The 142,554-nt window shown below is 43.9% G+C and overlaps 7 protein-coding genes and 1 pseudogene across 14 annotated transcripts; 2 read left to right on the top strand and 6 right to left on the bottom strand.

Annotated features, from left to right (window-relative positions):
* Positions 1–23,669: 23,669 nt before the first annotated feature.
* On the top strand, positions 23,670–37,736 carry LOC120046349 (protein Hook homolog 2-like). 3 transcript variants are annotated; one of them, XM_038991510.1, is made up of 23 exons: positions 23,670–24,128; positions 24,978–25,060; positions 25,706–25,778; positions 25,935–25,985; positions 27,675–27,807; positions 28,141–28,208; positions 28,449–28,511; positions 28,700–28,780; positions 30,294–30,457; positions 30,560–30,700; positions 30,813–31,014; positions 31,137–31,247; positions 31,426–31,513; positions 31,669–31,735; positions 32,611–32,748; positions 33,380–33,467; positions 33,910–33,915; positions 34,069–34,103; positions 34,220–34,302; positions 34,421–34,524; positions 34,684–34,791; positions 34,882–34,953; positions 35,088–37,736. In XM_038991510.1, exons 1-23 carry the CDS (start codon positions 24,084–24,086, stop codon positions 35,217–35,219), a joined length of 2,136 nt encoding a protein of 711 aa, XP_038847438.1. In that variant the 5' UTR covers positions 23,670–24,083; the 3' UTR covers positions 35,220–37,736. The 3 variants fall into 3 exon arrangements, with proteins under 3 accessions (XP_038847438.1, XP_038847439.1, XP_038847441.1); XM_038991511.1 differs by lacking the exon at positions 33,910–33,915; XM_038991513.1 differs by lacking the exons at positions 23,670–24,128; positions 25,706–25,778; positions 25,935–25,985.
* Positions 37,737–49,848: 12,112 nt separating this feature from the next.
* Positions 49,849–51,839, top strand: LOC120046348 (telomerase RNA component interacting RNase-like). The gene is made up of 3 exons (XM_038991509.1): positions 49,849–50,663; positions 51,021–51,098; positions 51,203–51,839. Exons 1-3 carry the CDS (start codon positions 50,394–50,396, stop codon positions 51,305–51,307), a joined length of 453 nt encoding a protein of 150 aa, XP_038847437.1. The 5' UTR covers positions 49,849–50,393; the 3' UTR covers positions 51,308–51,839.
* A 231-nt stretch (positions 51,840–52,070) lies between these two features.
* LOC120046346 (ubinuclein-2-like) lies at positions 52,071–62,178 on the bottom strand. Of its 2 annotated transcripts, none has more exons than XM_038991507.1 (17): positions 61,575–62,178; positions 61,070–61,201; positions 60,841–60,948; positions 60,290–60,400; positions 60,075–60,181; positions 59,430–59,895; positions 58,745–58,815; positions 58,491–58,620; positions 58,213–58,319; positions 57,973–58,083; positions 56,965–57,108; positions 56,626–56,676; positions 56,479–56,521; positions 55,226–56,353; positions 54,561–54,765; positions 52,860–52,928; positions 52,071–52,660 (listed from the first exon to the last, which is right to left on the bottom strand). In XM_038991507.1, the coding sequence occupies exons 1-17, from the start codon at positions 61,884–61,886 to the stop codon at positions 52,593–52,595; spliced, it is 3,363 nt and encodes a 1,120-aa protein (XP_038847435.1). In that variant the 5' UTR covers positions 61,887–62,178; the 3' UTR covers positions 52,071–52,592. The 2 variants fall into 2 exon arrangements, with proteins under 2 accessions (XP_038847435.1, XP_038847436.1); XM_038991508.1 differs by having other exon boundaries at positions 52,071–52,639.
* A 434-nt stretch (positions 62,179–62,612) lies between these two features.
* Positions 62,613–73,797, bottom strand: LOC120045792 (intraflagellar transport protein 56-like). Its single transcript, XM_038990724.1, has 18 exons — positions 73,762–73,797; positions 68,464–68,598; positions 68,230–68,322; positions 68,003–68,117; positions 67,837–67,886; positions 67,571–67,716; positions 67,110–67,281; positions 66,875–66,949; positions 66,666–66,768; positions 66,502–66,557; positions 65,983–66,036; positions 64,701–64,764; positions 64,489–64,577; positions 64,293–64,376; positions 64,106–64,175; positions 63,903–64,009; positions 63,094–63,227; positions 62,613–62,888 (listed from the first exon to the last, which is right to left on the bottom strand). The coding sequence occupies exons 1-18, from the start codon at positions 73,795–73,797 to the stop codon at positions 62,777–62,779; spliced, it is 1,695 nt and encodes a 564-aa protein (XP_038846652.1). The 3' UTR covers positions 62,613–62,776.
* A 1,539-nt stretch (positions 73,798–75,336) lies between these two features.
* LOC120046345 lies at positions 75,337–80,285 on the bottom strand (annotated as a pseudogene).
* Positions 80,286–84,746: 4,461 nt separating this feature from the next.
* On the bottom strand, positions 84,747–90,914 carry LOC120046343 (mitochondrial glycine transporter B-like). Of its 3 annotated transcripts, none has more exons than XM_038991505.1 (8): positions 90,792–90,914; positions 89,092–89,248; positions 87,194–87,318; positions 86,734–86,818; positions 86,441–86,620; positions 86,139–86,307; positions 85,741–85,907; positions 84,747–85,512 (listed from the first exon to the last, which is right to left on the bottom strand). In XM_038991505.1, the coding sequence occupies exons 2-8, from the start codon at positions 89,227–89,229 to the stop codon at positions 85,390–85,392; spliced, it is 987 nt and encodes a 328-aa protein (XP_038847433.1). In that variant the 5' UTR covers positions 89,230–89,248; positions 90,792–90,914; the 3' UTR covers positions 84,747–85,389. The 3 variants fall into 3 exon arrangements, with proteins under 3 accessions (XP_038847433.1, XP_038847432.1, XP_038847434.1); XM_038991504.1 differs by lacking the exon at positions 90,792–90,914 and adding an exon at positions 89,375–89,562; XM_038991506.1 differs by lacking the exon at positions 90,792–90,914 and adding an exon at positions 89,416–89,562.
* A 423-nt stretch (positions 90,915–91,337) lies between these two features.
* On the bottom strand, positions 91,338–122,943 carry LOC120046342 (myosin-9-like). 3 transcript variants are annotated; one of them, XM_038991501.1, is made up of 41 exons: positions 122,707–122,943; positions 110,652–110,986; positions 109,021–109,177; positions 108,164–108,191; positions 107,914–108,007; positions 107,187–107,207; positions 105,286–105,378; positions 105,101–105,164; positions 104,550–104,648; positions 104,332–104,475; positions 104,153–104,248; positions 103,657–103,928; positions 103,200–103,373; positions 102,759–102,932; positions 102,524–102,638; positions 101,168–101,355; positions 100,874–100,995; positions 100,644–100,713; positions 100,378–100,538; positions 100,145–100,253; positions 99,890–100,021; positions 99,564–99,770; positions 99,341–99,478; positions 99,136–99,259; positions 98,893–99,064; positions 98,518–98,730; positions 98,108–98,252; positions 97,780–97,986; positions 97,568–97,672; positions 97,293–97,445; positions 96,906–97,154; positions 95,757–95,969; positions 95,409–95,621; positions 95,128–95,289; positions 94,867–94,995; positions 94,487–94,575; positions 94,242–94,365; positions 93,932–94,140; positions 93,636–93,744; positions 93,226–93,398; positions 91,338–92,948 (listed from the first exon to the last, which is right to left on the bottom strand). In XM_038991501.1, exons 2-41 carry the CDS (start codon positions 110,979–110,981, stop codon positions 92,840–92,842), a joined length of 5,886 nt encoding a protein of 1,961 aa, XP_038847429.1. In that variant the 5' UTR covers positions 110,982–110,986; positions 122,707–122,943; the 3' UTR covers positions 91,338–92,839. The 3 variants fall into 3 exon arrangements, with proteins under 3 accessions (XP_038847429.1, XP_038847430.1, XP_038847431.1); XM_038991502.1 differs by lacking the exon at positions 122,707–122,943 and adding an exon at positions 115,408–115,640; XM_038991503.1 differs by lacking the exon at positions 107,187–107,207.
* Positions 122,944–131,484: 8,541 nt separating this feature from the next.
* LOC120045537 (thioredoxin, mitochondrial-like) lies at positions 131,485–137,764 on the bottom strand. The gene is made up of 4 exons (XM_038990440.1): positions 137,641–137,764; positions 136,952–137,214; positions 132,660–132,783; positions 131,485–132,409 (listed from the first exon to the last, which is right to left on the bottom strand). Exons 1-4 carry the CDS (start codon positions 137,713–137,715, stop codon positions 132,293–132,295), a joined length of 579 nt encoding a protein of 192 aa, XP_038846368.1. The 5' UTR covers positions 137,716–137,764; the 3' UTR covers positions 131,485–132,292.
* Positions 137,765–142,554: the final 4,790 nt, after the last annotated feature.

Raw genomic sequence — 142,554 nt, 5'->3', positions numbered from 1 at the left:
AATAAAAATACCAGAAGTAGCACTGAATTATTTGCTAATAAATATTGTACTGTAGGCCTATTAATAAAAACACAATTAAAGTATTTTCGAAGCAGCACTAGTTTAATTGAGTCGTTGTACTTTCCCACTGTAATAATGACTAATAGTGAGAGTTGTACTCTCATCACATCGTCTTTGTGATGCACCAGTCCATTGACTCTCTACTAAATGGTGGTGGGGTTATGATATGATTGTCAGTGAGAACCTCAATAACACCAACTGACATACAACTACGCCCCGAAACAGAGACGGGAGGATAGCGAAAGTTTCAGACAAAGAGGCCACATTCTGCTTAATTCCAACCAGCATTTAAACAGTTAAATGTATTTTCTTCCACCACCCAAAAACCTGACTGCTCACAATTGCAGTTACTCATGTAACAGACTGCCTTACAGATGCCCCGTGTGATGACAGTCCAAGTCTTAGTTTATTTGATGTTATCTGGTTACAGCTTCTGCCAAAACCATGGTATTCAAAACCTGTGACTCATTCCCATGTATGATACTTAATACTAAATCTATCGCTGTGATGTGAATATGCCTGGTATATCGGTATGGGGAAAGCTGTTTTCTCATTCAGTACTTTTCAGTAGATAATTAGATTAGTCTTTTTATGCTGACTCAGTTCCAAGCACAGATGTTGTAGATGATTGCATGCAGGTGGCTCCACACCAGTGACGGCTGCTGAGGGAACAATGGCTCATAATAATGGCTGGAATGGAGTCAATGGAATGGTATCAGACACACATATTTTTTTTTGGGGGGGGTGGGTCATGTGTTTGATACCATTCCATTTATTCCATTCCAGACATTATACTCAGCAGCCTCCATTGATCCACACAGGTGTTCTTCAGATGACTCTCACGCTGCTGTTCACCCACAGCTGCACTTTATGCACTTATTTGAGAAAAGAACGAGCTTATGAGGCTATAATCGATACATTTATTTACACCTAAGTATTGGTCATAGCATAAGAGACTTCAGACCTCAAACTAAATATCAAGAAGTGATCTTTATGAATTTATACATGCCATTTTAGAAATCTTCAAGTATTCAGGTGAGAGTGTTATTAAGCACCACATGAGAGGATGAAGTGTTGATATGAGGGTATTTATTTTTTTATTTTATTTAACTAGGCAAGTCAGTTAAGAACAAATTCTTATTTACAATGACAGCCTAGGAACAGTGGGTTAACTGCCTTGTTCAGGGGCAGAACAACAGAGTTTTACATTGTCAGCTCAGGGATTCAATCCACCAACTGGGATGCCGCCCCCAATCAGCTCATTAGCTCATAGGTGAGTTCTGTCCCTGTAGGACAGTGTGCTGTCGTGCATGTCTTTCTGTGTTCCAGACGTGAGGCTCAGATTGCGTAGAGCATCTGTCCTGTCAGGCCACATCAGGCGGCTCCCTCTTAACGAGCCCTAACGAGCACCTGAGTGTAATCGGCCCACTCAGAGTTCACTCTAATGACAGGCCTTACTCTCTTCTCCCCTCTCTCTTTATGTCCTTCTCTCTCCTCCCTCCCTCCCTCCCTCTTTCTTTCTTCTGTTCTCTCTATCTCGTTCTCTATCCCTCTCTGCCCCTTTCTTTCTTCTACTCTCTCTCCTTCTCCCTCCCTCTCGCCCTCTCTCTTTTACAACCTGCACCTGCACTTGGCCTCCTTATGAGGCTCCTTGAAACACTGATCTGGGTCCAGTTGGCCCTGCCATCCCAGCAACAGCCCTGGTCCAGCCATCAGAGGCACAGTGTGCCCAGACTGACCACATCCACAATGCCTCACAGCACATGAAGCTGGTGCGTGCATGGAGCTACTTAGACAGGCCCTTGGAAACCATGTGGACTCCGTAGGTGTCCTCCCTCCTGCAAACATGAAGCCCCCCGAAACCACTCACACCGCCGCACATCCAATCAGGATCACAGAAAGGAGCCATGTCCTGCGGCAAGTCATCTGCTCTATCAAACATTATCACTGACTACTCTCTCTCAGGTATTGTACACTCAGCTCAATGTCTTATTCCCCACCATATCCCCGCAAGCCCCAATGTCCTACTTTCTACAGAGGACGCTTCTTGTGCAGCAGCAGTGTTGCCGCACTCACACAGGATGTGGAGAGGGCAAATAGGATGCGCACATTTTAATCACATCCTGTGTGTGTGTGTGTGTGTGTGTGTGTGTGTGTGTGTGTGTGTGTGTGTGTGTGTGTGTGTGTGTGTGTGTGTGTGTGTGTGTGTGTGTGTGTGGTAAATGTGGCCAACAGCGACACACGGAAATGTATATTGTGTATCTGTGAATGTGTGGGTAATATAGGAAACGTAATCAACAAAATGCAAAGCAGATTTTCCTGGAAGGTATTTAACCAGGTTTTTACCCAGGGTCAATGGGAGGGCTTTAGCCTGCTTCTGTTTGTGATTCCCACCAGCCGATGCTGTGATAGCTTAGAAAGGAAGAGAGGCATCACAAAAACCAGAAACCAGGAAGTGTGAAATGCCCCAGGAACAGACATATAGGTAGACAGAGAGAGAGGTGGGGGGGACAATGGGTAGTCTGCCAGAGGGCAAGGAGACACCAAACCAGGAGGAAGGACAGCAGACACAGGGTCAGACAGGCTAACAGACAGACCGTGGGTTGGAATGGTATTCTATTCAGACCAGTTTCATTTGAATGGCCTTTTTGCCATTGCCATTGTCACAGAACCAGACTGAAAACCCCATGCCTGAATCTCCCTGGTAGGCTTGGTGAACATAGGTCAAAAGTCAGGTTCTGTTCAACAATGGGTCTTTGTATTGGAGCTGATTCTATGGTAGTGGCCATGGACGATATTAGTGGGTTTCCATGAAATGTCAAGATTGGCTGCTGTGGGTGAAAATCCAGCACTTGGAGAAAGAGGAAATTAGGAATATACTGTACGTATAATTATTTAACTACATGTAACGTACATGTGAGCTAAATAGCTGTAAGTAGCAGTAGAAAAAAGTGGGGGGAAGAGAAAAAAAAAAAAAAGTTTTTACATAGTGTGTGTGTTTGGTGTGAGGGGTGGTGTGTGTGTGTGTGGTGTGAGGGGTGGTGTGTGCGTCTGGTGTGAGGGATGGTGTGTGTGTTTGGTGTGAGCGGTGGTGTGTGTGTGGTGTGAGGGATGGTGTGTGTGTGTGGTGTGTGGGGTGGTGTGTGTGTCTGGTGTGAGGGATGGTGTGTGTGTGTTTGGTGTGAGGGGTGGTGTGTGTGTGTGTGTGTGTGTGTGTGTGTGTGTGTGTGTGTGTGTGTGTGTGTGTGTGTGTGTGTGTGTGTGTGTGTGGTGTGAGGGGTGGTGTGTGTTCGGTGTGAGGGTTGGTGTGTGTATGTGTTTGGTGTGAGGGTTGGTGTGTGTGTGTGTGTTTGGTTTGAGGGGTAGTGTGTGTGTGTTTGGTTTGATGGGTGGTGTGTATGTGTGTGCTTCAGTGGGACAGAGTGTGTGGGAGTGTACTGAACCCTTGGAATAGAATGTGTTGTAAATATCTGTGTGCAACAATCAATACCATCACTGTTGTAAACAAGATAAGAGAGCATTGGTTTGAAGTGTGTGTGTGCTGCTTGTGTGTGTGAGTGTGTGTGCATGTGCGTACAATGGAGCCCTAATGGGGTAGGTGAGTGTGTGTGAGCGTGTGTGTGGGCTGCAAGGCCACCCTCTGATCGTCTCCTTGGCAGCCGCTGTGGTGAAGTGCACTCTGGGTGTTTGAGAGGCCTCCCAGAACAAGAAAGAAAAGACACACACTAAACGCTTTATCAGAATTGTCAAGCTCTATTTGTCTGCTTGCTCGGCAGGGACTAGTGTAGCCTAGATGCAGCTCTGCAAGATTGTGCAATGTTATGATGCCAGCCCCCTCACACACACTTTCCCTCCCCCCATTCGGCTTCCCTTGTTTGATGTGGTCTTTGGAGAACTCTGTTTAAAGAAAATCTTCTCCCACTTTGAAGTCTCCCTCTTTTCCCTCTTTTTATCTCTCTTTTTCTACTCTTTTTATCTTCTGGTAGTTTGTGAGGGAGAACATAACAAACAGGGATGAAATTGGATACTTGTCCTACATATGCTGCTCACCTCGTGTTATGAATTTGAGACATATCTCAAGAAGAAACTATTGTTTGGTTAAGGAATGGTTACACACCTCCTGTCACCAAACACTGGGATTTTAAGTGACTGGCTTCTTTTGATACAAAAGCCTTGGGAGAAGTGTTTTGATGTCATTCCAAGCATTTATCAAACACTGTTATGAGGGTTGAAGTCTTGAACTGCGCCTGGTATGCTTAATCAAATACAGCGGGTGTCATTTTCGGATTTTCACTGCAGAGACAATTACTTCAAAGCTCTTTCATCTGCAGCTAAAGTACATTTATCTTTTTGACTTGACATCCTCCACTCACAAAGCATGGAATTTACTCTCAAGTGGTGACAAGACAGGTTTGACATCTCATTGTAGTGTGGAGAAAATCCTGCACGGAGCCTTCGCCGTGTGCTGCCACTTTAAGAGCTCACCAACTGTCAGGAAGATGCAAACCCATAGAAACTTGCCTTGTTCTAAAGCACAGTCTTGTCAGCAACACTGCTTTGATGGTAGTGCAACAATTTGCTGTAGTTAGTTCCTGTTGAAGTCTGTTTTAAATTGCAGAGACAAGAGGAGTTAAAGTCAATTCCACTTCAGCTCCAGTCAATTCATGAGTGAAAAAATCCCCATAATGCACCATGAGGATTTATTAGATGTATTCCCTTATATTTTGATGAAGGAAATTCATTCTTATTAATTGGTTTGGATTTATATGGAATGGGCTACGACCCTGACTGAAATACTGTCTCTTGAGTACAGCGTAGTATAAGTACATCAAGCTTCATAAAGTATGGCTTTATTATCAATCTCCTAGTGTTTTTAAACATAACGTAAAGGGAACCAGTGGAGGCAATTAGATAAATTGCCTTTGCTCTTAGCTCTGAGGCCTCATTGTGCATGGCTGGCTTGATTGACCTTCTTCACAGTAATCAGGCAAAGAGAGCAGCCGTGTTCACAGGTTAGTAGAACTCATATTAACCATGTTTACAGAGGTCAGGGATCACAGCCTTCATTAACTGGCTTGATCAGATGGCCCCAATAAAAAAACAGCAGCTAATGCCCACTATGGTAATGAAATATGTGACCCAGGGTAGCTTAAGGAATAACAGACTACAGTTTAAAACCCTAAAGGGAGATAGTGGACATGTTACATCACAGGTTGGAGGGGTTAATGCTATACCCCAGACCTTTTCCTCGCCCATGGCCTATCTATGGTCATTAATGATCAATGTCCACTCCCTCCCCTGTGGAAAGACAGACAGACAAACAGGAATCAGCTGTTGCCAGGGCAACAGCCCGAGGGTCTGTAGAGTGGCGTGGGAGAGATGTTAGGTAAGGAAGGAGGGAAAAAAGACTGGTACAAATGGAGGGAGGAAAAAAGACCACAGTGGTGGTGGAATCTAATTCAATTTTGACAGGGATATAGAGGGATATTTCCCCCATGCGCAGGTGTGTGTGTGCGTGTGTGTGTGTTCATGCCCATGTGCGCATGTACCTGCGTGCATCTGTGCCTGAGAATAGCTTGACTGACGCAAGCCATTACAGACCGGCTTTAGAGCCCTGGCAACCCTGCTCTCTCTCCTCCTGCTCCTCCTCTTACACCCCCCAGTCCTCCTCTCACTCTCTCCCACCATCCCTTTCACTTCTCTCGCTCTCTTGGCATGAAATGATTGCATATGGAACGTCATATAATCAGATTCTGTCACTGTCTTAAATACTGGATTTTATCAAGTGTTATCTATGTGCATTGACAGATTGGACTGCATAAAGACACAGTATATGTATATATGTATGTACACTGAACAAAATCATAAACACAACATGTAAAGTGTTGGTCCCATGTTTCATGGGCTGAAGTAAATGATCCCAGAAATGTTCCATACACAAAAAGCTTATTTCTCTCAAATGTTGTTCTCAAATTTGTTTACATCCCTGTTAGTGAGCATATTTCCTTTGCCACGATAATCCATCCAATTGACAGGTGTGGCATATCAGGAAGCTGATTAAACAGCATGATCATTACATAGATGTACCTTGTGCTGGGGACAATAAAAGGCCACTCTAAAATGTGCAGCTTTGTCACACAACACAATGCCACAGATGTCTCAAGTTTTAAGGGAGCATGCAATTGGCATGCCGACTGCAGGAATGTTCACTAGAGCTGTTGCCAGAGAATTTAATGTTAAATACGATACCATAAGTCGCCTCCAATGTCGTTTTAGAGAATTTGGCAGTACGTTCAACCGGCCTCACAATCGCAGACCACTTGTAGCCAGGCCAGCCCAGGACCTCCACATCTGGCTTCTTCACCTGCGGGACTGTCTGAGACCAGCCACCCGGACAGCTGATGAAACTGCGGGTTTGCACAACTGAAGAATTTCTGCACAAACTGTCAGAAACCGTCTCAGGGATGCTCATCTGCGTACTCATCGTCCTCATCAGGGTCTTGACCTGACTGCAGTGTGGTGTTGTAACCAACCTCCGTGGGCAAAGGCTCACCTTCGATGGCCACTGGCACGCTGGAGAAGTGTGCTCTTTAGGGATGAATCCCGGTTTCAACTGTACCGGGCAGATGGCGTCGTGTGGGTGAGTGGTTTGCTGATGTCAAGGCATAAGCTACAAACACAATTGCTTTTTATCCATGGCAATTTTAATGCAGAGAGATATCGTGACGAGATCCTGAGGCCCATTGTCGTGCAAAAACCTAATGTTTCAGCTTGATAATGCACAGCCCCATGTCGCAAGGATCTGTACACAATCCCTGGAAGCTGAAAATGTCCCAGTTCTTCCATGGCCTGCATACTCACCAGACATATCACCCATTGAACATGTTTGGGATGCTCTGGATGGACGTATATGACAGCGTGTTCCAGTTTCTGTCAATATCCAGAAACTTCACACAGCCAGTGAAGAGGAGTGGGAGAACATTCCACAGGACACAATCAACAGCCTGATCAACTCTATGCAAGGGAGATGTGTCGCACTGCATGAGGCAAATGGTAGTCACACCAGATACTGACTGGTTTTCTGATCCACGCATATCTGTATTCCCAGTCATGTGAAATCCATAGATTAGGGCCTAATGAATATATTTAAATTAAGTAATGTCCTTATATGAACTGTAACTCAGTAAAATCTTTGAAATTCCTGCACCTTGCATTTATATTGTGTGTGTGTGTGTGTGTGTGTGTGTGTGTGTGTGTGTGTGTGTGTGTGTGTGTGTGTGTGTGTGTGTGTGTGTGTGTGTGTGTGTGTGTGTGTGTGTGTGTGTGTGTGTGTGTGTGTGTGTGTGTGTGTGTGTGTGTGTGTGTACTGTATATAATTTGTAGTGTCCAGAAAACTAGAGTCTCAGGCTTTGACATGACTCATTGCTAAAATGTTATTCATGAGTGTGCAGTCTGGTAACTGTTTTGTGGACCAACATGAAAGGGACCTGTGAGTTCCCCTGGTCTTCTTTCCATTCTCTATTTCCTTAAAAATGACATATAAACCCCCAAGCTAGCTAGAGTCAGGCCACCTGACTGACTTTGATCCTGTGCCTGGAAAAACATGTGTGAATCTATCCAGCCCCACCCACACACTTAGTTTGAACATACACACGCGCACACACAGAGAGAGCGAAAGAGAGAACAAGGAATGCTTGGAATCAGAAAATACAATTAATTGATACATATAATAGTTAATCTAACGATCACACAACCATATCAGATATCACCTTCCAATCATTGCATTGAAATATAATAACTGTGTATTAAAAAAGTGTCAGATAGATTGCTAACACATGGGTGCATCTGTGTCTGTTGCCTTGGGGTGAAATCAGAATGCAAAGCCTCCAATGAGAAATGTGGCCATTGGCCTACAGTGTGTTGACTTTCCCACACAATGTCATTGTATTTTCCTTTTCCTGTCATTGTATTTCTCCACCTGTCAAAGGGCATCCATCCAGACTAATTTTCTCTCAGCCTATCCTGGTCAGAGCCTCTTCCAGTCATAGTGAATTTACCAGACAGTTTCTGGAAGCAGCAGCTGTGGCAGGATGCCCAGGAGGTTACATGCTTGCAGTGCTTTCAGCCCAAACCTGTTGCTGAGTCTTCTAAACTGTGTGAATTAATTGAAATCACGAATATATTGTCATGTCTCTGTCTGTTTGGGGTGTAAAGGTGATGCATCCTGTGATACTAGCGATTTGAATATGCTTCTACACGAGACTTACAGCCAGACACGTACACACAGGAGGCCAGGAGTTTTGAGCAATCCGAGTCATTAAGTACAAGTTGTACGTCAGTGAGAAACGTTGCTCAATCGCCTCCCAAACCACAAGGCAAGCAAGCTGTGACCTCACCATTCAGATGTGTTTGAATTAGCAAGGGGAAATGGCTTAACGATACATAGTAGGAGGCTAAAAACATTCCACTCAGACACAATATTTCCATAAAGGAGTTGAGAGGAAGGAAGAGTCAGATGGTGTTAGTCATGTGAAGTGGTCAGTGTCTTTGCCAGCCATGTCGTTCCATTCATTCAATAATGGGCTTTATGGCTTCAAACCATATGTGTTTGTATTTAGATGTACTTGAGCGAATCCAGTAAGCTTATATTGTACTTTATGTTTATGGTACAGTATGTGATATCTACAGGAAATACCAATGCTGCTTAACTTTAACATGGAAGCAAAGGTGTTATAACTTCCTGTTAACTTGGGGTATTTCCCTTTGTTGTGTTTCTTGTTTCACTAATTAAACAAACACAGTCCGCACCTGCTAAAGTCTGTGACCAGACAACAATAAATCTCCTTTGAGAAAAAAAGCAAGTCTGTTGCAAATGACCAGTATCCGTTTAAAGTGTATGACATCTCTCTGACCTCAGGGTGATACCATATGAAGTTCATCTGTGATAAAAAGAAAAACAGTGACGTGTGTATTATAGTGTTGAGCATCAGTATCTTGAACTCAAAAAGCCACCTCCAATCATCCCATCTTACACCTCAAAGCTTATCCTACACGGGTGGAACACTACACATTTCTGCTTACATTCCATGACCAAGAGGCTAATGATAATACTTTGAAAGGAAGTGTTGTGTAAAACCTTTTCTTTTTTTATATTCCATGGTCACTCTCTAATCCAGGTCATCATACATGCTTGCTATCTTCACTGTCCTCCCAACCACCCACCCACCTCGTCCTTTTTGTCTTAACAAACAGCCAAGCTGGTGATTAATAACCACTAATGCCATTGTGAGGAGGGCCTCACACAGAGGCAGACGGAAATGGGATCTTTCCACTAAGACAGAAGAGAGTTACTCATCTCAAGGTGAAATCCCTCTGTGATGCCCATGTTCTCCTTATTGACCTCAGGTGTGTCAGACCACAGGGGACGAGGGAGAGGAGAGGCTGGGTCACATTAGAGCGCTTATCACTAACTGCTGTAGTCCAACACATATCTCTTTCACATGAGGAACCAGACCAACCAATCAGAAAATAAGCCCAGTATCAAGTTATTGATTTACACTGCATCTAGACTGAGAGGCCACCATAGTGGCACAATGGAAATATTAGCAATCAAACAGTTTACAAGGTGTACTGCATTAGAGTGTGGATGATAAACATTTATACAGATTCTGTATCTTAATTTGATCAACCTGTTTTTGCAGGACTTTTTCCAAACGTCTAGTGTATTCCAGGTTTAAAAATACCTCCACTTTAACATTTCAGACTTGATTTGCCCTAACGAAAAATGTGTCAAACCTTACAAAAAAAATATGAATTATAATTCACATTTCCTGTTGCAGCAGGATTATTTTCCTGCTGTAGCAAACTGGCTCAAATTAAAATCCGTAATCACCTCAAACTGTTAGAAGAATGATGCAATGTACTTCCGTCAATGCACTTGTACAGAAAGTGTTGGTAGAACATTATTGATAAAGTAACTGATTCTCAATCTCTTGTAGAGTATGGTTCTTCTCCTGAGAGTAAACCACCTGATAGAAAAAAAGAACCTGATTGGATGGGGTTGTCCCTATTTCTGCGTCTAGATCTCACATTCTCACCCAAAACTAGACTGCTCCTACAATGTCTCTCTCTCTGTAGGTGTGTGGGCGGGAATAGGAGCAGAACATAACATTTCCCCATGGAGTCTGACACAGAGCAGCAGCGCCAGGGGAAGAAATACTGTCCTCCTTACACGGCTGTCAATCACACCACATAACTGGCATGGTTTCAAATGCTGCTGTCAATCACATCACACAGGGTGCGTGTGTGTGTGTGTGTGCACATGTGTGTGCGTCAATATCTATGTACGTGTGTGTGGGTTTGTGTGGATGTTTGTCTGTGGCTTTTGGTTCTTGGTGAGTCGGACACTGAGCATCCCTTGTGATTCGTGTGGCTGAGTCACGAGTAAAATCCCATCCCACTCTAGCCACCACCTCGTGTTGGGGGTCTCTTCATGGACATGACGGTTAGACCAGAGACCAGATCCATGATAGCAGAAATTGCTCCTGGGGAATCTGTCTGCGGCTACCCAGTGTTAGATCCATTCACTCAGTCTGAACTAAACTACAGAGCAAGCCCTAACAAAAAACTACAATTCAGTGTTGGACCTGTGCCCAAATGTGTCTCAAAGCAATTATGTTTCTCTTGAAGATTATTCTATCAATGCCATCGGGGTATACTGGTGGCAGAGAGGGGGGCGGTAGTAGCTGCACGCTTAGAGAGGAAGGCAGCGTGAAAGAGAGCGATAACGGAACCGAGACAACAGATATGCAGACAGATAAGGCTTTATTACTCGACAGTGGAAATGTGGGCAAGGCAGCGAGAGTTGGAAAAGAAAGGCGATTAGTCCCAGACAGTTAGATTCTTCACCTCCCGTCCTTCCCCCCTTGCTGCAAAATAACCCGTCTGCAAATAACGATCTAACAATCCACACACACACAGAAAGATATTAAAATCATAATGGCAATCATGTGCCGATCCCTCCCTCCATCTCTCATTCTTTCTCTCTGTGATTCAGCCGCACCGGGCCACAGCTGCCAGCTGCTAATGGCTTCCAGATCCAGCCAATCTCTTCCTCCCTCTGTTATGCTCCCTGTTTCTCTGCACTATTTCAGTGGAACAAAATGGATGTGGAAATCCGCTGCACTTCAGTCAGTGAGTCAGCCCGCTAGGCCGCTTTTGAAGGAAAACCACACCAGGGGTTTGGAGAAGTAAAGCAGTTTGTTTTTCATAAATCACTGCCGAGGTTGTTTCTTTTTTTCTGTGTCAAACGGAAGGTCTGTGTGTGCTTGACTGAAATACTGTATGTGTCCGTGTGTTTACACCGGGGACCACGTTAACAGAAACGCTATTAAAAAGGATTTAGCTAGGGCACTGCATCGCAGTGCTAGCTGCGCCACCAGAGTCTCTGGGTTTGCGCCCAGGCTCTGTCGCAGCCGGCCGCGACCGGGAGGTCCGTGGGGCGACGCACATTTGGCATAGCGTCGTCCGGGTTAGGGAGGGTTTGGCCGGTAGGGATATCCTTGTCTCATCGCGCTCCAGCGACTCCTGTGGCGGGCCGGGCGCAGTGCGCGCTAACCAAGGGGGCCAGGTACACAGTGTTTCCTCCGACACATTGGTGCGGCTGGCTTCCGGGTTGGAGGCGCGCTGTGTTAAGAAGCAGTGCGGCTTGGTTGGGTGGTGCTTCGGAGGACGCATGGCTTTCGACCTTCGTCTCTCCCGAGCCCGTACGGGAGTTGTAGCGATGAGACAAGATAGTAATTACTAGCGATTGGATACCACGAAAATTGGGGAGAAAATGGGATAATTATTTTATTTTTTTATAAAAAAATAAAAAGAATAAGGATTTAGTCTCCCTGGAAACTGAAAGGGAGTTGTGTGTGTGTAATTGCTGTGAGATGGGTATTGTGGTTTAACGAAAACATATTGATGATGGTGTGTGTGTGTGTGTGTGTGTGTGTGTGTGTGTGTGTGTGTGTGTGTGTGCGTGTGTGTGTGTGTGTGTGTGTGTGTGTGTGTGTGTGTGTGTGTGTGTGTGCGTGTGTGTTTAATCTTAATCAGAAAAGGGTGAGTGTTATAATGAATAGCGCTGTATGAGCAGCTCATGTATTAGTGTGTGGAAGTGACTTTACGCCTGTCTTCCTAAGTGAAAGCAACAGAGGGGGAGGGAGGGTTTGCATGGAAATGACAGCTATTGTTTTGAACACAATGTGTGTTTGTGACTGATGACGAACAAACGGCCCGCGACAGCAACTGGCAACCCTCCGAATGGAGCCTGACAGGCAGGCGACACAGAGAGAGCATGGGCCCGCATCACAACAACACAACTGACAAACACAAGCCTTTACTCCCACCACTAATAAACAGCGCAGCCAGCCGAATGAAGACCATGCACTTAACATAGCCTAGAAGTATCTCTGTTTTATATCAACTACCTGATGACACTTTCATGGTAGCCTAACAACTGTGGCTGTGAAGTGGGGCTTTTTCTTTCCAATTGTTATTACTCAGTGTTACTCATCAGTGGCAGCAGCAGTGTGGCCTCATGGGCCACATACCACAGCGGTTACAGTGGCACAAAGAGTCCAGTGAGACTGAAGCCTATCAATCATGTGAGGTCACTGTGGTTAAGCAGAAGGGAGAGTGGGACGGGGCCCTTTTGTTGTATGTTGGTGTGTTGCGGACGGTGACGTCATCTCTTGCGGAGACTGTCATTAAAGAGTGATAAATGTCCCATATATTGAAGAGGGGGGCAGAGGTGCTTGGTTTGCAGGCTAAACGTTCTCTAATTGGGGGGTGAGGGTGTTGTGTGGTTGCAGGGGGCCAGGGGTCCTGGTGGGGGAAAAAAAACTAACCGCAGAATGATGTCAGACCATTTGTGAAATGAACCGCTTTGAGGGTGGATGAATGGTCAAACAGAAAGGCTGTCCAGAAATAGAGGAAATAATGGCAATAAAATATGTGGTTCCCTCCATGAGATATATAAATACTTACCATTGTTTGGTTCCCTCCATGAGATATATAAATACTTACAATTGTGTGGTTCCCTCCATGAGATATATAAATACTTACCATTGTGTGGTTCTCTCCATGAGATATATAAATACTTACCATTGTGTGGTTCTCTCCATGAGATATATAAATACTTACCATGGTGTGGTTCTCTCCATGAGATATATAAATACTTACCATTGTGTGGTTCTCCCATGTTTCACCTCTACCATGTTTTACCTCTACCATGTTTTACCTCTACCATGTTTTACCTCTACCATGTTTCACCTCTACCATGTTTTACATCTACCATGTTTCACCTCTACCATGTTTCACCTCTACCATGTTTTACCTCTACCATGTTTTACCTCTACCATGTTTTACCTCTACCATGTTTCACCTCTACCATGTTTCACCTCTACCATGTTTTACCTCTACCATGTTTTACCTCTACCATGTTTCACCTCTACCATGTTTTACCTCTACCATGTTTCACCTCTACCATGTTTCACCTCTACCATGTTTTACCTCTACCATGTTTTACCTCTACCATGTTTTACCTCTACCATGTTTTACCTCTACCATGTTTTACCTCTACCATGTTTCACCTCTACCATGTTTTACCTCTACCATGTTTCACCTCTACCATGTTTTACCTCTACCATGTTTTACCTCTACCATGGTTCACTTTTACCATGTTTTACCTCTACCATGTTTTACCTCTACCATGTTTTAAATATCCTCTTGACCACGTCTGGACAAGCACTTGGCACACACTTACCACATTCAATGACAGGTTGGAGTGACAATAAATTATAGTTCAGTAGCAGTTAGGGGCCTTTTCAGGACCCTCTAGCTGCTGGAGGTCTTTCTTGTTATCCAACCAAGTTTTAGTGTTGACTGCTAGGCTACTAGCTCTGTTCTACACTTCAAAGAGCTCCCAGCAGCGGTCACAGCCGGCCAGGCAGCTGCGAACGCAGGACGAGCACTGTGCGAGCCGCTTGTCAAAATTCGATGGCCCGCTGCAAAGCATGACACGGCAAACTGTAGTGGAGATATTCAGAGTCTGTGGAGCAACGCCAGCGGGAGCGCCGATAGAAAAGAAAAAGTGATGACTCACCGAACTTCCCAAAATCCCCCTCCCCCTTCACCATTTACGGGAACAGGAATGTTGTTTCCTTTTTTTTCTCCCAGTCCCCGGCATTTATCTTTTTTTGACAGGCTGTGGGGTCAGGCTCTGGGTTAATGTTTGTCTCTGTGGCTGTTTAATCTTTCCTTCAGGCGAATGGGTAATTGTGGACGTGGCCATTTGAAAGTTTGTTAGCAGTGCGGGGGAAGGAAGGCTTGTTAGACAGATATCACTTTGTTTTGGACCCAAAACCAGAACATTGGCTTTTCTATAGCTGGGCTCACCAGCTGCCAAAACTTAATTTACCACCTTTTTAAAAAGGGGTTATGTTATTATACTGGTTATACTGGTTCATATAATCACTTAATAAGAAGTTTTTGGTTAATTGGATCCTGTCCAGTTGCCCTACATTTTTTGGCTTAAAACAGGCATAATTTAACAGACATTACCAGAGCTACTGGGAATTTGGGGGACTTTTCCTCTCCATTGTTTAAGTATGTGATTTGTGTGAGTGGTGAGAGAGTCTGGATGGGATATGACAATGGACGACAATGGGCATTTATAACACATTTATTTATCACAGAAATGTATATGGATGCCTATGAGACACTAATACAGTATATAGGCTTGCTGACTCTTTAAGTCAATGTTAAACCAATAAATGCACATAAGAGATATCTATGCATTATTAGGTTCCATTACATTGGACATAGGTACAGTAGCCTACTATAGGCTGCAGTTTACACACCAATGTAATGTTTATCAGTGAACACTGAAAGCCAGGGCCCGCCCCACAGATAACAAAAGCAATGCATTGTGATAGGGAGTAGTGAGGTTGAGCTGCCTGAGATTAGGTCTGCTTTTCTCTGCCCTGCAGGGTGTGAGTGGGTGGAACTGTAGCTGACCCTTCATTAAAGGTTGAAAGTTCACAGGGGTCATGCTTTCAACAAAGCTCTAATGCTAACACCTACCTTTCCAGACACCTCCAGAGTGTATCCGCTCACTCAGCTGTACTGTACTCTCCTATCCTTATCTTCTTTGACTACCTCTTTGTAGTCTTCATTGACTACCACTTTGTAGTCTTCTTTGACTACCTCTTTGTAGTCTTCCTTGACTACCTCTATGCAGTCTGTTTTGACTACCTCTATACAGTCTTTTTTGACTATGTCTATACAGTCTTCTTAACAGTGTTTATTTGAGGGCAGTAACCATGGCTTGAACATCTTCAAAGGATACGAAAACTGATGCAATGTGTTTAGAACATGACAGGAGTTTGTGCTGGAAGGAGAGACTCATCAGTCACTCAGTCTGTATGGTCACCAGTCAGTTAGTCTGTCACTTGGTTGGCATGTCAATCAATGGAGCAGTCCATCCGTCACTGTGTGGGTGAGCGGAGTGGACAGCAATTCACCTGGTCTTGGATCAGTCACTAGACGCTGTCTTAGTGGATCAGTGTCTGGAGGTACAGGACGCCCTGCACCCCCAGACCTAGACAATGACTGGTCTGTTAACAGTGCTAAAGGCAGATAGATGGGAGAGGAACAGGTGGGCAGGCAGCCCCGGCCTCCCACTCTGCATCTGGGTAACAGCTGGAATGAAGGATGCCAAACAAGTCAGGCAAACAGAGAGGATAGAGGAGGACAGAACATCAATGTTTTTATTTTAATTTCCTACAGCAAAGATGTTTTGTTAAGATGTGTTAATTATGAATGTTGTCACTGAAGGTGTCACCAGCAAAGTACCCTCACACCATCACACCTCCTCCTCCATGCTTCACGGTGGGAACCACACATGCAGAGGTCAGCCGTTCACCTACTCTGCATCTCACAAAGACATGGCGGTTGAGCTCTGTCGCAGCCGGCCGCGACCGGGAGGCCCATGGGGCGGCGCACAATTGGCCCAGCGTCGTCTGGGTTAGGGAGGGTTTGGCCGGCAGGGATATCCTTGTCTCATCGCGCACTAGCGACTCCTGTGGTGGGCCGGGCGCAGTGCACGCTGACCAGGTCGCTAGATGTACGGTGTTTCCTCCGACACATTGGTGCGGTTGGCTTCCGGGTTGGATGCGCGCTGTGTTAAGAAGCAGTGCGGCTTGGTTGGGTTGTGTTTCGGAGGACGCATGGCTCTCGACCTTTGGGAGTTGCAGCGATGAGACAAGAAAGTAACTACCAACAATTGGATACCATGAAATTGGGGAGAAAAAGGGGGTAAAAAAAAAAAGGACATGGCGGTTGGAACCAAAAATCCCAAATTTGGACTCATCAGACCAAAAGACAGATTGCTCGTGTTTCTTGGCCCAAGCAAGTCTCTTCTTATTATTGGTGTCCTTTAGTAGTGGTTTCTTTGTAGCAATTCGACCATGAAGGCCTGATTCACGCTGTCTCCTTTGAACAGTTGATGTTGAGATGTGTCTGTTACTTGAACTCTGTGAAGCATTTATTTGGGCTACAATTTCTAAGACTGGTAACTCTAATGAACTTATCCTCTGCAACAGAGGTAACTCTGGGTCTCTTTCCTGTGGCGGTCCTCATGAGAGACAGTTTCATCATAGCGCTCAAAGCTAGAATTAGCCATCCTGTGTGGTCCAAGAGTGTCCATCAGACCTGTGTGTGTGTGTGTGTGTGTGTGTGTGTGTGTGTGTGTGTGACAGCTCTGTGTGGACACTGTGATGAGGATGAGGGGGGACAGGGGAGAGGGCACTCACAGGGTTAAAAGCGCTGCACTGCCCATGCCTCAGTGGAATTAAAGACAGGCTAGATGCAGGCATGTTGATTGCGGTGGACAGGGCCAGTAAACAGGGCCAGATAGCTGAGTCAGGTGGCTTGTCACTCTGGGTGAAGGGCTGTGGCTTCACTCTGAACCCACACTTGTTGACAAGTAGAGCTCAAGTCCTGCTGTATAATTAAGGTTGTTAGGGAAGGGCATCAATTGGCAGAGCTGCAGCCATCTGCAGCAGGGTAAACGGCTGAATATGGGTGTGTGTGTCTGTGGAGAATGTGGACAAGAAAAATCGGGAAGTTGTGCAAGCTTGGAGGTGTGGCAGGCTCTTTTTGAAAAGATTCTTTAGAATTTGGTCTCACACCCTATAGAGAGTGCATTTATAGATAAGTAACCACACACATGCACACACACACACAGCTCTGTATTACTATACTTATGAGGTCTTTTTATTCTAACCTTAAACCCCCCTACACCCCCCCCCACACTCTCTCCACACTATTGATGTGTTTCATTTTACTGGTACAGTACTTCATTATGCCGGCAAGCACAGTCACGTAGCAACACAAACACACACATCCCCAGGTTCAACACGGCCTCAACCATGCCACCAGGCAATCTCAATGGTCTCAACAATTTGGTTAAAGGGCGTATGGAATGTGTCTGAAAGGGCAAGGGCAAGGGCCAGGGTGGTGCAGGGTGGTGCAGGGTGGTACAGGGTGTTTCATTGTTTAGGCTGTGTGGGCGACGTATGTGTTTGCAGTACTTCACCACGTGCTGGGAGGAACAGGTTCAGGTGGAGTCTAGCCTATTATTAGTCTTACTCTGCAATTACTGAATGTATTACAATTGAAAAACAGTGTCCCCAAGCTCCTTTTAGCAAGATTCAAGCATTTGTTATTTGTAGCTGAGAACATACTGTATATACACTGTGTGTACAAAACATTAGGAATACCTTCCTAATATTGAGTTGCCCTCCCCCTTTTGCCCTCAGAACAGCCTCAATTCGTCGGGGCATGGACTAGAAGGTGTCGAAAGGGTTCTGGCCCATGTTGGCTCCAATGCTTCCCACAGTTGTGTCAAGTAGGCTGGATGTCCTTTGGGTGGTGGATCATTCTTGATACACACAGGAAACTGTTGAGCATGAAAATCCCAGCAGTGTTGCAGTTCTTGACACAAACTGCTGCGCCTGGCACCTACTACCATACCCCGTTCAAAGGCCCTTAAGTCTTTTGTCTTGCCCATTCACCCTCTGAATGGCACACATACACAATCCATGTCTCAATTGTCTCACAGCTTAAAAATCCTTCTTTAAACTTTTCCTCCCCTTAATCTACAAATATTGAAGTGGATTCAACAGGTGACATCAATAAGGGATCATAGCTTTCACCTGGATTCACCTGATCAGTCTATATCATGAAAAGTGCAGGTGTTCCTAATGTTTTCTTCACTCTGTGTATGTTCTTCACTACAGATATGCAAGTAATATAAACAAACCAAACAATTACTGGTTCTCCATAGGTTAAATAAACTGATACATTCCTATTAAGCAACTGGGCCTAAATTCAACATGGGAAAAATGCCGAAGGGCCAGTTAAATGTAACACAGTCTTGTCATAATGTAGCCTATAGATTGTTAAATACATTATACATTACACAGTGGTTGTATAATATAATCTCCATGTGTTGTGTGAAGCTAAGATGCTTTTTCCCAGAGGAGGGAGGTCAACCATCCTGTGTCCATGGGGCCAGGGGCGGATTGGGACTAGAAATTGGCCCTGTTATTTCTAACACACCGGACCATTTTGTTTCTTGTGGCCCCCACACTGGCCCATTTTCCGAAATGCCAGATGGCCAGTCTGCCCCTGTATGGGGCTCTGGTGAGGGGACAGCAGGCAGATCTCTTGTCAGCACCAGAACAAAGATGGTTCTGCATGCAGCGATGATTCATATAGGATTGCTATGCCTGATAGCATATGCTTCAAAATGAAAATGTTTTTAACCATGCAATACTGGCGCCATATTAGGCTACAACTGGAACACAACAACACTATAAAGGAGGAGAACTGGGCCAAAAACAGCTATCAATTGATATACACTGCTAAACCCTTTTCATCTTGTGAAATGTTTGTATCACCTTTCAAGTGAGCTCAGCATTGTGGACCTAACAATGGGTGGCAGTCTCACGTTGCCCAGAGAGAAGGCCCACCTGATGCCCTCAGGGGGTTTGGCCATAATCACAGGGATGCATGTAAGGACTCTCCCAAGGGGAGGCGCTCTCTGCCAAGTCACTGTGACTCACCCTACACTGGCCGTGTGTGTGTGTGTGTGTGTGTGTGTGTGTGTGTGTGTGTGAGGGAGAGAATGGGTGAGAGAGGATTACACAAACTCTTACACTTAGCAATGCCAACCAAAATGTTCTTTCTGAATGTATGATGCTATGGGAGTGATAGAGTTGTACTCTTACATCAATTAGTTGAATCCAGGGTATTACCCAGTACTAATGCCCTTGGTTTGATGCTGTGGATCATGCTTTATAATAGGAGGTTGGTATGTTGTGGCTGTTGCATAGAGCGAGATCTATTTCAATAACATTGAGGGTCATCTCATCTTTGTTACATAATATAAACTTTAACTTAACTTCAGTGGTCCAAACTACATTGACCTATCACTGAGTCACCAGACAGGGCTAAACTACACAATAATAAAGTATAGACTAGCTACTCCCGGAACAATGTTCTACAGGCATCACTACAGTCAGTGGCCCAGCACCCAGTTAGGCCAGGTCGCCTTGTGTTTATGTGCGTGCATTTCGTGATGAACACTCAAATACCTGATATTGCCAAAGCCATAAATCTCTGTTTAGAGAGCGGAGGAAGAGATGGCTGATAAGGAGGAACAGTAAATCTCAGTCAGGTTTTTCCCTCCCATTTTATGTCTTTTCGGTAGAACTATATAGGCTGGATGTCTTCATGTCTAGAGAGCTTGGGTTCTAATTGGACTTCTGTGTATCTCTCACTAACCATGCACTCCATGCATCTCCACTGCTCTATTCCCTCTTTTCAGATAGTTTTGTTTTCCTGCATTTCCAACACCTGGCCTGGGAAAGAGCTGTGGGGAGATTAAACTTCTGCCAACATTCCAACAAATTCCAGCACCCAATGCCTGGGCACAGCAGTGGATTGTTCGCATTCCTTTATTTAAAGGCGCAGTGTGCTATTGTTTCTCACGACCATAAACTTAATTAATGTGCAGGGATAGGCTAAATACATGAAGGAGAACTTGAGAGCTAAGATGTTTGCTCTTTATTCTTCTTCTACACCAGTGTCAGATCAGCATGACATTATGATAGCCTTCAACAGAAGAACTCTGAATCATGTGCTCTGTACATGTGTGTCTATGCCATGTATAAAGTTACTGAAACCTGTGTGGAAAAGGCAATAATGTGAAAACTGTGAAGTGTGTAGGTCTGTGAAAAGTGAATAAGGAACCATCACCAAATAGTTTTTCAACCGAAGAAACCACAACATTTAAAAAAATATATTATTACCCAATCTTTTTCTGTTTTCCCTCCCCACCTCCACCCCTCCCCACCTCCCTGGAGGATGCATGTGCGTCAGACTGGGGTCGGAAAAGAGGAGAAGTACTGCTTTCTGACTTTCAGGAAGGAAACACATCTGGGGAATAATGTAAAGAAAGAACAAGCAAAAAGAGGAATTAGAGTAAAGGAGGGGGAGCGGGCCAAAAATAGTCAACCTCCTCTTAGGCCTCGCCAATATCCCCAGCCCACCACACGGTGTTAGTCAGCAGACCCCTCCCTCAGTGGATGACTAAACCACCGAACCCCCAGCCATGAACCTTACTTCCTCCCAGGTCTCATACTCTTTCTCTGGGTTATTCAGGTTGCGACCCCCTCTCACTAACCAAACATACACACACCCCTGAAGTGTTCCCCACAGGGGTCGGGTAGTGGGGAGTGTGGGAGGGAGAGCAGGTAAATATGTGTCAAAACCATTTCCACAAAAGAACACGTAAACCCAGTACTATAGTGTTGTAGCCTACCTATAAGGGAACATTTGATTCGTTAACAAACTGGCAGGTACACATATTCTTATAAAATATTGTTTTTTATTATTATCGTGAATATCCCTCAATAAATACCATAGGGTTATTGTATTATACTTCAATGATGTAGACATTATATACCATCTAAACAGATTTTTTGAGACTATATTGGTAGATGGTGGGTGGGCAGAGATGTAGTCTATAACGGACAACATGTGCAGTCATTTACACAGAACATTGGCTCTGGTGGTTTGACAAATATGGTGAAGCCGCATGTAAGACTGAGTTTACTATTCAGTAGTGACCAAACAAAGTTTATGGGCAGGTCTGGCTGGGAGACATACAGTGCCTTGCAAAAGTATTCATCCCCCTTGGAGTTTTTCCTATTTCGTTGCATTACAACCTGTAATTTAAATACATTTTTTTTTGGATTTCATGTAATGGACATACACAAAATAGTCCAAATTGGTGAAGTGAAAAAAATTACTTAAATTAAAATCGAAAAAATAAAAAACTTAAAAGTGGTGCTTGCATATGTATTCACCCCCTTTGCTATGAAGCCCCTAAATAAGATCTGGTGCAACCAATTACCTTCAGAAGTCACATAATTAGTTAAATAAAGTCCACCTGTGTGCAATCTAAGTGTCACATGATCTGTCACATGATCTATATATGTGTGTATATATACACCTGTTCTGAAAGGCCCCAGAGTCTGCAATACCACCAAGCAAGCGGAATTAGTAGTCGCCAACAGGCATGTGGGAGACTCCCAAAACATATGGAAGAAGGTACTCTGGTTAGATGAGACTAAAATTGAGCTTTTTGGCCATCAAGGAAAACAATGTCTGGCGCAAACCCAACACCTCTCATTACCCTGAGAACACCAACCCCACAGTGAAGCATGGTGGTGGCAGCATCATGCTGTGGGGATGTTTTTCATCTGTAGGGACTGGGAAACTGGTCAGAATTGAAGGAATGATGGATGGTGCTAAATACAGGGAAATTCTTGAGAAAACCTGTTTCAGTATTCCAGAGATTTGAGACTGGGACGGGGGTTCACCTTCCAGCAGGACAATGACCCTAAGCATACTGCTAAAACAACACTCGAGTGGTTTAAGGTGAAACATTTAAAAATCTTGGAATGGCCTAGTCAAAGCCCAGACCTCAATCCAATTGAGAATCTGTGGTATGATTTAAAGATTGCTGTACACCAACGGAACCCATCCAACTTGAAGGAGCTGGAGCAGTTTTGCCTGGAAGAATGGGCAAAATTCCCAGTGGCTAGATGTGCCAAGCTTATAGAGACATACCCCAAGAGACTTGCAGCTGTAATTGCTGTAAAAGGTGGCTGAATAGTTATACATGTTCAAGTTTTTTTTGTCTTATTTCTTGTTTGTTTCACAAAAAAAAATATTTTGCATCTTCAAAGTGGTAGGCATGTTGTGTAAATCAAATGATACAAGCCCCCCCAAAATACATTTTAATTCCAGGTTGTAAGGCAACAAAATAGGAAAAATGCCAAGTGGGTGAATAATTTTGCAAGCCACTGTAGGAAGTGAAACAGACATGTCACACAGGTAGGTGTTCTAGGAGAGCAGGTAGCTTACAGTGGGTGGGCCAGGGAGGAAACCTGACTTGTTGGGCCTGCCAGAGCAAACAGGAAGTTGGCAAATACATCAGGTTGAACTGTGAGTATTGGAGCAAGAAGGGAGAGGTGTAAACAGGGAGATAGAGTACTTCGGAAAATAAGCGTGTCTGCATGTTATGACACAGGGAGGCCCTCACATTGAGCTGATAAAGCACATTTTCTCAGGAGACAGATCAATGTGAGAGCTATGCATATGCCTAGAATAGATGGCCTCGATATATCAGCACTTAGGCACAGGGAATTAAGACACTGGAATAATTTTGAAACCATTGGGCAAATTGCTGTGATACATTAATGTGTCTTGCTTTACAGCCACTAGATAAACACATTTTGACAAAGTGAGATTTTATTTTTTAAATATGTCAACTGGAGGGAATGGTGTTTTCTATTTTAATTGCTAAACATAATTGATGTATGTACTTGTTCTGCTAGGCTAGCTACATGATCAGTTTTGCTCGGACTCGAGACACCTTCACTCCTCAGTTCTGTGTCATTTTGTCAACTTGAGCCATCTACTGTTCTTTTGTGGAACATTTTCGAACAAATAAATGTTTTAATTCCAAAAACCATGCTAAAGGTTTTCGAAACATACCCAACATAACGCCCACAAATTATCTCTACAATACTCTCTGTTTTGAGCAACATACAGGCGAGCAAACAACAAAGACAGTACAGTATGAAGATAGGCAGAAACTGCTTCTCCAATATAATTCCCTATAATCACGCTTGTAGGCGATGTCATGGCGACGTTGGCTAGTTGGTGCCGCGTTCAAGTGCTTGTCGGGACTAGGAAACTCGGAAATGTCCAACCTCCTAACTGGTTATAGTTATACACGTGTCGCATTCAACGAATCTATATGTTGGAAATATCGGAGTTGCCTTGTTCCAATTAGCATTAGCATGTGAACGCGGCAACTGCTCATGCGCAAAAACACGTAATCGGGTGTAATGGTTGTCTCGCGCCAAGCTGCGCATGTGCAATAACGAAAAACGTGTCAGTTTATCACTTTCACGAGGTTGGAGTAATAACATGTTCAAATACTTAGTACATTGTCTCGAATCTATGTTGTGCCTTACGATTTCGATAAAATTAACAACTAAGGAAGAATTTGTCACTTCTCTCATTGACTTCTCAAACGCCAAACCCCGGCCTGGTCTCCTTCGCAAGCTTTCCAGAAGTCTCGCGATGTTGCGTGCGTCTCTGGGTTTAGAAACTCTGTGACAACAACACATGAAAATACAGTCATCTGTTGCCATGACAATGTTGTTAATACTGAGGCTCACCGGGATGGTTAATGGCGCTAAAACGCGAAAGTTAAGCTAGCTAACAGGAGGCCAAGGTTTGTTGACGTGATAGTTCAAGCTAAAAACAAATTTGAAGCTGAAAGTCTCGATTGCTAGTGTGCTAACTGCAGAGTATCGGTTAGACAAACCAAAATGAGTCTGGATAAAGCAAAGCTATGCGATTCGTTACTAAATTGGGTAAGTTTTACAAAGTTAAATATGAATGCCAAGTTGGATAACTGGGATATCTTGCTAGCCAGACTGAGTCGTCATCCAAAGCGACCTCTCGCTAGCAGTGAAATGTGGCGAAATGAGGTGTTTTTACAAGTAATGTAGCTAGGCATTTTATCGTTAATAGTGCCTTGAACCAGCTCAAATAGAAATAACATCATTAACTAGCTGTCACTGTCAAATAAAGCTAACTAACTAGCTAGCGAAATTATTTTGATGGTCTACTGTCGACATCAGAAATGTACTTGTTGGACAAGCTCAAGTTTCCAGCCAGCAACTGAGTTAGCCACCATCTTATGCAATCAGTACAAAGGTCTAGCCAAGCCCCAGCAAGCCAGTGTCACTCTCCTAGCTAGCCGCTGAGTACCATTGAGATGGTACATAGTTGAAAAACTCAGCCATGAACCCTCCAAATATAGGTTGTTTAGGCTATATTAAAATTGGCTAGAAATGTGGAATGATCTCTTAACTTGCATTACAAACAACTTGCCATTTACGTAGCTAGCTGAGGTCTATCATTTAGTGGTTAGCAAACACTTTAGCTGTACAGTACATAAGTAGAATGGCTTTCCAGCACTTCTAGACGGCACAATCAATCAAATGTATTTTTAATAAAGCCCGTTTTTTATCAACAGTTGTCAAAGTGCTTAATAGATACCCATCCTAAAACAGCAAGCAATTTGCCCAACGTGTTGGCAGTAGCATTTGCATTGTTCCTCTTCTCGATCAGTTGATTTCAAATTGATTGTCATGTCAAGTTGAATAAATGACACACTAACACATTTTCTTCTCATTCCTCATGTCCAACCCTTCCAGCTACAGACATTTCAGGTGCCCTCATGCACCAGTAAGCAGGACCTGACGAGCGGAGTGGCTATTGCACACGTTCTACACAGGATGTAAGGGCACAACGTTTTTTTTGTGTGTTTTGAGGTTGGTGGTGGGTTAACACAAAGAGTAGACACCAACAAAGCTTAGGAAAACTGGGAGATTTATGCTGTCTTCACATGCTAGTCGGAACTAGGAAACTCAGAAATGTCCGACTTGCTGATTCGATGAACGTGGCACGTGTATAACTGCAACCAGTTAGCAAGTTGGACATTTCTGAATTTCCTAGTTCTGACTAGCATGTGAACGCGGCAAAAGGTCCTTACTTGCAGATCCCATTACCCTGTCACATTGGCAAATGGCAATAGTAAGAGATTTGTGGAGTCGTTCAATCCCAGTCATTCTCAATTCACAGACCGATTTGATTATCATTTGCACACTGACATTTTGTTTTGGGCCTTTAACTACTTTGAATAGAACCTGATTAGAGCAAATTCAATCATCTATTCAAAAGCCTTTTTGTAAAGTTAGATGATGGGCTGTTAGTCTGTTTTATTTATATTCCTACGCTTGATAGGGAATAGGTCTGTATTTCTCAAGGCCTGTGTCTGGCAGATTGTGCCCAGGTGGGATTTTGTGCAAGGGCCTGTCCATTTTAGGGTACTGTCTGTCCAAGCCAAATTACAGTCTTGTTAAGTGTGTCATCTCGTTAACAGAGACCCCTCCTGGTTTAATGAGGCATGGCTGGGCAGGATCAAGGAGGAGAGTGAGGCCAACTGGCGCCTCAAGGTGCAGTATGAGACAGAAGGATATGACACAGTGCCTCTAGGTTGTCACCTAGGCAACCTAGAGTGACCACTGGCCTCACTGTTTAAAGATGGTGTATTTTCACCAAGGCAAAGATGCCTGTATTTTCCAGCTCAGATTTATTTAATTTTCCTCCAGGTCAGCAACCTGAAGAAGATTCTTCAGAGCATGCTTGAGTATTACCATGATGTGAGTAAAGGCTTTTCCTCATTAAAGATCAGAAGGAAGGAAGGGATGGATGATATATGCATGTTTCCTGCATTTCTTTTAAGAGATCAATCTCCTCCAGTTGTTCCTCAGTGTTTGCACATGTCTTAGTCCATTTGAAATGTCATTGCTCAATGCATACAGTTGAAGTCAGAAGTTTACATAGACTTAGGTTGGAGTCATTAACTTATTTTTCAACCACTCCACAAATTTCTTGTTAACAAACTATAGTTTTGGCAAGTCGGTTAGGACATCTACTTTGTGCATGACACAAGTAATTTTCCCAACAATTATTTACAGACAGATTATTTCACTTTTAATTCACTGTATCACAATTTCAGTGGGTCAGAAGTTTACATGCACTAAGTTGACTGTGCCTTTAAACAGCTTGGAAAATTCCAGAAAATCATGTCATGGCTTTAGAAGCTTCTGATAGGCTAATTGACGTAATTGGAGGTGTACCTGTGGATGTATTTCAAGGCCTACCTTCAAACTCAGTGGCTCTTTGCTTGACATCATGATAAAATAAAAGGAACTCAGCCACAATTGTAGACCTCCACAAGTCTGGTTCATCTTTGGGAGCAATTTCCAAATGCCTGAAGGTACCACGTTCATCTGTACAAACAATAGTACGCAAGTATAAACACCATGGGACCACGCAGCTGTCATACCTCTCAGGAAGGAGACGTGTTCTGTCTCCTAGAGATGAACGTACTTTGGTGCGAAAAGTGCAAATCAATCCCAGAACAACAACAAAGGACCTTGTGAGAATGCAGGAGAAAACAGGTACAAAGTATCTATATCCACAGTAAAATGAGTCCTATATCGACACAACCTGAAAGGCCACTCAGCAAGGAAGAAGCCACTGCTCCAAAACCGTCATAAAAAAAGCCTGACTACGGTTTGCAACTGCACATGGGGACAAAGAGTGTACTTTTTGGAGAAATTTCCTCTGGTCTGATGAAACAAAAATAGAACAGCTTGGCCATAATGACCATCGTTATGTTTGGGGGAGGCTTGCAAGCTGAAGAACACCATCCCAACTGTGAAGCATGCAGCACATCTCAAGACAGTCAGGAAGTTAAAGCTTGGTCGCAAATGGGTCTTCCAAATGGACAATGACCCCAAGCATGCTTCCAAAGTTGTGGCAAAATGGCTTAAGGACAACAAAGTCAAGGTATTTGAGTGGCCAACACAAAGCCCTGACCTCAATCCTATAGAACATTTGTGGGCAGAACTGAAAAAGTGTGTGTGTGTGCAAGGAGGCCTACAAACCTGACTCAGTTACACCAGCTCTGTCGAGGAATAGGCCAAAATTCACCCAACTTATTGTGGAAGGCTACCCAAAACGTTTGACCCAAGTTAAACAATTTAAAGGCAATGCTACCAAATACTAATTGAGTGTATGTAAACTTCTGACCCACTGGGAATGTGATGAAAGGTATAAAAGCTGAAATAAATCATTCTCTCTCCTATTATTCTGACATTTCACATTCTTAAAATAAAGTGGTGATCCTAACTGACCCAAGACAGGGAATTTTTACTGGGATTAAATGTCAGGAATTGTGAACAACTGAGTTTAAATGTATTTGGCTAAAGTGTATGTAAACTTCTGACTTCAACTGTATATTTTCTCACAATTCCCCATTGTCTCCATCCCTCCATGAACAGGTGCTTGGCCACCAGGTAGCAGACGAGCACCTGCCAGACATCAATCTGATTGGGGAGTTTGGAGATGTGACTGAACTTGGAAAGCTGGTGCAGTTGGTGCTTGGCTGTGCTGTCAGCTGTGAGAAGAAGCAAGGTGAGCTAGCTGGGCTAGAGGAGGCCATGCTGGGTAACAGGAAGTCACCTATGGAGAAAATGCAGGATTTAATGATTATCACGAGTTGATAAACTGAGCATTCACTGGTTCATTCCTACAAAGCCTAACTATGTACTGTATACAGATTATGATAAAACAGAGTTTTAAAAGACAATGTGATCCTCAGATGAACAAGCTAGTGGGTTTGATGTGAATGCAGTAGAAACTGTTGCACTGTGTGTAAAGCAGTGTGTTTGAAGTGTTTTGAGTGTCTGGCTGTCAGATGTGGATGTGATATTCAGTGGACTCCTCCTCCATGTTTTTTTCTCATAGAACAAATCCAGCAGATAATGACCCTGGAGGAGTCTGTCCAGCATGTTGTCATGACAGCCATACAGGAGGTGATAGATCAGTATTTTGGATATTATCCTCTTTGTAGATCAGTCTGTCCTCTTGTGAGATTGCACCTACAAGCACAATTCTTTGCTCCCCGAAACCTTTATCTATTTAACAGCAATATACACTATAAAACAGGCAATAGCTCACTTGTCCTGATTACCTCTATATTGACAATGGGTTTCACCATGTGATCTGTCTTTCTGGAGTTTGAACCAGCAATTGACTGTGTTGTTGTGGTGTAGCTCCTAGCTAAAGAGCCAACTGTTCCAGGAAGTCCTGAGACCTACGGGGACTTTGACTACCAGGTGGGACCCGCTCTCTTCGTACTCTGCTTTTCTGAATACATTTAAACTTTCACGCCCCTGCAAGTTGGTTTTATCGCTATTCTTCAATTGCCGTCTCATTTACATGTCTTTCGTGGTATATCTCTCTCGTTCTCTACCTCCCACTGTGCTGTCTATAACCTCCCTTGTGCTTCTCTCCGTGTCTGCAGTCCAGGAAGTATTATTTTCTCAGTGAGGAGGTGGAGGCGAAGGAGGATCTGGGCCAGCGCTGTCGGGACCTGGAGCACCAGGTGGGCAGAGAGGACTGTTTGTTAGTTAGCATGTTGAGTGTGTATCTGCAGCTCTTTGCCATGAGTGAAGTTACCCTATTTATTCGCTTGGCTGAGGATTGTTGTCCAGTTTGACTGATTCCCCCTGATGGTTTGTTGTGTAAACGGTGCATAGAGAGTGATAGAGGACTCTTCTTTGTATCTGTCCCATTTTGGCTTCTGTGCACGGGCAGCGCCATTGAGGCCATCGCCATCTTGATCAGTGGAGGCTGGTGGGAGGAGCTATAGGAGGACAGGCTCATTGTAATGGCTGTTATGGAATTAAAGGAACGGAGTCAAACATGTGGTTTCCATATGTTTGATACCGTTCCATTTATTCCATTTCAGCCATTACAATGAGCCTGTCCTTCTATAGCTCCTCCCACCAGCCTCCACTGATTTTGAAGTAGTACATTTTCTTCTACTACTGAGTTGGTAAACAAACTGAAAGGGTGCATACTGCCACCTGGAGTGTGTTGTTTGAACAGGTATAAAGCTAAGGTTGGCGATGTACTGCCACCTGCAGTTATGGAATGTTTGCTCACAAATAATTCATTGGCTGATCCTTCCTGATGTCCTGGATGGAATTATGTGATCCTTCCTTAACCAATAGGAAGCCACACCCAGTTGACTACTTCAAAATGGTGAAAGTTCTCAATGGCATGCTAAAATGGGCTTTTGGGTACTAGAATCCTCTATTATTTTCTATGAAACAGTGCTAACTGTGCTGCTAATGCTGCCTCTGATTAGGCAATGTCATTGGGTACAAAGACTTAAGTCATTGATCCCCAATAATTACATTGTATAGTATTTAGGATTAGAAGGCAATTACCACTGTTATGTGTAAAGCATATTTCTTAGTGTGTAACATTCAACACATTAAGAAATTCTCAGTAGTTTATGTAGTTCTTTACTTTCTCCCTGATAACCCCAAGGATAGTTCATTTTTCATCAAGCCTCACTAGCTTGAATCCTTAATCAACATCCCTTTCTGAGCCCACTCTCCAGTCTCTCCACTTTGTAACTGTTAGTCAAACTGACTCCGACATCTGGTTTTCTATTCACCTCCTTGAGGGGTAATGCCTGAGAACACTGAGACTGAGAACATAGCAGACCAGCTGACTAACTGCTTTGACGTTTGTGCATGTGAAGTTACCACCAACCCTCATGGAAAAACATTGCATGTTTTGCAAGCAATGTACAGTGTCTGTTGCTGGATATGTGAGTGTGGCTCTTTTTTCTTTAGCACTTGTGGAGTGTCTTATTTGTGTTCAGCATTTTCATGAGTTAATTAGTTTTTTGGAGGTGTTCTGTGTTTTGAAGTGTGTGTCCTTTTTCTGTGCTCAGCACTTTCTATGACTCAATGTGTGACTGTTTGTTGATTTGTCTCTAGGTCTCCTCCCTCTCTCTAGCCTTGGTTACATGCCACTTTGTCTGGTTCTCTCTCTGCCTCTCTACCCCTGACTGTCTGTGTGTGTGTGTGTTTGGTCCTCAGTTGGCAGCCGTCCTGGAGGAGAAGTCGTCCCTGCAGGTGGAGACACAGTCCCTGAGGGAGAAGCTCAGCCTCAGTGACCCACAGGATGCTTCCACCACCATCACTGGCAAGAAGCTGCTGCTGCTGCAGAGCCAGATGGAGCAGCTACAGGAGGAGAACTACAGGTCAGAGTCATACCCTCAACATAGACTTCCAAACTAAATGCATTGTACTCTTTTGATACATTTAATTGATCATTTTCTGTTTGCCCCCTGTTTGTGACACAGACTAGAGAACAGCCGAGATGACATGCGTGTGCGAGGGGAGATTCTGGAGCGTGACGTTTTGGACCTCACTCACCGTAACGATGAACTGACCAGCCTCGCCCAGGAGGCCCAGACTCTCAAAGATGAGATGGACATCCTCCGGTGAGCCCAGGGGGAGAGCAGCCTCTCACTAGTCTGTGGCCTCCTATCCTTCTCTCCTTTCCTGCCCCGTCCTCAAAACGGCTTCCCCATCTCACCCTCTCCCCTCCCACAGGCATTCGTCTGACCGGGTGAGCCGGCTGGAGGCGCTGGTAGAGACGTACAAGCGTAAGCTGGAGGACCTGGGGGACCTGCGCAGACAGGTGCGTCTGCTGGAGGAGCGCAACACTGTCTACATGCAGCGCACATGTGAGCTGGAGGAGGAGCTACGCAGGGCCAACTCAGTCCGCACCCAGCTGGACACCTACAAGAGACAGGTGGGCAGAGAGGGCTAGAGAATGGCGGAGGGTTAACAAAGGTGTGGAGATGGATGTGTGTATGACACAGGATGCTATGAATGCTATTCAGACCCTGAATGTGTTTGCCTCCCTGCTGTCAGGTCCATGAGCTTCACACCAAGCATTCATCTGAGGCACTGAAGGCTGAGAAGTGGCAGTTTGAGTACAAGAACCTTCAGGATAAGTATGACGCCCTGCTTAAGGAGAAAGAGGTGAGAGAGGATGGCCCGGGACAACTCCTCTCCAGGCTAAGATGTATTACAAGGGCATGATGTCAAAGTGGATGTGGATTTAAACTCTTTGTTATTCTGAGGCAGTCACTTTGAACACTTCTAGTAGGATCAGATTGAGTGCAGTCTAATCCCCACGTTATCCCAATGTGTTTTCCAGCGTTTGATCTCAGAGCGAGACACACTGCGAGAAACCAATGATGAGCTCAGGTGTGCACAGGTCCAACAGAAGGGCCTCAATCAACCAGGTGAGTCCAATGGACACAGCTAACATCTGTTTTTCTAAATGACAAGATGGTAGAGGGGGGTTGTTTGACCTTTTGTGGCAGTTGATAAGACGACTGTTAAAACAAATGTGATATATTTTCCCCTTGCATCTTGGCTCTCTCTCTCTCCCCTTCAGGTGGTTTATGTGAGGACTCTGGCACAGTGGGAAACCTGGCCTCTGAGATGATGCCCACAGAGTTCAAGTATGTATGTGTGTGAAAGCTTCATCTGTTAGGTGTTATCTATCTGACCTATCAATAGACATACAGTGGTGTCAGAAATCAATTGCTCATTTTCAACTGTAGGCTTGGGCTGTACCGGGGTATTTAGAAATGTTTTTTTTAAACTACAATTCAGTTGAGCCAGTCAAATGGTATATTTGTTTACTAAGAGCATGTGACGTCCACTGTCGAGCAGTGCAAGAGCTGATCAAGTTACACTTGAAATTCACTACTGTTTGCCAGCTAAATGTATCTATACGTTAACTATCTTAATGCCAAATACATTTTCTCCAGCTATGCATTTTGTTTGCTAACCTGCTAGCTATAGGTGGCTAGCTTGCAAGATCAAGCTTCTTGGTTACAGCAGAGACAATCAATCCCCTCCTAGATTAAGTGTGAGTAGCCTTTTGAGATAGTTCTATAACTTTGAGCTGAGTTCTGTCTTTGCTTTTAGTTTATGTTCGCTTGCGCTTGTTAGCATTTAGCTAACGTCCGCTATGGGAATTCGCTAGTACTTTGATAGCATTTGTAAGTGTTTGAACAGAAATGATGCCCTTTGTGTGCACTGCCGTAAACCCGGTATGGTTCAGGAACGATATGGAAATCTGGATCCACCCAAACATAGTGTTCAGCTGTGATAAATGGCAAAGGTCTTATTCCTCAGCCGCACTATTTTTAGAACCAGAATGTGCCATTGGCTCCATGAATAGAATGGCTTCCAGTCAGATGGCACTGCTGTTAAATTGGCTGAGGCGGCGTTGAATACTTCTGTTGGTGTGTAGTGTACAGACCTTTGCCTCTCTGCCCCACTTCCCTGCCTTCTCTCTTTGACCTCATCCCTTCTGCTTCTTCCACAGGGAGACGGTGGTGCGTCTGCAGAGTGAGAACAAGATGCTGTGTGTCCAGGAGGAGAGCAACAGACAGAGACTGGTGGAGGTACAGGGTCAGCTGGAGGAGTCTCAACGCAGCCAGAACACCCTGGAGACACAAAACAGGTGTGTGTGTGTGTAGGCATGCATAAAATATATGTTCTATAAGAATACCACTGCAGTGTTTTTAGTTATGCACATTGTGATTTGATTGTATGTATCAAGGTCAGTCAGTGACGATGTTAGTCACAGTATATATTGCCAGAGTTTCTTTTTGAGTTTCACATTTGGCTAAACGGAGGAGCGATCTAGCTAAATGTCAGCTCACCCTCTGGTCTGTGTGTTGAGTTGTGTGGGCCGAAGCGGAGGATGGACAGCAATGGGCCAGATGGTCCCCCGGCTGTCCGTACAGCGTGTGTGTGTGGGCAGTTTTTCTGAGTGGATCGTGTGTGACGATGGGTCCAGAGTGTGGGAGGCAGGCAGCCATCTTCAGCAGCAGGAGGAGAGCATCCCGAGCTGTGAAGTATGGCTGAAGTGGCTCAGTCTTTCCCTAATGAACCACAACACACAGAGAGGGGAGGGGGTGGGCGGGACACCGCTAGAATGGACTAATGCAGCGGCTGATGTGACATTGTATACATCGCCAGCCTCTCCCACCACTCATCAAAACCAGCTTAATCAAATTTCCTCATTCTTTCTTCCTTTCCCCTTCTCTCCCTCTTACTTTTCTTATTTGTTCTCTCTCTCATCCTTCCAGGTTGAACCAGCAGCAGATCTCTGAGCTGCGGTCCCAGGTGGAGGATCTCCAGAAGGCTCTACAGGAGCAGGGAAGCAAGGCTGAGGATGTGAGTGGAGAGATAGACCCTCCTCATTCACCCCTCCTCCTCTAACATCCTCTTACTCCTGTTACCTTGTCCATACCAATCACTGAGTGGACCCAGTCTTCTCCAATCAGAGACAGTATACTGAAAATGAATAGGAATCAGGAATGGAATGTACCAATCTCTCTTAATCGGTTGACCATCTATTGGTCTTAGTGTTTTTTGTTGTTTTTAATCATTTGTTATTTTGGTGTCATTATAACTGGAAATTAGACCTAGACCTCAGTATAGTCCTTGAGGACTGTTGTAGATTGTATCCTTCTCTCCCCTTCGTTGACTGCCTGCCTGTGACTGCTCTGAGATTTTGTGTGGGAACTTTAACCCTTGTTTGCTGTGTTGATTCACCATTAACGCCTACCCTTCTGTCTCTCCGCCTGCCCCCACCGACCGACGTTCGGCCAATCAGGCCATCGTAAGTACGGCCCATCCCTGCCTGGACTCTGATTTGACTTTGACTACTTCAGTTGTGTATTATGCTTATTATTTGTGTCTCTGTCTGTCTGTCTGACAGAAGTCTGTTTCTCAGTAGTTTGTGTGTTGACTGACTTTCTTCCTCCCCATTCAGTCCTCCCTGCTGAAGAAGAAGCTTGAGGAGCACTTGTGAGTACTATTATCACTGTTGCTTGCACACTGCACCTGTGAAGGGAGTATTATTACCGCTCTGTAGATTCTTGCACGTCCGGCTCCTCCATGCTTTTCCTCTGTCCTCGTCTCAGGGAGAAGCTCCATGAGGCCCACTCAGACCTGCAGAAGAAGAGAGAGGTCATTGATGACCTAGAGCCCAAAGCAGACGGCAACAGTAAGCAGCCTCTTATTTCCTGCCCTTGGGAGCAGTGCTATCAAATAGTATCATCTAAGAGCACTTTCAAGCTCTGAAAATGCCGTTAATATTTCCTCTTCAACCTCCCTCCTGTCAGTGGCGAAGAAGATTGATGAGCTGCAGGAGATCCTGAAGAAGAAGGATGAGGACATGAAGCTGATGGAGGAGCGCTACAAGCGCTACGTGGAGAAGGCCAGGACGGTCAGTCAACACTGCCTGACACTAAACTCATCCATACAGCACAACGGTGCTTGGCCGCCGCCTTAAATCTGAGTTGCAGATATCGTCAAAGATTGACATGCACATCGTGACATAGTTGAGAATTTCCGCACCAAGTATGTGTGTGTGTTCGTTGTGCAGGTGATCAAGACTCTGGACCCCAAGCAGCCGCCTCTGACTGTGTCTCCTGATGTTCAGGCCCTCAAGAACCAGTTGACTGAGCGAGACCGGAAGATCCAGCACCTGGATGTAAGAGCCACTCTACATTGACTGACGAGATGCAGATGAGTGGTGCATTGTCTGACCCTCCATATGCATGAACAACTCCTCTGTGTGCAGCATGACTATGAGAAGAGCAGGTCCAGACATGACCAGGAGGAGCAACTCATCATAAGTGCCTGGTACAATATGGTGAGTAAGTAAACCTCTCCGTATGTGCCTAATCTACATAGTATTAGAGCAGTTGGCATGATATGTGCTGCAATGACTTGTATAATGGTCTTGTTTTTTTTGGTATGGCTCTATTTCCCTCTCTCCCTCGCCAGGGTATGGCCCTGCATCAGAAGGTGGTGGGAGAGCGGTCGGGTCCTTCCAACCAGGCCCAGTCCTTTTTGGCCCAGCAGAGGCAGTCCACCCATGCCAGGAGAGGCCTCGCAGCCCGCCACCAGCCCAGATAAGACATATCAACTCTGGGGGAGGATGTGGAGATGAGGCAAAACATGGTCGATATCTTAGTGTTCACTACTTCCGTACTCCTACTCTCACTGCTCTGCCTTTACTTCTCCTCTTGGTGTTTTGTGAAGGTTGCTGCTGCCCCCTGCTGGGCATCTCTGTTACAGGATTTTCTGGAGCGTCAGCGATGCAGAGCTACTTACTGCACCTTCAAGTGCATTCAAAGCTGCCAGGACTCATTTGAACAAAGATGAGAAATGGGTCTAAATGAGAGCTGGAATGAAGGAACATGAAGTGGATAGAAAGAAGCTGAGCGACTAATCATTTGTCATGGAATTCTTAGACAATGTTTATCATTCAGTCCCTCCATTTCTTTCAAGCCCTCTTTTTAGCTACAATGTATTTGATGTTTTCTTAAGGTTTAGATTGAGAATAATGCTTTGGAAGGCCACAATGATGACAGAGATGGAAAGGGATGATTTCTGCTGTCAATAGGGTAGGGGTCTTTACCTTCCCCCCCTACTACTACTTTTATATATTTTCACCCTTATTGTCCAGCCCACTATCAGGCTAAATAGATATTATCCTCTTACTATGACATGGAAACACTAATAAGAGAGACCTATGGGTTGAGATCATGGTGAATTTGTGTGATTTGTATTAATTTGTGCCCAAGTCATTTGGAGATTCTGGCTTGTGCTGTGTCTCTGACACTTTTAAATGTACATGGTGAGAGAAACTGGTGAAGCGCTAGAACAGGGGTGTCGTCCGGAGGGGGGGGGGGGCTAACTCGATATACTTTTACAATGACAAAAACCAAGTGTAGAAATGGTAATGGACCTACATTCATACAGTTTATTGACTGTGTCCAGATCACTAATAATCATCAAAATGACAGTCAGGGTGCATCACTTTTTGCCAATTTTGATGGCGAGGAAATGTTGTTGAAGACTGAATGTGGACCCCGGGGCAAAATGAGTTTGGCACCCCTGATCTAGAAGAGCTCAATGTCTTTGATATGAGAGGAACACATTTTCTCTGCACACATAGTCATGACCTCTTTTATTTCTGTGAATGTGTTTTAGACTTTTCTTTCACCTGTATCATCTATTTGTTTTCTCCTTTGTAATGAGTTGTTTGGTTAGTTATAGTTTGAAGAGCAGGAAGAATAGCTTTCTAGTCATTAAAAAAAAAGAAAAAAAAGAACCTCAGCATTTAATGTAGTTGTGTTAGTCTGCATAATAATGTTCAGCAAGGGTACACAGTGTACTAAAAAGCACTTCCTCCCTTTTGATAATGGTTCATTTCCTTGTGAAAGACTAGAAAAATGTCCATGACTCTGTTAACCTATCTATTTTGAAGGACTTTTGTATCAAATTCCTGTTAGGAGTATGGTGTTCACATGTAATGGCAGATGCTCTGAAAGACTAGCAGATATGGGTCTTCTTTTGTCATTGCCATTTTACTGGAAGTATTTGCACAGACTATTGAACAATCTTTTGTTTCAAGCTGTAATATGGGAATTTACTCTTTGAATGATTGACTAGATTTCCTGATGGACTACATTTAGTTATTTTTTCAACTTTAATTTTTCCCCTCTAAAGAGTGAAACAGGGTGTTTTAAGAATTATGATTGGTTGCACACACCACTTTAGACTGATGTGAATGTAGGAAACGATGGTGCTTGTGAGAACCAGAATGTGGGGTTATTGATTCACATAGTTAATTGATATGTGGGGGAAACTGGCCACACTGGATGTTGTTACTGTGTAATCCTGAAGGGAAGTAAGGTTTCAAGATGGCAATGGTATGTAGCTTTTCTCTCATTCTCAGCAGAAGCACTCAACTATAGATGCTTCTGTTTGCTGACACTGGAACTTACCTAGCCAATGAACAGACAATTTGTACTCTTTTTGTCATATTTACAACTGAATTTATGTACGTTCTTACCTATAATTTTCTCAAGATGAACCTGTGAAGAACAACACTATTGTTGAACACTACATATATCTGATTACTTTGACAGTATCTGCGTAAACATGGAACTTTTCTTTGGTACCCAAACTGCTCTCTGTGACTTGTACCTAACCTTCTTTAAGTGTGTAATTAACTATCTGAGCAATGTTATTTACCAGGCTATGAAACCACAACTGTGTCTACATTTAACTTCACTTAGTGTTTTACTCTTTAAGTAGATGTGTTTATTTGGTATTGAATCAGGAAGTAAGGCTTTTAATTTCAAAGTAGTAAATCAACATTCCAACTGAACTGCTATGTTCTAGCACAGATATGGCCTGTACAATTCAACCTGTCCTTTTTGTGACTGGAAATCCCTATTCAAATATACTGTGCAATTGCAGTATAACTTGGTGACACTGTCCATTAGCAATATATTACAATTGACATTTACCAGCACAAATTGAACATGCAGTTAAAGGACTTAAACTCTACTGAACAAAAATATAAACGCAACATGTGAAGTGTTGGTTTCATGAGCTGAAATAAAAGATCCCATAAATGTACCATACGCACAAAAAGCATATCTCTCAAATGTTGTGCACAAATTTGTTGACATTTTTGTTAGTAAATATTTATTCTGTGCCATGACAATCCATCCACCTGACAGGTGTGGCATATCAAGAAGCTGATTAAAGTGCATGATCATTACAAAGGTGCACCTTGTCCTAGGGACAAGAAAAGGCAACTACAATGTACAGTTCTGTGACAACACAATGCCATAGCTGTCTCAAGTTTTGAGGGAGTGTGCAATTTGGCATGCTTACTGCAGGAATGTCCTACAGAGCTTTTGCCAGAGAATTGAATGTTCATTTTTCTACCAATGTTTTAGAGAATTTGGCAGTATGTCCAACAGGTCTCACAACCAGTGTCGTGTGGGTGAGCGGTTTACTGATGTCAACGTTGTGAACAGAGTTCCCTGTGTTGCGGTTATGCTATGGGCAGGCATAAGCTACGGACCATGAACACAATTGCATTTTATCGATGGCAATTTGAATTGTCGTGCCATTCATCCACCGCCATCACCTCATGTTTCAGCATGATAATGCACGTCCCCACGTTGCAAGGATTTGTACACAATTCCTGGAAGCTGAACATGTCCCAGGTCTTCCATGGCCTGCATACTCACCAAACATGTAACCCATTGAGCATGTTTGGATGCTCTGGATCGACGTGTACGACAGGGTGTTCCAGTTCCCGCCAATATCCAGCAACGTCACACATGTCCATTAGCAATATACAGTATGAGTCAGTGTTTCCTCTCCCTCACTCTTAGGTGGTCATTTCATTCCGTCCATTTTGTGATGGTAAAACCCTATTCAAATATATTGGCAATGGACACTGTCCAATTGCAGTATAACATGTTGAAACTGGCAATATACACTGCTCAAAAAAATAAAGGGAACACTTAAACAACACAATGTAACTCCAAGTCAATCACACTTCTGTGAAATCAAACTGTCCACTTAGGAAGCAACACTGATTGACAATAAATTTCACATGCTGTTGTGCAAATGGAATAGACAAAAGGTGGAAATTATAGGCAATTAGTAAGACACCCCCAAAAAAGTAATGGTTCTGCAGGTGGTGACCACAGACCACTTCTCAGTTCCTATGCTTCCTGGCTGATGTTTTGGTCACTTTTGAATGCTGGCGGTGCTTTCACTCTAGTGGTAGCACGAGACGGAGTCTACAACCCACACAAGTGGCTCAGGTAGTGCAGCTCATCCAGGATGGCACATCAATGCGAGATGTGGCAAGAAGGTTTGCTGTGTCTGTCAGCGTAGTGTCCAGAGCATGGAGGCGCTACCAGGAGACAGGCCAGTACATCAGGAGACGTGGAGGAGGCCGTAGGAGGGTAACAACCCAGCAGCAGGACCGCTACCTCCGCCTTTGTGCAAGGAGGAGCACTGCCAGAGCCCTGCAAAATGACCTCCAGCAGGCCACAAATGTGCATGTGTCAGCATATGGTCTCACAAGGGGTCTCCATGAGGGTGGTATGAGGGCCCGACGTCCACAGGTGGGGGTTGTGCTTACAGCCCAACACCGTGCAGGACGTTTGGCATTTGCCAGAGAACACCAAGATTGGCAAATTCGCCACTGGCGCCCTGTGCTCTTCACAGATGAAAGCAGGTTCACACTGAGCACATGAGCACATGTGACAGACGTGACAGAGTCTGGAGACGCCGTGGAGAACGTTCTGCTGCCTGCAACATCCTCCAGCATGACCGGTTTGGCCGTGGGTCAGTCATGGTGTGGGGTGGCATTTCTTTGTGGGGCCGCACAGCCCTCCATGTGCTCGCCAGAGGTAGCCTGACTGCCATTAGGTACCGAGATGAGATCCTCAGAGCCCTTGTGAGACCATATGCTGACACATGCACATTTGTGGCCTGCTGGAGGTCATTTTGCAGGGCTCTGGCAGTGCTCCTCCTGCTCAAAGGCGGAGGTAGCGGTCCTGCTGCTGGGTTGTTGCCCTCCTACGGCCTCCTCCACGTCTCCTGATGTACTGGCCTGTCTCCTGGTAGCGCCTCCATGCTCTGGACACTACACTGACAGACACAGCAAACCTTCTTGCCACAGCTCGCATTGATGTGCCATCCTGGATGAGCTGCACTACCTGAGCCACTTGTGTGGGTTGTAGACTCCGTCTCATGCTACCACTAGAGTGAGAGCACCGCCAGCATTGAAAAGTGACCAAAACATCAGCCAGGAAGCATAGGAACTGAGAAGTGGTCTGTGGTCACCACCTGCAGAATCACTCCTTTATTGGGGGTGTCTTGCTAATTGCCTATAATTTCCACCTTTTGTCTATTCCATTTGCACAACAGCATGTGAAATTTATTGTCAATCAGTGTTGCTTCCTAAGTGGACAGTTTGATTTCACAGAAGTGTGATTGACTTGGAGTTACATTGTGTTGTTTAAGTGTTCCCTTTATTTTTTTGAGCAGTGTATGTGTAATGGACATATCACAATGGGCATTTACCATCACTAATTGGACATGCTGTTACATTGCTGAAACGCCGACTCGTTGAACTCAGGACGGCCTAGCAGTGCTAGTGATTCCTCTCCCTTGCTTGTTGGTGTTCATTTCAGCCTGTCAATTTGGTGATGGTAAATCACTGCTTAAATATATTGGAAATGGACAGTGTCTGTTGGACATATGATATGCCAGTACCAACATTTGCAGTATAAAATGTTGGCACTGGCAATATACACTACATGACAAACTGTGGACACCTGCTTTTCAAACATCTCATTCCAAAATCATGTGCATTAATATGGACTTGGTCCCCCTTTGCTATAACAGCCTCCACTCTTCTAGGAAGGCTTTCCACTAGATGTTGGAACATTTGCTGCATGGATTGGCTTCCATTCAGCCACAAGAGCATTAGTGAGGGTGGGCGATTAGGCCTGGCTCGCAGTCTGCGTTCCAATTCATCCCAAAGGTGTTCGATGGGGTTGAGGTCAGCCAGGTTCTTCCACACTGATCTCAACAAACCATTTCTGTATGGACCTCACTTTGTGCACAGGGGCATTGTCATGCTGTAACAGGAAAGGGCCTTCCACAAACTTGGAAGCACAGGATCTTCTAGAATGTCATTGTATGCTGTAGCGTTAAGATTTCCCTTCACTGGAACTCAGGGGCCTAGCCCGAACCAGGAAAAACAGCCCAGGACCATTATTCCTCTTCCACCAAACTGTACAGTTAGCACTATGCATTGGGGCAGGCCGTTCTCCTGGTATCCACGAAACCCAGATTCAGCCGTCTTAGACTTGTTGGAAAGGTGGCGTCCTATGACAGTGCCACGTTGAAAGTCCCTGAGCACTTCCGTTAGGCCATTCTACTGCCAATGTTTGTCTATGGAGATTTCATGGCTATGTGCTTGATTTTATAAATCTGTCAGCAATGGGTGTGGCTGAAATAGCCGAATCCACTAATTTGAAGGGGTGTCCACATACTTTTGTGCATATATAGCACAGGTGAAACACCTTCCTTCTAATGAGATGACCAACCAGCACAGGTGTAATACAGACTAACTAACAAGGTGACACCAATCAATGCGCCCCACTTGCTAACGTCCAACCTCTGAATATAAAATGGAAAAACCAAATCCTGTAACACTGGTGATATTGTTACTCTCAGCACCAATTTGTAAGTCGCTCTGGATAAGAGCGTCTGCTAAATGACTTAAATGTAAATGTAAACAACAACAAAAAACGGTGTCCGTTTTTTTAATGTAATGTGTAGTATCTGTGTAGGCTGAATTTGTTATATATTCTTATGTTTGTCATTTTTCTGCATAACATCCTACTCTTCCCAACAGCAGAAATATATGTTGGTAGGTCAAGGCTATGTATGTGCACATGGAAGTCAGTGATTTATGTTTACTATAGTTTAATGAGGCAATACAAATGTGATGTGACTAAAATGAAAGGACATTTGGTTGACAAAAATGGCCCACTATTTTCATCATTTTGAAAATAACTACGCTAAATTATTATTCAACTGACAAAAATGTGACTAAGACTTAATGATATTTTAGTCATAATGACGAAGACTACATGTGGGATGAATTGGTATGCCGACTGCAAGCCAGGCATAATCGCCCAACATCAGTGCCTGACCTCACTAAGGCTCTTGTGGCTGAATAGAAGCAAATCCCTACAGCAATGTTCCAACATCTAGTGGAAAGCCTTCCCAGAAGAGTGGAGGCTGTTCTATCAAATGGGGGACCAACTCCATATAAAGGCCTATAATTTTGGAATGAGATATTGGTCATGTAGTGTACATCTTGAACAACGTTATTAGGTGGTGAAAGCATGAAAAGGATATTTTATATGACAATAGAACCAGATAGGTAGTCCGACCAGATAGCTAGGTCCGGCCAGCCAGATAGCTAGGTCAGCCAGCCAGATAGGACCAGTCGGTCGGATTGGACCAGCTGGCCGACTGGTACTAGATAGCTGGTACTAGATACTTAGCTATCTGGCTTGACGGACCTACCTGGCTAGCCGGCCGGACCTACCGTGCAAATGTAACCGATGTGAAATGGCTAGCTAGGTAGCGGTGGTGCGCGCTAGCAGCCTTTCAGTCGGTGACGTCACTTGCTCTGAAACCTTGAAGTAGTGGTTCCCCTTGCTCTGCAAGGGCCGCAGACTTTGTGGAGCGATGGGTAACGACGCTTCGTGGGTGACTGTTGTTGATGTGTGCAGAGGGTTCGTGGTCGGGGCGAGGGGACGCCATAAAGTTATACTGTTACATTGGTGCCGTGACCCGGATCACTGGTTGCTGCGGAAAAGGAGGAGGTCGAAAGGGGGGTGAGTGTAACGGATGTGAAATGGCTAGCTAGTTAGCGGTGGTGCGCGCTAATAGCGTTTCAATCGGTTAGGTCACTCGCTTTGAGACCTTGAAGTAGTGGTTCCCCTTGCTCTGCAAGGGCCGCGGCTTTTGTGGAGCGATGGGTAACGATGCTTCGTGGCTGTCAGTTGTTGATGTGTGCAGAGGGTCCCTGGTTCGCACCCGGGTATGGGCGAGGGAACGGACATAAAGTTACTACTGTTACACAACCAATCTCCACGCCTTGTACTAAGACACTGTAACCATTTGCTGAAGTGTCAGGCAAAAGCAAAACATCCTCCTAAATGAAGGACTCGCCACTTTTTTGTAACTCAAGCATGCATGGTGTGAAGGGTTTTTTATTTTTATATCTGTCTTTTTCTTTATATATATTTTTAATCAGTGCATAGAGGGTTATATAAAAATAAAGGTGAAGGACAAGTTTGTAGTCCAGTCTATTCTAGTATTTTGCACTACAAATAAAATGGGGACACCTGTATTTGAAAAAGCCAGTGATGAGGATATTGTTTTTGAAAATTGGCCTCCAGTACGGTAGATGACGACACATGCATTAATTTACTAGGCTAACTGATGATTGACGTGACTGAGGTGAAGAGCTTTTTGAGTTCAAGCGACATGGATACAGTAACCATTTGAACAGTTTGCTACTACAGCGTATGGAGGAGCAGAAAGATCGTGGAGATGTGGATATTGACAGCGAGGAAGAAGGAAAGGACTTTAGGGAAGCGGTATGGTGAGGAAGATTGGCGTCACGTACAAAAAAATATCCTGGTTGCTCAGAAATTGAACATGACGAACGTGAGGATGAATTACGTGCGGTGAAGACCGCGGAGTTCGAGCCTCGCCCCAATGATTCTGGCCCAGTGCGAGTGAGATCTTTTCCTTTTGGCTGATCCATACGTGGTGTCAGGTTGGGTCGAGAAGGGCTCGGGGACTGTGTGAAAGAATCTTGAAGTGTAGTCGTGAAAATACCTGTGCTTTGCTCTCCGGAGCAGGGAGTCATTGAAAGAAGCGCTAACTGGGGTGGCGTTAGGTTCTGACACCCGCCGTTTGGTGCAACACAAACCTGGTGGAGAGCGTTGTGAAGCAGAGAAGACTGTCTATCCTGCTGAGTTTTGATGCAGTCTTGACTTGATAAAGTCAAGTTAGGATGTGTCAGTTATTCCGTGAGCGCTTTTGTCCCAAAACCATTATGGGGTTTTAGGTGCCAAGTTTATGGTCATGTTGCAGCAGTGTGTAGGAAGGAGATGTGAGAAGTGTGCAGGAGGGCATGAGACAAAGGAATATGTAGTATTGGTTAGGGGTAAATCAATCCCCGTACTTTTACCAAAAGTGAACATACAACAATATTTTTCTGAGACTATTTCCCAGATCCTGTGTAGACAGTCATGTAATCTTTTAACCTTATCTCTATCGAATGATCCATTTTTGCATTTTTGTTTAACCTTTATTTAACTAGGCAAGTCAGTTAAGAACAAATTATTATTTACAATGAAGGCCTACCAAAATGCAAAAGGCCTCCTGTGGGGATGGGGCTGGGATTATAAAAAATTATAATAAATATAAATATAGGACAAAACACACATCATGACAAGAGAGACAACACAACACTACATGAAGAGAGACCTAAGACAACAACATAGCAAGACAGCAACATATGGCAACACAGCATGGTAGTAGCACAAAACATGGTACAAACATGAATTGGGCACAGACAACAGCACAAAGGACAAGAAGGTAGAGACAACAATACATCACACAAAGCAGCCACAACTCTTAGTAAGAGTGCCCATGATTGAGTCTTTGAATGAAGAGATTGAGATAAAACTGTCCAGTTTGAGTGTTTTTTGCAGCTCGTTCCAGTCGCTAGCTGCAGCGAACTGAAAATACGAGCGACCCATGGATGTGTGTGCTTTTAACAGAATATAACTGGCAGAACGGGTGTTGTATGTGGAGGATGAGGGCTGCAGTAGATATCTCAGATCGGGGGGTGAGGCCTAAGAGGGTTTTATAAATAAGCATCAACCAGTGGGTCTTGCGACAGGTATACAGAGATGACCAGTTTACAGAGGAGTATAGAGTGCAGTGATGTGTCCTATAAGGAGCATTGGTGGCAAATCTGATGGCCGATTGGTAAAGCCGCTCGAGAGCACCCTTACCTGCCGATCTATAAATTATGTCTCCGTAATCTAGCATGGGTAGGATGGTCATCTGAATCAGGGTTAGTTTGGCAGCTGGGGTGAAAGAGGAGCGATTACGATAGAGGAAACAAAGTCTAGATTTAACTTTAACCTGCAGCTTTGATATGTGCTGAGAGAAGGACAGTGTACCGTCTAGCCATAGTCCCAAGTACTTGTATGAGGTGACTACCTCAAGCTCTAAACCCTCAGAGGTAGTAATCATACCTGTGGGGAGAGTGGCATTCTTCTTACCAAACCACATGACCTTTGTTTTGGAGGTGTTCAGAACAAGGTTAAGGGTAGAGAAAGCTTGTTGGACACTAAGAAAGCTTTGTTGTAGAGCATTTAACACAAAATCTGGAGAGGGGCCAGCTGAGTATAAATGGATGAGAGAGCTTCCTACTGCCTGAGCTATGTTGTTGATATAAATTGAGAAGTGCATGGGGCCTAGGATTGAGCCTTGGGGTACTCCCTTGGTGACAGGCAGTGGCTGAGACAGCAGATGTTCTGACTTTATACACTCCATAAAGCGACCAACTCAGGATACTTTTTTCACCCCTTACGTACGTCTATGTTTGGGTGTGCAAGTTTGTATTATTATTATTATATCCATTATTACTTAGTCAAATCTCCAGTAATCGATTATACACACATACAATATCTATTTTTTTCATATCTTCACAGAATCCATATATAACGTTATAAATCTTAGTTGCTCACGTCAACACCACTCAATGTGCATTCCCCAATGACTCTCCGTTGCTACAAAGCCCGTTGCAACCATACTCCCCACGGAACTGCCCGGCTACTCATTGGAATAATGCGCCACATGTACCTTGTGATATTACTATGATGGGCAGTGATGGACGGAACCATCACAAATAACTGTTTTATATCCACATTTATTATCAAAATTTCAATCAACTTATTATGCAAATTTCAAACTTATTTTTCCTAAATTCTAATTCTCTCATAACACATTCACACTGTACTGTTCCCAAAACACACTCATCAATTAGTTGTTTTCTACAATATTTTTGTTATAACCTGCAGGAATATTGTCTAATTTCTATCTCAAGGTTAGTTCCTGGGATACCGTAACTCATACATTTACATCTTTCTATAATTAGCCATGGTATTACCTCTTTAAATACTTATGTTACACACTACTGATTTCACTAGTCATGGACTGTTCCCCTTCGGGACCACACACCCAAGGCTTTTAATCAGTCACTAGGTTCACTAGTCATAGAGTTCTCATGGAACTTCCACACCATAGTCTTTCACCTAGTCCTAATTTCGCTAGTCACAAATCTCTAAAAGAAAATGTATATCCTAGGCTTTTAGTTAGTTCCCACTAGTTTTACTGGTCATAACATTCCTTATTCAAAAGACATCACATCCCAGGCATTTAACTAGTACCTACCAGTCTCACCAGTCATAGTTGTTCCTTTTACAGAACCCCACCACCTAGTCTTTTGATCTGGTAGAGACCCCATGGGACTTACTTAATCATTGTTTCCAAGAAATTTCAGTCTCACCGTTTATTTATCTATGTTCGAGATCCCGTATTTACCCACCAACGCTCTCCTCTTGGATCTTAGGCAGGTCCCAGCTGAGTGTGGGCTTCCCTGAGTCTCCTAATTTAGGTGACTCCTGTGCACAGTTTAACCCAGGACCTCAGGAGCAGTCAGTAGGTGAAGGTTGGAATCCCATCCTCGTCGCCAAGAATGTTGTGGAAATTCTAATCAAGTGAGAGTGAGAGAGACTTGTTCTTCAAACAATCAATCTTTATTTGATATCGATTCATTATTGCAATAGTGGAGCTGGTCAACGAACCACCCGTAGGTGATTCGTTGAGAGCCCATTGATTCTGAGTTGGGGCTTGCCTTATATAGCCCGACCTTGTAACATTTCCTTAATCCACCACAACTGTTTCAATGTGTCGAACCAACAGATATCTACTGGATGAGGTGGCCAAATATTCTGAGTCCTTTGTGTTCTCCTGCGTGTACTAAGAATTGTTTGTTCTTAGAATAGAGGATAAGGAGAGACTTCGTTCATGCAAGTTTCAGAGTACAGAGGGTGGGAATAAGAACATGAGATGTGCACAGCCGTGGTGAATTAAGTACAGAGTTATGTGAAAACAGCAACTTTCACAACCAGAGTAACAGGATTGTACACACCTATCATTTATATAAACCTTAAAGTAATACTAATACAAATTTTCCCCTTAGCTATGGTTGTCAATCACAGAAAATAGATGTGGTGGTAGCTGCAAAGAAATACTTCCATTTACGAGATTTTACTTTAGAAGAGTTCCAAGGTGTGTTGAACAATAGACAGTGTCCTGTCCTCCTAGGCTGCCGGCCTGGTGTAAGATCAAATCAAATTTTATTTGTTACATGCTTCGTAAACAACAGGTGTGGACTAACAGTGAAATGCTTACTTACGGACCCTTCCTAACAATGCAGAGAGAAAGAAAATAGAGAAATAATAGAAAAGTAAAACAAGTAATAAAAGATACACAATGAGTAACTATATAATGGGTACCAGTACCAAGTCGATGTGCAGGGGTACGAGGTAATTGAGGTAAATATGTACATGTTCAGGATCCTGTTGGTTCCAGACATGGTGCATCGGTACCGCTTGCCTTGTGGCAGAGAGAACACTCTATGACTTGGGTGGCTGAAGTCTTTGACCATTTTTAGGGCCTTCCTCTACCACCTTTGGGTTGTCTGCAAACTTAATGATGGTGTTGGAATCATGAGCGACCACACAGTCTTGGTTGAATAAGGAGTACAGGAGGGGACTAAGCACGCACTGGGACAATGCTGGGGGCAAAGGCCAAAAAAACTATACATACAATGCCTTCATCAAACAACACTGTTTCACGATGCATCAGTGACATGGCAGGAGATGTTTTGAAAGAATTACTGCTTCGCATACAAGCCAGTGAATTCTATGCGTTACAGCTGAAAGAGTCAACAGACGTGGCTGGCACAGCTCCTGGTATATGTCCGTTACGTTTATGGGGTGTCAATTAAGGAAGACATCCTCTTCTGAAACCACTGGAAACCAGGACAACAGTAGAGGATATTTTTTAAGTACTGGACAGCTTTGTGACATCAAATGGACTTTGGTGGTCAAGATGTGTTGGTATCTGTACTGATGGCGCGAACACCATGACAGGGAGACATAGTGGAGTGGTAACGCGTGTGCAAGCAGTTGCTCCTGACGCCACTTGGGTACACTGCAGCATCCACCGAGAGGCTCTTGCTGCCAAGAGAATGACTGACAGCTTGAAAGATGTTTTGGACACTAAAGTGAAAATGGTTAACTTTGTTAAAGCAAGACCCCTGAACTCTCGTGTATTTTCTGCACTATGCAATGATATGGGCAGCAACCATGTAAAGCTTTTACAACATACCGAAGTGCGCTGGTTATCAAGGGGCAAAGTATTGACACGTTTTTTTAAATTGAGAGACGAGTTTAAAGTTTTCTTTATTGTCCATAATGTTTCCTTGTCTAAGTGCTTGCATGATGACAAGTTTCTCACACGACTGGCCTATCTGGGTGATGTTTTTTCTCGCCTGAATGATCTGAATCTAGGATTACAGGGACTCTCCGCAACTATATTCAATGTGCGGGACAAAATTGAGGCTATGATTAAGAAGTTGGAGCTCTTCTCTGTCTGTATTAACAAGGACAACACACAGGTCTTTCCGTCATTGTATGATTTTTTGTGTGCAAATTAACTCAAGCTTACGGACAATGTCAAATGTGATATGGCGAAGCACCTGAGTGAGTTGGATGACACAAACAACTGGATTCATTATCCCTTTCATGCCCTGCCTCGAGTCCACTTACCGATATCTGAACAAGAGAGCCTCATCGAAATTGCAACAAGCAATTGTGTGAAAATTTTATTTAATCAGAAGCCACTGCCAGATTTCTGGATTGGGCTGCGCTCAGAGTATCCTGCCTTGGCAAATTGCACTGTTAGGACACTGATGCCCTTTGCAACCACTACCTATGTGAGAGTGGATTCTCGCCCGGGCCTCACTAGCATGAAAGCTAAATACAGGCACAGACTGTGTGTGGAAAATGATTTAAGACTGAGACTCTCTCCAATACAACCCAACATTGCAGAGTTATGTGCATCCTTTCAAGCACACCCTTCTCATTAACCTGTGGTGAATTATTCACAATTTTCAATGAACAAATAACGTTTTATATGTAAGATGGTTAAACAAAGAGCAAAATTATTGATTATTATTATATTATTATTTGTGCTCTGGTCCTGGAAGAGCTCTTTGTCACTTCCCACGAGCCAGTTTGTGACAAAAAATCACACTCATTCTTATGTTTAATAAATGTATCGTATAGTGTGTTTGTGGCAGGCTTACAATGATGGCAAAAAACAACATTTAAGAGTGCGCTAGTGCTAGAGGGGGTACGCTGCTGTAGGTTGAATGTTTGAAGGGGTACGGGACTATAAGACCTTATTACTGATGAATGTGTTGTTTTTTTGGGGGGCTGTGTCTTTTTTTATGTTTGTATTTTGATGTCTGGTAGTTTCTGTAATTCAGGGCTGCTCATCTGTAAAAGAGACCTTGGTCTCAGTATTCAATACCTTTATTTCACTAGGCAAGTCAGTTAAGAACAAATTCTTATTTACAGTGACGACCTACACCAGCCAAACCCTGACAACGCTGGGCCAATTGTGCGCCACCCAATCACAGGGTGTCTGTATTGATCCCTCAAGCACTGAGATGCAGTGTCTTAGACCGCGGCGCCACTCGGGAGCCCCAAGTATGACACCCTAATGAAATAAAGGTTAAATAAAAAGATAGGGCCAAGTAGTGGAATAGTAGGGAGGTTTTAATGGGTGAAGGGTTAGTTCGTAGGGCAATTTTTCTTCCCTTTATCCTCCCCTGTAATGAATTCACACTCCAGAACAGTAAGACACAGCCCACACGGTAGGTGGCGTCATGCACCTCTAACGAATGTTTGCGGACCGCCATAATACCATAGAATAAGAAGATTGACGTGCTGACGTAAATGATAAAACGAAATTCAACATGGCCGATAACAAGTGAAAGAAAACCACATCTGGACAAATGTAGCCAATATATCAGTAATATACTTCACTTTGAGAGTCGTTTGAAAAAATATATTATTATATATAGCTAATGTGGTTGATTTGTGTTTTGCAATAGTTTAGCTACTCGTGACACAATTGTTTGGTCATTAGTAGTTGACATTTTTCGAATAGCTAGCAACTACAACGCTGACGGGGCTAACGGTAGCTAGCCTCCAACAACAAGTCTGCTTTTTTTTCGCCGCGAGGACGTGCTAGCTCGCTGGGAGGCGGACAAGTGTCGCTCCGATTGATTTATGGATTTCCACGTTTTTTATTAGATGGCTTCGTATGCTAGCGCCTGTGCCTCGAAGTTTTTTGCTTAGTTCGGGGTTCGGGTGGAGTCTGTCACAGATAGCATTTTTTTGTCAAGTAGCTAGCCGGCTTTAGTTTGTGTTGACACAAAACGACCAGAGAGCACACCACTAGTTGCAGAAAGGACTAAAGGAACTGAGCCCTTATACGTGAAAAAAAGCTAACATGGATCCGAAGTGTGGATACAACAGAAGACATCAAAACAGCAGCGATTCGAGCAGTAACAGCCCGGGGTCGCCAGCCAGTCCTGCACCGGGAGTCAGCAAAGCAGCAGCGGCCAATACATTTGCTAATGATGGAAGCTTTATGGAGATGTTCAAGAAAAAAATGGAGGAAGAAAAAAGGAAAAAAGAAATGGACCAAGGATGTGGTGATAAAAGTACTGCTGACGGACAGTCGACACAGGAAAAGAAGACTCCGAGTGTGACCAGCTTTGTAAGGGGTTTGGCAGTTGTTAGCTAGAGATTGTAGCCAATGGCAATGTCTCAATTAACAAATTACAAGCTTTTTTTTTTTATCCACCACACACAGCTCACGTTAGTGAATATTTACATCACCATAAAGGGATACATTCACACGTGGAGATGCACTGCAGTGTCACCAACAAGTAACCTGAGATCAACATCAGGTCTAGACATTGGAAAGCATTCATTAGCTACTCAAGACTTCAGGAATGTTTCCCGTGATAACATAGGCTTGTTCTGTGTTCTCTCGTCTTGTGTAGTCTCCATCATTGGCAGTCCACCCGCAAGGGCTCGTATAACGGTTTCAGTCTTCTATCCCCTAACCCAGGTGGGGAAGCGCAGAGGTGGCTCTAAATTGGCCCTCAAGACTGGCATGGTTGCGAAGAAACAGAAAGTGGATCCTGAGGTTCAAGAAATATTTTTTCCTGGTCGTTTTGTCATGACATTGTCTTCATGAAATGCCACTTGTGTCCTCTAAGCCATTGTCTAATTATTTATTCTGTTTTCCAGATGGAGGGCAAGGGGGATGCCTGGACAAAATACATGGCAGAGGTGAAAAAGTATAAAGCCCACCAGTGTGGCGATGATGACAAAACCAGGCCCCTGGTCAAATAGACTCTGGAGGACCTTTAGAAAGAAAAACCAACAGGGATTGGGACAGCCATCAAACCTTCTGCATACTGCCAGACTCTTTACAGCTGTAGAAGTGATCACCTATTTAATGTTTAATCTTGTTTTTCCTGTTTTCTTTTTGGGTTTAAATGAATGTCAGCTTGTGGGGCAATAGCATTTTGATGTGGAGTTAAAAAGGCTTTTGGGATTGTATTGGAGTACATTACTGGTCCTGCTTGATTATTTAAGGGTTATGCTGTCAGGATTGTCATGAGTAAGTTTCTGAGTTTGTTTGAGATATGGCATTTGATGTCTGCTAAATTATAAGCACCGCCCATTGACCTGTATGTTGTGCCTTGGGTGGACCCAGAACCCTAAAGAACCTCTGTGCTGTTTCAACCTCAGTCTGGTGGCGGCACAGAAAGTTGTGCAGATTCATTTGACCTTTTGGGCTGCTTTGGATAAGCAACTGTCAGGTAGTGTCTCCGGTTTGTTACCCATCAAATAAACTTTTGATTAATCAGACTCCAGGTAGCATGGTAAAGTGTTTCTTTGCAATGCTGACCATTTGTGGATTTTAAGAGCCAATATTGATATACTTTAACTTTTCACTATGTGGATGTTATTGGCTTGTTTTCCATTTTTATAAAAGTTATGGAGTGTAGTACTTCATGAAAGTGAGTGAAGGCACAAGACATGAGGGAACAGAAGTACCTGTGCTGATGACCATAGAAAGTCACCAATATACAATTTTGTTATAATCCTGCATAGTTCATGGCTTGTTTTATTGAATTTGGTGGAGTTATGTACAGCAAAAAAAATACAGCTCCGGTCCCTAAACAAATTCAACATTTAGTAACATTTCTTACAGGTCTAGATAATTATATTGAAAAAGCACCACCAAATAGACACACTAACCCAGGTATCAGAGAGGGAGGGTTACACAAACAAATTTGCACACTGACGCTAAATAGTGCATTCACACACACAAACCAACCTCTCATTCATTCTCCCTCCCTGACCACAGTGATAAAGGTCTGTTCTGTAAACATGACAAAAACAAACTTGTCATTAAGCCTTACAATTTACAATATTAAAACAATTATCAAATTGCTGTTTAAAAAATAAGTAACAGCCGGAAGATTATCGAGAGGGTCCAATTCCCCATTTCAGGCCCATCCTGTGTTTGGGCAGCTTCTGTTAATCATTCAAAGTTGTCCTAGTTCCTGATTTGTCCTGATAGCTGTCATATCATAGTGGTTGTCCTCAGTGTTCCAAACAGGCGTGGTCAAAGAGACTTCCTCTTCACATCCCCTCCTTGGGTTTGATTGACATCTGGACAGGAAGAGTAGAGTTCTTGAAATATTGATAGGAAACAAAAACAAATATTTAAACATAACACAAATGACAACCACCAACATGACGAAAGCGACAGGCATGCACAGAGACTACGGAGGGTCAGACAGGGAAGATGTCTTTTTTTTCTTCTTGGGGACATTTGAAGTGACAGCGGGCTGAAAGGAGAGAGCGGTGTCACAGGGAGGGCAGATTTTACCTGAGAAAGCGAGCTGTAAGTGAGGAGGCAGAGCAACCTGAGACCCTGACTGGAGACTCTTTAACAGATCTGAGGAGAGACAGTAGGACATGGGAGGGAGGAGGAGACACACAGGAGAGTGTAGGTCAAGGGCATGGTGAGATAGGAAAGGCAGTGTAGACGAAACAAGAATGGGAAGCAAGACAGAAGAAACGGGTTGAAAGGAAAAGAGATGAGCCAGGTCAAATAGTAAATGGATGTAAAAGCACAGGAGATTAATGGAAGAACAACATTTTAAAGAAAAGGCAGAAGGGGAGAAATGAGGGATGAACCAAAGAAACAATATGGGAGAATGTCAGACAATGGAGAAAAACATTGCAGGCTTCCAGACACAGCATGGGGATTTAACACAATGGTCCAACAACATAAAATACACAAAAACAAACTATAGACATACCCAGACATCAACATACACAGACTAAAGCAACCCCATCTCGATCAGCTGTTCTACATTCAACTTCTGCTACGTTACAGCCTTATTCTAAAATTGATTAAATCACCCCCCCTTATAACGATAAGGCAAATACAGGTTTTTAGAAATGTTTGCAAAAAAAACTGAAACGCCACTCAGTATTTTGTTGAAGCACCCTTACCAGCGATTACAGCTTAGTCTTCTTGGGTATGACGCTACAGTCGGAGGTCCTGAGCGCTCTGGAGTAGGTTTTTATCAAGGATCTCTTTGTACTTTGCTCTGTTCATCTTTCCATCGATCCTGACTAGTCTCCCAGTCCCTGCCGCTGAAAAACATCAGAACAGGACAATGCTGCCACGACCATGATTCCCCATATGATTCCCCACCTGGCCAATCCCCATAGGGATGGTATTGGCCAGGTGATGAGTGGTGGTTGGTTTTCTCCAGATGTGACGCTTGACATTCAGGCCAAAGAGTTCTTTAGGTGCCTTTTGGCATACTCCAAGTGGGCTGTCGTGCCTTTTACTGAGGAGTGGCTTCCGTCTGGGCACTCTACCATAAAGACCTGATTGGTGGAGTGCTGCAGAGATGGTTGTCCTTCTGGAAGGTTCTCCCATATCCACAAAGCAACTCTGGAACTCTGTCAGTGACAATCGGGTTCTTGGTCACCTCCCCGACCAAGGCCCATCTCCCCCGATTGCTCAGTTTGGCCGGGCGGCCAGCTCTAGGAAGGGTCTTGGTGGTTCCAAACTTCTTACGTTTAAGAATGGAGGTCACTGTGTTCTTGGGGACCTTCAAAATGCTGCAGACATTTTTTGGTAGCCTTCCCCAGATCTGTGCCTCAAAATAATCTACGGACAATTCCTTCGACCTCATGGCTTGTTTTTGGCTCTGACATGCACTGTCAACTGTGGGACCTTATATAGACAGGTTGGTGCCTTTCCAAATCATGTCCAATCAATTGAATTTACCACAGGTGGGCTCCAATCAAGTTGTACAAACATCTCAAGGATAATTAAAGGGAAACAGAATGCACCTGAGATCAATTGAGTCTGAATACTTAAGTTCATTTTTATTTTTAATACATTTGCAAACATTTCTAAAAACCTGTTTTCATTATGGGGTATTGTGTGTAGATTAAGGCTGTAATGTAACAAAATGTGGAAAAGTGAGGGGGTCTGAATACTTCCCGAAAGCACTGTACATTTTTCAGTTTTTTCTTGTTTCTGTGGACTGGCTGTGTCACTCACTCTGGGTCAGGGAGAATGCTGAGCTGTTGCTGGCTGAGGAGCCGCTGGCCCCGGTGCTGGAGCCAGCTGTGCCCCCTAATGGGGGCAGGTTTAAGAGTGAAGGAAACTGGAAGGGCAGGGAGACGGGAACCAGCCCCCCCAACATCCCAAAGCCCAGTGGGAGAGATGGAGCAGAGCCAAGAAGACTGCTGCTGGCTGAGGACACCTGGAGAACAAAAGCATATAATTAAGCAATAAGGCCCGGGGGGGGGGGGGGGGGGGGGTGGTATATGGCCAATATATTACAGCTACGGGCTGTGCTTACGCACGACGCAACGCGGAGTGCCTGGATACAGCCCTTAGCCGTGGTATATTGGCGATACAGCATAACCCCCTGGAGGTGACTTATAGCTATTATTAACTGGTTACCAACGTAATTAGAGCAGTAAAAATAAATGTTTTGTCATTCTCGTGGTATAAGGTCTGATACACCACGGCTTTCAGCATTCAGGGCTCGAACCACCCAATTTTTAATTAGAAATATAGACCCAGACCAACAGACAACATATACAAACACATAAATACACAGACAACACAAACCACACAGTAGATGATAAACTAATTTTGAACATTTGCTGCACCATGAACGTGTCCCACCCAGCTACCATCTCTTACTTCTCACTTACCTGTGGCAACTGAGAAGAGACAGACTGTGTGGAGACCGATTTAATAGGCGTAGCCCCCTGAATGGTTCCACCTGCCAGCCTTTGTCGCTGATTGGCCGAGGCTGTGGTAGGGGAGGGACTGGATCCCGAATGCTTGCTGATGGATGAGGTGTTGGTAAGGCTGGTGTTGGCGCTGCTGCTGATGATCTGAGAGGGGGTCTTCTGCCCTCCTGGAGGGGTGTAGCTGCCCTGGACCAGTTTGGCTGGCCCTCCCGGAGCACCTGAGAAAGGTGGACGGAACCCTGCTGGGCTTTTGGAGGAGTACTGGTGCATACTGGAAGCTGCCTGAGGCCTGGGATTGGGGGAGGGTGAGGAGAAGGTGGTGGGCGTTAAGGGGATGGGGAGGCGAGGGGTGAGTTTGATGATGGGTGAGGTGCTGCTGTGGGAGGACTTGGTGAGAGTGGCCTGCATGGGGGTGATGAAGTTGGACTGCTGCTGAGCTTGGGCTCCTGAGAGAGAGTGGGAGAAGGAGGGAGAAGGGGAGGGGAGAGGGGTGTCACCGTTGTTGGCTTTAGTATTATTGCTGCCAAAGCCCTTCTGATTGGGGGGTGGCCGTGGCTTAGGCTGGGAGTGAGAGCCGGGAGCGTTTGCTTTACTCAGTGCCGTCCCAGCAAGCCTCTGACTGCTCAGCACTGATTGTCTGTGAGCCTGAGCCAGGGCACCTCCACCCTTCATCGACCCCAACCCCTCGCTCCTCGCTGAGGACGGAGAAGGGGAGACGGTGGGAGGCCGAGAGAGAGAGGAGGGGGAGGAGGTAGAGACGTAAAGAGGTGTGTTGGAGCTGGGTGTGTTGATGGTGCTCTTCTTGTGCTTCTGGAGGAGAGGTGAGGCGTGGAGGGAGGACAGGGCAGTCTTGGGCCTATCAGGGGAGCGGGGACTGTCCCCTTGGACCAGGCCCTTGGCTGCGTTGCTGAGGAGGGCCAGGGCCTGGGAGATGGAGTCCAGGGCGGGGGCGGTCAGCTCTTCATCCAGGGAGTCCAGCAGACAGATGGTCTCAGCGGGGGACTGGGAGGGCCGGCAGGCCACTGGGGCAGCAGGGGAGGGGGTCGCACCAACTGAGGGGGTGGATCTCTGGACCCAACTACCCTCCTGGATCACCAAACAACATAGGAGATAGAAAGAGCAAACAATTAGTGTGATCTAAAACTATTCAAACAACAATGGTATTGAAATGACAAGCATGCAAGCAGTGCATCAGACTGCAAAACACTAACCTTGGGTTTAGACTTGGGAGTAGGAACCATCTTTTTCTTGGCTCTGGATAACAGTGAAATCAAAAGGAAAAATAGTGCATAATTAAGAACACCAGTGTTCTTAAAAATCACTATATTTAAGTAAAGTATATCAAAGTAATGACTCACGGATTGCCAGTAAGGTGACAATGAACCATGAGGCTCTCTTTGAATAGCATCCTGAGGAGGAGAGGAACGTGGAGAGATTTTAATTTATTTTCCTTTATTCAACTAGGCAAGTCAGTCAAATTCTTATTTACAATGACGGCCTACCAGGGAACAGTGGGTTAACTGCCTTGTTCAGGGGCAGAACGACAGATTTTTACCTTGTCAGCTCATGGATTTGATCCAGCAACCTTTTGGTTACTGGCCCAAAGCTCTAACCACTGCCGCCCCATGTGGTGTGGTGAAATGCAAACTAGGTTAAATGGTCAAATTGTATACTTTTATGCAAACGCACACACTGACCTGCCCTGCATCCAGCCCTTGGGCCACAGTGGTTTCACCTCAGTCTCCATGAAGGCCTTGAGATAGTCCTCTGGAGACTGGGAGCTCTGGCCCTCCAGCTCATAGCAGCCCAGCTTCACCCTCACCAGGTTACACAGCAACATCCTACAGACCAACATGTTCCACCAACTATGCATTACAATTTCAGCTCCACTGTTGGCGAATGATTCGTTCTTTTTGGACAACTCTTTTTACTGACTCGAGAGTCATGATTCGCTTTTCTGGGTGACTCGTTAATTTTAGTCATTGGTTTGACTTGCTGGCTGCATTTAATTCTACAGCAGGATTAATACACACTCCCTCTGTCACTCCGGAGATGTGCTCCGACCAACAACTGTTCGTCATATGAGCGCAGGTAAAATAGATCATGCTGCAGGCAGCATAGAAAAGAAAAAAGACATAAATTATTGCATGGTGCAAGAATGAATGCTATGATGGACACAGCTTTGTAGAACCAAAAGATACGTGGCTTCTGCTCAACAAACTCAAATCATCGTGAACTGCAAACGATATTGTGCTTATCACCCTCACACCACTCAAGCAATGCATTCCGTCAAGAGTCGTTCACAATCGTGTCCGGTTGCGGCCACAACTAGACTTTGTTTCAAATGTACCAGGAAATAATCGTATTTGTATGCCTAGCAATCAACAAATATACATCGTTTAAAGCACCATTATACAAGTCTGTCACAAACGACATCTCCAATAAGCCCCTTACGGTGAACGACCTATGAACGAGAGGCTTGTAGAATTATGACTATTTCTAGTTTTTAGTTATCGTTCACCGGGGTCCTGCATGCTCTGGGCATTACTGACTCAAATGAACAAAATGAGTCGAAGGACTCATTCGACTGAACGAGTCGAAAAGATCTGAGTCAGTAAAAAGAGCCGAATGTCCCATCATTACACTAAACCAAAACACCTGTATAACATAATTGTATGACGTTAAATTCACAAATGAGAGCTCACCTGAGCTTCTCATCCCAGACAAACTTCTTGCGAGGTCCCATCACTCTCTTCCCAGGCTTCTCCTCATCCTCCTCTTCTGATCCGTTCTTTTCCCCCTCTTCTGACTGCTGTCTGTAAATACACAACCCAGAGAGAATATTGGACGAGGAGTGGAAAAATAGACAGCAAGGGACAAAAGGAGAGGTCTGAGAGGAAATAAGAGGTGAACAGAATGCAGGAGAAGAAAGGAGAAGGCCTTACTTGGCCACTTTGGCGATGCAGTCCATGTTGTATCTGGCGATCTGCTCTGGCATCACGCTGCACACAGCCAGCTTCAGCTTCAGTAGTGGGGCACGCAGACGGTCGTCCTGGATGACAGAAGATGGAAAAGGTTACAATCACGCACACCAGATGACACTCACGCCACACACTCCGTTAACAAACAATCTACAATTAGATAGAAGACAAGAACAGGCATATTATGTGCACACACAAACATACACATAAAATGTCAAACATTTTAGTGCATACATACACACCTGGATATTGAGGCTGAGTTTCTTTAGGCGTTTGAGCAGAGCCTCCTTGTTGCAGGGCACAAAGGCCTCGAGATGGGAGTAGACTGAAGAGCGCACTGCTGCCGGCTGCTCCTGGACCTGCAACTCAATACTGACCAACACACAGAGGAAGAGGGTTAGACATTGAGATAAACACTGACTAACACATGCAGAGAGATGGACAGGGGAGGAAAGACGGTTTGTTCTGTTGTAAAGAGCTCAGAGCAGAGACTCACTCCAGTAGGATGTTGTTCATGTCCAGCGTGAAGAACTTTTTCCTGCCCTCTTGATCAAACTGATGAGAAGCCTGTTCGTTGGAGAATAATTCAATTTCAGACATTCTCTAAAACAAAATATATTATGCTCAAATGGACACTGAAATGTAATGCAAATCAATCAATCACCTGCCCTTTCACTCCTCTAAGCCTCACCTTGTCGTCTAAGCCTTTCTTTTTGATTCCCTTCGTTACAGTACCTCTCGCTCTTGGCCTCCTCTCCTCCCTGCCTCCACTACCTTTCTCTCCTCTTCCTGACATTCCCCTTGCCCTTTCCCTTCACCCTCACCGTTCTGTCAGAGAGAGTTGGCACTTGTTTTCCCCTCATCATCTCCCTCAAAGAACATCACTGCTCTCTTGTTGCCACAGCAACCTCTACTTCTCACTCCTACTTGTGCCCCTGAGAGAATGCATGTGTTACTCTGGTCTCTTTAAGGAAGGAAATATCAAAATGGTGACAATCATCACTTTTCGTTTTGGGGGGGGGGGTCTATGCACTCCGTGTAATGTGCTTGAACATTTTCAACGAGCAGTGAGGGCCTTTAGACCCTACAAATAAAATAAAGAAACTGACTTAAGACCCAAAATATCTCTAAATATGAAATATATCTGCAGCTGGATTTGATTGAAGATGTCCGTCACTTACCACTCGGAGGTCCTCAATGCGCTTACTGAGAGGGGCAGACAGTCCATTAGGCAGAGGAGGAGGGGGCAGGAGACCTCCTTGTGCCCCCTGGACCCTACCCTGGACCCTACCCGGAGCACCGTTCTCCCCCTGCGCAGGGCTGGAGGGCTGAGGAGAGTCCAGCAGCCCAAAGTCCAGGTCGCCCATCATGTCCTGTAGCATGTCATTGTTATTGGCTGAGCCCAGCAGTGACATCATGGCAGGGTCGTTGGCCAGGTCGGCCATGCTGATGTCGTTGGGTTTAGGGTGGGCGTTGAGCAGGGCACTGTTGGCGTTGTTCTGGCCACGGGGCAGACCGGGGTTCTTCTTGCGGTTCTCCTCCTTCTCCCGCGTGAAGCGGCGGAGCATGGCAGCCAGATTCAGAGAGTCCTTCATCAACTTCTTCCGCTTCTTCTTCTCTGGCCGGTGGACATTCAGGCCAGATGCTCTGAAAGATAACATAGGACCGTTGCGTTGCTACATGGAGCTTGTTACAAGCCATAGACATATAGCATAACTACGAAGCACACTACTCAAGTCAAAGTCGGGCAATAAGTTCATACATCATATGAGCTTATACATCAGTTAACTTCAGAAGTGGCACAACAGATGTAGAACATTGCTCACCCTTGCTTTGGCATCCTGATCTTCCTGGGCTTTTTCTCATCCATGTTACTGCCATCTTGCTTTTTCATTCGCTTCTTTATCACACGCTCCTCACCATCTTTCAACTTCTACAGACAGGAGGAACAAAAACTGAGCTTGTCACATGATATAGAAATAGAGTTTAACACTGAATAACATTTGTTCATATATTGAAAAGGTGTGTGTGTGTAACCCACCTTGAAGTCCTCTCCCTCTGACTCGGAAGCTGCTCTGAACTGCAGGGTGCCAGTGTTGATGTAGAACCCTCCCAGCTTAGTGTTGAGGGAGGCTGGCACCAGCTCATCATACTGAGGGGAAGAAAGTAGCTAAGGGATAATCAACAAGGGGCTATGTATTCTCTGGAAAATAATAAACAACATGGAAGGTGTTGTTTTAACTCAACTTTTGCAGCTCAAACATAGAACATGTAAGAATGAACTGTAGCTATTGAATTCTACTGTGCTGATATACCGGGCATTATAGGGAAATAATGCCAGCTCTAGAATGCCCGTCAAGCCAATCAGGAAAGACTATTCAACAATGCCATGGTATAACAGGTTACAAACAGCAGATAAACTAATAAGCAAGTATGGGGGAGAGGAATGCAATGTGTTAATGAAAAAGGATCTATGATACAGGAGCTAGGGGTAAAGTGCAAATATGTTAAAGCATATGTTGATGCTTGTTTACATGAGTCTGTTCACAAAGGAAGGATTCTGCAGTATATGAGCAGACAGAGGGTACATACAGCCTCAGAGTTATCAATGAATGGGTCAGTCTCATCGTAGCCAAAACCAATGTCGATGAGATCCTGCACCCTGTCCTTCCTCTTCTTTTTCCCTGTATTGGCCTGTGACTAGAGGAAACAAACAATTACAGTTGACTAGGTGAAAATATACAATGCAAATGCAACGAAATCAATCTATTTGATCTATGTGTAGACCTATTTGTTTCCACCACAGAGTAAAGGGACCTACATATTTGCTCTCAAATTTCTTGGCGAGCGCCTCTACTTCTCTTCTCTCCTTCTCGATGTCTGCAAAGGGGTCGTTGTGGTCCAGGGCTGGCATCAGGCCTTTAGGAGGTCCTGGAGCAGGAGGCTTCTTCACCTTCAAGAGACAATCAGGCATGTCAGGAAATGAGATAGGTAAAATGGGTTCAACTGTGGATTCTTAGTAGCTTAAAATGTAATCTTAAAAGTTGTACCTCCAGCAAGATGGGAAATAGGTGTCATTAGCATATTATATAATTTATATAACGGTAATATAAACATTCATATGAAAATTAGAAGAACGTTATAGCCTACATGAAGATGGCATGCTTACATCATATCTAAGAATACTGTAGCTACAGTTGGCCAACATCGCTCTTGTTGACAACAGCACCATAGCCTCGAGAGCTTACACTTCAAGCTGCCTACGCGTTCACCGGCTCAACCTGCTGTGTTATCACTTGTAGCCTTGACTGATTTCACGTCTTTACCTGAGTAGATTGAACAAGTTCACTGTAGTTGAATTCAGCAGATCCCCGTTCGCTGGGTTCGGGCAAGGAGAGGTTCAAGCGCACTGTTACACGTTTTGTTTCCGCTGAATCCCCGTCACCGGCTTTCACGATACCGAATGGACTAGCACCAGTACCACCTCCTGGCCTGGTTGCTGCACTTCCACCTCCTCCATCTTCCCCCAAACTGATTTCGGCCTCATCTTCCCGGCGGCGTTTCTTGGATTCCGAAGGCGGTGCATTGTTGTTAAAAGAATAGATTGTGACAAACGGTACTTTTCTCGGTTCGGCCATTTGATGCTGACCGTCACAGAGCCCCTAGGTACGAACACACAAGGGAGGACGAGACTTCACTTAACTAACGTTACTGTAGCTTGCTATCTAAAATTGGGAATGTTCGACAACTAACGTTAGTTTACCATCTAGCTATATCAGGTAATAAAATGCCTTAACCCACACAGTGGTATCTTCTGCACCTCCCAGGTTAGCTCCGGGTCCTTTAAATCACGAGGAAGAGTAGTTTTAGTTGTTTCCATTAAATTGTTCGGTAGCTACCGCAAGGAGGCATCTGAAGTAGCCATCTTGACCATTATTATCATTATTCAGTGAGAGTAGTAACTGGGCGTGCGTATGAAAAGCGGAAACAGAAAAGTCAGGGAGCAGTCTTTGACCAATCATAGAGCGAGAACGCCCCTCAAGAACCGCCCACTTTGCATACTAGCGCGAATACGGAGAATTGATTGTTCCCTGACTCTGGCACGCGGGATGTTTAGACGAGGTTCCTTGAACACTTTTATCTGGACTGAACGCACCGAAACACAGGACTACCGTTCATTAGAAAATATGCATTGAAACCAACAAATTCTAATGTTTTATATTTCTGTATATGCATGATAAGGACTGGTCTTTATGTGCTCTAAAACGTTATGTCAAGGCCAGAGATAATAAAAGCACAGATGTGGTATAAGATTTTAATATTTATTCACATAGGCAAATATGTACAGAATAAATGTGCAGAAAAACGACACCAATACAATGTACTAGCAAAATAACAAACAGGAAAGAGATGAATGAATAATGAACAAACTGGCACTTATGGTGAATTTTTGCATTTGACTGTCAGTTTGCCCAAAGGACCCTTTTCTTCATATAGGCTTTGCATTCTTAAGTAAGGAATGATAACATCACAGAGAAACCCTGTTGTCCTTGGCCCATTTCTTCAGAATCCTGATGATGTATTCCACCTGAGGATTCCCAGTGTTCCTCAGCAAGGGCAGCACTTCCCTCAAAGCCTCCCTGTAAAATACACACAATTGAGCACATTATGGTAACATAAAAACTCACATTGTTAGACTTCAGCAATGCAAAATACAGCCCATCATGTCAAAAAAATGTGTTAGGTCACTGAGCTGAGGACAGATTATTTCAACACTATACAAAGTGGTGACATTCATGATCCTATATCAATCCAATAGATTGCTAAGGTAGACATGGTACCTACCTGGGTTCTCTGCTTGCCAAAATTAGCTGAAAGATACCCACACAGGCTCCCCTTTTGCCCTCCCAGTACTCAGGGTTGGGGTCCAATCTCTCCAAGACATCAAATGCCTTTGCTGAGTAGTAGAACTGGCCCATCTGTAGATGAGATGAGAGAAGAGTTACACATGGTGCAAATCAGTGGTGTAAAGTACTTAAGTAGTTTTTTGGGGTATCTGTACTTTACTATTTATATTTTTGACTACTTTTACTTTACTACATTCCTAAAGAAAATTATGTACTTTTTACTCCATACATTTTCTCTGACACCCAAAAGTACTCGTTACATTTTGAATTCATATACTTATCAAGAGAACATCCCTGGTCATGCCTACTGCCTCTGATCTGGTGGACTCAATAAACAAATGCTTCGTTTGTAAATGATGTCTGAATGTTGGAGTGTGCCCCTGGCTATCTGTAAATAAAAAAAATCTAGAAAAAGTGTCCATCTGCTTTTCTTAATATAAGGAATTTGAAATTCTTTATACTTGTCTTTTTTTGATACGCAAGTCTTTTTTAGAAATTACATTTACTTTTAATACTTAAGTATATTTAAAACCAAATACTTCTAGACTTTTACTCAAGTATTTTACTGGGTGACTTTTACTTGAGTCATTTTCTATTAAGGCATCTTTACTTTTACTCAAGTATGACAATTGGGTACTTTTTCCACCACTGGTGCAAGTGCTCTCAGAATGAAATAACTTCTGTCCTGATGGGGAAAATAAACATTTAGGAAGTTGAGTGATTTTGGAATTAATAAAGGAGAGTAACCTTGTAGCAATCGTTTGCAATGAGCTGCAAGAGGCTGAAGGACTCTGCTGAGGTCTCCATCTTCATGTAGAGCTCCCAGGCCAGACGGGCCTTCTGGTTCATAATGTCTAAATAGGACAACAGGGTTCATTGACAACAATAGAACAACCACACAGTGTTATACCAGCAAATGTTTACATCGTTTAATGAAAAGGAGAACATACAGCAGCGTGCCAGCCAGCTCAGGTACACATAGTCACTCTTGTTCTTGTCATTCTGAATCAACAGGAAGATCTGGGAGACAAAGAGAAAGCACACACTTAACAGACAATAAAACACATACATCCGTATCAGTGAAAAAGTTAACAAAATGACATCAAATAATCCCAAAAGTACATGTCAAGGTTTTACCTCCTCTGCCTCCCTGTAGTTGCCAACAGCAGCTTTGGCCTGTGCATAGTTGAAGTTGAAGGCGTCATCGTTGTAGAAGTAACTCTGTGAGCAATGAGAGTTCAGAGTATTTAGAATCCATTGAAGAATGATAATTATAGAACGTCAATATTCTATGTGGACACAAATGTGTGTCATGGTATTACGTTGTGCTTACCTTGACAGAGTTGAGGTAGATGAGCACATCCTCAAACTGCCTGAGCAGAAAGAAACAAGAAGCCATGCACTGTCTGCCAGGGATGGTGTCTAATACACAGGGAAAGGAAATGTTAAAGTAAGCACCAGTGTAAAAACGTATTTACCATTGAATTAGTGCAGTACAAAAATGTAATTCTAGTCAGTATTTTAAATACCTGGAGGAGCACTCACCACATTCGCTAGCTGAGCCACCAACCAGCTGGAAAAACTGCTGAGCAATCTTCAGATGATCTCTCTGTAATGGAAAAATAACATGATAATGTCACACAAACAAAATCAGGCGGGTATCAAGGCAGAACTATAGATATACTGTACATGAATCTATAGTTATATATACACTGAACAAAAATATAAAACGCAACAATTTCAAAGATTTTACTGAGTTACAGTTCATATAAGGAAATCAGTCAATTGCAATAAATACAGATATGCATCTGTGTCACAGGTACCTTCAAAAGAGCTTGGAGCATGGATCAGAAAACCAGTCATTATCTGGTGTGACCACTATTTGCCTCATGCAGCACAACACATCTCGTTCGCATAGAGTTGATCAGGCTGTTGATTGTGGCCTGTGGAATGTTCTCTCACTCATCTTCAATGGCTGTGTGAAGTTTCTGGATATTGGTGGGAACTGGAACACGCTGTCCTACACATTAATTCAGAGCATCCCAAACATGCTCAATGGGTGACATGTCTGGTGACTATGCAGGCCATGGTAGAACTGGGACATTTTCAGCTTCTAGGGATTGTGTACAGATACTTGCGACATGGGGCCGGGCATTATCATGCTGAAACATGAAGTGATGGAGGCTGATGAATTGTACAACAATGGGCCTCAGGATCTCGTCACGTTATCTCTGTGCATTCAAATTACCATCAATAAAATGCAATTGTGTTCGTCGTCCGTAGCTTATGCCTGTCCTTACCATAACCCCACCGCCACCATGGGGCACTCTGTTCACAACGTTGACATCAGCAAACCATTCGCCCACATGACGCCGTACACATGGTCTGCAGTTGTGAGGCCAGTTGGATGTACTGCCGAATTCTCTAAAAACGACGTTGGCGGCGGTTTATGATAGAGAAATAAACATTCAATTCTCTGGCAACAACTCGTGGACATTTCTGCAGTCAGCATGCCAATTTCACGCTCCCTCAAAACTTGAGAAATCTGTGGCATTGTGTTGTGTGACAAAACAGCACATTTTAGAGTGGCCTTTTATTGTCCCCAGCCCAAAGTGCACCTGTGTCATTGAGCATGCTGTTTAAATGAATCAGCTTCTTGATATGCCACACCTGTCAGGTAGATGGATTATCTTGGCAAAGGAGAAATGCTCACTAAGATGTAAACACATTTGTGCACAGAAAGCTCATGAAACAAGGGAACAACACTTTACATGTTGCGCTTATATTTTTGTTCAGTGTAGTAACTAACTGCATCTCTGGTACTCACCGACCCCATCTCCTGTCCGAGTGCAGCATTCACAACCCCCTTCAAGATGTACTCCTGAAAAAAAGGCAGGGAAAGGTTACAGCACATATGCACTTACCATACACCACAATCCATTGAGTTCATGGCTAGGGCTGCACTAACCCTGGCAAAGAGAGGAGGAGGATAGGGAAAGAGGGGGAGATGGCGAGAGAGAGCTGGCTGCACACACACACTTACTGTACGCTGATGTACATTAAGACTAACACTGCCCTGAACCTGAGAAAGAGAGAGAGAGAGAGAGAAAGGGGGAGGTTAATACACAACCGCCTACCACAAATGACTACCCTGCAAACGCAGAACTACACCGCAAACTACACTATCCTTGTAGAAGGAGGAAGAGGAAAAGGGAGAGCAGGGAAGAGAAGGTAAGATTACTGGACCCTAAAATAGCTGAGGGGCAGGAGACGAATGATAGGCGGGATGAAAAAATAAGGGAGGGAGTGAAATCTGGAAATGGTGAATGGAAATAGAGGAATGAACCTGTGGTGTGGTGGGTTCTAAGTCTTTGATGAGCTGGTAGGACTCCTGGACATCATCTGAGAAAAATAAAATTACTATCCATATACTAACAGTAAAAAAAACACACTTAGTTATCAATCAGTTATCGTTACATTGGCTAGTCAGTAATAAAAGTGGCAGCCCACCTTGTCTGAGGTAGTAGATGACCAGATTGAGACGAGCCTCAGTAATGACATCAATCAGTGCAGGCAGCACTTGCAAGGCCCCCTCCCCGCTACGAAACACCACCTGAACACCAGAGAAAGAATCAAAAAGGGTAATTTGCTTGCATGCTGCTACACACGTGAGGTGCAAAACTGCTATGTTCCCTAGGCTGATAAATCTTGACTCTCACCAGGTTGTGTCGGATTAACTCCTTGGCAAACTCAAAGGAGCTGGAGGAGATATCTATCAGGTTTTTCAGCTCAGTCTGAGAGGGAAAATGTGATTTTTGTTGTTTAATACTACAATGTTGTACATTGCGGAGTCACTGACTGAAGCCTTACAAACATTAACAAAGCAACATTCAGACAAACAAGGTTTCAATTTGAGAATTATTTGCTCAGGACTCTCTTGTCAAGTTGCGTTACCTCTGCTGCTTTTCCGTTGTAGAGCCTGAAGTGGTTGCAGGCCTTGAGGTTGAGAGCAATGGTGGAGTCTGGGACGCTCTGCAGGTAAACAGCCAGCACCTCCTGGGACACATCGTAGTAGTCCAGCTTGTAGTAGCACAGAGCCACATACACATTCAGGGCCAGGAAGTCTCTGCAGCAGACACAGTATGAACAGCGCATGAGCTCCACCGACTCACAGTAGGTACAATGAATCGCTCTTTCCCACCCTCTCACCTGCATAAGCAGTCACTATCCTCCTCTCCAGTCTCCGTTATCTTCTCTCTGTCTCAACACAGGGAAACTATCACTCTCCCTCCCTCCACTCCCTCTCTAACTCCCCCTCTCATAGTCTGTGCCGCTACTCCCATATGTGTCAGGATTACATTTGGAGTGTTGCCCGGTGTCTCTGTCACTCTGTGGTGCATTCTGTTGCCTGTCACCTGTTCTGCAGCAGGATGCGTTTGTAGATGTCGATGGCCTCCTGGTAGTGGGAGCGCATGTAGTGGATGGAGGCCAGGCTGAGCTGGTCCTCTGTCACATCCTCCAACTCCTGGTGGAAACCCATCAGCTGCTTCTCATCATTGAACTGGGAGAGAAAAAAAGAAATAGACCAGAAATAAAGGTATAATAGAATTAATTATGTTATTTAAGTTGTTTGGTACCATAGCACTGAATGAATGAGTGAGAGATAAGGGTGAAAGCTGACCTTGTGAGCCAAATGGAACAGTAGTCGATTCTGCAGCTGGCATTTAGGGGCTGAAAGAGGTAGAGGAAGCACATAAGGTCAGGGAGAAAAGGTCTTTAATTTTCCATATCACCTTTTGTAATAAAGCAACAAAATGTGAGAATGGGGAACACGGTGGATGAGGTACCCTTGCGTGAAGCCTCCTCTGCTTCTTTGTAAAGCCCCAGGAAGAAGAGAGTACAGGCCAGGTAGACCCACACATCCGGGCGGCAGTCTGGTTTGTCTGTCAGGGCCTTGTATTCCTGAGGAAGGAATAGACACATAGGTATTAGTTCATGTCTCACAAATCAAAAACAGGAAAATACTTTCACACATCCAAACCAATGTTACTGAATTCAATAAAGGTTTTCAAACCTCCATGGCTCTCTTGTAGTCACCAAGGTGGAAAGCACAGTAGGCCAACCACAGGTCTGCATCCTCCCCTCGCTCGCCAACATTGCGCTGAAACTGAGCAAATTGAACCATATTGATAGGATGAGCATCATATTTCGCAGACAGTAATGTAAGCACTGCATTGTTCAAAGATATAACAGCTCTATAAACCTATATGTCACACTTCAGAAGGCATGCAGCCAGAATGGCATTTACCTCCAACAACGTAATGGCCCCCAGATAGTCTCTTTGAATTAGGAAGTCCTCCACAAGCGGTGACTTTTTTTCTTTTATCTTCTTATTTACTGGGATCTCCCCACCAACAGCTGCTGGCTTTAATCTGGACAGAATCTGAGAGAATGAATATGAAAATTATATAGAACTCCACAGCCGATGCTGTCCACAACAGAGCCAGCCATAATTACTAAGGGCCCATCCAACTAGTTACTTGTCTCAAACCTGTGGCTGGGCTGCAACCTGGTCTCAAAGCATTTCGTATTATTCTCTATGTAAATCAAAGACACTCCATTTAGATATATATGTTACGTATGAAATGGACAACCTCAAATTAATACATCACCCATTTCGTATGATATGTTACGAATTTGCTAAACATACACTATGTAACCATACAACCGAAGTAACCATCTGTCTTGTAACCATACCAAACATGACATACTAATTTCAGTATCCCGGATTTAAGTGTACTGTTACATATGTTACGGTCTAGTCTATGAGACCAGGCTGGCGTGCTAGGTAACGTTAGATTTCTGCAACAACAAAAAATATATAATAATCATCCAGCACGGAAATGTTTACAGACTTCTTCGTGTGGTAGCTAACCTAACGTTAATGCTAAATTGCATAGACTACTAAACAAAGGTTCAATAGCTAGCTAGCTAACAGTACATTAATGTTAGCGAACGTTACGTTAGCGTAGCTGCATTCAGTAAAGCAAACACTTACCATGGCCAATGGAGTTAGTCGTCACGAAAGCACAGTAACAGCGCTCAGATAATCAGACAAGATACATGTTTTTCTAATCAAGAAATATATGCTAACCAGCTAGTGTAACAGATAGCTGTTGACAAGCATGGGAGCTCTTGTCGCCAAGCAACGTCCCCACCAGTCTTTGCCCCTCCCTAGCCTACTGGTTTATCACTGTGTTTAAAGGTGGAGTTGTAGAAAGTGAATTATAGACGCATGGCGAGTATGCCAAAAAACATGAAGGTTTTATACTGCTAACACTATTACACACGCTTGTCTTATAAATGGACATAAAGTCTCACATCCATTCATCATCACAGCAGATGAGGAATAGCAGATTTCTCAGTGGTTGAAAATTGTACCACTTATCCCAATATGATGTAACAGGGTGATTCTGCAGCTAACGGGCACTATGTCCTCGGGGTAATTTTGGAGGATTTTATTAATACATGTGTTTAAAAAATCTGGGGTGATTGTAGTGTGAACTTAACATATAAAGAATAAAAACATCCATAGTTTTGAGCTTCTACTATGTTTTTCTATGAGAAAACATGAATAATTACACATTATAAACTGGGTGGGTCAAGCCCTGAATGCTGATTGGCTGACAGCAGTGGTATATAAGACCCTATACCACATGTATGACAAAACCTTCATTTTTACTGCTCTAATTACGTTGGTAATCAGTTTATAATAGCAATAAGGTACCTTGGGGGGTTGTGGTATATGGCCAATATACCACGGCTAAGGGCTGTGTCCAGGCAATCCATGATGCGTAGTCCTAAGAACAGCCCTTAGCCGTGGTATATTGGCCATATACCACATCCCCCATGCCTTATTGCTTAATTATATAATGTTTCTAGTAGAGAGAGTCAATTAAATAAAATCTTTATCAATATTTATTGTGAGTATGCCCTTTATATTTTCACAAAATCAGTGGTGTAAAGTACTTAAGTAGTACTTGAAAGTATTTTTACTTAAGTAATTTTTGGGGGATATCTGTACTTTACTATTTATATTTTTGACAACTTTTAATTTTACTTCACTACATCACTAAAGAAAACAATGTACTTTTTACTCCATACATTTTCCCTGATACCCAAAAGTACTCGTTACATTTCGAATGCTTAGCAGGACATGAAAATAGTCCAATTCACACATTTGTCAAGAGAACATCCCTGGTCATCCCTACTGCCTCGGATCTGGCACTCTAACACAAATGCTTCGTTGTTAAATTATGTCTTAGTGTTGGAGTTGTACTTCTTACTTTTACTTGAGTCATTTTACTTTGAGTCATTTAAAAAAAACGTTTACTCAAGTATAATAATTGGGTACTTTTTTCACCACTGCACAAAATACACCTGTCCTTTGGTAGTGGTGTCATTTCTGCCACTGAGGGCAAAATTCCTCATAAATAAAGTTTGGTCAAGAGAATGTTAATTTAGTTACCATGGAAACATATTGGAACACTGAAGTATATGGCTGCAGTGGACAGTTGTTCCAGGTGTGCTGTCCAGAAGTTGAAGAAAACTCAAGGTAAATATTGCTGGTGTAGAGAATATTTTTTATTATCAGTCATTTCCGAACAGGCCATAATTTCTTTAATTTGTGGTAGAATTGAAATTTTTTACATTTATTTTGTGTAAACTATATGCTAACTCTAACACTAGCCAAAGCATGCTAAGCAGTATGTCATTTTTCTCCAAACACTGTAGAAGTGTCATTTCCATCCCAGTCATTTCCATCACAAACTTACAATAGCTCGCGAAAGTGTCCACCCACCTTGGCATTTTCCCTATTTTGTTGCCTTACAACCTGAATTAAAAATAATTTGGGGGGGGGGGGGGGGGGGGGGGGGGTTGTATCATTTGATTTACACAACATGCCTACCACTTTGAAGATGCAAAATATTTTTTGTGGAACAAACAAGAAATAAGACGTAAAAACAGAACTTGAGCATGCATCACTATTCACCCTCCCCCAAAGTCAATACTTTGTAGAGCCACCTTTTGCAGCAATTACAGCTGCAAGTCGCTTGGGGTATGTCTCAATAAGCTTGGCACATCTAGCCACTGGGATTTTTGCCCATTCTTCAAGGCAAAACTGGTCCAGCTCCATCAAGTTGGATGGGTTCCGCTGGTATACAGCTATCTTTAAGTCATACCACAGATTCTCAATTGGATTGAGGTCTGGGCTTCGACTAGGCCATTCCAAGACATTTAAATGTTTCACCTTAAACCACTTGAGTGTTGCTTTAGCAGTATGCTTAGGGTCATTGTTCTGCTGGAAGGTGAACCTCACACAGGTTTCCCTCAAGAATTTCTCTGTATTTAGCACCATCCATCATTCCTTCAATTCTGACCAGTTTCCCAGTCCCTGCCGATGAAAAACATCCCCACAGCATGGTGTTCTCGGAGGGATGAGAGGTGTTGGGTTTGCGCCAGACATAGCTTTTCCTTGAATGCCAAAAAGCTCAATTTTAGTATCTTCCATATGTTTGAATCATATGAATCAGATTTAGCTAGGTAACATAGATAGATATGTTATTTCATCATATGCTTGTGAGATACTTGTCATTAGAATGGTGCCCTTTGGACTATAGGGTTGGAAGTGCATTTTCCCTTCTGAGATAGGGAAAATCACTTGGGGCCCAGAGAGGGGAGAGGTCAGGCTTGTCTTCATATGTCAATGTATCTGTTAAACCATGTGGTGCTATATAGAATATCAGAAGGGGAGGACAGAATGGAACATTGTTTTCTTATGGGAATGTGTATGTAACTATTCCTAAACCATGTGAAGGGATGGCGTTATTAATGGGGAACCAGTTAGTTATCAAATATATGTCTGTACGCCAGTCACTCCCTACTTTTCTCATGGGGGGAAGAAGTAAGGCAGTGTTTGGAACCATTGTATGTCCCCTCTGAGGTTGTCCTTATCTTGATCTGGTATATGACCTAAGAGGCTCACTGTCTTCAGTGAGGTTGTCCAGGTTTGGGAGTATCTAGGATTGACAATTGATATATGCCATTGGATGAGGTAATGTTTTGGTAGACAGTGAAGTACCAAGAATGAGATAGAAACCTTGTCTTAGGAGACCAAACTGAACGATGATTTATAGCTGATGCTGTCTAGCTATGGGATACTCCTCTTTCGGGTAAAGGATTCTTTGTAAGTTGAGAGGGGTGTATCTTGGCTATAAATGAAACTAAGAATTGTTTTGTAAGGACTCAAAGAATTCATTTATAGACACCGAATTGATCTGAGTCAAAAAAGGGCTTTGGTGAAGCTTATATATTATTAAAGATAGAATTTATAAAATAACTCTGACTTGTGTGGTTGGCTCTCTCTCTTTGAGTAATACAGGAACTTAGCACGACAGGGGGTTTCCCACGTGCCTTTTGGCGAACACCAAACATGTTTGCTTTTTTTCTTTTCTTAAGCAATGTCTTTTTTCTGCCCACTCGTCCGTAAATCCCAGCTCTGTGGAGTGTATGGCTTAAAGTTGTCCTATGGCTAGATACTCTAATCTCCTCTGTGCAGCTCCTTCAGGGTTATCTTTAGTCTCTTTGTTGCCTCTAATACCCTCCTTGCGTGGTCCGTGAGTTTTGGTGGTCTCTTGGCAGGTTTGTTGTGGTGCCATATTCTTTCCATTTTTTTTTTTTAATTAATGGTGCTCCATGGGATGTATAAAGTTCTGGATATTTTTTTATAACCCAACCCTGACCTGTACTTCTGTTTAGAGAGCTCCTTGGTCTTCATGGTGCCACTTGCTTAGTGGTTTTGCAGACTCTGGGGCCTTTCAGAACAGGTGTATATATATTGATATCATGTGACACTTAAGTACACTTGTGTGCAATCTAACTAATTGTGACTTCTGAGGGTAATATGTTGCACCATATCTTATTTAGGGGCTTCATAGCAAAGGGGGTGATTACATATGCACGCAGTACTTTTCCATTTGTAATTCTTTGTTTGAAAAAAAGTAACTCATTTCACAAATTTGGACTATTTGGTGTATGTCCATTACATGAAATCCAAATAAAAATCTATTTAAATTACAGGTTATAATGTAACCATATAGGCACGCTAAGGGGGATGAATACTTTGCAAGGCACTAACTGTGGTTGAAATGACTGAAAGTCTTGGAATTGACAAACATGTTAGTTTTATTTATTTTTTTACTTTAGGCTTTTTTAATCATGTTTCAAATTCATTTAATCTAGAAATTGCTCCAAGGTGTGCAAAAGTTGAGAACTTGTATTCCTTTGTTTTTAGAAGATGCCACATGAAACAGACAGCCATAGAAACAAAATAAGATCCTACACAACCAGGAACATCTGCAAAAATAGTGAAAGACGCTGAAAGGGAAATCTGAGCTTACATAACGAGCAAAGCGGCAAGAGAAAGCGATGGAAATGCAACCAACAGAACAGACGTTCAAGACAAGTTGCAATGGAAACCTACCCATCAGGCCTTAGTCACCAGATGACTTGCAGCCAGAGGGCAGCATACATGCCCCTAACTTACCTGCCCCTGACGCACATCCTGAAACCCCTTCCTCATCGTCTGAAACAGGAATGAGAAGTAAAATACTTGCTGGAAGGACAAAGTTTGGAAGAGGTCACTCAAATGCAGATCTTTGAATGACAAATGTCATACTTGATAAAGCTTTACTGAAAGCTGAGAAATACAAAAAAAAGATATGATAAACTGATAAAGAAAATGGAGAGACAAGAAGCCCAAATATGGGAACTCTGAAGAACTTGAAGGTTTGTTTCAAAATGCCATTATTGCAGAGTTAAAGCAATAGTATCAAAACATGCGCAGTGCCAAGGACAAAGTGGCTTCAAAATTTCTCAGAGGCAACATCCTGAAAAAGTATGGCCTGGTCAAGGCTGCAAACAGAGAATTTGGATTTTCAGCAAAAGCAATGAGGGCAAATTAACAGGCCAACAAGTCTTCAATACTCCAGGAAAAAAGCAATGTAACAGAATTAGAACAGCTACAGAAGAGATAATCACTAGATTCTATGAACGGGATAACAGTAGAGCAACATGGAAAGAGGAATGAAAAACCAGCAGAAGCACTTCTTGAATGGCACAATTCAGAACCTTAATCATTTTAAGAAGGAATATTCAGAGATTAAAATGTCCTATGAACTCTGCAAAATACTTCCTTTTGGATTGTCAAGCCAACAGTCCATGATAGGGACACGTCTCTGCTAAACCCACACCAACCTCCAGTCCATGGTGGAAAAACAATAAAGTGATCAGCTGCAGCTTGAGTCTTTGTGCTGTGAGAACCTGAAGAGTGCATGTACAGAGTGCTCCCTTTGCCAACCAAGAGCTTAAAACATATGCATTTGATGCTGGTGAGAAGACATCACCGGTGGTTTGTGGAAAATCAAAGCTGGAGAGAAAAAAAGACAGATGGAAACATGGAGGTCCCTGTACATTTGACAGTAAAATAAAAGGTGGTACACTAGACTACTGGAGAAGTTGGGGGTAACACGTATACAACATTTGACACCAATACTCCAGAGAATTTGAAGACAAAATTGCAGAAAGAGATCGTGCATATTGACTGCGGAGAACTAGCTGTGTAAATTCAATGAAATCCAGGCAATTCACTTCGGTGATTCAGCGTCACCCTCCGCAATCTGGGCCTATCTCTAAAAAACACTGACCTACTTCCTTGAGCACAGACCATTTTTTTTTTTTTTTTTATAAATACATCATCTCCACCTCACCCATATGATGTACATGAGTATGACTTGTTTTAGATCGGGAAATCAAAGTTCAAATGTTTGGCGGAAACATCTTATTTTTCATTAATGTTTTCAGCTATCATAAGGTCAAGTTTATACATTCAGGCATCATGTTGAGTTATGAGAACCTTAAAAACCACTTGATACATACAAGTTAATGTACAAATGTATAAGTAGTGTTAAATTGTATTATTTAATTTGCAACTAAAATTGATGTCTAATGACACGATGGAAATTACTTTTGTCTATAGGTGTCTGAGAAAAAAATTAATTCCTGAATAGTACAATCACAGCTATTATGAGATATTATTTCTAGACAAATCATAGACAACTGGTAAAATGGTGTTTAAGTTTTAATTTCTGAAAGCTTGCAGGGCAGAATCACCCAACAGTGTAATTAAAGAGCTTTACCCCTTTTGTCAGCATTAAGAGGGCTCAACATAAGGCAACAGTGTAATTAAATGTTAGTAAGTTCTTTCAATGTGAAATGTAAGCATAACAGTTGTGTTAATATTCATGTAGTATTGCTGTTAAGGTCACTTGCCTACTACACTGTAGTGTTTAAATTGTCAGGGGTCAGTTTGTACAACAAAAAAGCTACTTATTGTACTGTCAAACATCAGGCCACTATTAGGACCAAGCAGCAGTCTCCCCACCCCATTCAGAGGCCTGGGCAGTAGGGGCAGGTGACCAATCCTCAGTGGCTGGCTGGGCACTCCAGTCCTCTGTAAGAGAGAAAACATTGAAGAGGTGCAAATACATGACCAACAATCATAAATTTCAGTTTATTTGAGTAGGTTAAACAACCAACCCGACTGATGACAGTTATGGTACATCAATTAGAGGGAGGCCGATGTTACGCTCACAACACTCACCAGTGAACCCCTCAGCAGCTGGCTTGGCAGGAGCAGCAGCTGAAAGACAAGCGGAAACTCAATTAGGATTACACCTAAACATGAGACCTTTCAGACAAACACATTTGATAGGTCCTGAAGTACCAAGAGTCATTTACATCCAACTCAAAATTATCTGTAGAAAATGCTGCCAATTGCATCAGTCAAGAAACTAAAACCAAGTCTCAGCATAGTGGAACCAGAAACCACATCTTCACTTTCCTTACCCGCAGACAACTGCTGGAAGGGCACAGCCATTCCCTCAGACCAGTCAGCCAACTCAGGCTGGGTGAACTCAGCTGCTGGAGCAATACACTCTCCCCGGAACTCCTACTTTCCAACAGCTTTCTCAGCCTGTTCCTCCTTCTCAATCTGCCAGGGAAAACAATGAGCGGCAGGCTAAGTAGGCGAACAGAACATTCAAGATCCATTACTGTTGAGAAGGTAAACATGCCCTACCAGTAAATTTGGTATATAATGGTTTAAGTATGTGTCTAAAAGGCCTGCTTCTTACCTCAGGAGATCAGGCATGACCTCCCAGGGGTGCTCCCTGGAGATGGTGCCCCTCATCCTCAGCACCTCCCTGGACAGCATCCACCACATCAGACCCACATAGTGGTGACCCTGGAGCACAGATCAAACCATGACCAACTACACCAATGAGACAAGAACATTTGTCTTTTACAGAAACATGTAGCAAGGCCTATACCCAAGTCCCCCTCCCTCTTACACATGGCTGGAGCAAGGGGAGAAAAGAGGCACTGCGTTTCTGTAGCACACATCCTACACCCAGCACCGCACTGACAGGACTGTGCCGGGCTCTAACGGTGTGCAAGACAAACAACCAGGAAACGCACGTAGGTGTTAAGTGTATGAGGGCAAAGCAGTCTAACCTTGTTGTTGCAGGGGATGGCGATGTCGACATGTCTGAGTGGGGAGTCAGTTGCACAGGGCAATGGTGGGGATGTTGACTTAAGAGGCTTCAGTCAGGGGCTGGTGGTCGGCACGAGGGTCCGTTACGATTAGGAGGCGGGGCCCCCGGGGGTGAAACGACCGTGGAAGATGGTGGCACCAGTGGCCGAGGCAAACTTCAGCACAGCTCTCTACAAAAATGTATATGAAAGGCTATTAGCGACCTAGCTGCAGACAGCATGTGTAAAACCCATCACTGCCCTTGGAATCTAAAGGCAAGTGGCACTAGACTGCATGCAGAATTGATGTGGCTCAGGTGACTATCAAACGAAAATCATTGTGCAGAAGCCCTACCGATGTTGCAACCAGTCAGGATGCTCTCGATGTAACACTGCCTGGTACAGCAACTGCTCGGCCTCCGACCGCAAGGCACTACAGAGGGTAGTGCGTAAGGCCCAGTACATCATTGGGGCCAAGCTTCCTGCCATCCAGGATCTCTATACCAGGTGGTGTCAGAGGAAGACCCTAAAACTTGTCAAAAGACTCCACCCACCCCAGTCAGACTGCTCTCTACTGCATGACAAGCGGTACCGGAGCGCCAAGTCTAGGATAAAAGGGCTTCTCAATAGCTTTATACCCCCAAGCCATAAGACTCCTGAACAGGTGATCAAATGGCTACCCAGACTACTTGCAACCCAACCCCCCACCACCCCCTCTTTTACACTGTTGCTACTCTGTTTATCATATATGCAGTCACTTTAACCATAACTACATACTACCTCAATTACCCAGACTAAACGGTGCCCCTGCACATTGGGTACCCGGACTATCTGCATTATGTCCCGCCACCCACCAACCGTCTTTTACATGACTGTTTATCGTAAACTCATCAAAAAATAAACAAACATCAATTTTTCAGGATCCTGTCTTTCAAAGATAATTCATAAAAATCCAAATAACTTCACACTTCTTCATTGTAAAGGTTTTAAAGCCAGTTTCCCATGCTTGTTCAATGAACCATAAACAATTATGAACATGCACCTGTGGAACAGTCATTAAGACACTAACAGCTTACAGACAGTAGACAATTAAGGTCAGTTATGAAAACTAGGACACTAGAGGCCTTTCTACTGACTCTGAAAAACTCCAAAAGAAAGATGCCCAGGGTCCCTGCTCATCTGCGTGAACATGCTTCAAGGAGGCATGAGGACTGCAGATGTGACCAGGGAAATAAATTGCAATGTCCGTACTGTGAGACACCTAAGACAGCACGGACAGCTGATTGTCCTCGCATTGGCAGAGCAAGTGTAACAAAACCAGCAGTCTCGTCTCACCAGGGGTGATGGTCGAATTCCCATTTATCGTCGAAGGATTGTGTTACACTGAGGCCTGTACTCTGGAGCGGGATCGATTGAGGTGGAGGGTCCGTCATGGTCTGGGGCTGTGCGTTACAGGGAAGATATCCTCCTCCCTCATGTGGTACCCTTCCTACAGGCTCATCCTGACATGACCCTCCAGCATGACAATGCCACCAGCCATACTGCTCGTTCTGTGCGTGATTTCCTGCAAGACAGGAATGTCAGTGTTCTGCCATGGCCAGCGAAGAGCCCGGATCTCAATCCCATTGAGCACGTCTGGAACCTGTTGGATCGGAGGTTGAGGGCTCAGAAATGTCCAAACTTGCAGGTACCTTGGTGAAGACTGGGGTAACATCTCACAGCAAGAACTGGCAAATCTGGTGCAGTCCATGAGATGCACTGCAGTACTTAATGCAACTGGTGGCCACACCAGATACTGACTGTTACTTTTGATCCCCCCTTGTGCAGGGACACATTATTCCATTTCTGGTAGTCACATGTCTGTGGAACTTATTCAGTTTATGTCTGAGTTGTTGAATCTTGTTATGTTCATACAAATATTTACACGTTAAGTTTGCTGAAAATAAACAGGTGACAGAGAAGACATTTCTTTTTTTGCTGAGTTTATATGTATAGTCACTTTAACCATACCTACATACTACCTCTATTACCCCGACTAACCTTTGTCTGTATATAGCCTCGCTACTGTTATTATTCACTGTTGTTTTTTTATTTCCTTAACTTACCCATTGTTCACCTATTTTTTTTACTCAAATTACACTGTTGGTTAGGGCCTCTAAGTAAGCATTTCACTGTAAGGTCTACACCGGTTGTATTCGGTGCACATGACAAACTTGTTTGATTTTTTTAACAAAAACCGGGCCCAATCCCTCTAGCAAACTTTTGACACCTGCACACCTACATCAGTGCAAGGCTTTGTGTGCACGCATGCAGCCACATCTATACAGAAACATGTTTAATTGATGGGTAAACACACATGGCAAGTATACAGTTACTCATTATTCACCGTGTCCACTACACTGCCAGTTGGAGCTGTACCTGTCCAGTGTTCCTGGAGGAGATGACACAGACGTCAGCTGGGTTCTCGATGGCAACAATGGCACGGGCTGCCAGCAGTAGCTTCTCCCAGGTCTTCCTCAGGTTGATGATGTACACACCTGAGGACAAGGGGCAGTCAGTACACCCAGATCTGTGTCCAGTTTACCCTGCCCAAATGTGCTCCATCTAGTGAGAGAAACAATCAGTGGTCAACTCTAGTTCTGTGAGCTGAAGGGGACAGAAGCATTTGTTGTTACAGCCCAGCATTGAAACAGACATCCATTTCAACTATTCATCAAGACCTTGAATATCAATCAAATGTATTTATAAAGCCCTTTATACATCAGGCAATGTCACAAAGTGCTATACAGAAACCCAGAACAAAACTCAAATCAGGCATACTTATGCCAGAACAGCAGCCTGCATAAACAGTATCCCTCCACAACCTGGGTGGGTTGACTACTGGCTTATACCACTACAAGTAGTTTTGTTCCACTGAGTGTTTTGGGCATTAAGGACTGCCAAACACTCACCATCACGCTTCCTCTTGTAGGTGTAGTGTTCCATCTGAAAGTCCATGTTAGTTCCTCCCAGATGGGTTCCTGCAGCCAGGAACTTCAGCACATCCTCCTCCTTCATTTGAAGGACATCTTGACAACTTTCCCTGCCTTGAGTACGAAAAAAAATCAAAAGTTCATATATATATTTTTTTTAAGTATTCAACAATTATTCCAGGCCCAGACATTGTAGTTGATAGGGCCATTTACGCGTATTGCCTAGAATTAAATGGCCTGGCTAGTGTACTTGGCAGGACACCGTGCGTTAAACAGCATGTCAGGCACGTGTCTACTCGACATGTTAGTGTTAACTTTCAAGTCACATAAAGCATTCAAATTCAAACATCTAAATAGACTAATGTGAAACATTCTGCACATAGTCACTGATTACTTCGTCTATTTAAGTGACGTTTGACATTAAAAAGCATGAAATGTAACTTACACCGCACCACGAAACAACGCGAAACCTGTAACACGACCAAAGAGGAAGACGAGAGGAAATTACGCCAAATATATACTCACGTTTCAAAGCACATGATTGGTTGTTTCGCTGACTGGAACTACAACTGTCTACTTGGATATTTCATTCCCTAGATGGCGCAAACACTCCAGCGCACTAGCAGCACAGAGTAGCAGCGTATGGGTTGGGTGAAACCGGTAACTAGAGGTCGGACGAGGAGCCCATATTAAGACAATGCGATGGAAAGACCATATTAAGACAATGGGGAGACGTTGACTTCCAGGTTAGAGTGGCCTGTGTTGCAACTTTATTTGCTAGAGATACGGAGTTCCAGGTGAAGGTATCACAATATGTACATAGTGATTTTGCAATATGTTTTAAAATGCATTTTTGTTCATAAGAGAAGATAAATTGCAAAAATGCCAACTTGTCTCAGATACAAAGATAGAATGGGTGCTAGACAAGATGGCTTGGACCTCTTGGGTTGGGTGCTGGAAAAAATCATTGCAATGTTTTGACCAATGTCAAGGTCGTGGGGTAATTACAGGTGGAGGGTATGACATGTTATTGCAGGAAGTGGGGTTATGTGACTGAGTGAATAAAAATAACAAACTTTTATGACTTATTGAATAGGCCACTTAAAAAATAGATAATTAAGTTAATATGTAGACTGGGGTGTTCTCAAAGTCCTTTCAGTGGCTCAATCTTAATATATTTGCGGTGCATCTATTTATTTTATTTAACCTTTATATAACCAGGAAAAGCCCACTGAGACCCAGAGTCTCTTTTTCAATGAAAACCTGGCCAAGAAGGCAGCAACAATCAATACATTACATAATTAAAACATACAACAATACAATATCAAATCAAATCAAATGTATTTATATAGCCCTTCTTACATCAGCTGATATCTCAAAGTGCTGTACAGAAACCCAGCCTAAAACCCCAAACAGCAAGCAATGCAGGTGTAGAAGCACGGTGGCTAGGAAAAACTCCCTAGAAAGGCCAAAACCTAGGAAGAAACCTAGAGAGGAACCAGGCTATGAGGGGTGGCCAGTCCTCTTCTGGCTGTGCCGGGTGGAGATTATAACAGAACATGGCCAGATGTTCAAATGTTCATAAATGACCAGCATGGTCAAATAATAATAATAATCACAGTAGTGATCCAGTCTAAAAAAAAGCATTTACACTCCTCTGTAACAGAGTCTCCCATCAATATTTTAAATTAATTCAGTGGCACTAACATATCTAGATGAAGCATGGATTTCAGATTATTCCATGCGTCTGGTGCACAAGAAAAGGCAGTCTTGCCTAATACTGTGTCTGTCATACATCCCTTTACACCTCTTTTTCTCCCTTTTCTCTTCCCTTTCTCTCTCCACACTCTGTGAAACAACAGAAAGTGACATGACATTAGTGCCTTGGGGAACCTTTCCACCACTGCAACCCATGTGTCCTCAGAAGGAAATGAAATGACACATGACATACTGAATCCTGGCTGAGGCGGTGGGTAGGGGGTCACTGTGAGAGAGACAGGCTGACACGCAGGCAGCTCAGCTTAGTCCAGACACATGTTCCAGCAATGCCCTACTTATATGGCCCATAAATCACATGACAGTTGGTCTCAGAGCTTTAATAACTACACCTACAACCCAACATTGCCCTCGTTATTCAAAGAGGTAATATGAAAAGCCCACACAGTACTTGAGAGCAGTGGATGTTTCTAGCACATGGGTCATTCTCAGTTCCAACATTAGTACGGCAATACCGGAGGTAGGTTTAAGTTTAATTTCACCTTATACACAGCCATTATACCTACCAACAGTAATAGCAGTGCATGATGATAATATGCTTATCACAGAGCTGTCAGACATAAGACTGAGAGAAGGGGGCAGGGTTGTGACATCAAAGGGATAGTTAATGATAAGGAGAGTGAAAGGCAAGAGTCAATCAAAAGTAAGGCATTAGGCTATACTGATCTGAACCAGTTTGCTTCTTGGCTATTTCTCAATTTGATTATTTTTTCATCTAGAAACCTTGTACAATTAAACCATGTTATTAGCTAAGTATGCCATATTTCGTATGTTATTAGCTAAGTATGCCATATTTAATATGTTATTAGCTAAGTATACCATATTTCATATGTTATTAGCTAAGTATGAGTCATATTTAATTGTTTGTGCATTACATGTCTGACTCATTATGTAAAACAAACTGTTAACCTATTGGAAACTTGTTGAACTTTGTGGTTATTTTTTTATCTTAATGACATGACACCCAGTTCCAACCCAATCAACTATTCTCATCAGAAACCTTATATCAAGGACTGCAGTGATAGCATGTGTCACGGTGGCCTTTGCTTTCAGAATTAGATAGGGAACACTGACATATGAAGTGAGTTTGACACAGATTAGGAGTTTATTGAGGTCGTAGACTTGTGTGTAAACTTGCTGTGGAGAATACATAGGTGGTTGCTACTGAAAGTCCCCAGGACATTCACAAAGCAAATGCCTTATATAATGAATAATAGCAGACTCATGTATTCTTATATAATTTTATACATTTTCTTTAAAAAAATTGTCAAATGTTCTCTTCAACACAACAGCATAATTATTCACCATTACAATAAACAGTAATAAATTATATCAAATATGAAAACATGAACAATTATAATACCCTTTTAAGGCAAATCAACTGTACAGCTCAAATGGACAGCAAGCAAAGCTTATTATATGTTACAACATCTGTACCAGAATAATATCTTAGAACAGTGGCAATAGCTTGGCACAAAGGGAAGGCAGGCAGACTCACTGCGGCATGAGACACTCCAGGGTTTTAGATTATGGAAGTGGTTAAAGTGTATTTCCAGCTAAGGATCAGTATGTTAAGCAATTAGTGTTCTTTACCTTCAATTTAAAGACAAGCAGATACAAGTTGTGCTAAAGTCTAGAGAAAACAGGTACAGTTGAAGTCGGATGTTTACATACACTTTAGTCAAATACATTTAAACTCAGTTTTTCACAATTCCTGACATTTAATCCTAAATAAAAAATCCCTGTCTTAGGTCAGTTAGGATCACAACTTTATTTTAAGAATGTGAAATGTCAGAATAATAGTAGAGAGAATGATTTATTTCAGCTTTTATTTCTTTCATCACATTCCTAGTGGGTCAGAAGTTTACATACACTCAATTAGTATTTGGTAGCATTTCCTTTAAATTGTTTAACTTGGGTCAAATGTTTCAGGTAGCCTTCCACATGCTTCCCACAATAAGTTGGGTGAATTTTGGCCCATTCCTCCTGACAGAGCTGGTGTAACTGAGTCAGATTTGTAGGCCTCGTTGCTCGCACATGCTTTTTCAGTTCTACCCACAAATGTTCTATAGGATTGAGGTCAGGGCTTTGTGATGGCCACTCCAATACCTTGACTTTGTTCTTAAGCCATTTTGCCACAACTTTGGACGTATGTTTGGGGTCATTGTCCATTTGGAAGACCAATTTGCGACCAAGCTTTAACTTCCTGACTGATGTCTTGAGATACTGCATCAATATATCCACATCATTTTCCTGCCTCATAATGCCATCTATTTTGTGAAGTGCACCAGTCCCTCCTGCAGCAAAGCACCCCCACAACATGATGCTACCACCCCCGTGCTTCATGGTTGGGATGGTGATTTTCGGCTTGCAAGCCTCCCCCTTTTCCTCAAACAGTTCTATTTTTGTTTCATCAAACCAGAGGACATTTCTCCAAAAAGTACGATCTTTGTCCCCATGTGCAGTTGCAAACCATAGTCAGGCTTTTTTATGGCAGTTTTGGAGCAGTGGCTTCTTCCTTGCTGAGGGCCTTTCAGGTTATGTCGATATAGGACTCGTTTTACTGTGGATATAGTTACTTTTGTACCATTTTCCTCATTGCATCTTCTCAAGGTCCTTTACTGTTGTTCTGGGATTGATTTGCACTTTTCGCACCAAAGTACGTTCATCTCTAGGAGACAGAACGTGTCTCCTTCCTGAGCGGTATGACGGCTGCGTGTTCCCATGGTATTTATACTTGTGTACTATTGTTTGTACAGATGAACGTGGTACCTTCAGGCGTTTGGAAATTGCTCCCAAGGATGAACCAGACTTGTGGAGGTCTACAAATTTTTTTCTGAGGTCTTGGCTGATTTCTTTTGATTTTCCCATGATGTCAAGCAAAGAGGCACTGAGTTTGAAGGTAGGCCTTGAAATACATCCACAGGTACACCTCCAATTGACTGAAATTATGTCAATTAGCCTATCAGAAGCTTCTAAAGCCATGACATTTTCTGGAATTTTCCAAGCTGTTTAAAGGCACAGTCAAGTTAGTGTATATAAACTTCTGACCCACTGGAATTGTGATACAGTGAAGTATAAGTTAAATAATCTGTCTGTAAACAATTGTTGGAAAGATTACTTGTGTCATGCACAAAGTAGATGTCCTAACCGACTTGCCAAAACTATAGTTTGTTAACAAGACATTTGTGGATTGGTTAAAAAAACTAGTTTTAATGACTCCAACCTAAGTGTATGTAAAATTCCGACTTCAACTGTACCTGACATTGTAGAATTCTACAGTGGGATATATATCTAAAGCCTGGAGTAGCTTAAACAGTCAAGTTTGGCTGGGAGTCCAGTGGCTAGTTAGAGACCAACAATATTATACGACTTATAGTGCAATATAGAATTTTGAAAGTAGCCCAGTAGAATAAATAAATTAAAGTCTTGTTTGGTGTAGCCTCACATACAATGAAGACAGACAATATTGTGCAATGCAAAACTATTGCAATCCATTCAAATATACAGACATTTTAATAAAACTACTAGTCCCCATCTTTCTGTCAAAATATGGATACCAGTCCTTGAGGTATCATATCTTTGCAATGTGTTAATAATGTTATGGCAGAATACTGTATGTCAGTGAAGAAGTCCATTGGCACACTCTCACAACTAGGCAGTCTTAAGACACAAACACAGCAGTGCCTTCCAGGGCACTCCTCACTGTACTGGTTTGTCCTCGGTGACTTGACTTTCACTTTCTTCCTCGGTCCACATACGTTCCTCATTTCATTCTCTCTCTTCAGGACTTGTCATCCCTTCTTCTTGTCATCCCTCCTTTTAGTGATCCCTCCTCAGGACTTGAGCCCCATGCGGGCCATCAGCTGTTCATACACCGTCCATGCCATGGCAGCAATCATGGTCCTCCTCAGAGAACGTGGCACCCCACCCCGGAAGAACCCTTGAAACCCGTGCTCCTGAGAGACGGAGAGAAAGAATGGCACATGTCAACTACTATTAATCAACCCATATGTTTTATTACATAGTGTGACACTGTGTGCAGGCTAGAGATCAGTATATAAACACATACAGACAACAGTTTAGCCTGACCCATATAAGAACAACGTCAGTATATTATAACAGTGCTATTGCCCTAAGCATAGTAACAACGCTGTATTCAATAAAATACCCAGAGAGATAGTTACATTGTAAATGTATCGCACAGCGTCTGCAGTCCTCCTGTACAGATGTGGGCTGACTTGGACGTGGGTTTTGACCACGTCAGCTGGCTGGGTGACCAGGGAAGCCAGGACCCCGGCCAGAATCCCACAGCTGAAGTTAGCCAGGGGCGCGTAGGGAGACGTGCTTATCTCTGGGAGGAAGAAACAGAGAGACACTATAAATTCCACTCCACACCAAACAATTCACATTGAGACAGATACGTCAAAGTTATCAAATGTGGCTACTAGTGTAACCAATACTACTGCTCTATGTTTATGTCATCGGCGTCCCCATACTGACACTTCAAAGTGATCGCACACTAGTGAAACAAATACCAGTGTTGAGCATTAGTGTGGTGTATGTCCGGTGTCCTGATACTGACCCTGTGGCAGAGTGTTCTTGCCCTGGCTGTAGAACATGACATAGAGGCCTGAGAAGGGAGCATCTCTGAGGAGGGTGGCGGTCAGCCCTGAGAACAGAGCTCTGGGTCCCTCTGTTTGACACACACTGCGCAAAGCCCCTGCCACGCTCACATAGTTATACCTGCCACTCTGAAACAACAACAGGCACTACAATAAACACCCACACATTAAACAGTACTCATGTAGTTACTGTAATCATACAGTATATAGAAAAGTATTTATATTTTCCTTCCTGCCCCTCCGTCTCTCTACCTGAACATACCTCAAAGCGAGTCTTAATGACAGTGACAGGTAGCATGCAGACCCCTGCCACAGTCCTGGCCCCAGCTCCCAGCAGCACAGACTCCATGGCCCCGGGGCCCTGCTCCAGGAAGTAGTGCTGCTTCAGAGAGTAGTAGGTGCTGAAGTAGATCCCTACGCCGGGGATGGTTCGCACAAACGACTGGAGAAGGAAGCAGAGCAGACATGCTGTCAGAGTCATATACTCAACACACAGATTCAACACAATGATGTGTTTCTATTTATATTATTGATCATAAAGAGAGGCCAACTTACTGGTGAGACCCCCTTCCAAAGTCCTATGAGCTTCTCTGTCCGCACAACACTTAAGAACACAGTCACCATCCCCACTCTTGCTGACCTGAAAGAGCGTAAGAGAGAGAAAGCCGTATTAACACACTGTCCTATGAAACGACCCAAAAGTTATTTTGCAACTACGCTTCATTTCAAAATAGCTGACGTGACTGAGTTGGTACTAGCATGCGGGCCATGTGGAACCAGCATGAGTTTTATGACTCTTTGGACTCTCAATGTTCAGATCTACAATCTACAATATTGCTTAGTCAATGAGGCGAGTCAATAGAGTAATGCAATGCTAGTGGGTCTCATGGTCTAGGACAAGACTGTAATCTAGAGCCAGAAAACTTACTACAAACGTAACCTCACCTGATTACTATGTGGAAGTATGTGGACTATGCTGTAGAGGTATTGACTGAGCCAGCTGAAGGCTACTCACCCAGGCTGCATGTTGCTGTGAAGGGTCTGCAGGCGGGTCTTGACCAGGTCCAGAGGCTGGAAGAGCAGGGTGGAGCATGTTCCACTGAGAGAGCCACACATAAAGGCTTTGAGAGCCGGGTGAGCCTGAAGGGAGAGACAAGCAGAGAGGGGAGGAAGGGAGAGTGATAACACCGATCACACACCAGTCACGGTAGAGTGCTCTTCAGTGAGAGCCCAAAGCATGATGGGCCTTATGATTGTTTACGATGGAAAGCTCCAGGCGGAGTGAGTCCTGGGAAATAGGACAAATGCACATACACTCGCTACAGTAATTCACATTACATAAATACCCACACAAGTAGTAAAAACAAACATTCAGACTCAAGAATATGAGTGACTACAACACAAAGCAATGATTGAAAAATTGTGTGTAAATTTAACATGGGACCACGAAGAGAACAGGCAAAAGGGCAAAGGACTCTCCATTGAAAAACTAAAATGCACCAACCCATGAACACGCACACTATTCCCCACCCTGCAAGTGTCACCCTACATCAGGTATGTGTTATAATGCATTATCATAATTGGCATGCTTAGTTCTCTAAACAATCTGCCAACACAAACATCAACAAAGAACTGGATGACTGCAGAAAAAGCATCATATTCACCATACCCAGTCACTCCAATTTTCACAAATAAGACGCCACACACACAATATACAAAACAACACACACATCCCTCCTACAGCCCACATCCCTACCTTCCCCGGGCTACTTTTCAGTGGCTGATCCTGTTTTTCCTGCATTTGTCCCTGTTTTCTTCCCCTCTCTGGCTAAGCTGTTATGAACTGTGGTGGGTTGTCAGGGCAAAAGCCTCCATCCCTCTCTTCACTTCTCTATAAGCTTTCCTCAGTTTCCCTTCACAAAGCAGCTTAATCCATTGGCGTATGTTTTCACTCTCTCACACACACAACCTCTCAATGCTGCTTCTCTTACTCTACCCCTCATCTTTCTGCTTCCAGCTAATGCACATCTCTGCAAAATGCCATGCGTCATACATTGCAAATGTCAGTGTGTGTATGAGCGCATGCGCATGTTTTTGTATGTTCTGGCTTCCATAAAACAACTTATCATGGTTTACATTCTAGAGCGTATGTACTTAGGGTATGTGCTGCTCTAGAACTAGTACTTATGTGTAAAAGTGTTTTTATTTCCTTATCACTGGGCATGAATTCTAGTACATTTCAATGTCCTCAGCTCTGGTAAATTACTTGGTAGTTACTGTACTGTGATGTGACATTGACAACCTGTACTCCTTCACTGGGACTTGAAACCAACACTTTCTCAACATGTCCCTGCCCCTCCCTTAATGAGGGTGCTATGGCAACAGCCCACCAACAGTGCTTGTTGACCAATGGCAGTGTTGGCACAGTGGAGGCTTGGCAAAGCCTTGCTCACTTGTTTGGCATGTCTATGAAGATTTAAGGTGGCACCCGGGAGTTTGACCTACTTCAGGGCAGAGGACAATAGAGAACTTGTAAACACAGAAAACATTGAATATTCTAGAACAGCCTGAGAAAGTGCATAGTATGAAAGTGGCCTGAAACTTCCAGCAGGTTAGAGGAGGGGTAAGGACAACTGGGTCAATCAACTATGTCACAGGATGGTACTGTGATTAACATAGGGGCTGGATTGAGAAAGTAGGCCTGGGTACCCTGATCCAAAATCACAGCCTGACATAAAATACATGTGAAATCTTAACTGAGATATTAAATATTATAACCCAAGCCTTTAGACCACTGAAACCACATCAATAAAACACTGTACATGTACAACAGTCACTGAAGTTACTCTAGAATTATTGTCCTTCAGACTTTCACCATCAAATACTAAATGATCTATAAAAAATCCCACTCACCAGAGACAGTTCCATGGTTATTTTGAAAGTTGAGAAGAAATTCCAATCCAATAATGTTGTCCTTGTATGATCAAAATTCTCTTTCGTCTTTTCCTCTTTTTGAATCACTTTCTCAGTCCTTACTCTGCCACTGTCCATTCAACTTTTCCAAACGCTCCTGCACAAGAGATTACAGAGAAGATGAAGATTTCATGAATGGGCATTTCAGCTGCGCAACCTATTACATAACACAGACAGAATAACCTTTCAAAACTGATATAGAATGTTACAGGCTGTAACTTACAGCACTGGTGTTTTGCAATGTTGATACAGTGTGTCCCTTACAGCAGATACTGGAGAGCTGCACTGCCTCTGAGGGGTTGGGGCACTCACCACAGCACAGACCCAATGTAGGAATCATCTGACTCACACTATGGTTCCCATTTAAGACACACAGTTACTTATTAACTAATCAAAGATCACCACCCAGCACATTAGCATTACATACACCCTGCACATGTTTCTCATGAGTTTGTGTGTGCACATCTGTGTGAGTGTGTGTATATGTCTCTGTGAGTGGTGTGAACATGCGGGTATATGTGTGGGGGGGGGGAGGGGGGGCCCTGAAGCATCATGCTCTCAATACTTTTTGAGGCGGCACAGGTGGCCAAATTAAGTTTTAAAGTGCTTTTAAGTCCAGGACTGGGTTTAACAATGTGTCCAGACTCCAGACCCTTAAGTCTTGATATACATTTTTTATGGAATATGTTCTGTCATTTCAAGACATTACTTTAAATGGGTACAGACAGACATCTCAAATCGGCATACATCTATGTGACTGATTTTGAGAGTCAAGTGACTCAGCACACATTATATACATTGAAGCAGATTAATACAATTAATGACTATTGTTAATTTAACACAGACATCACTGAATGACTAGTTGCACACTCATTAAGCCAAATTTTAGCACGGGACTGGACAGGAGTGATTATAGAACTGAGGTTCTAGAACTGTTGCAGAATCAGGACAGTACAGGAAAGACCGACTGGAATGAATTTGCACTCCCATGTCAACCTCGAAAGTACATGTCGACAAACATTCAAGGTAGTTAAACATATTTATGTTAATTTTAACAAATATGAGCAACATTTATCACAGGTCTCACACTAGATCCTTTTCAATCATGATAAACAGAGGCCTACAGTGATCTTCTTTGGAACCATATGCATCTCAGGATTCCCACGCAAGAATTTAGGAGTTCATGCCTCGTTCTCGTGCTAGTCGGGAACTAGGAAACTCTGACTTGGAAACATGAGCTCTGAGTTTCCAATTTGAAAGTACCAGAATCAACGACTAGGAAGCTCTAATACAAAACCCTAACAATCATGAACCAGACAGTTGTCAGAAGCGTTTCCCAGTCCAACAAAACATTTATACCGAAAATCTTACGTCTAATAGTATTTCAATTAATTAGAATGAGAGCACAACCCGAAGACAAGTTAGTTACAAAACGTGCACAATTAGAATAGAAACTCACATTTATAAATGTATAGGGCAAAGCATAGAACTGGAGAATGGACAAAAGACGTAAACAGAAACAGGCATCTGTAATTATTTGATTAAACAATGATTAACAAGCAAAGGCCATTCGCTGAAATATTGTAGCTTACAATAGGCCGTTGTATTAATACAATATAAAAACGACATTCAGTTCTCACCCAAATCTGTCCATCCTTGTGTCCAATATTCTGTTTAAACCGGTTTAGACTTGCTTCATTATGCCGTTTGTCCTGGGGAACCATTTCAATTGGAATTTGTTCAGATTCAAGACTGTCCTCTTGTGGTCATGTCTGAGATCACGATGCAAAAAATTAAAAACTACAGGACAATATTAGATCAGATAGTCTAGTGTATTGCCAATTTAAAGCGGCAATCAGCAGTAGAAACATTAACGCGAAATCCCAGCCCGTTTCAGTAAACAGCTGAGGGATGGGACTGGAGGAATGTAACCACTCAAATTCATAGACAAAGCTATGGATGCAAGGACTAACCATCCATGATAACTTTTTTTTAGTTTTAACCATGTTTCGAGGCCATTTGTTTGTTTACATTTACTTTGAACTAAGTTCATAAGGATTTTGTAAGTTATATTCTTTAAGAATCAATAAGTAAAATGAACGTAGCAAGGTACAAATATATATATTTTTTATTGTATTAACTGCTGATTGCCCCTTTAATAGACAAAAATTCTCAGGAGTCAATGGTTGCAGTTTAGAAAGCCATCTTTATTGCAATAATACCAACAATTCACAACTCAAGATTTCATTTTCTCAGAGCTGCAGAGAAAATGAACAGTACAAAATTGAGATTTCTTTTTAATCTTTTCTTTTTTGCTTCCAAGTGAGAGAGAGAGATCCTTTGTCTGTTATCCATCATTAATAATAACAAATTCCTCTCACTTCCCAGCAGTGTGAGCAAAAAAGGCAACCCTGAGCACAGCCTGCAGGGGTCAGTTCACCCAGACCTAAAGCACCTTCACTCATCTACCTCACCCCATCCCTTAAATACATGGGATTAACACCTGGCCAGGCATTTCAACAGGGAGTCATCTTCCTGTCAGAGAAAGTAAAAAGATGCCATCAGGATATCATGTGATGTGTTAGACCACAGCGCTGCAAAATTTAACAACGTCCCACTCATCCCAACAACATGCTTTATTCTGTTCAACCACCCCTATACCCCGCCAAGCAGTGCTCTGAGAATACAGCGTGTCGTGAGTAATAAAGTACCCCACCACCCCGTAACCGTCGCCCTGCGCATCAATAAAAACATTGATAGTAGTAAAGAAATACGTGGATCCAGGAAATAACAACATTGAGCAGTAGAATTTGACTGTAAGGCTTTAGTGTGTGTTGGCATGAATACAATTGCAGTTACTCTGAATTAGTCTTTTCTTGTTTGAAGTGCATCTGCCGTCTATCAATGTCTTCAATTTAATGCACCAATGCAGTGGTCTATCATTTCTAATCCAGAGTCATACATCTCAGTGCAAAAATAAGACAATGTTTGTCAGCACAAATCAAATGTTTGTACATGAATGCGTTTCTCTAATTCTGTGTGTGCGTCTATAGATATATAATTTTCTTAAGCCCAAAAGCATATTCATGTTTTAAGTACTATCCGCAGCCAAATTTATACGGTACAATTGAGCACATAAACCTCCATTATAAACTGAGGTGAGAGCGAGCGAGAGCCATAATAGACGTGTAGTACTTTCATACTTAACCATTATAAAAACTTTAGCATAAAATACAAATCTATAGATTGCGATATTACTTTGGTCCCCTTCGAGTAATCCTTCTTCATTTCGTTCGTTCTTGCTTCAGTTAGAAAAAGATCCCAAAAAAAGACTATTTCTAATGGAATGTTTCCTTACAAAAATATCATAAATTTTTTCCCCAGAGAATGAAGCAGGAGAAAATAAATTTGGCCCACAAGTTTGTATGAGTTATGTCAGTGTGGTGATTGTCTGAAGTACTGTTGTATTGGCTTGTATGGAATATAAGTGTACATAGATTGTCAAGTCTCCCATTAAAAAGAGAGACTGAGGTTTGGCTGTGAAGTATATTTGCTGCCTCTAAATCATACAGTATCATGATGTTTGTGTCCCTAAGTGCATGCGTTACTTTAAGTGGTATGTGTGAGTTTGTGTGTGTTCCATGACTGTTGCAGTTCAATCCTATGGACAGCAGGGAACACTGGCTGTTCATTCAGTCTTGGGCTCGGGGGTCTCGCTCTTGGGCTCGCTCTCCTCATCGCTCTCAATGCCTGCGCGGCTGACAATGCGGCGCATGGTGAAGGGGAGGTCCCCACGCCTGGAACAGAGATGGTAGAGATCAGTGATTAGGGCAGAGAGATCGTGACTAGGGCACAGCACATACCATGGAGGGCCAAAAAAAATAAAAATAAAAAAATAAAATAAAAAAGAGGCCCTCTGCTACATTACTGATCATATATCCTCAGAAGGAATGTGATTGAAACATACATTGTAAATGCAAGTATGCTGTGTAGGGTGCTTGTACAGACGGCTTCATTTACAACCGAGTCAGTGCATCAGCATTTAGTCCGGTTGGGGAATGGAGGTGTACGTACCTGAGCTTGCTCTTGAGGGTGCTGACTTCGCGGTTCATGGCATCGGCTGACTCGGTGGCGTCCTCCAGCTCCCTTTGCAGTTTCCTTCGGTTGGCGTTGGCTCTCTGGGCCTCCTCCTCAGACTCCTCAAGCTGCCTCTTCAGCTGCTTCATACGAGAGTTCAGCTTGTCCGACTGCGTACACACACACACAAGCATTAGCATCAAGTACCAAGGTGGATGCTACATATAGGTGGTGGATAGGGTGAGTTCCAAGACAATGTAAAGTACAAAGAGATGTAGTGTGAAAGCTTTATATAAATGTAGTCCATTAAATCATTCACATACTTTCAAAATAGGGGGAAATAGAGACTAAGTTTGCTGGTGTAAAGCTGTTGGGCTTGTGTTGAAGCTTGTTTTCCGAGCCCTGACCTGGTCTTTGTACTGCTCTGTGTTGCGTCTCTCGTCGTCCACCGCGAGGACGACCTCCTTTAGCTTCTTCTCTGTGCGGCGCACCAGCTTGGACGCCTGCTGCCTCTCCCTGTGGAAAGACACATTTGGGTCACATGGACAGGCTGAAACTTCTACTTGGCTTGTGGGATTTTCACCATCTGATCTCACCCATGCTGCAATTTCAGTTATTTTTTTTGCATTATGGAGAGCACAGGAGATGCGGGATATCTGAAGGAAAATGCAGGTGGTCTAAGGTCAGGCTCAGACCCACTCACCTGGTCTCGATGTCCACCTGCTCCTCCAGCTGGGCGATCTTGGCCTCCAGGGCGGCAATAGTGGCCTTGTACTTGGACTTGACGGTTCCCTCCAGCTCCTGCAGCTTCAGCTTCAGCTCCTTGTTCTGGCGCTCCACCTGGGAGCGGGCCCCCTCCAGGCGCTGGGAGGTACTGCGCTCTGCCGTCAGCTCCACAGTCATCTGGTCAGTCTGACAGAGACAGGGGGTTAAACTGCCTGACCCACCTTATCATTAGAAGTACACTATCCCAGTCTGTACACATGGGGCATGAAAGTCAATTGCTGTCCTACCTGCAGCAGAGCTCTCTTCAGCCTATCGTTGACCAGCTCAGTGTTGCACTGCTCCTCCTCCAGCTCCTCCTCCAGCTGTGCGATACGAGCCTCCAGTCTCCTTTTCTCCTCGGCAATCAGTGCACTGAGTGGAAGAGGAAAGTTGGGAAAGAAAGGATGAGGTAAGAGAGCAAGGGATAGACGTTTGGGTCATTGGAAGCAGAGATAAACAGTAGGTTATGAAAGAAAATGAAAATGGTTCCTACTTCTTGGCGGCCTGGTTGTTGATCTCATCCTGCAGCTCGTCTCTCTCTTGCTGGGCCTGTCTCTTTACACGCTCTGCAGAAGCCAGCTCCTGGGGGGAGGGGGGGGTGTCAGAGTGTGTGTAAGAACCAAAGCGTGTGCGTGGGCCAAATCCTAACTTGAGATAAGCTCTCATAACTACCTTTCCACATTAATCATGATTCCAGTGGAGGATTTGTGCAAAAGTTTAAGTTATGTGCAAATACAGTTTCTCACAGTAGGATTTATAAAGAGTTACAGAAGTAGGTTTTGTATTGTTTGGGAGGGCGAGGTGTCAGGTGAGAATAAAACGAGAGACTAGTGTGAGATGGTCAGGTGAAGGGCAGCAGCAGCGCAGACTGACCTCTGTCATCTGGATCATGTCGGCCTCCATGCTCTTGAGCTTCTTCTCGTTCTCCTTGGCCTGGGCCATGATCTCGTCTCTGGACATACGAGTGTCCTCCAGCTCCCTCAGCAGCTCCTTCATCTGGGCCTGGTGGAGAGGGAGAGGTTCAAAGCATATTTCAAGCAAACTATTCACCATCTGCATGCATTTTGATTAGAATGTGGTCATGGTATAAAAACATACTAGTGAGAAGCTGGTGATAATGTAATTGGTTGTTACCTGGAGCTTCTTCAGCTGTTTGAGGGCCTCATCACGGTTCTTGTTGGCCATGTCGATGGCTGCCTCCAGCTCCTTCAGGTCCAGCTCCAGCTTCTTACGGGCTGCCACGGCAACAGAGCGCTGCTTCCTCTCATCCTCCAACTCCAACTCCATCTCCCGCACCTGAGGACCAGAGAGATTCAAGCTTTCAATCACTGGACTGCATGTCCCATCATGCAGTGGACAAATAACACAGTAAGGAACCACTACCTGCAAAGTCAAACCTGTAGCTACTAGTGTACCTGTTTGACCAGCTGTCTCTTCTTCTCCTCGCCCATCTCATCTCGTCCTGCCAGGTCTCTCTCGTATTGGGCCTTCATGGCCTGCATGTTGACCTCCAGACGCAGCTTGGCGTCCTCCGTGGCCTGCAGCTCGTCCTCCAGCTCCTCCAGCTGAGTCCTCATCTCCTCCAGCTGCTGCTCCATGCCACGCTTGGACTTCTCCAGCTCGTGTACCTGAAGGAGAATAGTAGAGATTGTGATGAGAAATAGGAATTTGGGACCCGTATGAAAACAGAGGATTTGAATTGATTTCTACCTAGAACAATTCAACCCCCCCCCCCCAAAAAAAGTGACACTAGGCTGTCTTACACTCTTGCCAACGTCGTCCTTGGAGGAGACCAGGTCCTCCATCTCAGCACGGAGCAGCTTGTTGGCGCGGTCCATCTCATCCTTCATGTCAATGAGGGATTCCAGCTCGCGGGTCAGAGCCAGGGCCCGGGTCTCCTTTTCCCTGGCCTCAGCCTCAGCCTTGTCCCTCTCCTCAGCATAGCGGCATGAGATGGTCTTCTCCTCAGCCAGCATCTAGAAGTAAAATGGAGGAATGTCATACTATACTTCAAGACCCAGATTTTTCCCTAATAGTTACAGATCTTAAGAATCAACCCTTCCAACTAGTTTAACCCCCCCAGTTTGAGTGAATTAAATTGTGGACAGTAACTAGGTTTCCTAGAACCTTTATGCGAGTACATGTCTGGTAAAAAAAAAAAAAAAAAAGTGACAGACCTGATGGAAACAGCAAATCTGTCGACAACTCAAAATACACTAGATAAGATGTGATCTTTTTGTGTCTAAAATTAATTATGCGAGAAATGGTGAAACACCTTTATCCACAAATATTGATATAGTAACCAGCATATCGAAGTAAAGCGATGACGTGTGGTCCTCCCACTATGACTCAGGAAAGCATACAGTTTACTAGGTTAGATTAAATAAGTTGGGATGAATCACAGGGTGGTGAAAGTGCACAGTAATGAGCTTGATGCTCCTTTCCAATAAATATTGAGGGTCTTACTCTTATTCTGGTGACATGGTCGATGCCTGGCTGCCATTTAACAAATAAAAATCTTTACTTTTCTGTCCATAATAACCTTTTGTAGGCAGCCTACCCGCACTGTATCTGCGAGCTGTAGGCTACAGCGCCCGTATCAAGGACCGAGCAGGCACATTCGTTATAGAACGCCCCCCCAAAAATTAGGACGAAACCATTAGAGTTGAAAATGCCAAGGAAACCCATTTAACGGAACTTTCTTTGTTTCCCTCGGTACATGGGAATTTACCCACAAAAGTTATTTTTATGTGCACCATGTCGTCCCGTACAGCCTTTTATCCACAACAAGTCAATTTGGTGGAAACATCTCTGCTGGTAAAATGCATATATTGTTTTTATGCAGATTTTTGAATATTTGCATGAAAATCTGTCACCAATTAGATGGAAACCTAGCTAGTGTTACTACTAACCTGGTCGAACTTCTTCTGCTTCTTCTCCAGGTTGGTTACGATCTGTCTGAGGTGGTCCTGGTCCACCACCATGTCATCCAGCTCCTGCTGCAGACGAGTCTTGGTCTTGTCCAGTTTCTCAAAGGCACTGCACTTCTCCTCCATCCGCTGGCCGAGCCCCTCCAGGTCCCTCTGCAGCCTCTTCTTCCCCTCCTCTGCGCTCTCCAGACAGCCCGCCTCCTGCTCAGACTTCTTCTTAATCTCTGCCAACTATAGGGGGACACCGCTTGTCACTCAAACATTCTGTGGTGCGGTTTATGGTTCTAGTGATGTGTTGAACAAAAACATTCTAATAGCACATTTGCATCAATCCAATGTTAAGGTGTATGTTGCTGTAAGTGTGTATACCTGAGCCTGCACGGTGAGCAGCTGCTTCTCCACATTCCTCTTGCCCTCCTCCTCCTCCTCCAGCTGTTCTCTCAGAGTGTTCTGTTCATCCTCCAGCTGACGCAGACGAGTGCCCATGGACAGCTTCTGACGAGTCTCCTCCTGGAGCAGCTCCTGTATGTAGAAGAGAAAGACCGGCACAGTTATAGCAGCTTAATGACTGAGCTTTTACAACCATGACAAAACTAGTGCAATATTGAATACTTGGATCTGTTGTAGTCTATGGAGTACTGTACCTGCACATCCTGCAGCTGAGACCCCACAGTAGAGCAGTCCTTGGACGCTTTGATGGACTTACCCTCCACCTCACTGAGCAAGCCATTGACAGTCTCTAACTCAGCCTGGGGAGGAACACAAGAACCAAAATAGTCATCAACATGGGCCTTACAGCTAGTGTACAGGCCATATGCTCCAAATCGTACCCAAAAGAAGATTAATGGTACTATACCTGCATCTTGGCCACTCTTTCTGCCAGCTCAATCCTCTGGCGCTCGCTCTCTCCGTGTTTGACCTGTAGCTCTTGGACCTGGCCCTCAGCCTTCTTCCTGCGGTGCTCAGAGTCTCCCTTCCCCTGCATCAGGGTCTGCAGCTCAATGGCCAGCTCGTTACGCTCACTCTCCAGGGCCTGCTTAGTCTTGTCCACCGACACCTTGTTCTGTTAGGGGAGGGGTACAGAACACCAGGGGTCAGTGCATGTACAGATACTGTAATACACAGGAATTCTTGAGGGTGTGTGTGTGTGTATATATATATATATCTCTCTCTCTCTCTCTCACTCTCTTGGCCTGCTCCAGTTGCTCGTTGAGCTCGTCGAAGGCCTGGCTTTGTTTCAGTCTCATCTCCAGCACCTGCTGCTCGTGGACCTTGGCTTCATCCTCTAGAACCTTCTTCAGCTGGTTCACCTCAGTCTCACGCTTTGTCCTGACAGACAGAAGTAGAGAAACAAAGGAAAAAGAGGGAATTGGGAATTGTCAGATTGTGAGCTAAGCTAAATACTGGGAAACAAAGAAAATAACAGAATTTGAGAATCTGAGAATTGTCATCAACTCATGAAATCATTTTTATAGAAGGTCAACATGAAGGCATCTAAATAGCATCCACTATGTGTCATCTTATTTCACAATAAAGCAGTTTCATTGAAACACAGTAGCTGACTATGTAACTTATCTCCTCCGGGTGTCAGTACCTGAGCTCTTGCTGGGCAGCGGTGGAGTCCAGTGTGTCCTCCAGCTCAGTCTTGAGGGCCTCCAGCTCCTCTCCCAGGTCCCTGCGGTTCTTCTCAGCCTTGGTGCGTGCAGCCCTCTCTAGCTCCAGGTCCTCCTGCAGCTCAGACAGCTGGGCTTCCATCTCCCGGATCTTCTTTTGGGCCAAGTTCTTCTGGGCTGCCTCCTCCTCAATCCTGAGGGGAAGAGGAGGAAAATGGAGGGTGTAATAACATTCATTATGCCATGAAAATACAATTTACAGAGTGATCACACTAAAGCCACTATGTATGTATGTATGTATGTATGTATGTATGTATGTATGTATGTATGTGATTGATTGATTGCAGAGATCCCACCTGGCCAGGGCTGCCTGCAGCTCCTCCTCCTTCTTGGCCAGCTGGGCGCGGAGCTCAGCGATCTGGGCCTGCAGCTCAGCTATCTGGTCAAGGAGATCAGTAGAGTCTCCCTCCAGCTTACGCCGGTTCTTCTCCAGCTCCTGACGGCCCTTCTCCTCCCTGCGCAGGCGGTCTAATAGAGAAGGAGAAAGTGTTATGGAGAAATAAGAGCAACTTGGTCAACATGGTGTGTGCTCCACCTACCCTCTAGGTCAGTGATCATGGCCTCGTGTTTGTTCTTGAGTTTCTGAAGGCTCTTGGACTTCTCCTCCTCCTCCGTCAGGTTAGAGGTGAACTCAGAGATACGCTCCTCCATTAGCTTTTTCTCCTGTGAGAAACACACAACCAGGAGTTCACAACACAATTCTATCCATCCATACACCCGTCTGCCCATTGGTTGTATACGGACCTTCATGAGTTTGTTGTTCTGGTCTTCAAGAACCATGACGTCCTCCTCGATCTTCTTCAGCTTGGAGTCTGTGGTCACCTTCTCCAGCTGCAGTCTCTGCCTGGCAGCCTCCTCCTCATCCAACTGCTGCTCCAGGTCCTACACAGGAGGGGAAAGAGTTAGTACAATGTGTACCTGCCATGCTGCACACAAAGTGTGTGTTGGTTTGTGTGTGTGTCCTCACTGTGATGTTCTGCTGCATCTTCTTCTTCTCTGTGTGCAGATGTGTGGCTCTCTCCTCTTCCTCCTCCACTCTGGCCTCCAGGTCATGAAGGATCTCCTCCAGCTCCTGCTTCTTAGTGGCCAGACGGGATCTCATCTCCTCAGCCTCGGCACACAACTCCGTCTCAGCCTGCAGCTGCTCCTGCAGGGCCTGCTTCTCGGCACTCAACTGGGGGAGACAGAAACAATATGGTGTTACGGGTTCAAGAATGCATTTTCAAGTTAGCTTGAGCAATTATCAACATGTCACTTCAGGGCTGTTTCAGTGATGGAGGGTCTCCATCTTACCTGGTGCTGTTTGACCTCCATCTCCTGCAGCTGTATCTCAGCATACTCCTGCCTCTCCTTCACCTTGCTCAGCTCATCGTCCTTGGCCTGCATCTCCTCCTCCTGCCTGCTCACCTGCAGCAGGGGCTTCACCTGGGGGAGAGGGACAGTTCAGAGGAGAAGAAAAAAGGCAGTTGTACGTCAGTATTCCCCGGGGGTTTGTCTCAGTCGAGTAGCATTGTATAGGAACATGATGAGCATAAGTATAATGTGTACCTTGGTGAAGAGTCTCCACCACTGCCAGTTCCTGAGTTTGAGGTAGGCTGAACAGTTCCTCTGGATCACCTTCATGGCAGTCAGCTGCTGCTGTCTCCTGGCAAAGGCCCTGCAGAGCAAGCGGAGAGAGCGAGAAACACTTTGGTATCTTCTAAATACAGTTATAAGACATGAATCAGAACGTTTCCACTGCAGCCATATGATAGACAGTTGGAGTCAGGGGGTCTCCTTACTTGCGGGCCACGTAACCTCTGCACCAGGCCTGGAAGCTGATGATGACGTCAGTGATCTTCATGTCTCTCTCCTCCTCCAGGTGAGCCAGCACTCCAGCCCTGAAGAACACCTTACTCTGACCAATCCTGAACAGGTTGGGATCCAGCTCCAGGCTTTTGATCTGACAGGAGGGTGAGGTATACAATCAGCTAAACTGACAATATTCATCTCTTCATTCTAAATGAGTGACAATGTTCTAGAACAAGATATAATGCCCTTCTCTTACCATGAGCACACAGGCCTGTTTGCCATCCATGAAGCCCTTGGGGATGGAGTTGGGAGTGAGGATCTCATACCTTATAGAGACAAAAAAGTAAATGCATGGGATCATCAGTTGGACTCAACTCACTAAAAGCAACATACACAGCATGATGCAACAACAATATGAGGTTAAGTTGGGGAACTGGTGAAAATACAGACATTTGTATACAGCCACAATGGGAGTGAGTACAGTACCTCTGTCTGAACTCCTGGAAGACGATACGGTTGGGGAAGCCCTGTCTGCAGATACGGATCCCCTCCAGAACACCATTACACCTCAGCTGGTCCAGAACCAGGTGGGGGTCTAGCTTACCAGCCTGTAAGGGAGGGAAGAAAGGGAACATGTTTAGATGTGTAAATAAAAAAAATCTGCCAAGATAACACCACTAGCATAAGCTGTGGGTGCCGATGATGCGTACTGTGTTCAATGGCATCTTGAGAGAAACTATTGTTTGGATGTTTTCACTGGTGGAGTTGATCTACTGGTACCTTCTTCTCGTGGTTGGGGATGATGCAGCGGACGAAGTTGGGGTTGGTGTTCCTCAGAGTGGCCATGAGCTTGGACAGCTGCTCCTTGTAAAGCTGGCCCACCGTGCGGAACATGCCCTTACGGGTCTTAAAGGCACCAGGCATCTCAGACATCCCTGCAACTTTATCCAGGCCCACGATACGATCCACTGAGAAGGGATGAAGACGGAGAGAAGAAAAAGAGGAGAGGAGAAAGGTTGACGTGAGACAAGAGGCTTTCACATTTTTGAATATCTAACCAGGCAAACTCCACACAGTGAAAACAAACCACAACATAAAACACATGAAGCAGAGTATAATGGTGATGGGGGGATCCCATCTCTCCATGGGGGATGGCGAGAGAGATGACTGACGGGTTCAAAACCAGTGACACCACAATACTGGGTCAATGCAGAGAAATACAGTAGGAAGGGGGATTTGGGGAATGAGAGGGGTCACAAAATGCCAGTGAAGCGTGGGGGGGGGGGGATCACACTAGAATGAGACGCAACTCGATGCAGTGAGTGAAGGGTGTGTGTGGGTGTGTGTACACGTAACTGCTTACACTATGCGACCATCTTAATATGTAAATGTGTGGTGCGAACCGACATATGTGGAAATTAATGTTTGTGACAAACTGTGCATTTGTGGGCATGTTTTTATTGGTGGCGACGGAACCAAACCCATGCAGTATATACCCATTGCTGCAGTACCCATGAGCAACACCAGGGGTCCCAAACCACACTATTACACAGAGGGAGAGAGGAGAGTCCAATGAAAGTGCAACAAGTGGTAGATCTCACTGCACACAGAGCTGGGGGGGACGGTCATTACAACCCCTTGTTAAAAAATAGATCTGATAAATCAACATTGAGCCACAGGGAAAACAGGGTATGAGCACAGGATAAAAACATAGGCAGTTGATGCTGAGATGAGGGAAAGGTTCATATTAGTGTAAAGAGAAGGATGAGCAGAATTGGAGTAAATAAAGGAGACAAATTATGAAAAAGAAAAAAAGTCACCTGAATCTGAGTGGAGAAAAGGAAAACGCTGATAAAAATAGGCTCTCTGAGACCTCTGTACCTCTGAGACCCAGTAAAAGGGAGAATAACAGACGAAACGGGCCGTACAGAGGAGCAGATGGATAGAAACCAAAACAGAGTGAACGGGTAAGAACAAAGGTCCAGACACCAGACATTGGAGACGAGAGAAAAAAAGTGGATATGAGACAGGAAGAGACCCTTCACTGAAAACATAGCAGCAATTCCCAGCATGAAAGTTAATCCACTTAAGTCTGTTCTTTCTGGTTGCTAAATCCATATCATTGGATGCACTCACCGTCCTTCCACAGTTCAGACACAAACTTGTCAGTGGACTGGTTGAGCAGCGTGGCCACGTTGTCGTTCAGAGGGTCCATGTTCTTCATCAGCCACTCGTCAGCCTTGTAGTCCACCTGAGGAGACGGCACACCATATAGACAATAGTATTACACAAGGTTTGCCTGGGACATGATGTCCAAGGGCACACAGTTTAAGCAGAGTCTAAACTTCGCCTTCATTACTGGTCCGTTTACCTTGCCGGCGTAGTGAATGATGCAGAAGTCAGCCTCATCTTTCAGTTTCTTGGGCTTGTGGAACTTGGAGTGGGTGCCCTGCTCCTGCAGGACCTTCTCCACAAAGCTCTTGTCTGTGGCTTTGGGGAACCAGCACTCCTCATCCAAAAGGGCCAGGATACCAGGGGGGCTAGCCTGAGGGAGAGCAGAGAACAAGGCTTACAGGGAGACCAGGGAGCCTGGAGGTGCAGCATTGCATGGGACTGAACTGAAAGAGATGGAGGGAGGGGAAAGAGATAAAAAGAGGTGGCAGGTGGAGAGAGATCTGGGAGAAAGGGATGAGACTGTAGGAAGTGAGAGGTTAACAGGGAGGTACATACAGAGAAGGGTGGAGTGAGAAAGGGAGTATACAGTACATGATTAAAGGTAGGGAGATACAAAGGGTCATAGGGGTAGACTCACAGGCTTCTCGATGAGGTCGATGCAGGGCTGCAGGTCCAGGCCGAAGTCGATGAAGCTCCACTCGATGCCCTCCCTCTGGTACTCCTCCTGCTCCAGGATGAACATGGTGTGGTTGAACAGCTGCTGCAGCTTCTCATTGGTGTAGTTGATGCACAGCTGCTCAAATGAGTTCAGCTAGAGGAGAAAGAAATTGTCAGAAAGTGCATTCACCATCATGAACAGAAACTAAGAGGCTTAAGTGTCTATTTGTCCCCTTTTCCTAATCTGCAGTGATGTGAAAGAACTAGACAGGTGAAAATAGATTCCCTGTAGGCATCCACCCGAATTTCACCCCCATTCTGTCTTTCTAGATAAGTGGAGATTGCGAGAGAAGAGGAAATCACTTTAAACAAATATACCCTCTGGGTCTTACTCAAAACATTGTAATCGCTTTGGTCTTTCCCCCACTCCAGTTTACCTCAAAGATCTCAAAGCCAGCAATGTCCAGGATGCCGATGAAGGAGGCTCCCTGTCTCTTGGTCTTGTCCAGGGCCTTGTTTATCCTCATCACCAGCCAGCGGAACATCCTCTCATAGGTGGCCTTGGCCAGGGCCTCCACTGCAAACTCAGCCTGTTCCTGGGTCTGGGCCTTCTGCACGTAGTCCCTGCCCACCTTGATACGGGGGGACAGGATGGCACGGGTGAAGTCTGTCACGCTCATGCCCATCAGGTGGCACACCTTCTGAGCAGCTGTGACAGGGAGGGATGGGGGACGGAGAGATGAGGTTGAGAGGGAGGGATCCCCCCAGGGAATAACAGTTTGATGCCTACAGCAGTGCATGGAACTAGACTTTGAAATCAAAAATAATTCTGGTGGACTGAAGTGTATAATCTGCTGGTCAGTAGAGTGTAATTGACAGATACTATGATCTCCTTTTTAGGATCAAACCAGCCCACATAAAGGTTTGCTGTACCCGTGTCGTCAGGCATGGAGGCCTGGTCTGAATGGCGCTCCTTCTTAAAGCTCATGTTGCCCAGCTGGAGCACGGAAGACACCACCTTCAGCAGACCTGCATGAGGAGACCAGAGGTTAGAGTCACACCCCTCCAAAATAAACCAGTGAGAGGGTAGTGTGTCCCGTCCTCCCACTCACCAATCTGCTCGTCCTCTGGAATGCCCATGATCCTAAAGGCCTCCAGGGTCTCGGTGAACAGGTCCTTGTCCTGCTGGCCAGGGATGGTCACGTTTCCATTGACCAGGAAGCGGTAGCTGTTGTAGCCCTCCAGACACAGCTCGGCTGAGGGGGGCACAGAGTTATTACATCTGATACGCACAGTTAGCTGTACTTGATAAAGGTGAAAGGAGGCTTACAGCGCAGTTTGTCTCCAGCACCAGTCAGCATGTAATAGAAGACATGGAAGGTCCTCTCGTCTTTGGCCTGGCGGATGGCACGGGACTTTTCCAGCAGGTCTGGTGGTTAGACCGTCAAGGAGCCACTCATTCAGACTGGATTGTGAGCTTCTGCTGGCCGGGGCAAGTGTGTGTGACTTACTAGTTTCCTGTAAAGACTAACCGAGAGGTGTCTGGAGTTAAACTACACTTCAATCTATAGCCTAGGGAATTTTTTTAAACCTTTATTTAACTAGGCAAGTCAGTTAAGAACAAATTCTTATTTACAACGACGGCCTACACCGGCCAAACCCTAGCTTGGATGACGTTGGGCCAATTGTGCGCCGCCCTATGGGACTTCCAATCACGGCCAGTTATGATACAGCCTGGATTTGAACCAGGGTTGTCTGTAGTGATGCCTCTAGGACTGAGATGCAGTGCCTTAGACCGCTGCACCACTCAGGACCCCAAACTATTGTATATTTCAAATGAGGGAGTGAATTTCATTGTGGTTAACATAGTATGAAGGATACAGGTTTCAATGTTGGCCCCCACGATGTATCCGTTGACGTCGAAGTTAATCCTGATGAATTTTCCCTGGGAGAGAGAGTACATAGTGAATGACTAAGGAAGCAAGAAAAACTTGTCCAACAGAAAAAAAAAAAAAAAATTGAAGTCAAACCACAAGCATCACTAAGAGATTATAAAAAGGTCTTACGAATCGGGAGGAGTTGTCGTTCTTGACAGTCTTGCCGTTTCCAAAGGCCTCCAGGATGGGGTTAGCTTGCAGCAGCTGCTTCTCCAGCTCACCCTAGAGGACAAACACAGAACCTCGCCATCAACCAATGACTTTATCCCATTGGATTCTTTAAACCACCACCTCCTTATAAGGACGCATCTAGATTAATGCAAATTCTATAGTGACACCAACAGGACATACCATTTGTCATTTCTCAGCAGTGGGATCAAACTGTGAATACCTTTGGTGATTCCAATGGATGATTGATAGTCACGCATTGTGAACGACAGTCATCTGCTTTTCATTTACTCTAGTTTCACTTCATTGTGAGGATTTCAGTTGTTTAAACATTTGATTTGTGTTTGGATGTTCCCTTGTCACGCCCATCATTTAATCCATAAGTCGTAAGATAATTGACACAACTGCATTATCTTAATTATGGAGAAGAAAAAAAAAACTGCATGCATATCATTGAATATCACGACACACGGGAACATACACAAGTACACAATACCCCACACACAGCGCAGTGTTAGTGCCCACACCTTGACACCCAATGGACGACCCTGTGGCCCTCATCAGTAACCCTTCACCCAGAGTAACCCCCAGACCCCATGCAGAGAACTGACTGTCAAGATTCACTACACTGACATTAAGTACACACAACCCCTACAGCCAGAAATCTGTACATAGTTCACACTGAGCTCTACTTCAGACTGTTGTTGTACAGGTGGATCCATGCACATGACTCCATCTAGAATGCCACTAGTAATACTACAGTGAATTTCAATTTTAAAAGGATCTATACATGGACAGGAAAGCCTATTTCAAAATGTGAGGAGCTTGGCGCATACTGGGTGGCAATCACGTCAATCCACCCAATAAAAACAGACTCACACTAATATTCTTATATAGCCTAGCAGTTAAGAGGTTGGCCAGTAACCGAAAGGTTGCTCGGTCAAATCCCCGAGCCGACTAGGTATAACATCTGTCAGTGTCCCCTTGAGCAAGGCACTAACCCTAATTGCTCCTGGATAAGAGTGTCTGCTAAAATGACTCAAAATGTAAAAAATGTAGCTGCTATAGTAGTGGCTTTGTCAATGTTATCAATCTGAGGAGCTCGCTGAACCTTTTTCCCTGAATCTTCAAGGACAATGTTAGTTTAAAACCAATCCCTAACTAATCCTATACATTACACCACTATGAGGCTTTAAACGGTAGTAAGGAGCAGGGAATAATGGATATGACTGGTATGAAGCATCCCCAGTGAACGAACACACACAATTAGTCCACTGGCATCACAATGCACACGGCAACTCAGTGAGTTTGTCCAGAGATCTTTAAAATGGTGTGGACAAAGAGTGAGAAATGGAGGGGGAACTGAGAGAGAACGTTGACCAGATCTCTGAACAGACACACTGGAACACACACACAGCAAGCAGACATGGAGTCGTAAACACATCAAGCACACTTCTGGAACCACCAGGGGGAAAACAAAGGATCAACAGCGTTATGCAAAATTCAGCCAGACTTCTCAAACTGCAGAGCTGTTTACTCATTAAATATCTTTAAACTTAGTATTTAAAGAAGATCAAATCAACAATACAAAAAGGGATGCACTCTCAGTTTTGTCTGGCTGAATTCAAATGGCAATTTCCCCTTTAATAAAGAACATTCCTTCCTCTGGACCAACACTGGTCATGTGACCTACACTTCCAAGTGACCCACTAGCCCACCACAGAGCACGCTCCAGCAGCACGGGGGAGGAGGGAGAGACAGCGCAAGAGCCAGGGAGAGGGAGGAAGGGTGTGGAGGAGGAGATCCAGAGATGTGTGATGGGAGAGGAAGGAAGGGGTGGGGGGGGGGGGGGGGTAACTCACATGTGACAGGAACGAGCTGGTCTGTTGATGGGAAAAGAGAAACACACAACCTCAAAGGAATGATAGATACAGATACTGGTCTGCTTTCAGAAAAGACTGGGCCTCTTGAACCCTGTAGTCACAGCTGCATCTATCACAGGGGTGGCCAACTACAGCACTGCAGGGTTACATTTCTCTCATGGCTTTAGAGTTGACCGGAGGTCACTGATTCAGCTCAGCCGCTGGAGGATGTCAACAAAAGGAATAATAGTCAGTCCACTGTGGTTTAGATATCACACTATGAACCAGCTACCAACGGAGTTTAATCTACCTCCTGCAGTGCTACGGTCAGTCTTACAGAACCAAGACTGGCCAACCCTTATTTAGAGGTCCTCTATGGTACCATAGAGCAGTGTGACTGATGTAGAAGCAGCACCTATCCAAGACCTGGAACAATATGGCGATGGCTTGACAATGATGTAATGTTAAGTACCACTGGCACCACTATTTCTCAAACGCACATACAATCACAGTACAAGTAGTTGAGCATTGAGGACTCGGAAAAGCCTGGTTCCGCGCTGATAAAGGACCATAGGAAACCAGGCCCACGTCAGAGAGTGAAGGAGAGTGTGAGAGCATGGTGAAGAGAAAGAAAAAGGAATAGGAAAGAGAGGAGAGGGAGAAATAGAGAGGATGAAGATAAGAGGGAATTATGAGAGAATAGTAGAGTAGATGAGGACTGACTGACCTGGTCTTTCTTGGTCTTGTGGGAAGAGGCCACATGGGCCAGATACTGAATAACCTTCTTGGTGTTCTCCGTCTTCCCAGCACCAGACTCTCCCCTGTGGAAGAGAAAAGGAGGAAGAGGAGAGGAGGACAGAAGCAAAAAAGTGACTTCCTTAATCAGTTGTCACCAATATCACACAACACCGTGATATTTCAAGGTCATGTTGAGAAACCAAGATTTGCTGTTCATGGGTTTTGTGCTCAAGACTCACGTGCAAAGAATGGACTGGTCTTCACGGTCTGTGAAAAGAGGTGGGGCCAAGATTTTTTTTAAAGGTACATATTACATGTATTAAGTTGGATTGAATAACATGAGGGGACAGTTGAATTCAATAGTGACAAAATAGTTTCTGCTATTTCTTGCAGCCCTTCATGGGTGCTTGTGGTGCAGAGGAACTTCAGTTCCATTGTCAGAACAACTGAAGTATGTTGTTGCCAGCTGGCTTCATATAAAATGTGAATTCTACAGTGTGTATTTGCTATCTCAGGAGCACATGCACCACATTTGTCTCTGAAACAGGAAGCGCATTGGTCACACAGGAAATCAATATCTGTCTTCCTGTGAATGGAAAGGGTGATGCCTTTCAACCAACAAGCCAATTAACCATCCCCATACTGCACAGTAACTCCCTCCCTCTCTTCTAGAGTTAAATGATTCCCTTTACTTAAATGGGGGCCAACCATGGACTAACAAGACAAGAGGGAGTGAATGGAGAGCCTGACATCACCAAACAGTACATCAAGATAATGGGTCTGGGAAAGAGAGTACTGAGAATGTACTGTATGAAGCCTACATCCCCTTACAGACTGACTAATGGCCTTTCCTTGGTTATGGAAGGCAGGAACCCTCAGAAATCAAGGCTAATGCTTCACTACTTAAATACAGACTTTCAGATCCAAGTGTGCCTGGGAGGAGTCTAAACCGATTCATATCTTCTAGACAAATTATCTTACGAAACATGGATGTTAAAATACTACCATAGTAACCGTTTTACTCATTAGTTTCATCTGAATACATTTGCAAGGTTACTTACTACGATGTTGTGGTATAACAAGGACCTTGGCTTACCCTGCATCATGCTCCTGTAGGCCGTGTCAGTGATGGCATATATATGGGGGGGCATTTCATGCCTCTTCTTGCCCTTGTACATATCCACAATCTCTTCTGAGTAGATGGGCAGATTCTTATAGGGGTTTATAACCACACAGAAGAGCCCGGAGTATGTCTGTAATACAAAGAGAAACACTTATTAATATTAGCTACTGAACATACATGCTCTCCTCTATCCATGTCCTGAACCAAGAACACTAGGGATTATACAGTCGGACTTGACTGGCCTTCTTACATTGGATTTTGGCTAGTCTAGAGATGTCACTTCAATTAAAATTCTGTCAATATCAGTGAGAGATTGCAGTAGAATCACTGACCTGCCAATGTAATAGCTTAAACGGACTGCATATTTTATCACTCTGATGGTCTACAGCCGAGAACAAGACTGAACAGATGTATACGGGGAAATCATAGTGAACATTATTTTCTGAATCTAACCCTCTCCAAGTCTCTCATCAACACCAGCTCCATACTTTATTTCCCAATCTTCCTCCCTGACTACAGCCAGAGGCTGGGCTTGATCAGTCATGTTTCACAATCACCAAGACCTTCTCCCAAACAGTGACATCATCCGAGGTGATTTCACCCCACCCCCTCTGTCCCTTTCATTATACCTCTCTAAAGCCTCCCCTCATCTTGGTATGGGCATCTGGAGCATCTCTCCTTCCCACTTCATTTATGTTCATCCGCCCTCCATATTTCTGTTTACTTCCCTCTCAGCTACATTCCTGTCCTCCCCTCTCCATTGCTCCGTGCCCTTGCTTCTGGTCTGGTAGTTGTCTCTGCCTCTCCCAAGAGGGGGGTTTTCATTAGAGTACCCGGTTCAGTGGTGCGCAACACGGCAAGACCCAAACCCCAAGAGGGCCAGGGTGTGTTGACTTGACCGGGTCAAAGCCCAATGTAGCAGGCACCAATTCACGCCATCGTGGACAGAGGGATAAATGGCATTATGGAGGGATAAATGGCATTATGGGGAACAATAATTGGAGCACGATTTACATTCCATATCCATTTAATTTCCAGCTCCGCCTGAAACTCAACTCTGAACAGCTTTACTCTCTGCCCCCCCCCATTGTGTCCCTCTTCCACCCTCCCCCCAGGAGAGTATTGTTCCCTGCAGATTCCTGTTTACAGCAGTACTCCAAACACAGAAGGAACAAGTAAGAGAGGGAAGGGAGCCAGAAAGGGAGGACTGAACATACTCGTATGTTTGGTAAACATTACAGCCTTTCGTTTGGGGTGGCAACCTGCACATAATAGGTCATCTGACACAATGGGCTTAATGGGGCAGGGAAGGAGGACTACCTGGTTTGGAACCAGGCCAAGTCGTAATATGAGCAAACAGTGCTTTCGTAACCAGCATTAAGTAAGACCTTGGATAACATCTTTAAAAAAAAAAGTATAATATTATCAGCTCTCGTATGGGGGGCAAGAGTGAGTGTTCACATGAACACAGTAATGATTGACACGTGTATCATACAATGAGGTGAGGTCCTTCAATGTGCTGTAGTATCAGCATTTCTCCTTCAGGTTCTACAGGCTGGGAATGTGTCCTTCAGTTCAGTGTGTGCCTGGTGTATAATACTCACGTAGATGAGGCCAGAGTAATATCTCTCCTTGAGGTTGTGCAGCACCGAGGCCTCGTTCAGGCAGGTGAGCTCAGCCATGTCTTCCACCTTGCTGAACTTGGGCGGGTTCATCTTCTGGATGTCATCCTTGTTGACTTTCACCTTCTTGCCAGAGTCTGCCAGCTCCACCAGGCACTCTTCACCTCGCTCCTCCTTCACAGATCCCGCCTCGAAGCCCAGCCGCTCCGACGGCACCCACACCAGCTTCTTGGTGGCCCAGTCTGCCTGGGCCAGAGGGTTGTTGACCATGTTGCGGTCCACGTACAGGAACTTGTCTGCGTCCGTTGCCATGGTTGCTGTGGAAAGAGACCCGGAAGTTGGTTAGGGCTGGTTAGGGCTAGGAAATCGAGCATTTAGTTGTAGTATCAATTCTATTAAGTTAAACCGCAACCAACAAACAAACCTGATGTAAGTGAACAACAGTCCTGACATACTGAGCCAAGTAAACAAAGACTTCCCTTAAACTACAAAGCAATATCTATCCCCAAAACCGGGGTCACCAATGTTTCCTCTACAACATGGAGTGCTGAGGTTAGGTCAGGTCAACATAAAACACACTTATCTCAACAAGGCCCCACGTTTCAGGCAACAGCTACGAATGCTAAATCAAATTAAAGGGCGCACTCCCTCTCCAGCCAAGAAGGTCTCTAAAAAATCATAACTTAGTGCTGCAAAACTTAGTTGAAGTCGAAAGTTTACATACACTTAGAACATAGTCATTAAAATGTGTTTTTCCAACCACTCCACAAATGTCTTGTTAACAAACTATAGTTTTGGCAAGTCGGTTAGGACATCTACTTTGTGCATGACAAGTAACTATTCCAACAATTGTTTACAGACAGATTATTTCACTTATAATTCATTGTATCACAATTCCAGTGGGTCAGAAGTTTACATACACTTAGTTGACTGTGCCTTTAAACAGCTTGGAAAATTCCAGGAAATTATGTCATGCTTTAGAAGCTTCTGATAGGCTAATTGACATAATTTGAGTAAATTGGAGGTGTACCTGCGGATGTATTTCAAGGCCTACCTTCAAACTCAGTGCCTCTGCTTGACATCATGGGAAAATCAAAAGAAATCAGCCAAGACCTCAGAAAAAAAATTGTAGACCTCCACAAGTCTGGTTCATCCTTGGGAGCAATTTCCAAACATCTACCACATTCATCTGTACAAACAATAGTACACAAGTAACACCATGGGACCACGCAGCCGTCATAGCGCTCAGGAAGGAGATGCGTTCTGTCTCCAAGAGATGAACATACTTGTGTGAAAAGTTCAAATCAATCCCAGAACAGCAGCAAAGGACCTTGTGAAGATGCTGGGGGAAACCGGTACAAAAGTAACTATATCCACAGTCAAACGAGTCCTATAATCGACATAACCTGAAATGCCGCTCAGCAAGGAAGAAGCCACTGCTCCAAAACCACCATAAAAATGCCAGACTACGGTTTGCAACTGCACATGGGGACAAAGATCGTACCTTTTGGAGAAATGTCCTCTGGTCTGATGAAACAAAAATAAAACTGACCATCGTTATGTTTGGAGGAAAAAGGGGGAGGCTTGCAAGCCAAAGAACACCATTCCAACCGTGAAGCACGGGGGTGGCAGGTGCTTTGCTGCAGGAGGGACTGGTGCACTTCACAAAATACATGGCATCATGAAGATGGAAAATTATGTGGATATATTGAAGCAACATCAAGACATCAGTGAGGAAGTTAAAGCTTGGTCGCAAATGGGTCTTCCCAATGACCCCAAGCATACTTCCAAAGTTGTGGCAAAATGGCTTAAGGACAACAAAGTCAAGGTATTGGAGTGGCCATCACAAAGCCCTGACTTCAATCCTATAGAACATTTGCGGGCAAACCTAAAAAAGCATGCGTGAGCAAGGAGGCCAACAAACCTGACTAAGTTACACCAGCTCTGTCAAGAGAAATGGGTTCAAATTCACCCAACTTATTGTGGGAGGCTACCTGAAACGTTTGACCCAAGTTAAACAATTTAAAAAGGCAATGCTACCAAATACTAATTGAGTGATTGTAAACTTCTGACCCACTGGGAATGCGATGAAAGAAATAAAAGCTGCAATAATTCTACTATTATTCTGACATTTCACATTCTTAAACTAAAGTGGTGATCCTAACTGACCTAAGACAGGGATTTTTTACTAGGATTAAATTTCAGGAATTGTCAAACTGAGTTTGAATGTATTTGGCTAAGGTGTATATAAACTTCCGACTTCAACTGTATATTCATGGTAATGTGCAACATGTGCTGACCATCTCATTTAAATATGTGCTTTTGGGAACGACTTCGTTGATTACATACTTAGAGGAAAATCTTCAAAAACAAAGCGTTTCGCAACGTTGTGCTCCTAGTCCCTAGAAACCTGTCGAGTGGGAGGCTAATCGACTGTTCTACATAATGAGGCCTGAGGAACCTCCAACATTCAAAAATGTTGGAGAACATTCAAAAATGTTGGAGAACATTCAAGGGACTAAAAGTTTAAATATTCCCCCACCCAAAATGGGGTTAAAGGCCTAAACACAATGTTCAGTCTTGAATCTTGTTTACAAAGCTCGTGTAAAACACAACCACAATGCCAGAGGTGAGCGACATGACTTGCAGGCCCAAACAGGACCGGCTCACAGCTCATTAACAACATCTCCAAGTCATTGAAGTCAGTTCTATGGTGTAACCCACATGGAGAGACTAGACAAGTATTACCAGAATCCAGTGGGGGTGAGGGAAAGGTGTTTCATAACATTTAGCAATACACAGAGGTAGAGAAAAGGGAAGACCATTATCTGAACATTCCAACAACGGGAGCGTTGCGCTTTCCCACCACCGCCAGGGTCGTTAGCCTAAAACTTTCATTTACTCCCTAGGGTAGAAATACATTTTTTACAACAAATGGCTCCGTTTTGTTAACATACTAAACTTTGCAAAACAGCACACACTCAAAAAGGTTAGACATTCGGGATATTTTTCCACTTTACCATACTTATGAGCTTTGTTTGTTGGCAGAGTTTCTGTTTGGATAATTTGGAAAAGCAATTTGTGAAATCTTGGGGGGGGTTTACAGGTGGCAAGTTCTCCTACAGTGCCTGCCATCATAAAGCTATTCTTACGAAATAGCAACATTATTGAATGTGAGGTTTACCTGCTGTAGAATGGGGGAAAGTTATTTTATAGGCATGTTAACCTACACCAGGGGAAATGCAGTCTACTGCACACAAAGGCTAGGGCAAGTAGATGTTTGAGAATGTATTGAGAAAGGCTGTACTGCATTGCTGACAGAGAGAGGGTTATGAGAAATACTAAAATGGCACATTAACCCTGATCTAAGTCAGGGAACCAGGACTGTAGCACCATTCTTCTCCCCCCTCAGAGCTCTACAGCTGACTTCCATCACTACACCCTCCCCTTTCCCAACTCTGTTTCTCAACCCTTACTTCCCAGTTTCCTGCTTTAGAGTGAGGTACCCCACAAATTAGTCCCCCCAGACTCCTCTCGGTCAGCTCCAGTCTCCCTCTCCCCACCACCCCTCTGTTTATCCAGTCTTCCAGGGTCACATTCCTCCCATACTGACCCTTTATCAGAGACAGAGAGCAAAGGAATGCTGCACATTTCTTTCCTCTTATCACCATCAGTCTCTCCTGGTCTTTCCTTCCAGTCTTTCTGCCTCTACTCCCATCACCGCATCAGTCGAGGATAGCACACGTTGAAACGAATGTGGATCTCCCGTTTGTCTACCAATCGTTCAGCACGCTGTTGATGTCTGACTGATTACATTTTTGTGTGATTCTACATGTAAAATATTTTTTTTGTTGCAAAGTACTCTCAGCAAGCAAACGCTATTGGTGTGTTCGATCCCTTAAACACTCACGATACATCAACATCACCTAGCCCTGGTAATGCACCCACAGGCTGTACAGTATAACAGTTAAACTGTGCAGTGGTGAAGCCAGTGGCCTTCAGACAGTCCCTTGACTGTGGCAGGGCCTAACTATCTGCAACGTTAGGTAAACATAACCAGCAACCACACCAAGGGGCAGTCTAGTCAGTTCCATGCAGGCCTAACACAGCTAATGCCTGACTGCAATAGTTAACTGTATTGTTTTCCTGCTTGGCAAAAACAAGCAGTAGGGAGTACAGCCTCAACACACCAACACTTTGGGAGTGATTCTTATCAGTGTCAGCTAGGCTAACGTGTGGGCGTGCAGCATGAAGGAAAAAAACGTGTAGCCTACATGAAAACAAACTCAAACAAGCAGCTCAAACATACACAGGCCATCTGTTGAGTGGAGGCCAGAGTTTAGCTTGCATTGTCTACCAGCAAGACATGGATAAGCCAGGAGGATAGGAATATAACCCAATGATATTGAACAGAAATAACAATGATAAAATGAGACTTCAAAAAGGAGAGCATGCAGCCATTTTGGACGGCCCTGGGGAGGGAGGGAGCAGAGAGGCCTGTGCTGTGTCCTATACACGTCGTCTTGACACAGATTAGTCAGTGACGCATCTCCTCCATCCATCTCCTGAGAGCAGCACAGGGCTACATTTATAACCACATCCATTCTTTTCATAGTCATTCTATGGAAGGTGCTCTACATTGAAAAGTGAAGGCGAACCTGAAGTGTGGTCAGCCGTTGCCAATGATGTACAGGCTAGGCAATGTCTATGGCATTAAGAGAACACTGGGTATACCTACGTATTGTATTATGACTCAGAGTCCCCACCAAAGTCCACCGCCTTCTGTCTGGCCACCAAAGTCCACCGCCTTCTGTCTGGCCACCAAAGTCCACCGCCTTCTGTCTGGCCACCAAAGTCCACCGCCTTCTGTCTGGCCACCAAAGTCCACAGCTTTCTGTCTGGCCACCAAAGTCCACAGCTTTCTGTCTGGCCACGTCTTCACTCAACCTGGGACGCCACTAAGCCTGAACCCCAGTACTGCGCAGCTGCAAGGCCTCCCCATGTCTTGTCACGTTAAACTCTGTTCAGCTGTACAAACAGACGCATCAATTGAAGGTTGGCTACATTGAGATTAGCCGTTCTGGTAGTTACTCATGCAGTTACACATTAATGAAGGCGACACGTGGCATACAAGGAAACCAATCGCTCCAACAGTCCCTAAATGTTATCGAACCCATCTGACAATCAATGACTAGCCAACATGTCATTCAAGGCTAAGAAAAAGACCGACAACTAGGAAGGGTGGTGCTAAGTCAGAGAAGTGGCCTACTATAGGAGCGGAACCCCGGGATGAATAACACAAGGGGGAGGAGAGAGCGTGGTTTTAGAACCGACACCAGAGACAAGAATGAAGGCACAAAGGGAGGAAGTAAGGAGTGTCCTTGTCAACACCTGGCCCTCTCGTTAAAAGGCACACCAAGGGCTGCTTGCTCTTCATCAAAGCCATACTTCCCTCCCTCCTTTCTCCACTCATTCCATTCCAGCTCAGTGCCTTCCCCTGCTCCTCCTCACACAGAGCTATGCTGAGTAGCTGGAAAAACCAAGGTCTTGATCCTCCATCTCGTCAGTCGGAGACCAAAGGCTACATTTAAAGCCTGACCATGTACAATAATTTAAAGCCTGACCATGTACAATAAGCCTTGTATCCCACCAGCCACATTATAAAGCTGTTAAACAGCTGTGGCCAACCGGCCATGGTATATGGCTCCATTGACTGGAATATTAATGGAACCATTAATACATCCTCCTCATAATCACATCCTACCCTGTCCGTCCCTACTCTAGTCATCAGATGGTCTCGTTGGGTCCAGTCTAGCATGGTCAGTCTTGTATGCATGTTAAGCTTCAACGGCCTTTCGCTCCATCTCCCTCTCCTGCCCTCTGACCTTACCTCTTCTAGTCCTCACCACTGTCTGATGCCCTGAGGGAGAGCGTGTGACCGCCAGACGAGGCCAGGCGAGGTTGAGTGTGTCTAAGATCATTATGGACTCAGACACCGTCTCCCTGCCTAAAACAGGGGAGGGAGGGGGAGCCGAGGAGAGAGAGGGAAGAGGAAATGACAAAGAGGGAAAACTATTTCGCCATTTGTGGAACTTTGTTGTGTGAATTCTTGCAGAGTGCGCCAGGAGACACCGTTGAAACTAAAAGTTCTCGGCCCTCTGCTGAGGAACTCTGCAGACTGCAGTAAATTAAGTCCTGGAAACTAACCACACTCCATGACAAACCCTTATCCACTATTTTTCCACATTCCTCACTAGAGACGCATATAAACTGTAACTCTAAGCAACTGGTTAGTCTTGCAGCACCATAAAGTGAATAACTGATTTGATCTAATAACAGACATTTCCTTTAGAATTATTCTATTAACTACTGGTTGACAGCCAGTAGGTGTCAGTCTGACACATACGCCTACACACCTATAATGATTTGGGGTCAAAGGGCTGATGAAATGGCTCATATATCTGTTGGCATTTTGACAGCCATATTGGACACGGTTGGCTTTTTAAATTTGCACCCGCTTGCTGAACAAGTGAAAGCGCATTGATATTAGATAATGGTTACATAAGCCTTTTAACGGTTGTGAAAGAATGCTGGAGAGAGTCATACATACCTGCTTCCTCAGACATAAAACATCTTTCACCTGACCGTGAAAACTGAACAGGTCTTCTCAGCTAATTTTTTCCCCCACTTAGACTAAACCATCCCCTCCCTTTTGTCTGCTAACTCCTATCTCTCCTTACCTCTGACTAGAAGTCTAATCTACAGTATAAGAGCACTCCCTTTGAATCACTATAGTCTAGGCTACATGAAGACAACAAATGGTGTCTAGCGTTTATGGAGGCTATTCACCAGTCAAACAAAAGCACTCAGGGCCAGTTGAACATGTGCTGTATTCAAACTAGTGGGGTACATGGAACCTGACCTGCATTTGGGTTGACAGAGAAATAAAATATGGAGTGGCAGTCAGAGGGACATCCCCGTGCAGAGAGCGTTTCAAAGTTCAGTGTGAAACTGTGTTTGAGTGCTCAAGTTGACTGCGTTGGGCAATAGCCAGTCTGACACATACACGCCTACAAAACCAAACACATCAGGTGCGCAGATCACACCCAAAAAGGAACAAAGTCTATTTTATGACATGCAAGGTAGCTTTTCGCCACCCACATGGTGTAAAAGACCTCTACCTAACTAGTAATCTGATTCTCTCCATTAAGTTACATTGAATAAAAATATAACCGCAATATATAAAGTTTTAGTCATATGTTTCATGAGCTGAAATAAAAGTTTGCAGAAGTGTTCCATATGCACAAAAAGCTTCTCAAATTTAGCTACATCCCTCTTAGTGAGCATTTCTCCTTTGGCAAGACAATCCACCTGACAGGTGTGACATTGCATTTTATCAATGGCAATTTGAATGCACAGACACACCGTGATGAGATCCTGAGGCCCCTTGTTGTGCCATTCATCTGCCGCCGTCATCTAATGTTTCAGCGTGATAATGCTGTCGCAAGGATCTGTACTCAACTCCTGGAAGCTGAAAAAGGCACAGTTCTTCCATACGCAGACATGTCACCCATTGAACATGTTTGGGATGCTCTGGATTGATGTGTACGACAGCATGTTCCAGTTCTTCCAATATCCAGCAACTTCACACGGCCATTGAAGAGGAGCGGGACGACATTCCACAATCAACAGCCTGATCAATCCTATGCGAAGGAGATGTGTCACGCTGCATGAGGCAAATTGTGGTCACACCAGATACTGACTGGTTCTCTGATCCATGCCCCTACCTTTTTTTGAAGGCATCTGTGACCAACCGATGCATATCAGTCTTCCCAGTCATATCAAATCCATAGATTAGGGCCTAATTTATTTATGTCAGTTGACTGATTTCCTTATATGAACTGTAACTCAGCAAAATCTTGGAAATTGTTCCATGTTGCTTTATTCTTGTTCACTATAAATTAAAAAGGGCAACTATCGCCCCACCCAGCATAGGCCTAGCATGTATCATAAACCAAGCAGCAATCAGTGTTTCCACAGTTAAGTCCAGAGAAGTGAGAACAAGCCTTGTTTGTTTTGAACCCCAGCCATAGATTTGTCATTTCCTGCTATTGTTGCATTCAGTGGAACCCTACAGGTGTGCGCTGTGAAAGGGAGGATGGGAAGGGGGCCCCAAATAGGAGGTATGGAGAGTAGGGAGAAATTGACAGAATGGAGTAGGAGGAAGGAAAGAAACAAGCAAGCACAAAGTAGAATACACCTAGTAGTGGGATTTGCACTAGGCCTTTTTAGCGGATACATTGGGTGTCCCTGCCAAGTCGACCAATCCGATTGACAATCCGATTGACCCAATTCAAATCATATTGTTCAAGCCAGACTGAAGGAATGCGTTTATTACATATAAATAGATAAGTTGATAGCGAGAGTAATGGCAGTAAAATAAAAGTTTAAAAGAGGTTGACTGGCAAGCTAGCCACAGTAAAATATGACTCAAGCCTGAATCAGAGAGCACAGATGTATGCACACACGTAATATCCTGTGTTTGATGTCTGCATTACTAAGAATCCATGATATCAAACCTGTTATTTAAAATAGTGATGGCAAAGAAATGTACTTGAATTTGATTTGAAAAATCCAGTATTTTTCCTTCATAGCTTGTTCTCCATCTTATCAAAAAAAGAGAGCCAATTTGTTTATAGGACTCTTCCATTATGTATTTATCATGCTCTTGCTTGTATCTCGGCAGCATACATATGGTGAGCAATATGTTTGGAACGTCAAATCCCAATTAAAAAATATATATATATATTTTTTTATCACAGAACCAAATCGTAATACATATACAATTGTGAGAAACGCAATACATATCGTATCGCACCGAAGTATCATGGAAATATTGTGAGGTCGCTGGCAATTCCCAGCCCTAGTTTAAAGATGGAATCCGTATTAGGGGAAACAGCGCCACTGTCCGCCCCAGCACCGTCGTTATCTTTTTGTGGATGTAACGGAGGTGAGGTGCGTCGAGCAGTGTAGTAAAAAAAAGTTGCAGTACATATTCTGCTGTTGTATCACACGTTCAATGACGTCTGATGAAGAAACACTTGTTTACAGTAACTTTGTTGTAATATCCCAAACTGACATGACAGTTTCACCATTAAGGATTCCAGCTTTAAGAAGATAATGTGACCCATGTTTATATGCTGATCTGTGCCTATGAGCAGGTCTGTATACATTACTCAAATGATATTGACTCTCGTGTGGATGATTGATCTTTGCTTTCTACTTGCCCCTTTGACTGGAGATGTACTGTACATTATATGACATGGCTCATAAATATCAATGAAGCATAAACTGCAGTCCTGTCTAGATGATGACCTTTCATCTGATCTGCTGTAGCTAGCTGGGATATAGGGCCTAAAATGAATATAAAATTAGGATTGTTTACTTGGGGAAATGACCTAATTTTGATGGTATGGTCAAAAATGTAGTGCTCTTTTATTTTTGCTTCCATTTTCTGGATAAACATCAAGCATTTGCCCAGGTTACATCACTGAAAGGGCAACTATAGTCCTGTAAATCTACAGTTAGTTTAGAGGACCTCACCTGACAGAAACCAGGTCAGAAACACCTTGGGACTGACTGAGATCATCAACTCAAGAATCACAGCTACCACTGAACCTTGGATAACTGTGGGACACTTTTGTGCCACAGTGCCCTTGACCCAAATGTTTCAAATTGAAACAAAAGCAAGTTGGTTCCTAACAGTAATCTACCTTAGCCAGGATGCCTGTATTCTAGTTGGCCTTCAACACATTAACAGGCATTTTAAATTTGTCCTGTATGATTTTAAGCAGATTTTTAGGCTAGATTACATATTGATCAAATGTGGTCGACCCACTGGTCATGAATTGGATACATTCTAGTAGGGACATCATTGAAACGGTCAGTAAAATGTAAGAGGATCACGACAAGTTAGACTAATCAGTTTATATCTAATAATAATGGTGAATGCCTTTCCAATGAGCAAATGTTGAAATCCAGAGGATTCGTTTCAGATGTTGCCAGGGGTTTGATTCACAGTTCAGTGCAGTGAAAGCACAAACAGGATATTATGTTATTCTGACAGGAACCAACACCCTGCGTTACTGAAATAGAAAGACACCTACAGAGAGAGACCAAGGATGTATGCAAGAACTTGACTTTGCATACGGTTACCTTCAAAAGACAGAAACCCTGTTCTAAGAAATAGGCCTTTGTTTCACTTGAAATAACAAGTTTGAATTAATGGGCATGATATTCAAATGTGCCTATATCTGTAGGGCAGACATTCACTCAGTGCAGTGGGAACAGACTTTTTCACAGGCCTAGACTGAGCCATGTTCCTATATCAGGAGAATTGCCCAAGCTCACTGGAGAACCATGCGTAATTTGTGAGTCCCGTATTGCCTGACGACTCACACTGAATTCTTCCTCTGCTCTATATTTCGCTACACTTCAGCTTGAGACTGCCAACGTTGAAGCCGTTTGTGGTGACGTCAAAATTAAGGTCAGCAGTGATTGGATCATCTCAAACCAATCAGACTATCAAACTATCAAAGTCAATGACACTTCCAAAATGCTGCTTTACCGACTTGTGTTCTGGTTCTGGTCCAAACCTTTGGTTTCTGGGACCAATCAGAATGGTTAGAATGGGTTTGTGTTCTAACAACCTAACTAGCAGGCGTAAAAGAAACTCCTGAAACTAGATCCCCTACATACTGGTCTTGACGAGAAGAAAAAAAACAACTTGGGGGGAGGTTCTCTTCTGTAATGTTCAACCAATCCGATAAATGTGGAGGAGTTAAGATGGAGTCACATTGTTAACGTCCAAAAGTGGAAGTGGCAGACGCTTTCCATTTGCCCTGAAATCCAGAACATCCCCTTGTTGGGGACTCTGATTTATAGAATGCTAGCCTCTGCGTTGAGGAGGTACTCCGATCCAGACTCCTTGTGGAGAAGAAACTAATGTCCGTGGGCGTGGCATAGCGTTTGGCCGGAGCAACGAGTTTGGGCAGCCAGGCAAAGTCCCTGAGGTCGAAATAATCAGAATCAAACTACTGCAGCAATCTATAATTTCACAAAACAAAACACTGACTAAACCCAAATTACTGACAAAGCACTTAGACTGGTGTCATTGCATATATAATGTCTGGTCGTGTAACAAGGTTCACTTGGCCTACCGAGTAAAGTGAATCTAGTCTAATTTAGTTCAATTACTTAAGCCAGGAAAGATAAATTATCATAACTCAGAAAATGTTAAGTAATACATTAACTGTACACGATTGGCTACATTGTCATTTCACGCATAATGAGTTCATTGGAGTGTAGGATGAAATGAATGAGAAATGCAAACAATTCAATGACGTAGAACTAAATTGATCAATCGAAAAACAGGACGCGTGGACTTACACAGCGAATCAATTAAAGAGTGACGTAATGGTGTGCAACAACAATCCCGGGGTACGTTAGCCTACAAACTTGTTTGCTTGCCCGGCAGCTGATCACACAGCGAGACCTAAACTATACAACATGTTAATCTACGATGAAATAGACACGTCAACAGGGTTCTAACAGGACCGTGCTCATAGTTGATGCGTTCCATTATTTTGAGTTACTTTTCATTCCCTCCCTTTCTACAACTCATTCATGCGAATCACTTCCTGTAGTTAGCATACGTTACTTTCTACGTCTTTTCTCGCCATTGCTTCTTTAGTCGCTGATATAATTTGCTTTGACACCGTGCCTGTTAAAATGAAACTACTTTCCACCTGAAATTGTATCAACTTTGTAAACAAAAGTTGATACAGTTGGATGTTGAAAAGTTAACAATTCATACATCTGGGTTATGACGTCCCACCCAGTGATGTGATGAAGTTGCAGTTCTCGTCCTTCCTGGTTAGGTACACTTGCTCACCGCTAGACACAAGCATGTGAAGAGCCAAGGCTGAAGGAAATGAGAATGTAGCTAGAATAGATATCTAGCTAGCGGGACAATTACCTGCTGTTGAGGTGCAGAGGCTTTTGGGGTTGGCTAGCTACAACCGGTGGCTGAGTTTGTCTCCGAGTCGCCGCGAAACAAACTCCTTTTCAGTCGACAGCAGCCTCGCAAATAACTCGGATCAAACTATAGTGTTTTCTTCTTCCCTCTCTTGCTCTCTCTCTCACAATTTTTTTATTTTTCCTTCTCTCTTCCACTAGCTACTTAAATTCGCTCTTTGCGTTGTCAGTCGGGGTGCGGTCCAGAGGAGGCGGGGCCTATATGTTATGTCCCCGCCCTCCTAGCTTCTCCCAGCCAATGTTATAATAATCCTTACCGTCTGGGCCAATAATGTTATTGAAGGGGCGTTTCCAAGTGGAGAAACTACTGCCACTGGGCAAAAAAAAATCTTGAACATGAAATAGTTGAGGGGAGGAGAAGGGGGGCACAGATAAGGTGGTGTTTAATGAAGTAGGTATGTGCACTGTAAGGATTTTTATGACCATATAAGTACCAGTCCATTCAGGATGGGCTACATCATCCAGGTTATCCCCGTGTGTCATTAGACTGGGGCTAGACTGTTTGCTTTGAAGCACACAGACACTGTTTAGAGCGAACCTACTAAGGTTCATGTCAAAGAATCTACCACTACACAAACTACAACTGTAGCCTACTGTTTTACTCTTTATCCATTTACCTTTATTTTGACAGGTAAGTTAACTGAGAACACATTTTCAGTTAGTGATAGTATTACCATCACCACACTAATAATAGTGATATTTAGGGACACAGAAACACTATTGTCCGGAGAAACATACTGAAACTAAAACCCCACGGAGGCATAATAAATGTAGGTGTATGTGCATATAAAAATACACACCAAATAGACAAACAACAATTCAGATTATTTTTCCACCCTAAGAATTTTTTAAAAATTGCATTAAATTGGTCAATAGCAATCCACATGACAGAAACTTGACCTGTGCAAATATAACAGTATAGCTTCCGTCCCTCTCCTCGCCCCGAACCAGGGACCCTCTGCACACATCAACAACTGCCTCCCACGAAGCATCGTTACCCATCTCTCCACAAAAGCCCCGGCCCTTGCAGAGCAAGGTGAACAACTACTTCAAGGTCTCAGAGCGAGTGAAGTCACCGATTTAAACGCTATTAGCGCGCACCCCGCAAACTAGCTAGCCATTTCACATCGGTTACACAAAGAACTTATTGTGTGAATTGATATGTTTCAGTTCATTGACAGGTAGACCTGGCCACAGGGAAGTGTCTATTGTCAAACAAAAACAATGTACAATGCTGATATCATAGAAAGCTGTCAGTTGTGTGTTGCTGAATGATCAAGAATCTTCCAGGAAATATAAAAACTTCCAAAAAAAACAATAACAACTGAAAGAAGGAAGGTAGATTCAACAAACACAAGCGCTTTCCTGTTAAGGTGCAAAAGCCCACTAAGCATTTACCGTCAGGGGTCATCTTTTGGATGTCTTTTTCTGTCTTGCGGTCCAGAATGGCCTTGATTTCAACGTCTACGGATGTAGATTTTTTACAATAGACACTTCCCTGTGTATCAAGTCTATCTGAACCAATCATAGACGTCTACACCTAGTGTATAAAACATTAGGAACACCTTCCTAATATTTAGTTGCACCCCCTTTTCCCCTCAGAACAGCCTCAATTCGTTGGGGCATGGACTCTACAAGGTGTCAAAATGGTTGCACAGGGATGCTGGTCCATGTTGACTCCAATGCTTCCCACAGTTGTGTCAAGTTGGCTGGACATCCTTTGGGTGGTGGACCATTCTTGATAAATACAGGAAACTGTTGAGCGTAAAAAACCCAGCAGCGTTGCAGTACTTAACACAAACCGGTGCACCTGGCACCTACTACCATACCCTGTTCAAAGGCACTTAAATATTTTGTCTTGCCCATTCACCCTCTGAATGGCACACATACATAATCCATGTCTCAATTGTCTCAAGGCTTAAAAAGTATTCTTTAACCTGTCTCCTCCCCTTCATCTACACCGATTGAAGTGGATTTGACAAGTGACATCAATAAGGGATCATAGCTTTCACCTAGATTCACCTTGTCAGTCTGTGTCATATACACTCAGTGTATATTTGGTTCATGGTCCTTGATTTCAACGTCCACAGACGTCCGTACAGGCCTTGATTTGGGCCAAACATAGACGTCTAAGTTTGGTTCAGATTTGACCTAGGCCGGCCTTCATTTGAACGTCCACGGACGTCCGGTCCCGACCGGCCTATATTTGGCCCAAACATAGATGTTCAGATTGTCTATACTTGGTTCAGATTTGGTCCGTCCCGTACCAGACCCGAATCTGAACCAATCATCGGCATCTATGTTTCACAAGTTTGGACAGCACAGCACAGTACAGTAGAGCACAGCAGTGTAAAGTATATTACAGTACACAATACAGTAAAGACAAGTAAAGTATAGTGTACTGTATTTTACCCTTCTTTACTCTAATGGACTCTACTCTACTGAACGAAACTATACTGTACTCTACTCTACTGAATTAAACTCTACTGTATAGTACTGTACTCTACTGAATTAAACTATACTGTACTGTAGTTTATGCTACTGTACTATACTCTACTGTACTAAATTAAACTCTACTGTACTCTACTCTAATGAATTAAACTCTACTGAATAAAACTCTACTGTCCTGTACCATACAGTACTGTATTGTACTGTACTGTACTCTTCTGTGTTCTACTGTACTAAACTTTGCCATACAGTACTGTGATGTTCAAACCTGTGAAACATAACCTAGACGTCTGTGATTCGTTCAGATTTGGATCTGATCCACACCGACCACATTTGTACTTGCTTGGGGGCGGAGCTCATTAGAATAATACCCAGCATGCGTTGCAAGTGTGTTGTTACATTTACATTTTAGTCATTCAGCAGACGCTCTTATCCAGAGTGACTTAAAGTCAGTGCATTCAACTAAGGTAGATAAACAACAACATATCACAGTCATAGCAAGAAAAAAAATCTGTAACCTTTACACAGAATATTATTGTAGTTGAACAAACTACGTGCATGTTGACTTTGTTCACCAACACCCGAAGCGATCAGGACTTGCAGGTTGAAATATCAAAACAAACTCTGAACCAATTATATTAATTTGTGGACAGGTCAAAAAGCATTAGGTTTTGTTGTGGAATTGTTAGATATTGCCTGTTAGATACTGCTGCACTGTTGGATCTAAAAGCATAAGCATTTTGCTACACTCACAATAACATCTGCCATACATGTGTATGTGACCAATAAAATTTGATTTGATTAAACATTTATGGCAATTTAGCTAGCTAGCTTGCTGTTGCTAGCTAATTTGTCATGGGATATAAACATTGGGTTGTTATTTTACCTGAAATGCACAAGATCCACTACTCCGACTATTAATCCACAGATAAAACGGTAAACCGAATTTGTATCTCATCATCTCTCCTCCTTCCTTCAGGCTTATTTTTCTTCTTTGGACTTTATATGATGGTTGGCAACCAAATTTACAGTGCATTACTACAACTGACTGGACTGCGGACATCAGTTAATCTTTCAATCACCCACGTGGGTATATGCTTCTGAAAAACAACGAGGAGATGGCACATGGGTATATGCTAAAAACCCATGTGGAGATGGGAGAGGCCGGACTTGCAGCACGTGGAGCGTCACAAATAGAACCAATTTCTATTTTAGTGCCTGGCTACGCAGACGCTCCGCGAGCAGTGTGGGTGCAATGATTGAATAACATGTATGTGTAATTTATTTTGCAACGCTCGCGCACGTGACGTGAGCGGTGTGGTCAGCATGTCATGGTGTCAGTTTTAAAGCTTTTGAAAACGCTAACATAAGTGCATGTGAAAGATGGGAGCAAAATAATAATATTTAGTTGCAAACATAAGACAACAATATCAACTTCATGGTTAAGTGATGGGGGAAGGGCTGGAATTGGGGGTAGAGTAGCAGAAGTAAAGAATGAGACTATGAAAGGATGAAAAAGAAACAGGGGATGATATGAGCTGATGGATGCTAAGAGGGTAGAGAGCATAAGTACATACAGAGTGGTTCAGTACCACGTCTACCTGCTCATTCCATTGTGTTCCCCTGAGATCTGGAGAAGGTGAGACAGTCTGACAGAACAAAGGCATTGGACCAGTATACAGGCCACTAACAGCAGGGAGACAATACCCTTTGCAAAGGAAAAAGGAAACGTGGCAAAGGAAATACATTGAAGAAATGCCCAGGTGAAAATGAGTATGGTGGAACAAGGAGAATAAAGATGAAAGAGGAAGAATGAGGTAATTTAATACTTTGCACTCCTGACCTCACTCGTTCTCATCTTCACTCTCTCCTAGGGGTGACGCCGGCTCTCTATGCGTTCAAAAGGACCTGAACGTGAAACAGATGATGTTGTGACCTCATCGGATAAACAAGGGTTAACACAACCAACATTGGTAAAAACATCCTCGACACAGGTGACATCAACATATTGACATACACAACCTATATCTCATGTGCACTTAACAGAGGCAGTCTGGGTAAACAGCTTTATCATAACCATAGGATGACATAACGATTATTAGGGAAAGGAGTTTTTCCAGACCACACAATATGATCAGCAAAAACTCAGGACCCTAGTTATAGCCTAAAACTAACTAAAAGTATGAGCCAATAAAGGTATAATGTCTGTTAACAAGCAGAGAAATATGTTCAATGTTCAACATTATACTGTTCAATGTGTCAGCAGGTGTGGAATGTGTCTGTGTTCGTTCCTGCATATTTAGCAACTGTGCATCACATATAGCACACGACAACCCTGATGAACATGCCATATAGTTGGAAAAATCAATACATCGCTCAGTCAGGCCTGGTTGGGAAATACAAAGAATTTAGCCCGGGGGTCAAGGGTCACCTTTGAGCAGAACCAGATGCTGAGGGAGCAGAAAGGAAGGGATTTGGGAAAGATATGTGCAGCCGCCCATCCAGACCTAATCTGAGTTGTACATCATACTCTGCTCAATCATTGTCACAACAGGAATGATAGGACACAACAAACTGATTTGGGCCCAGACGGCAGCAACGAGGGATTAAAACAGAAGAAAAGCCTATAACTAAGAGTAGATAACCAAATATGGAGACACACTCCTGACCTCACTGACCTTGACTCGCACAATGTGAACAGGCTGGTATGAGTTCATTGAGCTCTTTTACACACCAATAGCTTCTGTGAATTCACGTGTGTGCATTCATATGTGAGAGTAATGTGTATGGGCCAGCCTGCATGTGTCAGACCTGTAAGTGATTGGAGTGCTGTATCCTGTTAATGTCTAAACATAGTGTGACACATATTAAGCATACAACAAGCTTGAATATGAGTCTAACGGCTATCTGTAGAAACACATTGTCAGCATCCAGCACCTTGCTGTTGTTTTACACCATTCACCAATAATGTCAAACCCCCTGTCAAGACTATTTACGCAACTCACTTAAATTTAGCCAGCTGGTCTTGACATGACAGAGTATGGCTGTGTGAAAGTATTTTGTGTGTCCTTAAATGGCATAGAGCATCCCCTGAGGGGCAATGTCCAAACACAACCGCAAAGTAATTAAAAACAGCTCCAGTATGCCAAATATGCTGTCATGAAATTATAGTAGTAGAACACATGGCAATTTATTCCTTCTTTTGTCCTTTTCAGCATCCCTCGCGTCTTCCCTCCCCCAGTAATCAGTACACAGGAAGGGGTGATAAGACAGACCCATGTTGACTCACAAAATTCTGGAATGTAGAGAAAAGGGAAAAGGGGGGCTCCTTCTTTTCTTTCATATTCTCTTTCCCACTCAGCAGTAATCAACTCTCATAGCCAAAATATAAGTTCAGATCATGTATACTGTATGTATAAAAAGTATACATTGCTCATTGGGGCGGCAGGTAGCCTAGTGGTTAGAGCGTTGGGCCAGTAACCGAAAAGTTGCTAGATCGAATCCCCGAGCTGACAAGGTAAAAAGCTGTTGTTCTGCCCCTGAACAAGGCAGTTAACCAACTGTTCCTAGGCCGTCATTGAAAATAAGAATATGTTCTTAACTGACTTGCCTAGTTAAATAAAGGTTAAATATAAAATAAATGTACATGAGGAAAAGATGGGAGCAAGAAACAGTGTCTGCTTTGTGTATGGTAAATTTACATTTGTCTGGAACAGAATGGACATTCAACAAGCTGGAGGGTGATATGTGCTTGAAATATAAATAAAGCTAAGTATTTACTATAAACACAGAATACTCTTGGGCTGTGCCAGGTATGGCTGTTGTTACAGCATCACACATTCCAAAGGCATTTTGACTATGTGGCACAGGCAGGGCCAGTCAAATTATCACACAACAAACATTACAAGTTTTAGAGTATGAGAAAAGCAGAGAGAGATGGCAGAGGAATTCTGCAACTCTCCCTTCTCAGCCCATTTGTTCAACAGTCACTGGCTTCCCCAGTCTTTTTGCCTTATATGGTAACAGAGTGGTTGAGAGAGAGAGAGAGACAGCGGGAGCGAGGATGGAGGTGTGGTCTATTGTTTTTGGCGGAAGAGGTGTAGGGTTACACTACTCATGAACCTTTCCAGCATTCCGTCATCTCTTCACCTCATTCCTATGACTAATGTCACGTTCATAAACAAGTGGGAGGTGGGAATTTACCAGTTGTGAAGTCGTAAATACAAGTTGGATGCATTCATGTGCTTTGAACTTGTTGAGAAACACTGATTGGCTAATGACCAACAAGCTGCATAAACTAAAAGTACAGCTATAATGCTTGTAAAGAAATTATAGTGTTCAGAAACCCTATTAATAGATTGCTTTTTAGAAATAATGTTTTGTTATTGCATTTATCTGCCAAAAATGCTGTTAACGAGGTAATTTCTTTAGTAGTTGTTGTCAGAATTCAGCATGTGGGAGCTCAGGATGATAGACGAGTTTCCCACTAGTGATTACCAGTTGAAGGGGCGTTAAAGTGGATTTTTCCCAGACATATGTGGTAAATTCTCACTTTCCACTTGGTTACAAACGCAGCATAAGTCAGACAAAGAGTAGTTAAAGGCCCAATGCAGCCGTTTTATATCAATAGCAAATAATTTCAGGGTAACAATTAAGTACCTTACTGTAATAGATGTTCATTAGAACTCTCTTTGGAACTCTTTGTTATTAGTCTATTAACTAATTTACTGCATAACCGTGTCAGAAACTTCCACCTATTGCAAACCTGCTGATTAGAAGGACCTGTGTAGATTGTATTTTCAACCAGCCACTATCAGGAAATAATGTTGACTGCACTGGTCCTTTAAAGAAGGGGAATCAACAAGTACGCCTGTATAAGTCTATACCTATCATCAGCACTGTGGTCAAGACACTGAACACAGAGATAGAAAGGGAGGGGGAAAAGAGAGAACATGAAGGGAGAGGGAGGACTGGTTCAAAATTGTTAATGATCTAAGGTACTGCTGAACTACTATTCCAGCCATTTCAACTATGTGATAGAGTCCAAACAGAAATGTCTTTCATTGAGTACAACAGCAGTCTGGATTATAGATCGAGACCATTAGCTACTCCAACCGTACCTGCTTACTCACACCTGTTTATGTAATACCTATGGAATTCCTCTTAGAAAATCCCTGGGTGTTTATATCCTTTATAACTGGCAACTGAACAGCTCAACACTCAGTCAATTTCTTGGGGGACGTTATTTGTGTAACAATGATCTAATCCAAGGTTATTAAAACTACAGACGGAACCTGTAAAATGTACTCTGTTTAAGGGTAGCAAATAAGTAGTTTGGAAGCTTGTGCCATGACGATGTCAGCAGTGATTCTGTAATAACACGCTATGATCGTGAGGCACGCAGTGTGGGAATGACCCGGTGTGTCGTCATGTGAGACGGAATGATAACTGGAGATGGGGAGTCAGAGCCCAGGTGCCTACCTAGACAGCTTGGTGAGTTAAGGTGTAGGGGAGAGGACTGGTGTGAAGCCGTGGTCATGGGGGGGGGGGGGGGGCGGGCTTCAGGCTTCCACACCGTTACACTGATGAGAGTGGGTAAAACTAGTAAAGAGAGAGAGAGAAACAGAGAGAAACAAAGCGAGAGAGAGATAGACTGATTAAATAGAAACTGAATTAAACGATAAATCTGAAAATAAAGGAGGATGGAGAGACATGAAATGGAAAAGAGGAGAAACTGAATGAGGGATAAATAGGCCGTCATTGTACATAAGAATTTGTTCTTAACTAACTTGCCTAGTTAAATAAAAATAAATAATTAAATGAGAAGGAAAAGAATGTGGCAAGGTAGCTTAATAGACAGACAGAAGACTATTCCAGCTCATTAGGTACATACAGAAGTTTGTCAGTAATGGCGAGAACATCACACCCATTCTACTAGAAAGAAATATGTCAATTAATCTGTGACAGAAAACATCCCTGCCTCCCAGGCAAACAAACATCACACCATCATCCTTAGTCAACATTCCATCACCACTCCCCTAACTAGACTGCCCACATAGTTAACAAGGGAATCACATGGCTGAAATATTACCACAACTGATTAGATGTAAACTTCATAATTTACATACCACCGAAAATAAAATAAAGTTATAAAGATTATTATTTTACAGCTAAAGAAGTCATATATAGGTCAAAGGCCTCCAATATTACTATGAAACCACTTCCTCATGATTTAGTCCTTTACCGCATGTAATATCAGACCACAAACCAATTCACACTCCAAATATAGAAAACCTTTAATATCCTTTATTTATTCTCTTGGTCATATTACATAGTTTATTGAAATAAAATCTAAATCGAACCCATATAACCATATTTGTGTTTCCCACTTATCTCAAATTTCTCAGTCAAAACCAAGACTGAGAAAGACATACACAGATATATCCATACAGACACACTCATGTCAGACACATTCCACTCTCACATTAGGCATAATGGTGTAAAATGACCGTGCCTACAATGCTAGGGGAAGGCCGCCCTCGAGTGGACTAAAGCAGGAACTGCAAAGAGAGACATCTCAGCTCATTCACCAATATCACATTTCCTGTTAACGTCCCTCCCCACTTAATACTAAACAACTTGTCCCCAATACAATGCAGGAAAGTACAGCAGTGTAGTCGCCCATCCTAAACAATCTATTGTAGTAAACTGGTACACACTGGCTCAGGCTGCTCTACTAGTTTCCACAGGGTGGGGCCATTATATTACAGGTTGATGGAGGGAGGAAACCGCTGCAAGATGGGAGCAATATATGAGTATAAAGAGGGGAATTGAAGTTCACAAGCACACACCCATCACTAGACAATAGACAGACAGAATAATACAAAGCAGAGAGTTTAGGGATGGGTGTGAGCGTGTGCCAGGTGGGGTTGTGGTCAGGTGGGATTGTGGTCAGGTGGTGGGTGGGTTGTTAGTTGTTTTAACAGGTTCAACATGGCCGTGCAGCGTTGAGGACCAGACCAGGCTCAGACAACAATGGGGTCATAAGGGGTTGGATCACAGGGATGTGATTGACATGTTCATTGTCCAACAAGCTTGCTGACAAACGAGTCCAGCGCCTCATCATCTTTGATTCCCACAAACTGGTCGATGACGTCGCCTCCTCGCATGGCGATTACCGTGGGGACCGCCGATACCTGTAGAGAGAAGTAGAGGTCAGTAACCACAATGACATCAGTCAAAGGCACTGTTCCAGAACAAAATGTATCCTTCCTTCTAGTAATCCCTGATCTGATGGGGTTGCTGTAAACTATGTAGTGGAATCCCTGCTTTCACAAATCCCATCATTTTAGATCAGGAGTTACTTCAAGGAAGGGAGGAAAGAAGGTCACATTTTCTAACTAACATTTGCAATATCAATCAATAATGTCAACAGCTTCCACTTACCCCATATTCAATGGCCAAGTCTGTGTGATCGTCTATGTCGACCTTTGCCATGGCAACTTTGCCTTTCTGTTTGGCGACAGCTTTCTCTAATCTTGGCCCCAGTATCTTGCAGGGACCACACCACCTTTATAGAACAAACATGGGATGTCTGGTTAGAACTAATAATACTGGTATTCGTGAAATTTCAATCAATAGTCTCCACAAAATATATATCTGGGAGTACAGAATAGAACCTGAAAATAACATTAAATTGTTGCCTAGCAAGACAATGTCAACAAGTTTGCAAAAACATAAACAAGGTCAACACTGACCACTATGCATATCAAGGTCATGTGTATCATGTTTACTGTATATACAGTGCCTTGCAAAAGTATTCACCCCCTTGGCATTTTCCCTATTTTGTTGCATTGCAAAATGTAATTTAAATAGATTTATTTGGATTTAATGTAATTGACAAAAAAAAGTCCAAATTTGTGAAGATTATTATTATTTTAAATCACTTGTTTCAAAAAATTATAAAAAAAGAAAAAAAGAAAAGTGGTGTGTGCATACAGTTTAAGTCGGAAGTTTACATACACCTTAGCCAAATAAATTTTAACTCAGTTTTTCACAATTCCTGACATTTAATCCTAGTAAAAATTCCCTGTTTTAGGTCAGTTACGATCACCACTTTATTTTAAGAATGTGAAATGTCAGAATAATAGTAGAGAGAATGATTTCAGCTGTTATTTCTTTCATCACATTCCCAGTGGGTCAGAAGTTTACATACACTCAATTAGTATTTGGTAGCATTGCCTTTAAATTGTTTAACTTGGGTCAAACATTTCAGGTAGCCTTCCACATGCTTCCCACAATAAGTTGGGTAAATTTTGGCCCATTCCTCCTGACAGAGCTGGTGTAACTGAGTCAGGTTTGTAGGCCTCCTCGTTCGCACACACTTTTTCAGTTCTGCCCACAAAATTTCTATAGGATTGAGGTCAGGGCTTTGTGATGGCCACTCCAATACCTTGACTTTGTTGTCCTTAAGCCATTTTGCCACAACTTTGGAAGTATGCTTGGGGTCATTGTCCATTTGGAAGACCCATTTGCGACCAAGCATTAATTTCCTGACTAATGTCTTGAGATGTTGCTTCAATATATCCACATAATTTCCCCTCATCATGATGCCATCTATTTTGTGAAGTGCACCAGTCCCTCCTGCAGCAAAGCACCCCCACAACATGATGCTGCCACCCCCGTGCTTCACGGTTGAGATGGTGTTCTTTGGCTTGCAAGCCTCCCCCTTTTTCCTCCTAGCATTATGATGGTCATTATGGCCAAACAGTTCTGTTTTTGTTTCATCAGACCAGAGGACATTTCTCCAAAAAGTACAATCTTCAGCCCCATGTTCAATTGCAAACAGTAGTCTGGCTTTTTTATGGCGGTTTTGGAGCAGTGGCTTCTTCCTTGCTGAGCGGCCTTTCAGGTTATGTTGATATAGGACTTGTTTTACTGTGGATATAGATACTTTTGTACCTGTTTCCTCTAGCATTTTCACAAGGTCCTTTGCTGTTGATCTGGGATTGATTTGCATTTTTTGCACCAAAGTACGTTCATCTCTAGGAGACAGAATGCGTCTCCTTCCTGAGCGGTAAGACGGCTGCATGGTCCCATGGTATTTATACTTGCGTACTATTGTTTGTACAGATGAACGTGGTACCTTCAGGCATTTGGAAATTGCTCCCAAGGATGAACCAGACTTGTGGAGGTCTAGAATTGTTTTTCCGAGGTCTTGGCTGATTTCTTTTGATTTTCGAATGATGTCAAGCAAAGAGGCACTGCGTTTGAAGGTAGGGTTTGAAATACATCACAGGTACACCTCCAATTTACTCAAATTATGTCAATTAGCCTATCAGAAGCTTCTAAAGCCATTACATCATTTTCTGGAATTTTCCAAGATGTTTAAAGGCACAGTCAACTTAGTGTATGTAAACTTCTGACCCACTGGAATTGTGATACAGTGAATTATAAGTGAAAGAATCTGTCTGTAAACAATTGTTGGAATAGTTACTTGTCATGCACAAAGTAGATGTCCTAACCGACTTGCCAAAACTATAGTTTGTTAACAAGAAATTTGTGGAGTGGTTGAAAAACGAGTTTGAATGACTCCAACCTAAGTGTAAGTAAACTTCTGAATTTAACTGTATGTTTTCACCCCCTTTGCTATGAAGCCACTAAATAAGATCTGGTGCAACCAATTACCTTCAGAAGTCACATAATTAGTTAAATAAAGTCCACCTGCGTGCAATCTAAGTGTCACATGATTTCAGTATATATACACCTGTTCTGTTCTGCAACACCACCAAGCAAGCGGCACCATGAAGACCAAGGAGCTCTCCAAACAAGTCAGGGACAAAGTTGTGGAGAAGTACAGATCAGGGTTGGGTGATAAAAAAATATCTGAAACTTCCCACAGAGCACCATTAAATCCATTATTAAAAAAATGGAAAGAATATGGCACCACAACAAACCTGCCAAGAGAGGGCCGCCCACCAAAACTCATGGACCAGGCAAGGAGGGCATTAATCAGAGGCAACAAAGAGGCCTAAGATAACCCTGAAGGGGCTGCAAAGCTCCACAGCGGCGATTGGAGTCTGTCCATAGGACCACTTTAAGCCGTCCACTCCACAGAGCTGGGCTTTACGGAAGAGTGGCCAGAGAAAAGCCATTGCTTAAGAAAAAAATAAGCAAACACATTGTGTTCACCAAAAGGCATATGGGAGGCTCCCCAAACATATATGGAAGGTACTCTGGTTAGATGAGACTAAAATTTACCTTTTTGGCCATCAAGGAAAACACTATGTCTGGCGCAAACCCAACACCTCTCATCACCCCGAGAACATCATCCCCACAGTGAAGCGTGGTGGCAGCATCATCCTGTGGGTATGTTGTTCCGTCTGCAGGGACTGGGAAACTGGTCAGAATTGAAAGAATGATTGATAGTGCTAAATACAGGGAAATTCTTGAGGGAAACCTGTTTGTCTTCCAGAGATTTGAGACTGGGGTGGAGGTTCACCTTCCAGCAGGACAATTATCCTAAGCATACTGCTAAAGCAACACTTGTGGTTTAATTAAGGGGAAACATTTAAATGTCTTGGAATGGCCTAGTCAAAGCCCAGACCTCAATCCAATGGAGAATCTGTGGTATGACTTAAAGATAGCTGTACACCAGCGGCACCCATCCAACTTGAAGGAGCCGGAGCAGTTTTGCATTGAAGAATGAGCAAAAATCCGAGTGGCTAGATGTGCCAAGCTTATAGACATACCCCAAGAGACTTGCAGCTGTAATTGCTGCAAAAGGTGGCTCTACAAGTATTGACTTTGGGGGGGGGTGAATAGTTATGCATGCTCAAGTTCTGTTTTTTGTCTTATTTCACAAAAAATATTTTGCATCTTCAAAGTGGTAGGCATGTTGTGTAAATCAAATGATACAAACCCAAAAAATCTATTTCAATTCCAGGTTGTAAGGCAACAAAATAGGAAAAATGCCAGGGGGGATGAATACTTTCGCAAGCCACTGTGTGTGTATGTATATATTCAGGCTGTGTGTAATTTTCTAGAGCAGGGGTGTCAAACTCATTCCATGGAGGGCCTAGTGTCTGCTGGGTTTTGGTTTCTCCTTTCAATTAAGACATAGACAAACAGGTGTGGGGAGTTCCTTACTAAACAGTGACCTTCATCAAGTCCAAGGGAGGAGCGAAAACCCACAGGCACTCTGCCCTACGTGAATGAGTTTGACACATGTTGTAGAAGAGCATGAACCCAATGTGGCTGTCCTGGCATTGCCTCTTGTTGTGTAACCTCAAATGATCTACCTCCAATGGAAACACCATCGGATGTCAAGCCATGCAGCCAGACACATACAGTATGGGTAAGGTGTTGATATCACACATAATATGCACTCAGTCACCTGTTATGCTTTAGTCTTACAATAGGAAAGCTGTTGAGCATATTATGTCAATTAATATAATTGATAAATACATTCACGTGTTGGGTGCATTGTTGAAAAAGCTATGGTCAGGTTTACAAGCATGGTTGTAAACCATCATTTGATACCTGCTATAAAAGTTGTTTCCTGCTGTCATCTCAGTAGTCTAATTTCAACAGGCAGACATAGATGCTTCTCCATGTATTGTCTCTTAGGGGCTTTGCTTTCTCATTAGAGGGTAGTTTGTAAATGCTGTAAGTGGAGCCTAATATCCCCTCTGGGGGTCCATGAAACATCTTCATGAATGAATCTATTAGCTACTCACTGGGCATGGAAGTCAATAAGCACAGGCAGGTCACTGTTGATGACTCTCTCTGTGAAGTCCTCATGGTCCTGCACATTGAAGGAGACCTCTCTGCGGGAAGTGTGGGGCAGGGAGCGGGGCAGAGTGCGTTTGGGAGAAATGAAGGATAGAGGGGTAGTGGAGGAACGCATGGAGGTAGAGAAGGAGGAGGTGGAGGCCGGGAGACAGCGAAGGTCTTTTACTGAGAGGGTCCAAATTCTACGGACTAGCAGCCGGTGAGCCATCTGAAAAGAGACATAAATGGGGGAAGAGAACAGAAGACTGATAAATGTAATTTCATGGCACCATAATCAAAACAGGGCCGCTACTCAGGCAGAGCTACTATGGTTGGACAGTGACATCAGGGGGAGGAAGGACACCTATGCAAGACATTCTTGTTTACCACCATACAGTAACGTGTAGGTGTGTGAGAGATGGCTGGCTTTGTGGCTATTATGCATAACATAAACAGCAGGGAACTAGATTCAAACAGATTCCCTAGCTAGCTAACGTTAGCTAACTTCACTGACAACTGCTGATACGGCAATAAACCACCAGAGTTTTTAGATAGTTATTTTTCTAGTGGCTTGACCATCCAATAAAACGGCGTCGTGTTTCGCAACCACTGTGTGAGTATTTACGAAATAGGCTTAGATTTTTCTTCGAATAACCTCCGTGTGACTTTGCCTGCGTCTTCCTTCTCTCTTTCCACGCGCCTGTGTCCTCCCATTATAAAACGCCCACATCCACAAACCGGAGCAAAACTACTGCCATTACGTGCCAATGTCACCCAGAATATCATTGTAGTGACAGACAAATAACACAAAACACTTACCGTTCTGTACACTATCGAAGTATGAAGTACTTCCGTTTACAGTTCAGATAAGAGGACGTACAGATTATTTGTGGGTCTCATGTTTAAATCTGAGCGAGTAGCGCCGCCACGAGTTAAAATTCAGAACTACAGTGGCGCCAGTGCACTTGAAGGGTTATGAAAGGTTCTCTTGCAAAACAATGGGAAGACCTCGAGATAAGAGTTCTCGAGATAGAGTAGGTGAGGTGGATTTGCAAATCGTGGAGACCTCACCACACGGAATCTGACACAGAAGGAGATATTATTGTCTACCTTTGTCAATTAATCATACAGCGCAAAATATTGCGGATACCCATACAAAATTACCATAAGGAGCTGCTTTCAATCTTGAAGATGTAACAGATGGAAAGAGAATGGGGATACCTAGTCAGTTGCACAACTGAATGCATTCCGCATTTAACGCCTCTGAATCAAAGAGGTACTGGCGGCTGCCTTAATCGACGTCTACGTCATCGGTGCCCGGGGAGCATTTGTTGGGGATTAACTGCCTTGCTCAAGGAGAGAACGGTAGATTTTTTTCACCTTGCCGGCTCCGGGATTCAAACCAGCGACCTTTCGGTTACTGCCCCAACGCTCTAAACCGCTATAGGCTATCTGCCTACAAAGTTCACTGCATTGAGCTCAGGCATCTATAAATTCACCTAAGCGAAATTATCAATATGGGTAGCATGCTGGCCCTTTCTCTTCAGAGAACCATTCATTCATAATTGATGGGGAGACTAAAATGAAAGTGAGAAGTGAGGCTGTCTCGACCACCTTTCATGTCAGATGGCCACCGGATGAAAGGTAGAGAGATGTGGGTGTGTGAGGTGCAGAGGAGACTGAGACTAGATAAGGAGAGTAGAGTAGAGGAGAGTGTTGAGAGGAGAATAGACAGCAGACAGACAGACAGACAATGGATTCAGAAATGGGGGCAAGGCATTGCTGCTGCTGCTGCTGCTGCTGCTGCTGCTGCTGATGATGATGTGGACAGGAGGACCAGACTGCTGCATTAACAATGAATGGATATTCAATCAAAGCCAGCTCATTCCTGAAGTTGAGAACTGAGAAGGCAGAGAGAATACACCTGACCCTGTGAGTGGCTTGCACTTATTCTTTGTAGACCTGTAGTACTTCTTACCATGAATTAGCTTTTGTACACATAATCATTGCACTGCACTCAATGTTTTCTCTTTGACTGTCCTTTCCTCTCTGTGTTTATTATTCTGTCTTTTCACAGCAGTGGAGGCTGGTGGGAGGAGTTATCGGAGGACAGGCTCATTGTAATGGCTGGAATGGAATTTATAGAACGGAGTCATACCTGTGGTTTCCATATGTTTGATACCGTCCCATTTATTCCATTCCAGCCATTACAACGAGCATGTCCTCCTATAGCTCCTCCCACCAGCCTCCTCTGTTTCACCACTGCTGTATTATGTCACAGTGATTTCTTGGACACTGACTGTTTTCTCTGGATGTAGTGCAATAGCTTTGATGACTTAACTCTGAATAACTCTGTGTCAGTGGAGGCTGCTGAGGGGAGGACGGCTCATAATAATGGCTGGAACGGAGCAAATGGAAACCACGTGTTTGATATATTTGATACTATTCCACTAATTCCCCTCCAACCATTACCATGAGCCCATCCTCCCCAATTAAGGTGCCACCAACCTCCTGTGCTCTGTGTTAATTCTGTACATTTGTATCCACTGCCTACTTATAGGGTGCCTTGTTGAACGAGATGTTTTGACCTATCCGGACATTGGTGAAGTGACTTCAGGATTTTTTAAAAACTAACTACATTTAGGAAAAGTCTAACAAGAGGTCTTCCCTGAGCATATCAACCAGAGGTGGTCATCTTACCAAGTGAAATGTTTTACCCCATCCAATACCATTAAACACAGTCTCCCATCTACCTCCACCTGTAACAAGGTAGAATGTCCCAGCCTTCCCGACACTGGCAGTTTGAACGTGGGGACAGATCTGATGACTTCTGGAGGCACCTCAAAGAGGGGGAGGAGGAGAGAGGAGCAGATGTAATGCTCCAGAGGACGGGTGAAGAGATGAGACCCTCTATCACCCTCCGCCCCCCACCTTTGTTCCGCAGCATCGGGCTGTCGGCCAGCCTACCGCCCCACCGACGTCTCCGCTCCATATTCCGCAGATCCAGAGCGGTGCTGCCTGCGAATACACACGCCGGCGCGGTTTCAGGAACACACACCCTCCAAGATTTACTGTCAGGCACCCACATCAACACACTCCCACATCAACTGACTCACAATGACGTAGTGTCAGAGAAGGACGTTCACATAAACACAGACTCAGAGACACAAACACAGCCCAAGAGACTCATGAGTGCACATGGGCTCACTGTATTAGAACCACCAACAGGACCTCTCACAGATACACTCTCATTCATAGTCGGTGCTGAAAGCAGACAGCAGGGCGGACAGCCTTTTTCTCAGGATTCCCCACCCTTAAGGACCCATATCAAAGGCAGGGCAAGATGGGGCAGAGCAGTGTCTCCTCTTAAAATGCGAGATGATCTTGGGACTGGAGAGGGACGAGTGAAAGAGAAGCAGAAGGTGAAGAGGAGGAGGCTGGACTGTAAAGGAGAGGACCATGCCAATGACAGATATGTCCCGTCCTTCACCCCAGAGACAGAGGGAGATGGTGGACTGTGCCAGTGGTTACAGAGTCTGGGGATTGGAGATCGAGAGGAGGAGGCCACTTCCACCAACAGAAGTAAACAGCAGCAGAATGGGTTCAGAGAGAGGATGGCTGGACACAGAGAGGGGTATTCACATCCAGCAGCCAACCACAGGAGAGACAGACGCCCCCACTTCCTCCCGCCTATCTGTCAGTCTGGCTCCCTCCTGCATGTACCCCTGCTGCTTCCCGAAAACTCCCCGCCACCCTCGCCATGCACCTCCCCACACGCCCCCTTCCACCCCTTGCCTGTACCCCTCCTCCACCCTCTGCCCTTCAGGAGGAAGTGATATTGTCCAGCAAAGGAAAGGGGTCTCTCATCTCAAGAGGCCCATTTGTGTTTATGCTTTATGCGGTTTTCTGTCTTGTTACTTTGGCATATTCTGACTGACACTTAGCTTATATAATGTATTTGCATATAGCGCATTACGCCTCCACATCCTTAACAAGTCTTATCCAGGTATAATGTATGTTGCTCTTGCCTATTATACTGTACATCCTTTACAAATAATCACATTAATAGTTTCTAAGGATATGCTGCCCTGTCACATTTCAATTGCATTAAATGTAGCATGTATAGTTTGAAAGATCCAGGGCATTGTTGTTTCTCAGGATTAACATCAACAAGTGAACCAACCTCAGCGTTTCAGTAATGGTGTGCCCTGCCTTGTCCGTCTATAGACCGTGTCCAGATATCCCCCGCAGAGAGCCCCCTCCTCTGATCAGAGAGGAGGCCCATGTTGTTTTTGAGGTGTCGGTTGGGGCCTGAACAGTGCTGTGCTCTGTGTGCAGCCTGTGGTGGGAGCTGCGTGTCAGGGCCAGAACACCGGCGTCTCAGTCCTCCTCACTGCCCGCCTCGCACAGCCTGCCGTTTATGTGTTTACCCTCAAACACAGCCCAAAATGTTTGTGAGTCAGGCTCTTTTTTTTCAACCCGCCCCTCCCATTAGGCGCCAAACTAACATTGCACCGGAAATTGCAGGGATATCTGGGATTTTTGAGGGGTCCCAGCAGACAGGGGGCGAGGTCGAGAACAAGGGTGCTTTCTGTGACATCTTAGAGGTGAGGCGGGGGGGGGGGGGGGGGGGGGGGGGGTAGTTGGCCAAAAGAGAGGGTGTGACCAAGGCTGGGTGGCAGGGGGGTGGGCAGAGTCAGTAAGCTTCATTATGACTGATCAACAGGCACAGGTGACCCAGTTTCCGATGCCCTTTGACCTTATTGCGTTCCTTGAGCCCACAGTGCGTGCCACTCCTGACCTCATTCGTCACCAAGCTGACCCAAGCGCTAGGCTAATGGTAACCATTGACGTAGCTGTTATAAGGCCCCGTATCACATGTAGCAGCAACCTCTTTTTTGGACTGCTAACTGGTCTAGCTTGTTTCCTCTCATTCCTTCTCCCTCCTTGTCCATTCTCTCCACAGGACAGACAGGACAGTGGGCCCAGTACAACCATTGGTGAGGCTGAGATTTTATGTCACCCCCAAACAAAGGAATAATGAATGAGATATAAAGTGTATACTCTTTGTTCACAGGTGCTATCTGGGTTTTATCCAAGCCTCGTCCTCGCCAAACCCCAATGTCCTTACTCATAATGGCCTGGTGACACATATAGTACATGGCACAGTAAAATGGCTGTTGTTAGCTTAAATTGTTCCCAACAGGGCAAGTACAGTAAATGGCCTTGTACTTATTTAAATTAAAGTGAAACAGAAACCAAAGTCCAAGTCCGCTTTTTCTCAGTCTCTTCATTTTCACTGTTTCTGCTCTGTCATCTGTGCTGTATACAGACTCCGAGCCTTTCTCTCTCTGTCCAGACGCAAGCTCTCTAATTTAGACCTCTGTATGCTCTTTATTTTCCCTCTATACATCTTAAATTATCATCAATTAGGAGATTGTTTGATTTCAAATGCATAGCTATTTGAAAAGGGCTTTGTTTGATTGCAATGAATGACTACTTGGTCTATGTTTCGTGTGAAGAGTGAAAGTGTACACAGACTGTTGATATATAGGAAAGCATATTTACA

This window comes from Salvelinus namaycush, chromosome 4 (genome assembly GCF_016432855.1).
Source record: "Salvelinus namaycush isolate Seneca chromosome 4, SaNama_1.0, whole genome shotgun sequence".
NCBI classification, from domain to species: Eukaryota; Metazoa; Chordata; class Actinopteri; order Salmoniformes; family Salmonidae; genus Salvelinus; species Salvelinus namaycush.
Note: the sequence above shows the minus strand (reverse complement) of the source record. Positions and strands in the feature narration are given on the sequence as shown.

Bases quoted from the DNA above. Each gene is read 5' to 3' on its own strand.
- LOC120046349 (XM_038991510.1), top strand. From the start codon at position 24,084: ATGAGTCTGGATAAAGCAAAGCTATGCGATTCGTTACTAAATTGG. The intron at 25,986-27,674 runs GTGAGTAAAGGC...CTCCATGAACAG, and splicing joins TGCTTGAGTATTACCATGAT to GTGCTTGGCCACCAGGTAGC. The intron at 34,525-34,683 runs GTCAGTCAACAC...TTCGTTGTGCAG, and splicing joins ACGTGGAGAAGGCCAGGACG to GTGATCAAGACTCTGGACCC.
- LOC120046348 (XM_038991509.1), top strand. From the start codon at position 50,394: ATGGATCCGAAGTGTGGATACAACAGAAGACATCAAAACAGCAGCGAT. The intron at 50,664-51,020 runs GTAAGGGGTTTG...CCCCTAACCCAG, and splicing joins CTCCGAGTGTGACCAGCTTT to GTGGGGAAGCGCAGAGGTGG. The intron at 51,099-51,202 runs GTTCAAGAAATA...TCTGTTTTCCAG, and splicing joins AACAGAAAGTGGATCCTGAG to ATGGAGGGCAAGGGGGATGC.
- LOC120046346 (XM_038991507.1), bottom strand. From the start codon at position 61,886: ATGGCCGAACCGAGAAAAGTACCGTTTGTCACAATCTATTCTTTTAAC. The intron at 61,202-61,574 runs GTAAAGACGTGA...TGTCTCTTGAAG, and splicing joins AACTTGTTCAATCTACTCAG to GTGAAGAAGCCTCCTGCTCC. The intron at 58,816-59,429 runs GTAAGTGACGGA...TCCAACGAACAG, and splicing joins GCATTGAGGACCTCCGAGTG to GCTTCTCATCAGTTTGATCA.
- LOC120045792 (XM_038990724.1), bottom strand. From the start codon at position 73,797: ATGAGGAAGGGGTTTCAGGATGTGCGTCAGGGGCAG. The intron at 67,717-67,836 runs GTCAGCTTTCAC...TTTCTCTCCCAG, and splicing joins TGTTCCATTTGGCTCACAAG to TTCAATGATGAGAAGCAGCT. The intron at 66,558-66,665 runs GTGGGCTGCCAC...TATTTTTCTCAG, and splicing joins CATCTACTACCTCAGACAAG to ATGATGTCCAGGAGTCCTAC.
- LOC120046343 (XM_038991505.1), bottom strand. From the start codon at position 89,229: ATGGACAGTGGCAGAGTAAGGACTGAGAAAGTGATTCAAAAAGAGGAA. The intron at 87,319-89,091 runs GTGAGTGGGATT...CTCTCCCTTCAG, and splicing joins TAACCATGGAACTGTCTCTG to GCTCACCCGGCTCTCAAAGC. The intron at 86,308-86,440 runs GTATGTTCAGGT...TTGTTGTTTCAG, and splicing joins TCATTAAGACTCGCTTTGAG to AGTGGCAGGTATAACTATGT.
- LOC120046342 (XM_038991501.1), bottom strand. From the start codon at position 110,981: ATGGCAACGGACGCAGACAAGTTCCTGTACGTGGACCGCAACATGGTC. The intron at 99,260-99,340 runs GTCCGTATACAA...TGTTTCTCACAG, and splicing joins AGAACAACAAACTCATGAAG to GAGAAAAAGCTAATGGAGGA. The intron at 93,399-93,635 runs GTCAGGGCTCGG...GTGTGTACGCAG, and splicing joins CAGAGCAGTACAAAGACCAG to TCGGACAAGCTGAACTCTCG.
- LOC120045537 (XM_038990440.1), bottom strand. From the start codon at position 137,715: ATGTGGGCGTTTTATAATGGGAGGACACAGGCGCGTGGAAAGAGAGAA. The intron at 137,215-137,640 runs GTTATTCGAAGA...GTCTCTTTTCAG, and splicing joins GCAGGCAAAGTCACACGGAG to ATGGCTCACCGGCTGCTAGT. The intron at 132,784-136,951 runs GTGAGTAGCTAA...TGTTCTATAAAG, and splicing joins CTTATTGACTTCCATGCCCA to GTGGTGTGGTCCCTGCAAGA.